The sequence below is a fragment of the Heterodontus francisci genome, chromosome 6, assembly GCF_036365525.1.
Source record: "Heterodontus francisci isolate sHetFra1 chromosome 6, sHetFra1.hap1, whole genome shotgun sequence".
In the NCBI taxonomy this organism is placed as follows: domain Eukaryota; kingdom Metazoa; phylum Chordata; class Chondrichthyes; order Heterodontiformes; family Heterodontidae; genus Heterodontus; species Heterodontus francisci.
The window spans coordinates 93,259,314-93,403,492 of record NC_090376.1 but is presented as its reverse complement, the minus strand read 5'-3'; positions in this window follow the sequence as shown (position 1 = coordinate 93,403,492).

Below are 144,179 nucleotides of genomic sequence, written 5' to 3'. Positions count from 1 at the left end.
TATTCTCAGTTCACTGCATCACAAAGTCCGGCAAGCTCAAAAAAGCTCCAAGAAATTCATCATGCTCATATGCAAGATGAGGAATGCATCCGTATCTGCCAATATTGAGCACAAGAACACAAGAAATAGGAGCAGGAGTAGACCAAATGGCCCATCAAGCCTGCTTTGCCATTCAAAACGATCACGGCTGATCTTAGGATTCAACTCCACTTTCTCGGCGGCTCGCCATATCCCTTGATTTCCTGAGAGCTCAAAAATCTGTATATTCCAGCCTTAAATGTATTCAATGATAGAGCATCCACAACCCTCTGGAGTAGATAATTCCAAAGATTCACAAACCTTTGAGTGAAGTAATTTCTCCTCATCTCAGTCCTAAATGATCAGCCCCTTATTCTGAGACTGCCTGCCCCACCCCTTCCCCCCCACCCCGTGTTTTAGGTTCCCCAACCAACGGAAATAATCTCTCAGCGTCTGCCCGATCCAGCTCCTTTAGAATCTTATATATTTCAATGAGATCACTTCTCATTCTTCTAAACTCCATAGAATACAGGCCCAATTTACTTAGCCTCTCATCATAGGACAACCCCACCATCCCAGGGAGACCAATCTAGTGAGCCTTTGCTGTACCACCTCCAATGCAAGTATATCCTTTCTTCAATCTGGAGACCAAAACTGCACACAGTACTCCAGATGTGGTCTCACCAAAACTCTGTACAATTGTAGCAATATTTTCTCATTCCTGTACTCCAATCACCTTGCAATAAAGGCCAACATACCATTTGCCTTTCTAATTGCTTGCTGTACTTGCATGTTAACGTACAGCATTCCTTGTACAAGCACACCCAAGTCTCTTTGAGCATCAACACTTACAAGTTTCACACCTTTTAAAAAATATTCTGGTTTACTATTCTTACAATCAAAGTGCATAACATCACACTTCCCTACATTATACTCCATCTGCCATCTTGTTGCCACTCACTTAACCTGCCTATATCTCTTTGCAGCCTCTCTGTGTTCTCCCCACAGCTTACCTTTCCACCCAACTTTGTAGCATCAGCAAGCATAGATACATTACTCTCTGTGTCTCCATCTAAGTCATTAATATAGATTGTAAATAGCTGAGGCCCCAGCACTGATCCTTGCGGCACCCCACTATTTACTGCCGGCCAACTTGAAAATGCCCCATTTATGCCCTCTTGTTGCCTCCTGTCTGTTAATCAATCATCTATTCAATGACCTTCCTTCAATCATAAGGTCAGAAGTGAGGATGTTCGCTGATGATTGCACAATGTTCAGCACCATTCGTGACTGCTCAGATACTGAAACAGTCCATGTAGAAATGCAGCAAGACCTGGACAGTATCCAGGCTTGGGTGGCAAGTAACATTCACGCCACACAAGTGCCAGGCAATGACCATCTCAAACAGGAGAGAATCTAACCATCTCCCCTTGACATTCAACGGCATTACGATCACTGAATCCCCCACTATCAACATCTTGGGGATTACCATTGACCAGAAACTGAATTGCAGTAGCCATATAAATACCGTGGCTTCAAGAGCAGGTCAGAGGCTAGGAATCCTGTGGCGAGTAACTCACCTCCTGACTCCCCAAAGCCTTTCCACCATCTACAAGGCACAAGTCAGGATTATGATGGAATACTCTCCACTTGCGTGGATGGGTGCAGCTCCAACAACACTCAAGAAGCACATCACCATCCAGGACAAAGCAGCCCGCTTGATTGGCACCTGGTCCACAAACATTCACTCCCTCCACCACCGACGCACAGCGGCATCAGTATGTACCATCTACAAGATGCACTGCAGCAACACACCAAGGCTACTCAGACAGCACCTTCCAAACCCGCCACCTCTACCACTTAGAAGGACAAGGACAGCAGATGTGTGGGAACACCACCACCTGCAAGTTCCCCTCCAAGCCATACACCATCCTGACTTGGAACTATATTGCCATTCCTTCACTGTCACTGGGTCAAAATCCTGGAATTCCCTTCCCAATAGCACTGTGAGTGCACCTACCCCACATGGACTGCAGCGGTTCAAGAAGGCAAGTCACCACCACCTTCTCGAGGGCAATTAGGGATGGGAAATAAATGCTGGCCTGGCTAGTGATGCCCATATCCCATGAAATGAATTTTAAAAATCTATTCATACTAATATATTACCCCCAACTCTGTGAGCCCTTATCTTGCCTATCAACTTTTGTGCGGTATCTTTGTAAATCCAGGTATACTATATCTACTGGTTCTCCTTTATCTATCCTATTAGTTACATCCTCAAAAAACTCTAATAAATTTGTCAAACAGGATTTCCCTTCAGTTAAATCATGTTGACTTGTTCTAATCATATGTTCTTTTCTACGTGCATTGTTAACACTTGCTTAATAATAGTTTCAAGCATTTTCCCAACAACTGATGTTCGGTTAACTGCATGCAAGGTTGGCCACAGCAGCATCCTAGTGGTACGGTGATGAATATCTTCTTTGAATACAGAAAGCACTTTGCTCTTGTGGATGATTTGCTGTTATATGATGAGAGGCTGGTGATTCCGGTCTCACTGCGGGCAGACATTTTGGAGTAAATATACCAGGGCTACATGGGTTTCACAAAATGCAGAGCATGGGCTCAGTAGTCCGTGTGGTGGCCGGGAATATCAAGAGATATAGAAGAACTTATTTCTAATTGTCAGGTATGCACGGTGTACAGACCAGACCAGACCAGAGGGAATCCCTTATCTCAACCCCAATTTCCGACCAGTCCATGGGAACTTCTGAGGATGGATCTACTCATGTTTAATGGGAAATCCTACCTGATAGTCATTGATTATTTTTCCAGGTGGATCGAAGTCAAACATTTGTACACAATGACTACTGAGACACTCATTCAACCTATAACAGAGATCTTCGCAACATATGGCATATCTGACCAGGTTGCTTCCAATAATGATCCACAATTTGCAAACGACTACTTCATGCATTTTGTGGAAAACGGTGGATTTGCACATCTTATAAGTTCCGCTAGATATCCTCAATCAAATGGTTGTTATGACCGAGGCGGGAGGGGTGCAGTTTTTTCTAGTCCCACTTCTCCAAGGGTCACAATATATATTTACATTTTTTCCCACTTACCGATACGGTCAATCATACACTCTATTTTATTTTATTTATTTTTATTTAGAGATACAGCACTGAAACAGGCCCTTCAGCCCACCGAGTCTGTGCCGACCATCAACCACCCATTTATACTAATCCTACACTAGTCCCATATTCCTACAACATCCCCACCTGTCCCTATATTTCCCTACCACCTACCTCTATGAGGGGCAATTTATAATGGCCAATTTACCTATCAACTGCAAGTCTTTTGGTGGTGGGAAGAAACCGGAGCACCCGGCGAAAACCCATGCAGACACAGGGAGAACTTGCAAACTCCACACAGGCAGTATCCCAGAATAAAACACACCAACCAGGTTTCTTTAATAAACAAAAAAATTATCAGTTTATTATAAAACAAGTCTTAGCCAGTAATGAAGTAAAGCATAAACACACAGATTGAAATATTAAAGTTCCCTTTTTACCTAAGGCCCCTCACACTTACACACATTTACACACACATACACTGGTTAACTGGAAAAATAAAGGGATCTTTTTTTTAGAACTCTATTACAGACAAAAAACACTTGGGCTGAATACTTTCTCATTCTTGAAGAAACAGCAGGTGAGATATGTTGTGTTCCAAAACTGGCAGACAGTCTAGCCTCCGAGTACATGTAGATGGGTCACTGGGATCTTTTAGAACAGATCTTTTCAGGCGGCATTGAGAATTAATTTAGCAGGCTTTTCTTCAAAGACAGGAGACAAGATGTGTTGACACAGTGGACTTGTCAGGGTCTTTTAGAGAGGTACTGGAAAGCTGAGCCGGGTCATGGTCTTCTCTCCTTCCTTGGGAATTCTCTTCTCTCCTTGGAAGTTCTCTCCCTTTTTATATTGTTCAACCCCAGCTCAAAACAATTCAAAAGTGAAACAGACAAAGGAGGTCAACCTTTTGACTGCCATCAATCTTGACCTGTCACTTCTTTGTAAACAACTTCTCCAGGTGTCCAAAGTTCTCAATGTTTATTGAGCTGCTAGTCAGGTGGTTTCCCAGAAAGGCGTGTTTTCCTCACAAGACCTCTCAGTGCCCCTTTTAAAAAACATTTCCAGGGACTGTTTTTCAATGTCAAGTAGCTTTCACATGACCCCCTCTGAAAACCCCAAAGTTGAACATTTCTTCAATCTTTCAAAAACGAATCCTCAAAAAATATATTTAACAAAACACAGAAGCACTTCCGTAACATGGTGAAGCTGAAAGAGGAGTCAGAAGTTTTAAAGAAGAATGAAGATTTTCAAACAGCACTCCTAAACTTCAGATTTACTCCATTGCTTTGTGGATTAGCACCATCAGAACTGTTGATAGGAAGGAAGTTCAAAAGGAAGTCCAGGATTATCAGAGAGTTCAAGACAGAGAAAAGTCTTGTCAAAAACAACAGGTTTATAACTCTAACAGGAGATATCGTACCAGGAACCTACCAAAAGTGATGGAAGGAGAAAAGGTATGGGCATGAGACCAAGGCAGAGAAGGAGTCATTGTCCAGAGAGATGAGAATCAACAGAGACCTTATTTTATATATACTTCAGAAGGTACTATGAGAAAAAACAGGAGAAATGTTATTTCTATTCATCAAAGATGCCAATCAGTCATACATCTGAATGTCTCAGATGTTGAACCTGAAATTCAGAAAGCATCGTATACTACAAACCTCAATGAAGGCCGTCCAAGAAAAGGGTTTAGAGAAAGACTATTGATCTTCTGAGTCTGACAACAACACGAGCAGAGAGAGCTGTGAAGCCTCCTGACAGATTGAATCTGTGATGCTAGAGACTTGGGGGCGGGGAGGTGGGGTGGTATGTAAAAGTAAAAATGAATGCATGAAAAATATATGGACAAAGACTTGGGGGGAGATGTAGTATAAGGGTTTGAAAGGGTTAATCTCTGGGACAGTCTGAGTAACACCTCCCATTATGATGATGTAAGAGAGCACACGAGAGAGAGAGACTTGACGGAGAAGAAGCAACATGGCATTAGAGGTGTTAGACATACAAAGGTAAAGCTGTCATATAGTTCTTTAATATGTAATAAACCAGTCATTGTTAAAACTTACCAAATACCCAGTAATCTCTCCTAGTTAGATGAACCAAACATACAACAAATTACCAGTTTACAATTGTATCACACATTGATCGAGAGATTGAGGATCTCTGCAGAATAATTATAACTTTCCAGCTTTTAAACTACTCAAACAAACACCTGCTGTGCTAACATAGTGCATCTGGTGAGATGTGAATTTTTGGTCAATGCATAAATTCAAATTAAATACAAACATAACCCTTAAACTATCCCTTCAATATAGGAATTTTTTCTTTCCTAGCTGACTGGTTTATGAAACATTTTCAGCTCATGCACTGGGATACTGACTCAAACAGTAATATAAGCTGCACAGCTATCAAAAATAATTTCCAGCACCTTCCAAATCTGTGACATCTACCACCTAGAAGGACAAGGACAGCAAATGCATGGGAACACCACCACCTGCAAGTTCCTCTCCAAGTCACACACCATCCTGACTTGGAGCCATATCGCTGTTCCTTCACTGTCACTGGGTCAAATTCCTGAACAGCACTGTGGATATACCTACACCACATGGACTGTAGGGGTTCAAGAAGGTGGTGAGCCACCACCTGCTCAAGGGCAATTAGAATGGGCAATAAATATTGGCTTTGCCCATGACACATCCAAAGAACAAATAAAAAAACTTAATTACCTTAACATTAAATAACAAAACTCACTAGAGTTTTGCTCTCTGTTCTATTCAATGCATGTTATTCTAACTATTAGTTTTTTCTTTTTTAGTTTTTTTCTGCTTTCCTGCTCCCACTGTTCAGTTTGAAAGTGGATGCAACTTTGAATAAGAAATTCAACTTGACTGGCTGAATGCCAGCTCCAAAGGCCACTTTGCAGCTGATCCAGCAGCAAGTAACTGAAAGTTAAGATAGTTTTGTGCATCTGGCAGGAAGGGGCTTCAGGCTACTGAACAAAAATGTCACTGCAATGATATCTCTGAATCACAGCTTACTCAATAGGTTCCACATTGCTCAGTGTCTCTCTGATCAATACTTCACATAATCATACAACCTAAAGTAGTGTGATTCAGAGCTGCTTCAAACCAGTTTGTGTACTTAATAATCTGCTGTGAGTTACATTAACTGAAGCAGCTTAAGCAGTATGTAATGATCCCCAGGTGCCAGGTACCTATCTGTATGCAAATAATTATACTAATATTGTTTCACTTGGGAGCCATCAGCAAAAGAGCACACAAAGGAATGTTCACTCATTCGTGATACACTAAGGCCTGAATTATCTTGGCGAAATGTTACCAATTTGAGAAGTCTTCTGCCGATTCTCTGCTCCTCCACAAATGGCTGCTTTGATTTTCCTCCACGGGCTCCACTATAACCTGAATCTGTCAACTCTGAGCCCACCTTCAGATAAAGTTGGAGGGGTGTGGCTTTGTGACCCCAGCATTTCGCTGTTTTCTTACCAAGTTTCTTCCCCCTAGAAATCATCACATGTATAAAAGATGCAGTGTTGGGCCCAATATAGTTTTCCAGAGGTATGTAAGGATCATGAAAGCTAGTGTGCAGTGAAGGTAGTATTACTGCAGAACTTTGATGACTGGAATCGACTGTGCTGAGTTATTCAGATTTCAGGTTGGTTGTTGCATTTTGCTAAGAATTTAAAATCAGAAAAAATAATACATTTCTCCCTTGGAATGCCATTGTTTCTGCATCTTGGGGAAGACGATGAGGACAACAGGGAGGGGAAAGGAGAGAAACCAGGAGAATCCAGCATGATGAAAACCAGGCAACTTCTATAATGGGCAGGCATTCCACTCTTCCCTATTAATGAACAGGTGCTGACATTGAAAATGTGAGTAAGGAAGCTGCAGTTTCCTCCAGCAGCAGTAAGTTATTCCAGCTTGTTGGCAGTAAATATGAATACTCTTTCTACCAAGGACATAGCTTTGTCAGTGGCTGTAAAGGTAACAACAGCTCCAAATGTTTATGTCACCAGATGTTTCTTGGCAACGTCAATGACATAAGTCAATCAGTAGTGCCCTACTGCATTAAATAAGTGACGAGTGTCCTTTTCAGGTAAACTACAGATTTCATATATTTCTCAATATACCCCCCAGAATAGTGACATTGAGCCTACAATTGTATTGAATGGCAGTGTTTCCCCAAGTACAAGGAGTTATTGATGGCATCCATCTGGCATTAAAGGCCTTGACTAACAGTGATTAAACTTCAACAGGAAGGATTTAAATTCTTTGAATGTGCAGTTTATGAGCAATGCCAGCCACATCATTCTGCATATGTGATTTCTTGCTAACCTGGAAACTGTCATTATTCTTTTTTTCTTTAACAATCAAAGTTACCTGCTTTGTTCAGCCAGAGCAATATGTCAGGATGGTTGTTCAGACACCAGATTTACCCACTTCAGCCATGGCTGTTATTCAAGGGCCAAGAGTAACAACAGGTTCAATGAAGCCTTGAGTGTTACATCAATATTGAACAGACCATTGGTATTCTGGACTCCTGCTCCAATGCCTGGATTGGTTGGGGGGAGCCCAACTAAGGTGACAAGAACTATAGTAACATGCTGCATGTTGCTTAATTTTGTAGAGAGAAGGGGATTTTACCTTCCATCCGCAGAAGATAAAGAGGAAGAATTTGTAGGCCACCACTTCCCCTCTTAATGATAAGAGCAGCTAGGAAAGAGAGGAAATGGCACAGGACAACCCATTGCCAACAACTTACGGCATTCCGTATGAAGTTACCAACATCTTGTATCAGTACAAACAACAGAGATAATTTTAACCCCAAAACTGAGTCCGACTGGGTCAAGTTGGAAGTTCAAATTTTAAAAATTTCAAACCCGAACCCAACCTACCCCCTTCTGGTTTTGCTGGAGGTGGGACCAGGGGACAAGGTGGCCAACCCACTCTTAAAAGGAGCATCCCTTGTTTAAATATTTTATTGAGATTGCATGCTGAAGATTTTTTTCTCTCTTCCAGCTTTAACACAAGCCAGCTGGGTTTCTCAGGCCTCGTGAATCCTGGCAGCTGAAGGAAGATGAGGACTGCTGGATGGAACAAGCAAGCGCCTGTCCAGCACTGTTTGTAGACCAGGAGGAGCAGGAGAGCTTCCCCCACGGCCCTCCAAGCTAGCCTGTTAACCTCCTGAGCAATTAAACGAAATTCTTCATCTCCAGAATCTGATGCCCTCACGCAGTCCTCCCTGACACGCAATCTCCTTTCCTCCTTCATCATGTCCTCCACAGCCTTCCGGCAATCTGTTGCACGGGCCCCGCTCAAACTCTCCAGGACCATGATTTTCTCCCCTCCTACCTTGATCTCTCCGGCTCCCCCCATCAATGTCCCCTCTGACCCCCGACCTCTCCCTCCCTCCTTTCAACTCCACTGCTGTGGCCTGGTGCTGTGGACCTACCCACTTGAGAGCCAGCCAGTCTTTCAATCTGGCTGGTTGTGGCTCAGAAATGGATTCCAAAAATGATAATCAGGATTTATTGTAAAATTCAACAAGTCCTGAGGGCAATCTGTTCTTCTGGCTTTGAAACCAATAAAATCCCTCCCCCCCTTCCTCTCCACAAATATTGGGGCCATAAACCACATTGCCAAAGCCTATAATGCTGTCAAGGAGTCTTTGCAATGCTCACAAATAATCAGAATTGAAAGCCTCTATACATTTCACATTCTTTCAGGGAAGGAACACTCACAAATCTTATAGGAGTCACTAGAAGAAAGCGAATTCTTGGTCATTGCTAGGGGCACCCTTGGCCTGGAAGGGGAATGGGAGGAGGAGATGAGAGCGGGACAGGACGGTAAGGAAGATAAGGTGGTACCCTTCCCCACTACTGCGAGTTCAGGACATCCATCCTCCTCTGGATCTCTTCCACTAGGACCTCCAGTGCTGCATTTGGGAGTGTGCACATCCTCTCCCTCAGTGCCTGAGCGATCTTGAAACCTGCCATTGTGTGTCAGCCAGAGCATTCCAAATTGTCAGTGGAAGTGGATGTGTGGAGCCCACATACACAGCTCTATGAAATTTCAGTACTCCTCATCAGTACTTGACTGCTAAACCTGGAGGTCCCTGGTTTAGCACCTCCAGGCAAATTCAAATTATGGCAACCAGCAATTAGGACCAAAATTGCACCCTAAAACCAGACCTGCAAACAGCTGTATCTTATTCGCACAGCACCCAATAAATGCCTGTTTTCATCCTTTCATCAAAGTAATCCCCATATTCTTTTAGACCAACAAAAAAGCAGGAGTGTGTATCAAAATGATGGTTCAAAAAAGCTCTTTAAAATAATCATAAAATGATAGAAATTACAGCACAGAAGGAGGCTGCAATTTGTTGATTGCAACTGTGCCAGTGCCAGCTCTCAAGATGGGGTAATCGCCAGCTATTTCCTTGCACTTTCCTCATAGCCTATTATATTCTCCCTTTTCAAATACTTATTCAATTCCCTTTTAGATTATGTTATAGTCCTCGATTCAATACCCACTTGTGCGAAAGCATTCAATTTTTTAGCAGTCCTCAGTACAAAAAAATCTTTTAACTTTCCCCTTCACTTTTCTAGTGATAATCCTTGCTGATGCTGATAGCGTTAGCCTGTTTTTTTTACTGATTTGTCAATCAGCAGCAACAGTATTTCACTTTTTATCCTCTCAAAGCCATTCATAATTTTGAAAACCTCTAATAGGTCTCACTTAACCAGCTATGTATCAATGAAAATTACCCCAATTCTTCAAACCTTTCTTCATATCAATAATCTTAGTTATGGTATAATTTAGGGAATTTTTACACTAACATTCTATGACTCAAATATGCTTCCTATAACATAATCTCCAGAACTGTACTTCATAGGTCTTCAATGGTGGTCTAACAAATGTCTTGCATAAATTCAACATCACTTCCTTATAGTCAATGCCTCTGTATAAAACACATTCAAATCAACCATTCCTTTCATTGCAATATATGTGTCCGATGTCTGTGAGATTGTGATTATGCTTGTGTGTCAGTCAGTACAGGAGCAAAATAAAACAGGGCCAGGAGTTTAGGTTGCCTCTGCCTTTGCATCCCTACTCCTTCTATGGTATCATATGCAATTATGCCCAGGGTGATCTTCTCAAAGGGTGCCAATTCCTTGCAATGCCTGAGTCGTTCTACTGTTTTGCTTTTCTGCATTTTATTATGGGCCACCTGGACAAACACTTTCCCCTCACAAATACTATGGGCTTAATATGAAAAGGCTTATTTTCACTTTTGCTGGTGGTCGAAAACCATTCCATTGACTTCCTGCTGAAAGAGACAAATATCTTCAAAAAACTCAGATGCCCACATGCTTCCATGTACACTTGTTTGCACTTAAGGGAAGTGTGCTATCTGCAGAAAGTTGTGCATCCCGTTCGGGCGAAGACCTCCTTTTCCACAATGATATGAGGAACCTATTGTCCCTTGCAAAAATTGTAGTTGTCACCTCTCTGTCACATATGCACACTGTAGGCACCTGATGAAGTAAATGTCTAATGGAGTCGGTTGGAAGCTTGTCATGGCATGAAAGCTTCATGTATTGGTTTAACCCTCACCTCTACAGGAAGAATCATCCCTGCTTTAATATTCTGTATAGATTATTGGGTAACAGATAGATAAGCTTTGCAGCAGCCTGTCTTATGTAGTGGAAGTGCCAATGACAGGACACTGCTGCATCCAGGTGCAGATCCCAGCCTGTTGGATGTGGCCAAAGTGCCTCTGGGTTTGATACATTTGCACTTGTTGTTCATTTACAAATGCTTTGCCTTCATTTCAATTAAGCAGCTCATTTGAAACACTCAGAAGAATATCCATCCTTACCACTTTGCTACATCAAAGTCAGCAGCAAATAGGATTAATGAAAAAGGTATTGGGGAGGGGAAAAAAAGCAAAAGTGTAGGCAAATCAATCAATTGATAGAGCAAAATGTAGCCAAGTACCTCAAAGGGCAAGAAAACCTCAAAATTAAAAGAAACTTAAGTTTTGATTTTAAGAAGCCACTAAGTAAGTAATTAACTTAAGTAAGACTCTGCCCAAGTAAGACTCTGCCCACAGCATAAAGCCTCTCCCAGAGTTGGAAGTTAGGGCAAAAGCTCTTCAGGGTATACTATAATTACAATTATGAAGCCTGAATGTTCCCAAAGTGCAGATCTCAAAATAAACCGCAGAAATGTCATTGGAAAACTGACCACTGAGCACATCAAGTACATTTTCTGGCTCTTGCCTAATGTTAGCAAGATTAGCACCATGCAAAGTCTCAGAAAATCATCCTTTTAATGCTTGCTTAATTATTACTGATGTGCTGCATGAGAACAATTTCATCTTAAATATTGGCTAGCCTGCTATAAGGGTGGGAGACTGCACAGTTTACACATGCAGCTATTAATAACAACACCAGGGGATTAACAAATGGATGGAGATTTGCCTGAAAACCTTTAGTAACCCAGAGCTAACCTCTGAGTAGTGCCTCAACAGAAATTCCAAGGTTGTTATGTTATATAGAGGAACCAGCAATTTGAGTGATCTGAAAATTACAAAGATCCCCTGAAACTTTGATATATCTAGACAACAGGTTGAATAAAGATAGTCAATGAATACCATATTTTAAGTCACTTTCATGTACATAACTGATGCAGATTAGTTTTCTGTGAGAAAATAGATGTTCAGCTTTAAATTGTATTTAAGTTGCTTTAAATAAATAACTTGAGTACAAAGAAGAATGAGTGTGACTCTTTCCAACGACATTAGGTACTGTTACTTCATCACATCAAGGGTTTGTGACAGTTAATCTTTGAGCTAACACTTACTGACATTTCCAGATGATCTTGCACTGGTTCAATTTTCCAAAATTTTGCAATTTATCACATTTTATGTCTTCCTTGATATAGATGACAATAGTGTGAGCAGTCATTTTAAATTCTCAAAAAGGGTGCAATCTTTTGTCATTACAAGTAGAACTAAAGACAGATCAAGCTACAATTTTGAGCGTCAAGATCACCTTGATGCATTAATTTAAAGATTTATTTTTCAAAAAGTTGATGCTCTGATTCTATGACCAGACTTCTTCAGGGATTTTGACCAAAGTCCAGCTGTGTAAAAGACTGCAATGGATTGAATTTTATTGGCACCATGTGCTTTGTAGCTAAGACTGGAAAGAAAGCACTTTTATATTTGCTGCTGAGATTTGGATCTATGAGTTGGTAAATGAATATTATATAATAAAATAGAGAACAGTAATACATGTCTCTGGTATTGTGCCTAGTTTAGGGACATCTTGAAGAAGATTCAATGAGCCACAGATAGTCGAAGTCTCCAAGAAGAATGTTTCCCTCAGAGTATATTGCCTTTGGTCAAACAACAACAAATGATGAAGCTTCTCAGTGAGAGATTGGGAAATTGGGAGGAGGCCACATTAAAGCCTGGCTCGGGTATAAAATTAAAACCCGACCCGACCACAGCCAACCCGAACCCAACCCGAGCCCGAGTCCTTCAATCTTTTTTCATGTCCGACCCGACCCGAAAATATTAAACATGTTATTCATGAAAAGAAAATTGCGTACAAACGTAGATTAAAAAGAAAACATCTGAAGTTTTTAGGCTATCCTTCCGACAACTTAGAGAGAATAACAAATCTGTCAAACAAAAATATAAAGCAGTGTTAGATATACAAAAATGTTCTTGAAAATAATATTGCTCTTCTTTAGGCAGTTTCAAAACACAAAAGCTGCCTTTTAGCATTTATTAAAGTAAGTAAAAATGTGGAAAAAATAGGTATCCTTATATGTTTTCTTTATTTGTATTGCTTTCATGTCATTTAATTAACCAGTTAAACAACAAACAGAATTAATATCTCATTCTTTTACAGTTGCCAACCAGTTAACCACCAGATACTTCAATACATAAATCCTGGAGGTCTGTCTCTCTGCTTAAGATTAGAACCATATTTAAAATTAATATTGTTGAGTAATTTCTTCTCAGGAGGAAGTTACTACAAAACTACAGTTTCTAATTCTTTTTAATATATCTTTTGAATATTTTCAGATGAGTACCTGTACACCAACTATCCTGCAATCAGTATGGCAATGTGTCATTCTACCTAATTTTAACTACAAGTAAATAACTACAATTTTTTATCAGTTGCATTTATTTGTAATTAAAGGGAGTTTCATAGCAAACTTATCTTTTTTAAATTGGTTATTCAGTCATTGTTAAACATTTTATTGATGATTTATAAATTTAAATGTCAGATACATATCACCAGTTGTTGGGTTGTAGCTTTTTAAATAGTCATAGTGAGATACAGCACTGAAACAGGCCCTTCAGCCCACTGAGTGTGTGCTAACTAATAATTTATACTAATCCTACATTAATCCCATATTCCCAACCACATCCCCACCATTCTCCTACCATTCTTACTTACACTAGGGGCAATTTACAACAGCCAATTTACCCTGTAAGGGTTTGGCTGTGGGGAGGAAACCAGAGCACCCAGCAAAAACCTATGCAGTCATAGGGAAAACTTGCAAACTCCACAGAGGCAGTACCCAGAACTGAACCCAGGTCGCTGGAGCTGTGAGGTTGCAGTGCTAACCACTGCACCACTGTACTTTCTACATTGCTTTCTACTGTAGGTGTCAATAGCCTTTCTGATGTAAAGAGCAGTGTTAGACACCACAAAAGAATTGTTTATACAAACCTTGTGCAGCCTGCTAATTTAAATGATAGTAGCGTGCAGCCCAGTGCTAATTGCTCTGTTCAATGGCTGGACACCTCAGAAGGGGGTTAAGTTCAGCACCACTTAAAGCTAGCCTGCACCTCTTAAAGGGAAGATGCCTTCTGGCTGGAGATGGTGCTTGAAGTGGCTGGAGAAGACATTCTGAGGAGGAAAAGCATTGAATAATGCTCCAAGGTTTTCAGACAGAGCACTGGAGACTGTGGTGCAGGACATGGACAGGAGGAGAGATGTTCCTCCAGACAAACTCCGAGAAGGCAGTGGAAGTGGATAACTGTCACTGTCAAAGCAAACAATGTAGTCCCGAGGAGCTGGATGCAGCGCTACAAGTTTAATGATCTCACATGAGTGATCAAGGTCGGTGAATTCATCTTTAAATGTCATATCTTTACAAATGAACCACTAACATGACACCCAACATACTGCTGCATTCACCACCCACCTTCACTCACCTACCAACAATCTCAATTAATCATGACTCATATCTCACATTCATATCTTTGCCTCACCCTCAAACACTTAGCACTGTTGCAAGTCTCACACCCACAGCTCACAGCTTACATACATTGCCACCTATTCACTGTGATAGCCACATTGTCCAAAGACATTGCACCATACGAACTGTCACACTTCCTTCTCTCTTGCAGAACACAGTGCCGCAGAACCAGAGGGAGCAGCACCTGACCGGCGGAGGACAGGCATTTTTTTTCTATTCGTTCATGGATTGTGGGCACGCAGGCTAGGCCAGCATTTTATTGCCTATCCCCAATTGCCCTTGAGGAGGTGGTGGTGAACTGCCTTCTTGAACCACTGCAGTCCTTGGGGTCTAGGTACTCCCACAGTGCTGTTTGGAAGGGAGTTCCAGGAATTTGACCCAGTGACAGTGAAGGAACAGTGATATAGTTCCAAGTCAGGATGGTGTGTGGCTTGGAGGGGAACTTGCAGGTGGTGGTGTTCCCATGCATCTGCTGCCCTTGTCCTTCCAGGTGGTAGAGGTCGCGGGTTTGGAAGATGCTGTTAAAGGGGCTTTGGTGAGTTGCTGCAGTTCATCTTGTAGATGGCACACACTGCTGCCACTGTGTATCGGTGGTGAAGGGAGTGAATGTTGAAGGTGGTAGATGGGGTGCCAATCAAGCGGGCTGCTTTGTCCTGGATGGTGTTGAGCTTCATGAGTGCTGTTGGAGCTGCACTCATCCAAGCAAGTGGATAGTATTCCATCACACTCCTGACTTGTGCCTTGTAGATGGTGGAGAGGCATTGGGAAGACAGGAGATGAGTTACTTGCTGCAGAATTCCCAACCTCTGACCTGCTCCTGTAGCCATAGCATTTAGGTGGCTCGTCCAGTTTAGTTTCTGGTCAATGGTAACCCCCAGGATGTTGATAGTGGGGGATTCAGCAATGGTAATGCCATTGAACATCAAGGGGAGATGGTTGGATTCTCTCTTGTTTGAGATGGTCATTGCCTAGCACTTGCGTGGCATGAATGTAACTTGGGGAAGGTCATTGATGAAGCAGCTGAAGATGGATGGGACACTACCCTGAGGAACTCCTGCAGTGATGTCCTGGGACTGAGATGATTGACCTCCAACAACCACAGCCATCTTCCTTTGTGCTAGGTATGACTCCAACCAGTGGAAAGTTTTCCCACTGATTCACATTGACTCCAGTTTTGCTCAAGCTCCTTGATGCCTTACTTGGTCAAATGCTGCCTTGATGTCAAAGGCAGTCACTCTCACCTCACCTCTAGAGCCTGTATGTCCTTACCCTCCCTGAAGAGACGATGCTCTCCATCATTGGAGCAGCCATGACCAGGACCGTGGCCTGTGGCAGTACTAAATCCATCAATGGTGTAAACAAGCACCCCTTGCTTCCACCTCCCCCCCCCCCCCCCTCTCCCCACACACAACCATACCCTTGTGCCTTTCTCTTTTTAGGGGGGATAGTGGTCACGTCGCTAAACTGGTAACAGAGAGGTCTCTATTCTCTAGAATTTCGAAGAATGAGAGGTGATCTCATTGAAACTTACAAGATTCTTACAGGGCATGACAGGGTAGATGTTGATAGGATGTTTCCTCTAGGGGACACAGTCTCAGAATAAGGGACAGCCCATTTAAGACTGAGATGAGGAGGAATTTCTTTACTCAGAGGGTGGTGATTCTGTGGAATTCTGTACCCCAGAGGGCTGTGGAAGCTCAACCATTGAGCATGTTCAAGACAGAAATTGCAAGATTTCTGGATTCTAATGACATCAAGGGATATGGGGATAGTGAAGAAAAATGGCGTAGAGGTAGACGATCAGCCATGATCTGCTTGTATGGCAGAGCAGACTCGATGGGCCGAATGGCCTACTCCTGCTCCTATTTCCTATCATCGTCTGATCCTACACTGTGGGGAGCCAGTCACAGAAATTAACTGGTCCCCATAAAAGGGTGAATGATGCAGAAGGGGACTTGGCCATTGATATACAGGTACCTTGGTGCAGCAAGACTGCGGGGAGAGTGGGCAGTAGGCACACGGGCCGTGCAGGGGGTCATTACCCTCCTGGCATAGCAGAGGCACAATAGCAGGGGGCAAGGCTGCCAAGGACATTTAGGTGGCCAGCTGACCACAAGGAAGACTGCAGCTGGAAATGGGGCATGACTCTCAGATTTTGGGCCCAGTGGTGATGGGAAGCAACACCCTCTGCAGGAAGGGAAGAGCCCCGGGCATCAGGGGGCCAGGGGAGAGGATGAAGGGCAGTAAGGACACACAGGCCATGTCCTCAGCATAGGATCCACCAAGAAAGATGGAGCTAGCTTAACATGATCAAGAATCAGTGCTTCAGGAGACTGCGACTCTCCAGGCAGATGGTCACAGACATCTGTGCCCTCGTCTCCAAAGACTTTTCATTGGCAGCACTAGTCACCATGCCATGCAGTAGCCAAAGTCACTGTGGCCTTGAACCTCTTCACTTCTGGCTCCTTTGAAGGATCAGCCGAGGACCTAGGTGGCATCTCGCAAATAGCAGCACACCACTACATCTCGCAGGTCACTGATGCCCTCTTTGTCAGAGCTGGACAGCGCATTCAGTTCAACAAAAGAGGCCTCGCAGGCACAGAGGATAGTGGATTTCACTGCTATCATAGATTCCCCCAGGTGCAGGGCATCATTGATTACACCCATGTGGCTATCAAGGCGCCAAGTAACCACCCAGTGAGATTCATCAACAGGAAGGGCTTCCACTCCCATTATCCAACTGGTATGTGACCACAAAAGCTTCCTCCATGTATGCTCACACTTTCCCAACAGCTGCCGTGACTCTTTTATCCTCTGGCAGTCTAGGCTGCTGCAGCTCTTCACTCCAACCCCAAAGTCCACGGATGGATCCTCGAGGACAAGGGATATCCCTGAAGAGATGGCTACTCACCTCTATGAGAGCCCCAGACAGAGGCACAGAAGCAATTCAACCAATGCCACCTGCTTATCAAGACATCCATTGAGCAGGCTATTGGGCTTCTGAAGATGTGTTTCTGGTGCTTGGAGCGGTCAGGCGGCTCCCTTCAATACACTGCTGCAAGGGCCTTCGTCATTGCACTCTCCATAACATGGCCCTCCAGAAAGGTGTGGACCTTGAGGATGGTGAGGTCCTGGAAGGAGACAGCTCATTGGAGGAAGAGGAGGGGCAAGAGGTGGGAGAGGAGGCTGAAGAGGAGGATGCAGAACACAGAGGAGGTGGCCGGGCAATGTGTAGGGTCCGAAGGTCTTGTCAGGATGCCATTTTCGTTTGCTGGTTTTGCCCCCAACCCACCCCCCCCACCGCACCCAATCCCCCAATTCCCACCTCCCGCCCCATCTCCCAATTCTTTCTTAATCCCTTTACTTTGTGTTCAGACGGCTGATATACTGCCATATGACACCTCATCAAGACACATCTTATGTTTCTTTCCTTGGCTTTGTACCATAACACCTTTTGTCCTTTAATGTCTCCTGCTATCTGTTAATGGTTAATTATGTTGTTAAGGGAATTGTTCAATTAGGGATTTGAAGTGAATATAAAGAGATCCTGCTGGACACTAGTACAGTGGGTGAACAGAAGGCAGAGATATGTAATGCTGCATTCTGTGAATAAACTATCAAGAAAAAGATATGCATCTAATTTAATTCTTCAAAGTTGGCTTGGATCCATATAACACCCTCCATCCTATCACAGAGCTTCCCCCCCTCCCCATTTCACTTGCACAAAACCTATTACATTTCTAACCTTTGCCAGTTCTGATGAAAGGATATTGACCTGAAACATTAACCCTGCTTTTCTCACCACAGATGCTGCCTGACCTACTGAGTAATTCCAGCATTTTATGTTTGTGTTCTAGATTTTCAGCATTTGCAGTATTTTGTTTTTCCATTAGCTGGAGCATACAGGTTGAAATGGGTGGCGTTGGTGCCAAATCAAAGTTACACACTGAATGATGCCACAATCTGCCTACTCTGAATATTTCCGACGCACACTCCCTGCACTTGCATTAACACCATCATCAAAATGGAACCTGCTGCAGCCAGCACCAGAAGTGTGCACACACAGCGGGCGGAATTTTACCAACCTGATGGTGTTGCAGGTGTGGCGGGGGAGCCTGGAAAACCTTTCCGGGAGAGGCTCCCCACGACCCACGATGCCAGGAAGGCTTCGCCGCATTTTACCAGCAGCAGCGAGGCCTCAGGGCGGCACCCTGCCTTAATCTCAATATGCTAATGACATTAAAATAAATGAATAATCACCTACATGGTAGAAACGGCTGTCCCACACCGATATTCCGGCCAGTTGTGGGAGGTCTCGCACCTTCGGATCTCCGATCGGAGATCTGAAGTGTAACACTGGTGGGGAGGGGGGAGGAGTGAAATTTTCAGGTCCGGAGTTGACAGAGGGGTGGGGGTTGGGTGGGCACAGGGAAAATGCTTCCGATTAGTGGGGGGGATGGTGGGAAGGGGTTGAGTGTTAAAGGTCGGAGGCGAAAGGTTGGGATGTGAATAAAAGTTATTTTGGGGGGGAATGGGCTATTAATGAATTGATTATTCCTTGGGGGTGTGGGTGAGGGAAGTAAAGATGTAATTAAATGTGTAACTTTACTTTTAAATGTTCGTTCCCTTTAAAAATTCAAATGCCAGTGAAGGGCTTGAAGCCCTTTAAAAATGGCATTGGTGCCTGCATGGTGGCACCAGACGCCATTGCCGGGGACGGAGCGACCGTTCCACCCTCTCTATTTAAATGACCCCCCCCACGCAAAATATTGTGGGGGCTCATCAGCGCACAAGTCGCACGTGCGCCGCGCCTTCTTTCAAGTTCGCCACTGAGAACTTTTTGGAACCAAATCAGACCCATAGCACCAAAAACATGAGCACAATGCACCCGAATTTTGTGACCCTATTTTAAACATAGATTTTACAACCCACACAAAGGAATTTTCGATGCTGCCAAGAAAACAATAATAGCCGATAACGAGCCATGTCAGCCAATTAAGTTGAACCAGATTACATTTCTGATTATTTAAAGTTTTACATGCAGATTGACTATACGCAAAGAACAAAGAACAAAGCAAATTACAGCACAGGAACCGGCCCTTCGGCCCTCCAAGCCTGCGCCGATCCAGATCCTCTATCTAAACCTGTCGCCTATTTTCTAAGGGTCTGTATCTCTTTGCTTCCTGCCCATTCATGTATCTGTCTAGATACACCTTAAAAGACGCTATCGTGCCCGCGTCTACCACCTCTGCTGGCAACGCATTCCAGGCACCCACCACCCTCTGCGTAAAGAACTTTCCACGCATATCCCCCCTAAACTTTTCCCCTCTCACTTTGAACTCGTGACCCCTAGTAATTGAATCCCCCACTCTGGGAAAAAGCTTCTTGCTATCCACCCTGTCTATACCTCTCATGATTTTGTACACCTCAATCAGGTTCCCCCCTCAACCTCCGTCTTTCTAATGAAAATAATCCTAATCTACTCAACCTCTCTTCATAGCTAGCGCCCTCCATACCAGGCAACATCCTGGTGAACCTCCTCTGCACCCCCTCCAAAGCATCTACATCCTTTTGGTAATGTGGCGACCAGAACTGCACGCAGTATTCCAAATGTGGCCGAACCAAAGTCTTATACAACTGTAACATGACCTGCCAACTCTTGTACTCAATACCCCGTCCGATGAAGGAAAGCATGCCATATGCCTTCTTGACCACTCTATTGACCTGCGTTGCCACCTTCAGGGAACAATGGACCTGAACACCCAAATCTCTCTGTACATCAATTTTCCCCAGGACTTTTCCATTTACTGTATAGTTCACTCTTGAATTGGATCTTCCAAAATGCATCACCTCGCATTTGCCCTTATTGAACTCCATCTGCCATTTCTCTGCCCAACTCTCCAATCTATCTATATTCTGCTGTATTCTCTGACAGTCCCCTTCACTATCTGCTACTCCACCAATCTTAGTGTTGTCTACAAACTTGCTGATCAGACCACCTATATTTTCTTCCAAATCATTTATGTATATCACAAACAACAGTGGTACCAGCACGGATCCCTGTGGAACACCACTGGTCACACGTCTCCATTTTGAGAAACTCCCTTCCACTACTACTCTCTGTCTCCTGTTGCCCAGCCAGTTCTTTATCTATCTAGCTAGTACACCCTGGACCCCATGCGACTTCACTTTCTCCACCAGCCTACCATGGGGAACCTTATCAAACGCCTTACTGAAGTCCATGTATATGACATCTACAGCCCTTCCCTCATCAATCAACTTTGTCACTTCCTCAAAGAATTCTATTAAGTTGGTAAGACATGACCTTCCCTGCACAAAACCATGTTGCCTATCACTGCTAAACCCATTTTCTTCCAAACGGGAATAGATCCTATCCCTCAGTATCTTCTCCAGCAGATTCCCTACCACTGACGTCAGGCTCACTGGTCTATAATTACCTGGATTTTCCCTGCTACCCTTCTTAAACAAGGGGACAACATTAGCAATTCTCCAGTCCTCCGGGACCTCACCCATGTTTAAGGATGCTGCAAAGATATCTGTTAAGGCCCCAGCTATTTCGTCTCTCGCTTCCCACAGTAACCTGGGATAGATCCCATCCGGACCTGGGGACTTGTCCACCTTAATGCCTTTGAGAATACCCAACACTTCCTCCCTCCTTATGCCGACTTGACCTAGAGTAATCAAACATCTGTCCCTAACCTCAACATCCGTCATGTCCCTCTCCTCGGTGAATACCGATGCAAAGTACTCGTTTAAAATCCCACCCATTTTCTCTGACTCCACGCATAACTTTCCTCCTTTGTCCTTGAGTGGGCCAATCCTTTCTCTAGTTACCCTCTTGCTCCTTATATATGAATAAAAGGCTTTGGGATTTTCCTTAACCCTGTTTGCTAAAGATATTTCATGACCCCTTTTAGCCCTCTTGATTCCTCGTTTTAGATTGGTCCTACATTCCCGATATTCTTTCAAAGCTTCGTCTTTCTTCAGCCTCCTAGACCTTATGTATGCTTCCTTTTTCCTCTTAGCTAGTCTCACAATTTCACCTGTCATCCATGGTTCCCTAATCTTGCCATTTCTATCCCTCATTTTCACAGGAACATGTCTCTCCTGCACGCTAATCAACCTCTCTTTAAAAGCTTCCCACATATCAAATGTGGATTTACCTTCAAACAGCTGCTCCCAGTCTACATTCCCCAGCTCCTGCCGAATTTTGGTATAGTTGGCCTTCCCCCAATTTAGCACTCTTCCTTTCGGACCACTCTCATCTTTGTCCATGAGTATTCTAAAACTTACGGAATTGTGATCACTATTCCCAAAGTAGTCCCCTACTGAAACTTCAACCACCTGGCTGGGCTCATTCCCCAACACCAGGTCCAGTATGGCCCCTTCCCGAGTTGGACTATTTACATACTGCTCTAGAAAACCCTCCTGGATGCTCCTTACAAATATTGCTCCATTTGGACCTCTAACACTAAGTGAATCCCAGTCAATGTTGGGAAAATTAAAATCTCCTATCACCACCACCCTGTTGCTCCTACATCTTTCCATAATCTGTTTACATATTTGTACCTCTATCTCATGCTCGCTGTTGGGAGGCCTAGTACAGCCCCAACATTGTTACCGCACCCTTCCTATTTCTGAGTTCTGCCCATATTGCCTCACTGCTCGAGTCCTCCATAGTGCCCTCCTTCAGCACAGCTGTGATATCCTCTTTGACCAGTAATGCAACTCCTCCACCCCTTTTACCTCCCTCTCTATCCCGCCTGAAGCATCGATATCCTGGGATATTTAGTTGCCAATCGTGCCCTTCCCTCAACCAAGTCTCAGTAATAGCAATAACATCATACTCCCAGGTACTAATCCAAGCCCTAAGTTCATCTGCCTTACCTACTACACTCCTTGCATTAAAACAAATGCACCTCAGACCACCAGTCCCTTTGCGTACATCATCTGCTCCCTGCCTACTCTTTCCCTTAGTCACGCAAGGTCATATACTGGCACAAATGGGATGAATGATTTGCAAACCCAGGGACAGGACAGTAAAATATCATTTGTTTTCATTGTGGTTGTTTGAGGGAAGAGCAGAATCATTTGAGAGATTAGGGAACACAGGCACAGGGGTGTCAAGAGTCAACCATGTCATACCTGAGACTGGTGCATCCACAACAGCTGTTATCACATAAAAAGTGTAACATGGAAACAAGCCTTTCAGCCCAACCAGTCCATGTTGTTTATTTCTCCATGAGCAATAATCCGAATATCATTTGCTCACTCTGTTCTTGTATCCCTTTGTTCTCCTTTCCTTCATTCAGCCACCTATCTAATTTACTCATAAATCTTGATATGTACCTGAAATGACCTCAGAGTTTCTCCGGCTCCACTCCCATAATTTTGTCAATGACATTCTGGGTCATGGTCTCTATTTCAAATCCTGTCCACCATCTACAAGGCACAAGTCAGGAATGTGATGGAATACTCTCCACTTGCCTGGATGAGTACAGCTCCAACAGCACTCAAGAAGCTCAACACCATCCAGAACAAAATGAACCGTTAGATCCTGGATCGAAACTATCTTAAACATCCATTCCCTTCACCATGAGCGCACAATGGCTGCAGTGTGTACTACCCGTAAAGGAACTGTAGCAACTCACCTGAAGTTGATACCACATACCAAACCCATGAACTCTACCTCCAGGAAGGATAAAAGCAGGAGGTGCCTAGGAACATCATTACCTACATTTTCCCTGTCAAGTCGCACACCATCTTGACTCAGAAATATATCACTGTTCCTTCATCGTCACTGGGTCAAAATCCTGGAACTCTCTACCTAACAGCACTATGGGAATATGTTCACCCAAGGACTGCAGCAATTGAATAATGCATCACTGAAAGGCGATTTAGAGATGGTCAATAAATGCTAGAATTGCTAGCAATGCTCACATCCCAAGAAAGCATTAAAAACAAACTCTTGTCATGCTCAGAAGGAGCCTTGATGAAATAAACAATAAACTGGAGGAATTATGACAATATAAAGCCAACTGTTAAACTGAACCATAAGAAAATGGACACATCTGTACCACAGACAAAATGGAGTAGAGATCAGTTTTGCTGGCAATCAATAAGCCTGTATGCAAAGGTGAAACTCATTAATTGCATCTGAATTAGCTCTGGGGAAAACCCATTGAAATTGAAAGGAGAACATTACATGTTAATGATCCCTAAGTACAGGAAAGGGATCACAAAGTTTCTGTAAGACAGACTAACTCCACAGCCCAAACTTAGATGAATGGGTATGAAGTAGCATTGTTGTAACAGAATGGTCCCCATTCAGACACCAAGATAGCAATGGTTTCCATATCCTGGACCATTGTGTGGTCACACAGGGTAGAGGGCCCTGTGTCACCTGACAGAGACTCAAAATGTGATGGATTTTTACCTTAAAAAGGTAGCCCCCTGGAGAGAGAGGGGAGATCGAGAAAAGATCACAGAAAGCCAGGTCCTGCCAAAGGCTGTGAGATCAGTTCAGCACAAGGAAGAAGCCCTGCTGCTGATACTATGGGCTGGATTTTACAGCCCTCCACCCCGACATCGGGGGTTGTAGCGGCAGCGGGGGTGGAAAATGCCTCCAGCAGAGGTCCACCATAGGCCTCGGCGCCAGTAAGGCCCGGCCCAATATTGCTGGCAGTGGCAAGGCCTAGTGGAAGCTCCTCTGCCGCTTGGCAACAGGACCAAATTTTGAATATGTTAATTTATTAAAATAAATGAATTAATTACTTACCTGCTCCCGACGTCTGTTCCAGGGCAATATTGGTGCCGGTGGCCAGCACTCCCGCACCTTCGGATACTCATCCGGGTATCCAAGGCGGAATACTGGTGGTGAGGGGGAAGCAACTATGTTTTTCAGTGCAGGGTGGGGGGCAGGGGGAGCGGGGTCAGATTAATTTCATTGGTCTCGGGGGAGATAAAGATCAAAGTTGATGAACTTTGGTGGGGACATCACAACATAAGTGTTTTGGGGGGATGTGGGGAGACGGCAGGTTATTAGTTCTATGCTTATTGGGGGTGGGGGGTTGGTGGGAGAGGGTCAGGATCACTTTATGTATTTTTTAAAAAATGAGTATATCTTTAAAAATTTAATTTGCAATATAGGGCTCGAAGCCCTTTAAAAATGGCATTGGCGCCTGCGCAGTGGTGCCTGACGCCATTGCCAGGGATGGATCGTCCGCCCCCTCCATGCGGCAGCAATGTAAAATCCAGCCCTATATTTCAATTTGCTGCAGCAGAGAACTTAAAAGGTGACCACTGTCTCCAGACTGAAGCTTTAACTACCAGAAATCTACAATACCTTAGCAAGTTCATGACTACAAACTTCCCAGACCTGCACCTTTGAAAAGATGTTCCTCCCAAGAAGAGTTTGTGAACCACAAACTCTTACATCAGCTTGGACTTGGATTGCATCTTATCCTTTTTCTCTCTATCTATTGATTCGTGTGTGTGTGTGTGTGTGTGCGTGTGTGTGTGTATTTGAATGCGTGAAGGTTGCAAATAATTTGTGTTTTGCTGTTTAAATAAAAATTTAACCTTCCTTTTTTTAAACCTATGAGGAAACTTGTCGTTTATACATTTATTTGACCCATAAAACACTCAAGGACAAACACACCATTTTTAACAAAACACTATTGCCGTCAGTTAAGAGGTGAGAAGTGGAAGTCACCCACACCACTTACCACCTGTCCGTAACACTCTGATTGTTGTTGCACCAATGTTCTCTAATCCACTGACTGGAGATCTGAATTTATATTTTTGTAAAAGACAATTATAAAAGAAAAGCTACAAGGATGACTTTGCTGGCAGCTTAGGATGGTCACCTAATTTGCAACACTGTATCCAACACTGCAATGCTTGTGAGGAGGAAGACAAAATGTCTGCTCATTCCCCATCAAGAACCTAGACCCAGGAAGTTTAAAAGAATGACCTGCTCTTTTTGTAGGAGAGATAACGCTAACTGCTATGTTTGAATGACTCAGTGACTGTCATGTGACAAGCCCCTCCTCATTTGTGGTTTTAAGTTTGTGTTTTTCTGCAGCAGAGAGAGAAGAAGCAACTGGACTCTGACATGTGCAGACCCAAGTGGGGGCCTCTCTCTCTCTCTCTCCCCATTGCAGCTTGAAAGCTTTCAAATCCTGCTTGTTGACTGGTCACCTCTGCATACTCTGGATACAATCAGAAACCTCGTTGGAGGAAATCAGCTGCATTGCTGTCTCCAAGAGACCCACTGAACCAATCATCTACCTCTTCAAACTAAAAGTCTCAGGACCACTAAATTCAGCTGGAAGCCAATGCCTCCGGGAGAGGGCTGCAACACACCTGGGCAGTGGGAGTATAAATTTCAGCCTATTTCATCTGTTTCTGTCTTCACAGATGCTGTTGACCTGCTGAGTTTTTTTCCAGCTTTTTCTGCTTTTATCCAATTTGTCATACACAGTGAAGGAAGCAAATCCAGAACCTACACAAGGCACCAATACCCATTTCCAACCTCACTGAGAAACTCCTACTCTCTTTCTAATCAGTTTTTAATCCAGTTTACTGCCCTGCTGCCAATTTATACCCCTTAATCCTTTCCAATGGTCTCCTGCGTGGTACCTTATCAAAAGATTTTCTGAAAGTCCATGTGCACCATAAGCACTGCATTTCCTCCATCCACCATATATCACCTTCTCAAAGAGTTTGTACTGTTTAATCTTCTGTTCTGAAATCCATGTTGGCTGTTTCTAATTATTTCTCATCATCTAGATGTTTAATAATCTGCAATTAAAAATGGCAACATTTCTTCCTGCCACAGATGCTAAACTCACTGGCCTGTACTTACCCAGGTGTGATTGGTATCCTTACTTGAATTTGGTTTTACATTGCTAATTTCCAGTCCTCCTTTCAATAGAAATATAGGGCTTGGGGGTTCAGTAGCACGTGGGAAATCTGAACGTCAATGCAGCGCATCTGTCAGTGCCTTTTTAATGCAACCACTGTATTATCATATAATTTGGGTTTCCACACCAATTAGAGTTAGCGGGGGTGATGCCAAATTACATGATGTAATATCATTCTTCTTTCTTTCTTTTGGGCCTCCTTATCTCGAGAGACAATGGATACGCGCCTGGAGGTGGTCAGTGGTTTGTGAAGCAGCGCCTGGAGTGGCTATAAAGGCCAATTCTGGAGTGACAGGCTCTTCCACAGGTGATGTAATATCAATTCCAGCGTTTAAAGGGACACTCCAACATACAATTTGCAGGAGTTTAGAGTTGGGGGCCAAAGAGAAGGATGTGGGACAATGGAATCCAGAAGAGTGTGTTGGCTCAGTGATGCCTCTCTGAATGTGAGGACCTAGAGGGATATAATGTTTCCTAGAAACAGGAGGAAGAATTTGAATAGGGACACCAAGAAGGCGTGATTGGAGATGGCACAATAGGTCAGTGGCAGAGTGTGGTGCCAATGTTCATGGCAGTTGCCGCAGTGTTCACACCTTGCTTTCATTGGCAAATTCCAGGAAGCCCAGAAAACCTGTGGAACCAAATTTAAGCTCCAAAATTCATGTTAACATAAGTCTAACTGAAAGATTAACATACTGAAATTAAGAACCCGTCTCACCCGAGTGGATTTCTCACACGCAGCCTAACACATTGAAGTTAAATGTAGAAATCAGCGGGTTGGAGCTAGCTTCCCAATATGTTCTCATTTTTCTGGGATTTCACGTCGCCTCCATATGCACAGGCTCACCCTCATTAAAACTCTCCCCATAGTTTCCAGCACTTCCACTATTTCTTTCCCTATTTCCTTCAGGAGCTGGTAGAGGTGAGGTCGGAAAAGAAATTGGCACACAGGAGATCAACAATGAGATTCCTTTTAAAGGAGATTGCAAAGTGGCAGAATTCTTTTGGGCCTCCTTATCTCGAGAGACAATGGATACGCGCCTGGAGGTGGTCAGTGGTTTGTGAAGCAGCGCCTGGAGTGGCTATAAAGGCCAATTCTGGAGTGACAGGCTGCACCACAGGTGCTGCAGAATAGATATGTACTATTAAAGACTATTTCAAGTTTCAGAATACTGTGGATAAATAAAGAGGTCGGAAACAAACTGAAATTGAAGAGGATGGTGTATAAGGCCTGTAGGTATGATAAAATGATTTTTGAATGAAAAAAGAGATTAAGAAAGGGATAAGGAAAGGAACGAAGAAGTATGAGGAAAGAATCAGAAAAAATTTCCCTTTTGAGAGTTGAAATGTGTCAAATGATAGCAGATGGCTCAAGATTCTCCTCCATAACTAGAACTGCTCTCACTGTAGTTCTGAAGGTCACAGTTAACCTTTTGTCATCAGCCGATGGTGATTTAATGAGTCTTATTACCCCCATATACGGTATCCATATGCACTCAAAATATTCCAGTCTTCACCTAATTGAAAATGAATGATCCTAAGTGGTAGATCATGACTTCTGTGCAACAGTGCAAGATTGTTAATAGCAAATCAGCTCAAAATTAGCAGCCTAAGAGGACATTCCAGCAACTAACATTTATGAGTTGCTGGGCAGGTTTACCATGGGGCAAATCAGGTACTGAAGCAAATCAACTTCCGAAAGGCCCCTAAAGTTGGACCCTTCTTTTATATAATGAGGCTTTTTAATACTTCAGGCATGCACTCAGGACACCCATGGAGCAGCCCAATTCAATATGGCGGGAAGTTCACTTCTAGCGTGGGGCGAGCATGCACTCCTTCCTCAGTTCACACTCCACACATGGGCTGGATTTTGTGCAGGAGGCGGAGCTCCAAGCGCCGGGCCAACTGGAGTGATCCTCCGGTCTTTTGGGGTAATTGCTTACAGAGGTGGGATCCCTGTCCCTTTAAAAACTTACAGGGCCAATCAGAGGACCAGCAGCTCAGTAGTATCGGCAGCACCACTGGGTGTGGTGTCCACTGTTGATATTGCACAGGCCTCAGACCCAGGCCCAGCAGTGGAACCCTGCAGAAGAGATAGGTGAGGCGAGGTTGCCAGGGCCAGTCCAGAAGGCCCCAGCAAGGTCGGGGTGGTGGGGGGGGGTGGTGGTGTGGGCTTTCAGTCCAGGGGCAGTGAATGTGTTCCAGGTGGGGATCCTCTGTGGGTCACAAATTGCCCACAAAGGAGGGTCCCCCCAAAGCCCACAGGGAGGGCACCGCACTTTCCAAGGCATCCTCCACGCGTGGTGGGCCCCCCGTCACTGGTATGATTCTAACAGCGGCAGGAAAAGGCCCTTAAGTGGTTGTTAATAGGCCACTTAAGGGCCTCAATTGACCTCTGGCCGGAGGCCGGTAATCCTGGCAGCAGGTTGCGTGGCGGACGTTGCTGCTCCGATTCTCTGCACCCCCCCTCCCCCATCCCCACTGCCATGAAACCTGCCTTCGGCAGGAGAAAAAGATCCAACCCATTGGCTTTACATTCTCCACCCTCCCAAGCTCATTTCATTGTGCGTTCTCTACAGCATCAGAACATACATTATATCCACCAACCTTACACATCTCCTCTTACCATTTCAACAGCCACTCACTAACTCTCCCCTCTTTTTTCTGAAAAATAAAAATGCACATAATGCCAGACCTAGACTCAAGGAGGAGAACCCAACATTGTAGCCCTTACCCAAGCATAGCACAAAGTCCAGAGATTAATGCCCTTGGTAAAGCCATGAAGATCAGGGATGGCAAGGTTTGCAGCATATCTAAGCAAGGTGTCTGCATATTACATGTAAACTTCAGTTACCTCAGAAAATATTTAGCAAGCTTCGCAATTTTGAGCTGCATTGTCGAAACTTTCACATGCCTCTTAGTGTTGTCTAACTCTTTTCCCTGTTCTCTTCCCTCTAGGTCCTTCTCAACACCTGTACTATTATAGAAAAAGGCACCTTGGATGTTACCTGAAGATGCACCATCAAGCGCTCCATCCCTCCCAAGTATCAGCACAGATACTGGCACTCTGCATGTGATAGATAGTGAAGCAAAGATGAAACACCCAGCAGCAGCAGCAGATACCGATGGCAGGGCCAGCCAGGAGAGAGCTCACCAGGGGCCAAGGTCTCAGCTCTAGAGCAAGACAGAGATAAGGACTTCTGGAGCCAAGCCAAGAAAAGAAAATGGTTTGCCTCTCACAAGTAGCTATCCCAGTTATAGGAAAGCCTGTCAAGTAGTTCCAGCACTATGTATGAAAGAATGGCATCTGGTTTTCTGTATGGAGTTTCCCAACCTCCAGGGTTGCTGCAGCCGGGCCCTCACAAAGGGAGTCAGTGTCACCAGCCTTTGCAGCTTTGGTTGAAGCTCAAACAGCCTTGATCTTAGAGTGGCAGATGTCCACCTTGGACATATCATGACTACCCAAGGAGTCAGTAAATGTCTGAGAGTTTTCTTTACTGCAGATCAGTGGAAATGATGAGCCCCAGCCCCACAGGTTGCGTGGGAGTGCTGCATGTCACTTTGTCTCATGATCTTAACATGTTTGTTAACTACTTTCTCAACCTGCACTGTCACCATCCACAATTTGTGCACATAAACCCCCAGGTCTCTTTGTTCCCATACCCCCTTTCGAATTGTCCCCTTTAGTTATAGTGACTCTCCTCGTTCTTCCTACCAAAATGTATCTCTTCACACTTTCTTCATTAAATTTTATCTGCCACGTGTCTGCCTGTTGGACCAGCCTTTCCATGTCCCCTTGAAGTCCATCATTATCCTCCTCACAGTTCACAATACTTCCAAGTTTTGTGCCATCTACAAATTTTGAAATTGTGTCATTAATGTAAATCAAGAAAAGCAGGGGTCCTAATACTGACACCTGGGGAACCCCAACCTACACCTTCCTCCTGTCTGAAAAGCAACCTTTCACCCCTACTCTCTGTTTTCTGTCACTCAGCAAACATTGCATTCATGCTGCTACTGTCCCTTTTATTCCATGGGCTTCAACTTTGCTGACAAGGCTGTTATGGGGCACTTTATCAAATGCCTTTTGGAAGTCCATGTACACTACATCAACTGTACTACCCTCATCAACACTCTCTGTTACCTCATCAAAAACTCAATCAAATTGGTTAAATATGATTTGCCTTTAACAAATCCATACTGGCTTTCCTTAATTAATCCATACTTGCCCAAGTGACTGTTAATTTTGTCCTGGATTATTGTTTCTATAAATGTTCCACCACCAAAGTTAAACTGACTGGCCTGTAACTGTTGAGTTTATCCTTACATCTTTTTGTGAACAAAAGTGTAACCATCCCTGTATTTAAGGGGGATTGGAAGATTATGGCCAGTACCTTTCCAATTTCCACCCTTACTTCCCTCAGCATCCTTGCATGAATCCTCCCTCAGCATCCTTGCATGAATCCCATCCGGTCCTGGTGACTTATCAACTTTAAGTGAAGCCAGCCTTTCTATTACCTGCACTTTTTTTCAATTTTTAGCCCATCTAGTATCTCAACCACCTCCTCTTTCTCATGACTTTGGCAACATCTTCTTCCTTGGTAAAGACAAATGCAAAGTACTCATTTAATATCTCAGCCATGCACTCTGCCGCAATGTGTGGTTCTCCTTTTTGGCCTGACTCCTCTTTTTACCACAGTTTTACTATTTATATGCCTGTGGAAGACTTTTGGATTCCCCTTTATGATAGCTGCCAGTCTCCTCTCTCTCTTTGCCTCTCTTATTTCCTTTTTCACTTCCCCTCTGAACTTTCTATATTCAGCCTGGATCTCATTTATATTATCAACCTGACATCTGTCAGATGCACCCTTTTTCCTGCTTCATCTTCCACTTTCTCTTGCGTCATCCAGGGAGTTCTGGCTTTGGTTGCCTTAACTTTCCCCATCGTGAGAATGTACCTCGACTGTACCCAAACAATCGCCTCTTTAAAAGCAACCCATTGTTTGGTTACAATTTTTCTGGCCAATCTTTGCAATCTTTGGTTCCAATTTACCTGGGGCAGCTCCATTCTCACCCCACTGAAATTAGCCTTCCTTCAATTAAATATTTTTACTCTAGGTTGCTCCTTAACCTTTTCCATAGCTAATCTAAACCATATGATACAATGATGACCATCCCCTAAATGTGCCCCAACTAACACTTGATCCACTTGACCCACTTTATTTACCAGAACCAGATCCAACAGTCACAGACCTGAAACGTTAGCTCTGCCTCTCCCTCTACAGATGCTCAAGACATGCTGAGTATTTCCAGCATTTTCTGTTTTAATTCCAGCAGTGCCTCCTTGCTCATTGGACTTGAAATGTACTGATCAAGAAAATTCTCCTGAATCCTTTCCCCTCTCTGCAATTTATACTGTTTACACTATTACATCCCCGGTCTGTCATAGAGTTAGGAAGCCTTGGCATAACATACACACCATGGGTTGACACTTGGGTGAGAAATGAAAGGATGGCAATTATTATGTTGGGAATTAAATCAATTCCCTTTATCACATTTGGCACTCTGATCTGTAGGGTGGTTTTACAGCAACATCTGAGTCTGTATCAGATAGCCCATAAAGGTTACAGGCCTGTTAGAGGTTAAGTGTTTATTTCCTGTGTGTTCAGGTGTTTATCACTGTGTTTATCATAACTAAGGTTTGATTTGTCTTAAAATCCTGAAGAGAATTTATCACATTACTGCTAACAGGGAACCAATGAGTTTCATAAGTTAAGCAGCTTGCAAGAGCAATCCCTCCACGAAGGGTCTTAGAAAGATATACAGAAAATTTACGCACAGAAGGAGGCCATTCAGCCCATCAACTCTGTGCCAGCTGAAAAAGAACTATCCAGCCTAATCCCACTTTTCTGCTCTTGGTTCATAGCCCTGTGCGTTCTGGCACTTCAAGTGCATGTCCAGGTTTTTTTAAAAATGCAATGAAGGTTTCTGTCTCTACTGCCCTTTCAGACAAAGGCTGGGATTTTATGAGTGCCATGTCATTCCCAACGGCCAGACCAGAAGTTGGCGTAATTTCCGCTTCTGCCATTTTTCCCGTTTCACATGCAAGTTATATGTAATTGAACCATGCGGCGACGGGCACTGGAGACACATGGGATCATGCGGCGGAGGGCAGTCTTTCATTGGTGGAACCCGCTGTCACTGGCCCAAGCATCATGATTGCCACAGATATAAAACATTCTGTGCTTGCAACCTCAAGGATCATCAGCCTTGCTTTCATGTAAGTATCTTCAGATTAACCTAAATTGAAACTTCTACTTAATTCAAGATGTTTTGCCTCCCTTATTTTATGAAAGTCACCATCAACTTCACATTTATTTTCACTGCAACAAAAGTGAGTCAGATGTCAGCCAGTAGGCAGAGACTAGCCCCATGGTTCAGTGATGCCTCCCTGCAGCTTCTCCTCCATGTCGTCAGGGAAAGTTGGGAGGTCTTCTTCCCTGAAGATGGAATCCAAAGACCCTCCCACCTGACCAAGGCAACCTGGATGGAGGTAGCAGAGGAGGTCTTGATCCGTGGGGTGACCCGCAGAACCTGGGTGCAGTGTCGCAAGCGCAGCAATGACTTGCTCAGATCAGCGAGGATAACTGGTCTTGGTGAAAAAGCTTCATTGCTTTCCTCCCAGGCTCTGTGTCTTTAAGACAGAGGGTAAACAAGGAACGTGTGAGCAGCCTTGGTGCCATTAACTAAATTATTGTGTGCCAGGATGAAGATTGGCATTGTTTACGTGCTTGGATGTGTCGCGCAAAAGTCACTGCAAAATGAATGATGTTGATGCATGTATGCAATGGTTGTGATGCATCATTTGCCATGTCATTAAATCTGAATTGTCTCCTGCAGGATAAACACAACCGCAACCGGCGCGAGCATGCTAAAACAGGAGGAAGGATCCCTGACATCAGGGTGCTGACCACAGCTGAGGAGGAGGTGTCAGAGATCATGAGAGAGGAGAGAGGCAGGGCGATCGGAGATGGCGAGGCAGGAGCCACAAGGCATAAGGATGAAGTGTCTTCTCCACTGTTGCAGCCATATGTGGATATTAAAGGAAACTGTGTGAACTCATGTGCACGAGATGCTTATAGTGCCTCTGTTGGTATCCCAACTTCAGGTGTCCGCACTTGAGTTGTGGAGCGCAACATTCCGAAGACTCCTCCTCTGGAAAGGAAGAAAAAGCCAATGCCCCAGAGGGTGCACCGTCACCTGCCTCTTCTTCCACCTCCGCCAGCGCAGATACATCCACACGGTCCCCAGGGTGTTTAAGATTAGAATCTGGGTCACAAGCTGGTGGGCACGACACAGATACATCCCAGCAGCTGAGGGAGCATGCACCAGCCAGATCCCCTGACAATGGGAGGACTGCTGAGGACTAGGCCTCTGCTCAGCCCCACGCTCATGATGATCTTTTGTTTGTTGCAACTAGAAGTTTGCTGGATGTGCAGCAAAGCCACGTGGAAAATATGTTGGAGATGTCTGAGGTCATGCATGGCTTTGCATGTGTTATGGAGGAGTCCATGCAAGCCATGACGTTTTCCATGTCCCAGGCACATGAACATTTAGCTTCCTCAGGCGAGAGTCTGGCAAGCTCCATGCGGATCTGGTAGACCACTCAAGCCATATGTGATCTGACCTGCACTCCACTGTTGTTGTCGTTGGCTTCATGCAGCAGAGTCTATGCGAGAGGGGGATGAGGAACCTGGACTTCCCTCCAGGTGCACCTTCCCCTCAGGGAGACAGGCAGGTTCCATTGTGCACACAGATGGAGGAGGGACATGTGCCAGCTGACCCAGGGCCTCCCTCTCAGGACACCCTCAGGGTCAGCCATGTCTTGTCCTCCCCTCAACAATGATTCCATTACAACCAGCAGGCAAGAACATGGGGGATACTCAAGCACCATGGCTGGTCATTTCAACATCAATGGTGGGTAAGGTTTTCGAAACAATAATGAAGGAAAACATTAACAGGCACTTGGAACAGTCTGAGTTAATTAAGGAGAGCCAGGCACATTGTGTTTGACTAATCTAATTGAATTTTTTGATGGAGGAAGAGAGAAGATTGATGAATGCAATGGAGGTTGTCAATATGAATTTTAAGAAAGTGTTTGACAAATTGCCACATAAAAAGCTGGTTAATAAAACTGAGGCTCACGGAATAGAAGCGTCAGTGTTGGCTTGGACAAAGAATATTGACTTAAGGACAGAAAACAGCTAGTTGTGGTGAATGGCTGTTTTTCATACAGGAGAATGGTAGACAGTGGGGTTCCCCAAGGTTTAGAGCTAGAAACACTGTTTGTTGACATAAATATATAGATATATTTATATATATAAATGATTTAGGTATTGGACTGCAGAGTAAAATTTCAAAATTCGCCAATGATTCCAAACTTGGAGGAGTGGCAATCAGTGAGGATGACATCAATCAACTGCAACAGGACATAGATTGACAAGCAGAATGGGAAGATAAGTGGCAGATTAAACTTAATACAGAAAAGTGTGATCTGATGCATTTTGGCAGAAGGAATTGGGAGAGGCAATATAGACTTAATGGCACAGTTCTGAAGAGTGTGCAGGAACAGAGGGACTTTGGGGTCCATGTGCAATGATCTCTGAAGGTGGAAGGACATCTTAAGAGAGTAGGTAGCAAAGCTTTTTATTTATTCATTCATGGGATGTAGGTGTCACTAGCTAGGCCAGCATTTATTGCCCATCCCTAATTGCCCTTGAAAAGGTGGTGGTGAGCTGTGTTCTTGAACCACTGCAGTCCATGTGAGATAGGTACACCCACAGTGCTGTTAGGAAGGGAGTTCCAGGATTTTGACCCAGCGACAGTGAAGGAACGGCGTTATAGTTCCAAGTCAGGATGGTGTGTGACTTGGAGGGGAACTTGCAGGTGGTGGTGTTCCCATGCATTTGCTGCCCTTGTCCTTCTAGTTGGGAGAGGTCGCAGGTTTGGAAGGTGCTGTCTAAGGAGCCTTGGTGCATTGCTGCAGTGTAGCTTGTAGATGGTACACATTGGGCCACTGTGCGTCAGTTGTGGAGGATGCTAATCAAGCGGGCTGCTTTGTCCTGGATGGTGTCGAGCTTCTTGAGTGTTGTTCGAGCTGCACCCATCCAGGCAAGTGGGAGTATTCCATCACACTCCTGACTTGTGCCTTGTAGATGGTGTACAGGCTTGGGGAGTCAGGAGGTGAGTTACTCGCCGCAGGATTCCTAGCCTCTGACCTGCTCTTGTAACCATTGCATTTATATGGCTAATCCAGTTCAGTTTCTGGTCAATGGTAGCCCCTAGAATGTTGATAGTGAGGGATTCAGTGATAGTAATACCATTGAATGTCAAAGGGAGATGGTTAGATTCTCTCTTGTTGGAGACGGTTAGCACCGCAGCCTGACAGCTCCAGGGACCCGGGTTCAATTCTGGGTACTGCCTGTGCGGAGTTTGCAAGTTCTCCCTGTGACTGCGTGGATTTTCGCCGGATGCTCGGGTTTCCTCCCACCGCCAAAGACTTGCAGGCGATAGGTAAATTGGCCATTGTAAATTGCCCCTAGTGTAGGGAATATGGGATTACTGTAGGGTTAATATAAATGAGTGGTTCTTGATCGGCACAGACTCGGTGGGCCGAAGGGCCTGTTTCAGTGCTGTATCTCTAAATAAAAATAAATAAATAAATAAATGGTCATTGCCTGGCACTTGTTTGGCATGAATGTTACTTGCCATTTATTGGCCCAAGCCTGGATATGTCCAGGTGTTGCTGCATATCTACACGGACGACTTCAGTATCTGAGGAGTTGTGAATGGTGCTGAACATTGTGCGATCATCAGCGAACATTCCCACTTTTGACCTTATGATTGAAGGAAGGTCATTGATGAAGCAGCTGAAGATGGTTGGGCCGAGGACACTACCCTGAGGAACTCCTGCAGTGATGTCCTGGAGCTCAGATGATTGACCTCCAACAACCACAACCATCTTCCTTTGTGCTAGGTATGACCCCAACCAGTGAAGAGTTTTCCCCCGATTCCCATTGACTTCAGTTTTGCTGGGGCTCCTTGATGCCATACTCGTTCAAATGCTGCTTTGATGTCAAGGGCAGTCGCTCTCACCCCATCTCTTGAGTGCAGCTGTTTTCTCCATGTTTGAACCAAGGCTGTAATGAGGTCAGGAGCTGAGTGGAACACAAACTGAGCATCTCTGAGCAGGTTATTGCGAAGCAAATGGCGCTTGATGGCACTGTTGATGACCCTTTCCATCACTTTACTGATGATTGAGAGTAGATTGATGGGGTGGTAATTGACCGGGTTAGACCTGTCCTGCTTTTTGTGAACAGTTCATGCCTGGGCAATTTTCCACATTGCCAGGTAGATGCCAGTGTTGTAGCTGTACTGGAACAGCTTGCTACGGGCACAGCAAGTTCTGGAGCGCAGGTCTTCAGTACTATTGCCGGAATATTGTCAGGGCCATAGCAGTATCCGGTGTCTTCAGTTGTTTCTTAATATCGCGCGGAGTGAATCCAATTGGCTGAAGTCTGGCATCTGTGACGTTAGGGACTTCAGCAGTGGGCCGAGATGGATCATCCACTTGGCACTTCTGGCTGAAGATTGTTGCAAATGCTTCAGCCTTAACTTTCGCACTGATTTGCTTGGCTCCTCCATCATTGAGGATGGGGAAATTTGTGGAGCCACCTCCTCCAGCTGGTTGTTTAATTGTCCACCACCATTCACGGGTGGATGTGGCAGGACTGCAGAGTTGAGATCTGAAACGTTCGTTATGGGATTGCCTAGCTCTGTCTATCACATGCTGCTTACGCAGTTTGGCATACAAGTAGTCCTGGGTTGCAGACTCACCAGGTTGACACCTCATTTTGAGGTATGCCTGGTGCTGCTCCTGGCATGCCCTCCTGCACTCTTCATTGAGTCAGGGTTGGTCTCCTGGCTTGATGGTAATGGTAGAGTGGGGGATATGCCGGGCCATGAGGTTACAGATTGTGGTTGAGTACAATTCTGCTGCTGCTGATGGCCCACAGTGCCTCATGGATGGCCAGTTTTGCATTGCTAGATCTGTTCGACATCTATCCCATTGAGCACGGTGGTAGTGCCACAGAACACAATGGAGGGTATCCTCAATGTGAAGGCGGGACTTCGTCTCCACCAGGACAGTGCGGTGGTCACTCCTATCAATGCTGTCATAGACAGATGCATCTGCGGCAGGCAGATTGGTGAGGATGAGGTCTAATATGTTTTTCCCTCTTGTTGGTTCCCTCACTACCTGCCGCATGCCCAGTGTAGCAGCTATGTCCTTTAGGACTCGGCCAGCTGGGTCAGTAGTGGTGCTACCGAGCCACTCTTGGTGATGGACATTGCAGTCCCCCACCCAGAGTACATTCTGCGCCTTTGCCACCCTCAGTGCTTCCTCCAAGTGGTGTTCAACATGGAGGAGTACAGATTCATCAGCTGAGGAGGGGGAGTTTCTTTGCCCATGTTTGATCTGATGCCATGAGACTTCATGGGGTCCAGAGTCGATGTTGAGGACTTCAAGGGCAACTCCCTCCCAACTGTATACCACTGTGCTGTCACCTCTGCTGGGTCTGTCCTGCTGGTGGGACAGGCTATACCTGGGGATGGTGATGGCAGTGTCTGAGACATTGTCTGTAGGTATGATTCTGTGAGTATGACGATATCAGGCTCTTGCTTGACTAGTCTGTGGGACACATTAAAATGTGGAAGCAATGCAAAGACATCAGATTTCTGGCCCAATGTCTTCCATTCTGATTTTACACCCCCATTCCCCACCCACCATCCACCCCACCTCCGAGCCCATCCCAAAAGGCCACGTAAAATTCCAGCCTATGACTCTTTGGGCATCACTACCAGCAGAAATAATAATAATGGAAAAAGAACACTGCTTTCAACGTATGTTTGTATAAGCAAGGGGGTGGAAGGTTATCGTGGGTAGTTGGAAATGGGGAGTAATCAGTTCAGCCATGAACTTATTGAATGGCGGAGCAGGCTCGAAGGGCCGAGTGGCCTACTCCTGCTCCTATTTCTTATGTTTATATGTTTGTATACTTCTTTAACTCATAATCCTATCCCCTCTCCTCTTGCTGCTTCCTCCTCCTTAACCCCCCTCTCCCCCAACCCACTCCAATGGCCACAGCAACCATGGGCTTCAGGAAGACAGCTTTCCTCAGACTCAACATTCCTGAAGGATAAATAGTGGGGAATCTATCTTATGATAATTTTAATAAAACTAATCATATTTTGTCAAGCATATTGTACAGGAAATCCTGGAAATTACATTGGCATAACTGAAAAGGATATTCATCCCAGAATGTTTCATTATATCCAACTGGTTCTCCTGCAACATCACTAGACATTTGTATATTCTTATCCTCTGTGAAAGAGAGCAGCAATTTAATGTTCCAATTTTTAAAATATTGCCCATTGAAAAAAGAATTTTGAGAATCTGCCCATCAACCAAACCTGTGGTAGTCTATTAGAAAGATGTCCATTACTATGTCAATAACAAATTAAATATTTAACTTTTATTTAATGTGAGGCTTTTTATGGATTAGTTCTATGGCATAGATTTTGTACCATGAGCTAATTTACTTTTAAATCAAAGATGTCATCTGCAGCCACTCGTTGATAACTATTTCTTAAAAAGTTGGACTCATTGCCTTTGAGTTTCATCTCAAAGAGTTTTTGGAAGTTATTCTGGCCAAAGGATGAAAAAAGGCACTAAATGGGTGCAGTGCCATTAAGACACACCTGTTTGGAAGTCCAGATTTAACACACGATTGTGGTCCTAATTACTGATTACCATCATTTGAATTTGTCTGGATTAGCTAACCAGAAACCTGCAGGTTTAGCACTCAAATGTTGATTAGACACAATTTTCGTGAAGTCGTATACGTGGGCTCCTCCCACCCACTTCCACAGCAGCATGTGGAATAGCTCAGGGACTGAAGATGAGGCTGCACAGGCTCTTCAATGTGACACTCGAGGTCCTAGTGGAGGAGCAGGGATGTCCTGTAACTGTGAGAGTGGAGAATGATGCCTCCTTACCCTCCTGTTCCTTTCTCAAGCAGCAGCTGGTGTTGGTCTGCCTGGCCTCACGGCCTCTTCCAATACCTCGTCCAGACCGAGCAAGACCCCTAACGAGCTATCAATGTCCTTTCTCCTGCTGACTCCTATAATGTGGAGTGCATTCATTTGGCAAAGTATTCAGAGAATTTCCAGAATAAATGTTGCTTGAGTGTTGATAAGTGTCCTCGAAAGTCTCTCAATGTGTTTCAGATGCCGTCTTCACAGCTCCAGCAGCTAAGGCCTTGAAATAAATAAGGGCCCTTAAAATTAACACCAATGCTATGTTTACTCCCAAATAGATGGTCACTGTTGGGAGAGGATGTTAGTTGAACTGCGAGCCACCAAATTGCCATGCAGCCTCTTTAATGAATGCAAGCTGGCATTTTAAGTGGCAATTAGTTGCTTAACAAGCTTCAAGTCCTTTACCAAGATGGTGTCTTGTGCCAAACTGGCATTTCAGCATAAGACCCCATTAAGGCCACCTCTTCCTAAAGTATTTGCTGAAAATTCTGCCCAACTTCTTTTCAGAAAATATGCATTAAAATCACAACAAACTTGTAGATGAGCTTTCATTTCATTCCTGATACTGTTTCATCTGCATATTTGCATGTGCAGTTATAATGTCTTGCTGCAGTGTGGTTACTGATTGCTTGGTATAGATCATTAGCTATCGAAGTTATAAACATAATCTTGACTGCAGATGGAAAAGGAGCTTTGTAGCTTTAAAGGACAGATTAAAAGATATGAAAAATCTGTATTAAGTAAATTAATATTTATCAAATTCATGTCTAATTTAAAAGTTAGTTTTTTAGGAAAATATTATGGAAGATAGCATTCCTTTTAAAAGGAAGAGTAATTTTTAAATGATTGCAGGTCAGTGAGTGTCCTTGATACCAACCCTGTAAAGCAAATATAAGCAAAAGGTGCATATCCAAAATATCAGAATCTGCCTTCACTCTTTCCAAATGCAGACTCATGTGATAGGAAATTTCAGCATTTTCAATATTTGCAGTTTTCCTTTTCTATTTTCCCTTTTTGTTAAATAAATAACAGGAAGGTTTAAAAAAATTGTGCCAATAAGTTGCCTTTTCACATCCTCACAAATTGATTAATTTTGAAGTGCAGTCATAGAGAGATATAGCACTGAAACAGGCCCTTCAGCCCACAATCAACCACCCATTTTATACTAATCCTACATTAATCCCATTTTCCCTCTCACATCCTCACTTTCCCTCAATTCTCCTACCTACGCTAGGGGCAATTTTTTTTTAACAATGGCCAATTTACCTATCAACGTGCAAGTCTTTGGTATGTGGGAGGAAACTAGAGCACCGAGAGAAAACCCAGTCACAAGGTGAACTTGCAAACTCCACACAAGCAGTACCCAGAACCAAACCCAGGTTGCTGGAGCTGTGAGGCTGCAGTGCTAACCACTGCGCAACATATAAATATATGTTTTGCAAGCAAATTAAGCAGACAACTTGTACACAAAAAATGAATATGAACATGAAATCATCCTTTAAGTTGACTTGGCTGTGTGAAGAGCTTTTTTTGAATCAGATCCCATTGGGCATGGAGGATCGCTTAGATGGAGTGCATAGAAGGAAACTGGGTGAGGAAGATTATCTCATAAAAGGCTCCTGCCCAATTTTCTGTCCATTTAATTTAAGGGATGGAAAGTTGGGCTGGTTCGATTAAGGGCGGAGGGGGGAGGGGGATACGTGATGTGATCCTTCTTGCCCAGTTTTCCTCCATGTCCAATGTCCGGGTGATCCTCTATGCCAAGTGCAAGAAAAGGAAAATCTAAGCCCATAACTCCTAGGATGTTGCCCGTAAGGAGCTGTTTTGATACATATGGGATGTCCATTGAAGCAATGGCCACATTTATAATGGGCTTTTTTTTTTATTCGTTCATGGGATGTGGGCATCGCTGGCGAGGACAGCATTTATTGCTCATCCCTAATTGCCCTTGAGAAGGTGGGGGTGAGCTGCCTTCTTGAACCGCTGCAGTCCATGGGGTAGGTACACCCATAGTGCTGTTAGGAAGGGAGTTTAGGATTTTAACCCAGCTACAGTGAAGGAACAGTGATATTGTTCCAAGTCGCGATAGTGCATCGCTTGGAGGGGAAATTGCAGGTGGTGCTGTTCCCATGCATCTGCTACCCTTGTCCTTCTAGGTAGTAGAGGTCACGGGTTTGGAAGGTGCATCCTGAATAGCCTTGGTGCATTGCTGCAGTGCCATCTTGTAGATGGTACACACTGCTGCCACAGTGTGTCAGTGGTGGAGGGAGTGAATGTTTGTGGACGGGGTACCAATCAAGCCGTCTGCTTTGTCCTGAATGGTGTCGAGCTTCTTGAGTATCTTTGGAGCTCCACCCATCTGGGCAAGTGGAGAGCATTCCATCACACTCCTGACTTGTGCATTGTAGATGGTGGACAGGCTTTGGGGAGTCAGGAGGTGAGTTACTCACCACAGGATTCCTAGCCTCTGACCTGCTGTTGTAGCCACGGTATTTATATGGCTACTCCAGTTCAGTTTCTGGTCAATGGTAACCTGCAGGATGTTAATAGTGGGGGTATTCAACAATCGTAATGCCATTGAATTTCAAGGGGAGATGGTTCGATTATTTATTGTTGGAGATAGTCATTGCCTGGCACATGTGTGGCACAAATGTTACTTGCCACTTATTAGCCCAAGCCTGGATATTGTCCCGGTCTTCCTGAATTTCTACACAGACTCCTTCAGTATCTGAGGAGTAGAGAATGGTGCTGAACATTGTGCAATCATCAGCGAACATCCCCACTTCTGACTTTATGGTTGAAGGAAGGTCATTGATGAAGCAGCTGAAGATGGTTGGGCCTAGGACACTGCACTGAGGAACTCCTGCAGTGATGTCCTGGAGCTCAGATGATTGACCTCCAACAACCACAACCATCTTCCTTTGCGCTAGGTATGACTCCAACCTGCTGAGAGTTTTCCCCCTGATTCCCATTGACATCGGTTTTGCTAGGGCTCCTTGATGCCATACTCAGTCAAATGCTGCCTTGATGTCAAGGGCAGTCACTCTCACCTCACCTCTTGAGTTCAGGTTATAATGAGGTCAGGAGCTCAGTGGCCCTGGCGGAACCCAAACTGAGCGTCACTGAGCAGGTTATTGCTAAGCCAGTGCCACTTGATAGCACTGTCGATGACACCTTCCATCACTTTACTGATGATCGAGAGTAGACTGATGGGATGGTAACTGGCTGGGTTGGATTTGTCCTGCTTTTTGTGTACAGGACATACCTGGGCAATTTTCAAATTGCTGGGCCGATGCCAGTGTTGTAGCTATACTGGAACAGCTTGGCTAGGGGCACGGCAGGTTTCGAAGTACACGTCTTCAGTACTAATGCCTGAATGTTGTCAGGGCCCATAGTCTTTGAAGTATCCAGTGCCTTCAGTCGTTTTTTGATATCATGCGGAGTGAATTGAATTGGCTGAAGACTGGCATCTGTGATGCTGGGGACTTCAGGAGGAAGTTAAGATGTATCATCCACTCGGCACTTCTGGCTGAAGATTGTTGCAAATGCTTCAGCTTTATCATTTGCACTGATGTGCTGGGCTCCCCCATCATTGAGTATGGAGACATTTGTGGAGCCACCTCCTCCAGTTAGTTGTTTAATTGTACACCATCATTCATGACTGGATGTGGCAGGACTGCAGAGCTTAGATCTGATCTGTTGGTTGTGGGATCACTTAGATCTGTCTATCGCATATTGCTTACGCTGCTTGGCACGCAAGTCGTCCTGTGCTGTAGCTTCATCAGGCTGACACCTCATTTGAGATATGCCCGGTGCTGCTCCTGGCATGCCCTGCTGCACTCTTCATTGAACCAAGGTTGATCCCCTGGCTTGACGGTAATGGTGGAGTGGTTGAGTACAATTCTACTGCTGCTGATGGCCCACAGTGCCTCATGGATGCCCTGTTTTGCATTGCTAGATCTGTTCGAAATCTATCCCATTTAGCACGGTGGTAATACCACACAACACGATGGAGGGTATCCTCAATGTGAAGACGCGACTTCATCTCCACAAGGACTGTGCGGTGATCGCTCCTACCAATACTGTTATGGACGGATACATCTGCGACAGGCAGATTGGTGAGGACGAGGTCAAGTACACTTTCTCTCTTGCTGGTTTCCTCACCATCTGCAGACCCAGTCTCGCAGCTATGTCCTTTAGGACTATTACAGTGCAAACAGTATGGGGCAATGTGTGCATTGTCAAATATGTTTTCTTATCCACAGACAATAATCAAAACAAATCAATATTTAAAAATCAAACTTAGCTTTCACATAGAACAAGAATGCACAAAAGACTACTGATTGAGAAACATAAGTTTAAACATCATTTTTTTTTGATGGTGAGAATTAGATACAAGAAAATATTAACAAATAAGTAGGAAGAGCAATCCCTCCAGTAATCTACTGCATTTCAGTTTAAGCTTATCTATACAGAAATTAATTGCCTAGGCTTTTCATTGTGATTCAGTCACAGTTCTTTGAGGAAATCTGTGGTAAAGCCTGGAAACAACTGTCATGCACATAAAATGGGATTTTCACAGTTAATACCCTTCCCCTTGTGTTCCCGACAAAATTAGAGTGAAAGGTCAGGAGAACTTTGCCAGAAGTTCTGTTCAAATATTTGCAAAGAATGTGAAAGGATAAAAGAAAAAATACACTCTCAAACAGTGCCAAAATTAATACAAATCCACTAAATAATTCCTACTTGTTCACAGATGATGAGTTCATTCATTGTTCAAATATAAATTCAAAACATTACTTAATGTTAAACAGCAATTTTGCCCTCTGATGTTGGGCCCATTATTTTGCTGTTGAATTTGTATACAAGCTTTAAACAGCCAAGTTAATTTTCTCCTCTCATGGAACACCATCTACATCTGCTGAATTACCTGATCTCAAATGAGAAGCAATTGACGCACTAGAATTGGCCTCAGCCACCCTTGGCCAGAGCCCTCTCTGGCAGCTCAGGCAAGTGAACATTCTCAATGTGTAGTTCATCACAGGTACATCACAGCTGAGCCAGATCTTGCCTTCACCAGATATCCACATCAATTCCATGTTTTTCATCTGTTTGGTCCTGAGGCCATTATAGTTCCCCTCTTCTGATTTATTGTTCTTCTGATATTCTGATGTTGTGAATGGATCTCTCTCTTCAGGCACTGATGCCCTCTCCTTTAAAATCTGCTGTCATCACTCTACTCTACATGTTGCCGCCTCATAAAGCAATGCCACCTTTTCCGGAACTCCATGTTTGAATCCCTCCAACCAGGTTTCCCCCACTGCCACAGTAATGAAACAGCTCTTATCAAAGTCATAAATGACATCCTATGTGATCATGACAAACAAACTATCCCTCCTTGTCTTGCTCAACCTGTCTGCACCCTTTTACACACTGCCCACATCATTCTCCTCCCACGTTTCTCCACCGTCGTCCAGCTAGGTAGATCTGTACTCACCTGGTTCCATTCTTATCTGTGTTATCATAGCTTGTGTATCACTTAAGAACATATGTAATAAGAGCAGGAGTAGACGATATGCTCTGTCGAGCCTGCTCTGCCATTCAATTTGATCATGGCTGATCTTGGGCCCCAAATCTCCATATCCCTTGATTCCCTGCCAGCTCTCCATATCCCTTGATTCCCTGAGAAATCTAAAATCTGCTTATCTCAGCCTTAAATATATTCAGTGATGGAGCATCCACAACCCTCTGGGATAGAAAATTCTAAAGATTCACAATCCTTTGAGTGAAGAAATTTCTCCTCATCTAAGTCCTAAATAATCGGCCCCTTATCCTGAGACTATGTCCCCCATGTTCTAGATTCCCCAGCCAGGGGAAACAACCTCTCAGTGTCTACCCGGTGAAGCCCTTTCAGAATCTTGAATGTTTCAATGAGATCACCTCTTATTCTTCTAAACTCCAGACAATATAGACCCAATTTACTCAACCTCTCATCATAGGACAACCCTCTCATTCCAGGGACCAATCTAGTGAACCTTTACAGTACTGTCTCCAATGCAAGTATATCCTTCCATAAATATGGAGACCAAAATTGCACACAGGTGTGGTCTCACCAAAGCCCTGTACAATTGTAGCAAGACTTCTTTATTGTTGTTCTCCAATCCCCTTGCAATAAAGGCCAAAATGCAATTTGCCTTCCTAATTACTTGTTGTACCTGCATGCTAACTTTCTGTGTTCCTTGTTCAAGCACACCCAAGTCTCTGTAAACATCAACATTTACAAGTTTCACGCCTGATAAAAAATATTCTGCTTTTCTTTTCTTATGAACAAAGTGAATTAACTCACACCTCTCCACTTCATACTTCTCCACTTCTTATACTTCATCTGCCATCTTATGGCCCACTCTCTTAACCTGTCTATATCTCTTTGCAGCCTCTTTATGTCCTCTTCACAGCTTGCATTCCCACCTAGCTTTGTATCTCACCAAAGCTCCTTAGACAGCACCTTCCAAACCCATGACCTCTACCACCTAGAAGGACAAGGGCAGCAGATGCATGGGAACACCATCACCTGAAAGTTCTTCTCCAAGCCACACGCGATCCTGACTTGGAACTATATCACCATTCCTTTGCTGTCGATGGGCAATAATCCTGAAACTCCCTTCCTAACAGCACTGTTGGTGTATCTACACCCTGAGGACTGCAGCAGTTCAAGAAGACAGCTCACCACCACCTTCTCAAGGACAATTAGGGATGAGGGATGGGCAATAAATGCCGGCCTAGCCAGCGAAGCCCACATCCTCCGAACAAATAAAATAACTTAGATACATTATTCTCTGTCTCTTTGTCTAAATCATTAATATAGATGGTAAATAGCTGAGGCCCCATCACTGATCCTTGCAGCCTGCCAACTTGAAAATGCCCATTTATCCCTATTCTCTCTTTCCTGACTGGTAACCAATCCTCTATCCATGCTAATGTATCACCCCCAATTCCATAAGCCATTATCTTGTGTATTAATCTTTGTGTGGCACTTTACAAATGCCTTTTGGAAATCCAGGTATATTACATCTACTGCTTCACCTTTATCTATCCTACTAGTTACATCCTCAAAAAACTCTAATAAATTTGACACACAAAATTTCCATATTGTAAAACCATGCTGACTTGTTCTAATCATATTCTGCTTTTCTATGTGTATTGTTAAGACTTCTTTAACAATAGATTCCAGCACTTTCCTGACAACTGATATCAGGTTAACTGGCCTATAGTTCCCTTTTTTCCTTTTTCCCCCTTTCTTGAACAACAGTTTTACAGTTGCTAACTTCCAATCTGCTGCAACCATTCCAGAAACTAAGGAATTTTGGAAAATCATAGCCAGTGCATCCATTATCTCTGCAGCTATCTCTTTTAGAACCCTAGGCTGCAGGTCCTGGGCATGTTGAATTTTAGTCCCTTGAGTTTCTCCAGTTCTTTTTCTCGGCTATTATTTACCTTAATTTCCTCACCCTAGGATACCCTCTATTTCTGATTTGTAACTTGTGTTTTCTATTTCAAAGACAGACACAAAATATTTGTTTAATGTCTCTGCCATTTCCTCATTCCCCATAATAATTTCTCCTGTCTCTGTTTCCAATGGACCAACATTTACTTTAGCTACCCTTTTCCTTTTTATATACTTGTAAAAGCTCTCACTATCTGTTTTTATATTCCTGGCTAATCCTATTTTTTCCCTTTTTATCAACTTTTTGAAGGCCCTTTGCTGGTTTCTAAAACAGTCCCAATCCTCAGACTTACTACTATTCTTTGCAACATTATAAGTCTCTTCTTTTAATTTAATACTATCTTTAACCTCCTTATAAGCCACGGATGGATCGTTCTCGCTGAGTTTTTGTTTTTCAATGGAATGTATTTTTGTTGAACATTTTGAATTGTTCCTTTAAATGTTTCCCACTGTTCAGTTACTGCCATACCTTTTAGTCTAGTTGCCCAATCAACCTTAGCCAGCTCTCCCTGCATACCTATATAATTGGCTTTTTTAAGCTTAAGATTCTTGTTTGTCATTGGAGTATATCGTTTCCAAACTTAATGTGGAATTCAATTGTATTATGATCACTATTGGCCAGTGAATCATTTACAATGATATTACTAATTAACCCTCATTACACAATACTAGATCAAAAATAGTTTTATCTCTCGTTGGTTCCACAATGTATTGCTCCAGGGAACTGTCACAAAAGCATTCTACAAACTCATCTTCCAGACCACTTTTGCCAATTTGATAGGTCCAGTCTATATGAAGATAAAGTCCCCCATAATTATTACTTTGCCTTTGTTACAAGCTCCAATAATTTCTTGTTTAATGCTCTGTCTAATGGTATAACTACAATTACAAGGCCTATAAACTGCTCCCACCAGCGTTTTCTGACTCTTTCTATTCCTAATCTCCATCCATATTGATTCTACTTCCTGATTTTCTGAACCAAGATCCTTTCTTGCTAATGCCCTTATGTCATCCATTATCATCAGGGCTACCTCTCCTCCTTTTCCATTCTGCCTCTCTGTTCGAAATATTGTGTACCCTGGAATATTTATTTCCCAACCTTGGTCACTTTGTAACTATGTCTCTGTAATGGCAATTAGATCTAAACCATTTATCTCTATTTTGTGCCATTAGTTCATCCATCTTAATGCGGATGCTCCACACATTCAGATAAAGTGACATCAATTTTATTTTTTTACTACTATTCCCTGCATGGACCTTACTCTCTAATGATGCACCAGTACTGTTAAACTCTCTGTCCATTCCTGTCCCACTCAGCTTGTCTTTATCCACATTGATATACTTTTCTGTTGCCTCAACTTTTATCCTTGGATTTCTAAATCTCCCTTTAGCCGAACTTTCTTCCCCCTCTGTTAGTTTAAAGCCATTTTTCCCTACTCTGACCATATTTGCTGGTGCACTCTTATGTTTGTATGCTCTGTCCCTTCCTGTCACACTGTTACCATTACCTATATTGCTGCCCTGCAGTATTGCCTTGTCCTTTCTCTTTAACTTTCCAAATCTCCGCTCACATGAACCCACCCTCCCCACTATATAGTTTAAGGCCCTCTCGACAGAGGGAAATGGCTTCTCTTCCCATTCCCGTACCATTGCCTCTGGTGTTCCACCCCCCCAAGGATCTAGTCGTGGCCCCTTCCTATTTCTGATCTACATGCTGCCCTTTGGCGACATCATTTGAAAGCACAGCTTTAGTTTTCACATGTATGCCGATGACACCCAGCTCTACCTCACCACCACCTCTCTTAAATCCTCCATGATTTCTAAATTATCAGACAAATAATTCAACATCCAGTACTGGATGAGCAGAAATTTTCCCCAATTAAATATTGGGAAGATTGAAGCCATTGTCGTCTGTCCCTGCTCCAAACTCTGTTTCCTAGCTAATGACTCTATCCTTTTCCCTGGCAACAGTTTGACACTAAACCAGACCACTCACAATCTTGGCGTCAGATTTGAACCCGAGACGAGCTTTGGACCACATATCCTTACCATCACTAAGACCACCTATTTCCACCTCTGTAACATCACCCGACTTCGCCCCTGCCTCAGCTCATCTGTTGCTAAAAACCTCATTCATGCCTTTGTTACCTCTAGCCTTGACTATTCCGACACACTCGTACCTCGTCTCCCACATTCTATCCTCCATAAACTTGAGGTCAAGCAAACATCTGTTGCCCATGTCCTTACTCGCACCATGTCCCCTTTACCTATCACCCATATGCTCGCTAACTACATTAGTTCCCGGTCAAGCAATGCTTTGATTTTAAAATTCTCATCCTCATTTTCAAATCCCTCCATGGCCTTGCCCTTTCCTCTCTCTCTAATCTCCTCCAGCCCCAAAACCCTCCGAGATATCTGTGCTCATCTAATTTTGTCTCTTGAGCATTCCCGATTTTTATTGCTCCACCATTGGTGGCCATGCCTTCAACTGCCTAAGCCCTAAGCTCTGGAATTCCGCGCCCCCGCTCCCCCCCCCCCCCCCCCCCCCCCCGCTTAAACCTCTCTGACTGTCTGCCTTTGTTTCTTCCTTTAAGATGCTTGTTAAAATCTATGTCTATGGCCAAGCTTTTGGCCATCTTCCCTGATAACAACTTATGTGGATTGTTGTCTAATTTTGCTTTATAATGTTCCTGTGAAGCGCCTTGTGACATTTTATTGCGTTAAAGGTACTATATAAATATAAGTTATTGGAAGAGGTGCAGACTTAAGCATAATGAGCTCACAATTAATGTAGCCACCCATGAACAGATCTGGCTGCCATATCAATCGTCATCAGACTTCCGTCTCCTCTACCAAAACCAACCACTACTCCAGAATCAATCTGGAAAGCAAAGATAACACTAGCCTTTTTTCTCCACTGTCAAACATTCTTTTAAATGCAGCTCTTCTGCCCCTTCTATACTGACCTCCAACAACAAGTGCGAGGAACTCATGGACTTTGTCACCAAGATTGCGAACATCTGTTCAGCTGCTTTTCCCCCTTTCCCTTAACCTGCCAAACCAAGCCATTCCCTCAGGTTCCCCCTTTCTAGCACTAAATCAACATCACTCTCTATTTTCTGTCCCATTTCCCTTTATGCCATCCTTGAATTCATCTTGTCCATTAAATCCATCTCCTATTCCCATTGAATTGCTACCTACCCAACCTCGCATCCTGATGTCCATATTAACTGGCATTCCAAATGATTCCCTCTCTTCAGCTGCTGTTCTCCCCCCTTTCAAATTCAGCATCATCATCCCCTTCTTAAAAATCCATTCTCAACCCTTCAACATTGCAAATTACCACCTCTTCCAAGTTCTTGATATGCTTGTCGCATTCCATTCCATTCTCATCTTTCCTGCAACTTCATATTTGAATCTCTCCAATCATGTTTCAGTACCTTGGCTGTATCATCTCAAGCATAACAACAGCTTCCACATGCTCAGCTCTAACTCTCCATTACCTGTCTCAATCCCTCCTACATTGCCAAGTTGTCAGGTTGCTTGTCTAACAGCCAGGATTAGATAACCTATAATTTTCTCCAATTAAATATTAAGAAGACTGAAGCTATTCCCTTTGACCAGGCCACAAATCCTATAATAATAAAAGCAAAAATACTGTGGATGCTGGAAATCTGAAATAAAAACTGAAGAAGAGTCATATCTGACTTGAAACATCAACTCACTTTGTTTCTCTGTCCACAGATGTTGCCAGACCTGCTGAGTATTTCCGGTACTTTCTGTTTATATTACCACAATTTGCATACCTTTGCAATCAATTCCATCCCATTCTAAAGCTAGAGCTCTCTGGAAGACTACAGATATAGAGATTAAAATGAAACAGAAATAGGAGGCTCATGATAATTCAGTTGAGAGTCAAGCAGAAAACAGTGCAGGGAACTGAATATAGAAATAAGAAGGGAAAAGAGTGTATGAGAAAAGATTTGTGGGAAACATAAAAGGGAACCCCACAGAGTTTTATAAACATATAAATAGCAAAGAGGTAGTCAAAGGAAGGGTGAAGTCAATTCAGAACCAAAAAGGAGATTTTCTTGTTGAGGCAGAGGATGGGACTAAGCTACGAACTGAGTACTTTCCATCTGTCTTCAAAGAAATAGGAGGATATTGCCAATATAGCAGTAAAAGAGTTGATAATAGAGAAATAGGAAAGGACAAAAATAGATTAAGAGAAGATACTTAAGCTTGGCAGCACTCAAAGTAGCAAAGTTTCCCGATGCATTGTAAGTTATTGAGGGATGTAAGGATGGAGATGGTAGAGGCTTTAGCCACAATTTTTCAATTTATCTTGGATAAGAGAGTGGTGCCAGAGGACTGAAGGGCTGTAAATGTTACACCACTGTTCAAAAGGGAAGAGGAATAAACACAGTAACTACAGGCCAGTCTGCCTAAAGTTGGTGGAGGGGAAACATTTCAAGACAATAATCTGGGACAAAATTAGCTATTTCAGGCTGAACCAGACTGTTCATAAACTCGGCATCCTATTCAAATTCTAAACTTCTGATCACATATCCTTTCCATCATGACGACCGCCTACTTTCACCTTTGTCGCTTTGCCCATCTCTGCCCCTACCTCAGCCATCTTGCTGCTGTGATCCAGCTGACTGATTATTTCAATGCTTTCTAGGTTGGACTTCCAACCTCCACCCTTTATACATTTCAGCTCGTCCAAAAATATCAATATGGTATCCAATCTTGTACAAAGTCCTGTTCATTCATCATCCATATGCTCCCTAATTTACATTGACTCTTGGTCCCCAAACCCTCAGACTTAAAATTCTCATCTTTAAATCCCTACACTTCTCACCCTCCCAATCTCTAACTTTTTCCATCTCCAAAATCTCCTGAACTGTTGATTCCTCTGTCCAACCTTCACCCTATCATTGGTAACCATGCTTACAGCCACCTAGAGCCCATCCCCAACCCTGAACCTCTCCATCTCCCTCTTCTATTTTAAAACTCCTTAAAACCCACTTCACAAACTAATATTTTGGTCACCTAATAGCGTCTTCTATAGCTTGCCAATTGTTTTCTGATTATGTTTTTGTCTCTTTAGGATGTTGTTCTACTTTAGAGACGCTACATAATTACAAGTTGTTGTTAAAGTTGAAGTCAATTTAATCCATCATAGGGATCAAATAAGGGTTCTACCTGATCTCTGTGCCTTTGTTTCCGCGAAAGCCCTTCATGAATGAAATTAAAAGCATCTATGTAGTGACAGCATGGTGTAGTCCACATTGAGCACATAGCATTACAGAATGCAAGGACACACGCTGGAGCCTCACAATGCACAGTTCCCACTCTCAGATTGCACGTACCACGTATCTTCCAGGATCTACCAGGTATCTTCTTGCTTAGTGGGATGGGGGACAAAAATCAGAAGGGGTGTCTCCATTAGAGTTTGTAACATGCCTTCCAGCAGCCAGCAAAGAGTTACAATTGGAATAGCTTAGAAGCGGGTTAGTTACAACATTCAGAGATGCAGATTAATAAAATATCAAACTGCTAAACTATTAAATACTAACTACAGCATTATAATACAGTAAAAATGCTAATCTCAAAAATAAAGTTTAATGAATTGCTAAGATACATGCTAATGCAGAATTTCCACTAACTAAGCATTTTAAGAAAATTATACTTATATTGTACTATTCAGTTAGAGATAAGTGAGTCCATGTAAGCCACAACCAGACTTCAGACAATTCTTTTGGTCTGACCCAGACAACGATGAATCAATGACAAGCCCATAGTCACGAAACTGGCTCCAAACATAATCAAGCAAAATGGGGTAATAATGAAACAAAAAATGAAGCATTATGCAGCTGGACTCATTCTGTACAACTGTGCCCACAGAACATTGAGTGATGTCTTATAATGATACTTTAATAAAAAAAATTAATGTTCCTAGTGTCAGAGAAACCCAAAATTCAATGCTAGATTCATCTTTGTGATGGTGTAACATTTCATCTAATTTCACTCATGAAGGTGAGCTTTTAAAGACATCAGCCTTCAGTTATATGTACAGATAGACAAGGCATTGTAGCAGTGAATCCTTTCAAGTTTCACTCTAATTGGATACTCCAGTGTGAGACTGAATTACTTTGAACTTTACCACTTAGCTCAGATAAGTGGAAAGACTATTGTGTAGTTTGATTTTTTTAAATCCTTTGAGAACTGAAGGAGGATTTTAACAAAATAAATCGAGCATCCACATTATAATTTGTCCTACATCTAATGAAAAATGTGAAATATTTGATTCTACATATTCTTGAAATCAATATCATATTTTGACATGAAAATACAAGAACTCAACCTGAAAAGTTATAAAGATGGACTTCTCTTTTTTTTTAAAAGTGGACAATGTGCTTCAAAAAATGGTCATAAGACCTATCCTTTGTATATTCAAATTGCCTACTGCCTGGTAGAAACAAAAGAATACATTCTAAGCTAAGAGGTATCAATTGCACCCATCTTGAACCCATCAAGAGACATTTTTTAAATTGAATGGGTTCTTCTGAGACAAAGAAGGTGTGAAGTAGCCACAACCCGGGCCATTGTTGGTAACCACAGGGAAGATCTATGTCTCCCAACAGAGGAAAAGCTGCGAAAACATTTTTGACCTTAAAAGTATCTCTCTGGGGAGAGAGAGAGAGACAGGAAAAAGCATCACCAAAGCTTGTCCAGCTGAGAGCTGGGAGAAAATCCAACAAGCCAAAAGGAAGGCACCCAGGTGTGAATACAACATTTCAACTTGTGCAGCAGTGATCTGGAAGTGATCCCCTGTCTTCAAATTGAACTTTCAATCAACAGAGGAATCTACAAAAACCCCAGGCCGGCAACTAAAGAGAAATTGACTTCTGAGAAAATTCAACAGGTTTACTGTGAACCCCGAAATCTGACATCACTTCAAACCACTTACCCCTTTTCCTCTCTATCTATCTCTTCTTGTGTATGTGTGTGTGTGTGTGTGTACAAGTGAATGCATGAGTGGGTGCATTTACGACAATTTCAGGATAAGGCATATTGCTCAATAAATAATTAATCTTCTGTTTTTAAACCTACAAGAAAACTTGTTGCTGTCTGTTTATTTGACAAATAACACACAAAGGGATTAAAACCCTAATAACAAAAACCTTTTCTGCAGTCAGGTGGGAGTTGAACAGTGGGAACCACCCACAGCCCTCACCACGTGGCCGTAACGATATTCTATGCCCTTTTTGTGATTAAGGAGAAGGAGGTCCATGAAGGAGCTTGGAACATCTTTTTACATTTGGCATCTATTGTCAGTATCAAACACTCCAAAGGTAAATCACAGCCTTAGGCAAAAAAATGTAGCCCCCCGACCTTGCCCTAACAGCATATCTTTAGCCCAATCCTGAAACAGCACTTTCCACAGCACCTGTGAATTTCCATACACAAGACATTCTATTGTCCTTTGAGTGGCAAATTACTGCTAATTAGTTCCAAATTAGGAAAGTGAGATGTTGATTGTGCTGTTGATTCATGATCAATAGGAACTGAATTGGGAGTTTTCCAAGCCATTTCAATTAGGATCCATATAATCAGAAGACAGGGAAAATTGTCATTTTAATAGTCTAGTCTGAATTAAAATCTAAGTCCCAAAAATGTACAGATTTGCAGAAAGTTGCCATCAAGTTTCCTATTTCTTGCCTGAGCCCTGAGCTCACATCTTTCTCTAGTTTTTCTCCTACCCACTACCCATGCCCTTTCTGAGCTCATTTTGTCCATGAGACCCACCTCCTGTTGCCTCAATTCCCACTAAACTGCTGACTACCTAATTTCTCCTCCCAGTGCCCATGTTAGCCAATATTGTCAAGGGATCTCTCACTTCAGGTGTTGAACTTCTTTCCTTTAAATCTGCCATCATCACCCTCTCCTCAAAAAAAAACCTTGACCCCACCGTTCTTGCAAACTACCATCCAATCTCCAATCTCCCTTTCGTCTCCAAAGTCCTTCAACGTGTTGTTGCCTCCCAAATCCTTGCCCATCTTTCCTGGAACTCCATGTTTGAATCCCTCCAATCAGGTTTCTGTCACTGCCACAATACTGAAACAACTTTGACAAAAAATCACAAATTACATCCTATGTGACTGTGACACAGTAAATTTTTCCTTTTCATCCTTCTCGACCTGTCTGCAGCCTTTGACACAGTTGACCACACCATCTTCCTCCAATGCCTCTCCAATGTGTTCAGCTGGGTGGGACTACTCTCACCTGGTTACATTTTCTGCTATCTAATCCTAGGTAGAGAATCACTTGCAAAAGCTTCTTTTTCCACTCTTGCACTGTTACCTCCGGTGTCCCCCAAGGATCTATCCATGGTCCCCTCCTATTTCTCATCTACATGCTGCCCCTCAGTGACATCATCTGAAAGCACAGCATTAGTTTTCATATCAAAGCTGATGACACACAGCTGTAACTCACCACCACCTCTCTCGATTCCTCCACTATTGCTAAACTTTCAGAGTGCTTATCCAACATCCAGTACTGGATGAACAGAAATTTCTTCCAATTAAATATTGGGAAGGCTGAATCCATCATTTTCAGTCCACACTCCAAACTCCATTCCGTCACTACTGACTCCATCCCTCTCCCTGGCAATAGTCTGAGATTAAGCCAGTCTGTTTGCAACCTTGTTGTCATTTTTGACCCCGAGATGAGCTTCTGACCTCATATTTGCGACATCACTAAGACCACTTATTTCCACCTCCATAACATCACCAAACTTCCTCCCTGTCTCAGCTTACCTGTTGCCGAAACCCTCATTTATGCCGTTGTTACCGTTAGACTTGACTATTCCAATGCACTCCTGGCTTTCTACTATCCGTAAACTTGAGGTCATTCAAAACTCTGCTGCCCATGTCTTGACTCGCACCAAGTCCCGCTCATCTATCATCCTTGTGCTCGCTGACCTACATTGGGTTCCAGTCAAGCAAAACCTTAATTTTAAAATCCTCATCCTTGTTTTCAAATGCCACCATGGCCTGACCCCTCTCCATCTCTGTAATCTCCTCCAGCCCCACAACCCTCCGAGATATTTGCGTTTCTCTAATTCTGGCCTCTTGTACATCCATGATTTTAAGTGCTCCATCATTGATGCCCATACCTTCAGTTGCCTAGGCCCTGAGCTCTAGAATACGCTCCCAACAGCTCTCCATCTCTCTACCTCCCTTTCCTCCTTTAAGACACTCCTTAAAAATAACTTCTTTGGTCAAGCTTTTGGTCATCTGACCTAATACCTCAGTATGTGGCTCATTTTTATAATGCTGCTGTGGAGTGCCTTGTTTACCTGTGTCACAGTCACATAGGATGTTTAATTATGGTAAAGGCACTATATACACATAATTTGTTGTATCTTGTTTTGTAATATTTACTTAAATCGCCTAAGTCTTGAACCCGCTGAGATTTATTTTGCATTGATGTCGTTTGTTAAAGTTTTTCTTTACTATATCTACTAATTTGTTGCAAATTAAATTCAGTGTTTACAACAGTTTTGAACATGTTCACGAGGTAAACAAATGCTACATTAGGGTATGTGTTACAATGTGTGATTTTTTTCCAGAAAACTGAGATGAATATTTCTTGCTAGAGACATTCAATGGGTTTATTTATTGGGAATTTATAATACGCAATACGTGTAGAAATCACAACAAAATACGTGACTAGATTTTTGAAAGCCAAAAGAAACATTTGGCACTCAGAAATTTAAGCCTAACCTGGGTTAACCAATGCAAAGGACCATTAAATCATTTGGTCAGTATTAAGACCACGGCTCTTTTTGATATATTCTAATGACCTAGGTATACAGGACAGAATTACAACATTTGCAGATAACACAAAACTCACATTAAACAATGTTGAGGATAGTAACAGATTTCAGGAGATAATAGACAGACTGGTGAAATGGCAGACATATGGCAGATGAAATTTAACACAGAAAAGTGTAGAGTGATGCATTTTGGTCTGAAGAATGAAGTGAAGCAATATAAAGTAAAATCGTGAAATGTTAAAGGGGGCACAGGAATAGAGAGACCTGGGGTTTATGTACACAAATCCTTGAAGGTGGAAGGATAATTTGAGTAGGCTGTTTAAAAAACACATGGGATCCTTGGCTTTTTAATAGAGGAATAGAGTACAAAAACAAGGAAGCTATGCTGAACCTTATAAAAGTTTGGTTTGGCCTCAGCTGGAGTACTGTGTTCAATTCTGAGCACCACACTTTGGGAAGGATGTCAAGGCTGTGGAGAGAGTGCAAAAGAAATTTACTGAAATGGTACCAGGCACAAGGGATTTCAGTTATGTGGACAGACCGTAGAAAGTGCAATTGTTCTCCTTTGAGTGGAGAAGGTTAAGGTGACATTTGATATCAATGTTCAAAATCATGAATGGATTAGATAGAGTAGTAAGAGAAACTGTTTCTAAATTATTTACAGATACAGCACTGAAATAGGCCCTTTGGCCCACCAAGTCTGTGCTGACCAACAGCCACCCATTTATACTAATCCTGCATTAATCCCATATTCCCTACCATCTACCTACACGAGGGGCAATTTACAATGGCCAATTTACCTATCAACGTGCAAGTCTTTGGTTGTGGGAGGAAACCGGAACACCCTACAGAAACCCACACAGTCACAGGGAGAACTTGCAAACTCTGCACCGGCAGTACCCAGAACTGAACCCAGGTCACTGGAGCTGTGAGGCTGCAGTGCTAACCACTGTGCCACCCTAAGTGCCAGAATTAACAAATTTAAGGTGATTGGCAAAAAAACTGAGGTGACATGAGGAACAATTTCTTTTTAAAGAGAGTTGTTGTGATCTGGAATGCACTGCCTGATCGGGTGGTGGAAGTAGATTCAATAGTAACTTTGAAATGGGAATTGAATAAATACTTGAAGGATTTTTTTCCTTTTGCAGGGCTATGGGGAAAGAGCAGAGGAGTGGGACAAACTGGATACTCCTACCACAGGCATGATAGCTGATGGGCCTCTTTCTGTGCTGCATCATACTATGATATATTGGGTGAAATTTGTGACTGCCGCAACATTCCCGAAGGCGGGACTGGAAGCTGTCGTAACTTCCACTCCCACCTTAAATCCTGTTTCCCATGCAATTTTGTATTTAAATTAGCCATGCAGCGACAGGCATGGAGAGCATGTGGTACCATGTGGCGGAGGCAGCCTTTCATTGGTAAAACCCGCCGTCACTGCCCCAAGTGCCATGATCGCCACAGATACAAAACATTCTGTGCTTACAGCCTCAAGGATCAGCAGCCTTCCTTTCTGTAAGCATCTTCAGAATAATTTAAATTGAAGCTTTTACTTATATCAAAATGTTTTACCTCCCTTATTTTGTAAAACTCACCACCAAATTAATGTCATTTATTTTCCTTACAGCCAGCAGGCAGCGTCCTGCCCCACGGTTCAGTGATACCTTCCTGCAGGTTCTCCTCCAGGCCACCAGGGAAAGGCGGGAGGTCCTCTTCCCTGCAGATGGAGTCTGAAGACCCTCCTGCCTCATCAACTTGGCCTGGATGGAGGGAGCAGAGGAGGTCTCGAATCGTGTCTGCACTGTCTGTTTGAGCGCAAGCAAGCTAAGACAGGGGCATCAGGTTTCTGACCATGGCTGAGGAGGAGGCATTTGAGATCGTGAGAAAGGAGAGGGGCAGGGTGAGTGAAGATGGTCAGGCAGGAGCCACAAGGCACAAGGATGAAATGCCATCTCTGCTCTTGCAGCCATATGTGGAAACTGAAGGAAATTGTTCAAACTCATGTGAAGCACATGCTTAAAGTGTCTCTGTTTGTGTCTCCACTACAGGTGCCCGCACTCAAGTAGGTCCAAAATCCTCCTCTAGGGATGCAGAAGAAGCCAGTGCCCCAGAGGATGCACTGTCTCTTTTCCACCTCCGCCAGCACCGATACATCCACACGGTCTGTAGGAAGGGGATGCCCACCATGGTCATCCACAACTATGGGGCTGTGCACTGAGCAAACAGCCTCTACCTCAACTGCTAATGTTGTTTAGCAGCTAGACATAGTGGCAGGAAAGGAAAATTGAAACAGTTTTGAGCACAAAGGTGGCACATTTTTATTTCTTGCAAGGTTTGATCCACTCTCAGTAATGTTTTGCTTGGTTACAGATGGATACAAAAAAGTCTTTGGAGGCCTATGGCAGGAACGCAATGATGCTTGCAAAGCATCTCAGGAAATGTCCAGTGTCCATATCTCATTGGAATTTAGCCTTCAATCTTCAATGATGGCTGTTTTCCTATTGATGATTAATAAACGTTTTCAATACTGTCATGCCTTACTTTTGTTTTCTACAGTCATAACTTAACACTGCTTACAGTGATGTTTAGTCGCATTCATTGTAGCCTATAGATGATTTTAAATGCCAATCACATGAAAGTGCAGTAACGCTTCATTAAAATTGCAGAGATGAATAAGACCTCATGAAACAGGGAATTTCTGTGGGGAATTGTTATGTTTCTCCTCCCAACAATCCTTGATGATGTGGCTTATTGTTGGCTGAAACATGCATAAATGAGGTTCTCCCTGATGTCCCTTGCATGTCCCTTCATGGCCCTTATATCAATGATGGGATCATTGGCATTGTTGTCCTCTTCCTCCTCACCCTCTTCATAGTCATCCTGATCTGAGGAGGACCGATATTCTTCCACCTGCAGGATGTTGCCATGTCTAATTGCAAGGTTGTGAAAGGCACAGCAGACAACGATTATTCATGACACCCTCTGCGGCATGTACTGAAGAGCCCCTCCAGACTGGTGAAGACAACAGAAATGCATTTTCAGCATGGCAATGGTGTGCTCAATGATGGCTCTGTTGATGAATGAGCAACATTGTACCTCTCTTCAGCAGCACTTTGGAGATGACGTACTGGTGTCATCAACCAAGTACGAAGTGGGTAACCCTTGTCACCCAGGATCCAGCCATCCACTTCAGCTGGTGCGCCAAAAACAGCTGGCAGCTGGAAGTTCCTCAAAATGTATGAGTCATGATAGCTCCCTGGGAAACGTGTGTAAACATGCATGATTCTTCTCCTGTGGTCACAAAACAGTTGTATGTTTTAAGAGTGGAAGCCTTTGCGATTAACCAAGACAGCAGGCTGAGTGACCACATGGTTCCTATTATCGTTGGTGAAGATGGTTCACGTGGAATTCAGGGCACATCTCCCCACCTTCCAACCTCCTCCTGCAACCTTCCAGCTTGAACCCATCACCCTTAACCCATCCAATGTTACCGTTATCCTTCCCTCTGTTACCATTGAGCCTCTGCACATAACCATGCACAGTGTAATCATCAATGCATTCATACCATTCCTCATCCAGTTCCTACTCCCGTTACTATTGACATGCCGACTCTTATCCTTGAACCTCCTCTCATCGAACTGACAATTGTTGCCGAGTTCCATTCCCCTCCACATGAAGCTGTCGAATACCCACCCATTAGTCTTGACCTGCCCCCCACTACAGAATCTATTTTCTCCCATTGATTGTGACCATTCCCTCTGCTAGCCAGTACCCTCAATTTGCCGCACAACTCCCCCGACATTGACAGCACTCATCCCTCTCTTTAGACCCTTGCCAAATATCTTCACACAGTACTGATCTAATCTACCCATCACTCCTGCAGCTGACAAAATACATCTTTACAATCAACATCAACCATTCAACAACCTGTGCACTCCACTCCACCCTGTCCTACTTCTTGACGCACCCGATCAGCCCCACCTTTCCATCCCCAACTACTCTTCCCTGCTCCTCCATGTAGCCCCCACTGTGCCGTCGCCTCCATTCTCTGAGATGATTCACCCTTGCTGGTGCCGAGCCTGGAGGAAACCATCCATTCCAATGCTGGCATTAGTTTAGCAGCTCAGTGAAAGAGAGAAGAGCACAGTCTTGAGACTCAACTGCATAAATGCGACTGCTGCATATCACATTGAAATATTCATGAACCAGGTGACACGGAGTAGTGCTCACCATTCACTTATACTGGCACGTAGGATTCAATTGTAACTATGCCTAAGGTAATAAGTATTCATGTTATTTAAATGAGTGCAAAGCTGAAATCCACCACCACACTGGGGAACCCTGGAACGCTGCAAACCAGCCAACGACTTAATTCCTCTTAATATCCCACCATCAGGAATCCAAAAAAGCACCTTCTGCCTAATTATATCACCCCACGTGCCACCAAATCCATTGCAGTGGACTGCATAAAATTCCCCCCATTGTGGATGTAGATTTACTGCTATATCACATTCCTGACATTTATGTAAATTTTAGGTTAAATGCGTGCATCAATAATTCTGTTAAATAAACAGTGGTGACATACATGTTCATGCCCAAGATTGTACTCCAGTACCCTCTCTTTGTTATCTATGCAATAGACAAGCAGATTCATTACCCTGATTCAAATTCTATATATCCTCTATTTTGACTGGACTACTGGGAAAAGCTCTGAGCTGTGGCCAGCTGTTTCTCTACAGACTGCTTTCATGCATTTCCTACCTGCTGGCTCAGGAGCAATATTTTCCTGGGTCAATAAGGGTTGGGAGTTTGTCACCTCTGTGTCATCAGGCTGGGAAATAGTGGAGAAGTATTGAATTATTTAATATGCAGGAAGGGGGAATTAACACTCTTTATGGTTTAATTTTTCCTACTGTTTTTGTGAAAGAATAATGACTGAGTGAACAAAATACATAAGAAACTATGTAAGATACATTTAAAACTGAGAATCAAATTAGCATTGGTTTCCTCGACCTATAATCAGGAATGGCAAAGACATAAAGGAAATGAAAATTCTGATAATTCTGGTCATAGTCTTGTCGAAACTAACATACATTTTACTAAAGGAGTGAACTGAAGTGCGTCCACAGAGAACAAATAGGATATTTTACTAAGGACATTAACAAAAATATTGATAGGTTATTTAAGAATTAAAATTCTCGTCTTAAACCCACAGAGAATCACTTTTTCAATTTTTTCTCTTTCCTTTCCAAGGTATTGCCTCATGCTGTGGTGTAGCTCCATGGGTGCTTGAGGTCATCATGTATCTCACTCAAGGAGCTACTTTCCATGTGAATTTTAGATTTAGATTTAGATTTAGAGATACAGCACTGAAACAGGCCCTTCGGCCCACCGAGTCTGTACCATTAACCACCCATTTATACTAATCCTACACTAATCCCATATTCCTACCACATCCTCACCTGTCCCTACATTCCCCTACCACCTACCTATATTAGGGGCAATTTATAATGGCCAATTTACCTATCAACCTGCAAGTCTTTTGGCTGTGGGAGGAAACCGGAGCACCCGGAGGAAACCCACGCTGTGTTGGCTGTGTTGTCTGTGTTGGCTAGCTGATTTTTCTTCTTCTATCCCAAGAGCACCAAGGCCAATTAGAGTGCTCCAACTACAGCCCAGCTAACTCAGCACATTTAGCCATTTATCCATTAGTGGAACTCCAACTGCTGTATTTTTAATTTGTTGAATCTGCACTCTATCAGTCCAATCTATGTTAAATACCCCTATCAGGAGGAAGATTGGTAGAAAGCACATCTACTGCTTCCTGGAATTTCCACCAATACACAGCTAAAGTTATGACAGCCAATCAGAAGAATCCCCGGGGAAACTCTTGGCACCCATTCTTTGGTTATGTACCACTTTGAAACCTTAAATCCTCTCATAATTAAATTCTACCATGGTGGAGAAGTATAAATTACATTCATTTAGCTGTCGCAATGGGAGAACTTATACAGGCGATGGGAGGTGGATTTGGGTGCATGCAGAAGTTAAATCTCATAACAGTGACATCGGGCCGGGATCCCAACATCATCCCATCCACTTGCCAGTTTCACCTAGATGGCTTTGAAAGTGAGCAGGGAACCCCAGTGCACCAGTTGGGTAAGGCATTGAAATATTTTAATAAGCAATTAAACACTGTTTTAACCAAGGATTCTGGCTTTAACAGCCTGCAGACCTATTTTCAAGTTGTCAGCAATTCGCCAGGATCACCAAGGCGAGTGCAGAGCGGGAAGTGCTTCTTCAGTGAAACTGACAGGCTGGGAAGCCTTTGATCAGTGAAACTGAAGAGCTCCAGCCATGGTCGGGTGAGAGGCTGCTGCTCACAGCATTCCTTCTCAGAGTGTTTTCACTGCTTGATAGGTGATTGACAACTTCTTGGAAGTCACTTCACTTGTCTTGCACTTCACTAATCTTCAGCTGCACTTCCATGCTACCAGCCTTCACCATTTCTTCTGATTGGCTTATATAATTTTAACTGTATATTGGTGGAAATTCCAGGAAGCTGTGTAAATGTGCATTCTACCAATTTTCCTCCTGGTAGGGGCATTTAACATAAATTGGACTGATTGAGTGCAGATTTAACAAATTAAAAATACAGCAGTTGGAGTTCCACTAATGGATAAATGCCTAAATGTGCTAAGTTAGCTGGGCTGTAGTTAAAGCACTCTAATTGGCCTTGGTGTTCTTGGGATAAAAGAGGAAAAATCAGCTAGCCAACACAGAGTGTCAAAACTCACATGGAAAGGCAGCTGATGCAGCTCGACCTTTAACCTCTGATGAAGAGCAAGAAGAGCAGCAACATCAGCGGCAGCGGCACCAAATGTCTTCTCCTCAGCCATATGCCACTCCAAAGGGCAGAGGGGATGGACGGACAAAGAGATCCAGCTCCAAGGAGGCAAGACCCCCAACATAGGGTCTACAGGCAGAGGATCAGCTTCTTCAACATGTGTGAGCACTAGCGTCAGGTCATTGCTGACATCTGAAGCTTCCTGGAGCAAGGCCTCTTTCCCATGGGCCAGGTGGTTATATATTGCCAATGACTGACAAGGTGCCTCTCACTGGAGGGCTACCACCCATGTCTCTGCCTCTTCCTGAGTTTGTGTGGTTTCCTCTCCTGCAAGAAGAGAAAGCAGAGAGTTATGAGTGTTAGTAATGGCTTGTCTGGATAGGAGGGAAGGACAATATTTGTGGGGCATAACAGTAAGGCAGGGGCGCAAGAGGGCATAGGATGAGGGTGAATGGGAGTGTTGGCTGTTCAGATGGGGATGTGAGGAGGTTCCTGGAGAAAGAGAAATGAGTGGAGAATGCTGGATAAGTCAGAATGTGGGGCTTGGCAACTGCAAGTGTTATGCTACTCAACTTTCCCACCCTCCTGAGGTCCCGGATCCTCGGTGCACTGCCTCCAGGTTCAGGGGACCACACTCTTTCTGCTGGCTTCCTCGCTTACTTCCGTTCACACCTGCTTGGTTGGAGAGGATGTCCTCTTCTTCCCGTCCTTGGGAAAGATCCCCTCACTGCAGCCCCTCGGATCCCACAGCAGAACCTCCAGATAAGAGTGAGAGACCCGGGGAGAAGCATTCCATGGTCTCCTCTCCATTCCTCATTGCTGCAGCCTCAGATAAGCATGTGCAGGTCAGCCAATCTAAACCATGCCAGGGTCCCTTTAATTGGAAATCCTTCCTTTGGCAGATTTGGTAGTCATCCCACCTGACTGGTCGGGGAACCCGGAAGCGTGATTCCACCATCATGACTGAGGTACAGATCCACAGCAAAGGCCGCTGAAGCTATCAACGAGTTCTGGACCCGCTACAGGTCCCATCGTTTCGGCATGGCCTAAGTTTTCAAAATTCTGCCCATTGAGTCAGTGTCAAAGTAGAATTTTCACAAGAAACCACAGACCATCCACACTTTAAAATTCAAGGCTGTCACATGCATGTACAGTCAATTTTATTTCCAATTTGAGACATAGAAAAAAGTACTTTGAAAGTTAAAAGCAAACATAAAATAGGTTTATGTGAATAAAATGTATTGTACTGTGAGATAGGAAAAATATTGCACCTTACAAAAAGGCTAACATATTCAAAAGCACAAAACTAAGTCAGTGTGAATTTGAATGTTTCAGGCACAATAAACTAAAACTAAACTTATGTCCTTAATAATAGAAAAAGGGAACAATGAGTTCCTACTAACAAGTGGATTGCAAGCGATGTTGCAAACCTTTCTAACCTTAACTTGTATCCAATATGTTCTTTGTAAATTGTGAGAGACATTGCACAGGGGGGTAGTGTAATGAATTTTGTATATTGTCTGATCCAACATAAATGAGATGCGTGGAGTCCAGTTATGTTGAAGATCTTAAACAGGTTTATTACAACTAAATTATTATATATGGTACAGAGAAAACTATTTACAGAACCTTCCTCTAGGTATTACAGTTGCAGAGTGACTTTGGTTTTGAGTCACATGACCGATATTGTTGGCTGCACCCAGTGCTTGCAGGTGCTGTTGTCCAGCTCCAATGGCTTCATACTTCCTGCCATCTTCTAGCAGTGCACAAATGCTGTGGCCTTTCTTTTTCTGCAAGAGATCTTTCTGAAATGCTTCAATGAGTGTTGAGTCAATCACCAACTCCATTATTCAGTCTGACAGCTCAATTTCTGAAAAGTTGGATTCATTGCCCTTACTACAACACCTACTGATGAACTAATCTATTGATTCCTGTGGCTTTTGTCTGTAGGACATCAATTCCAGGTGGTGAACTCTAAAATTTACTCTTAATCGGAGTTGATCTTCTCGCACTTTCCATATCTTTGTGGGATCTTTCTGGTCCTCTTCAGATAAGCCAGAGTTATTGATTCTATGTATTTCCTCATTTCCAATTGCCGTTAGTATTTTCACAGCCTGCTTTTCTGGTTCTACAATTACTTAGTCTCTGAAGTATAACTGCATTCTTTGTTTGAAAAGTTAGAACTTGGATAGGACATCCACAGCCTTCCAGTTCATGCTGGGAAATTTGGTATCCACCTTCGTGCTATTCTGTTGCTTAAAACTTGCTTTAAGACTTGTTCTATGACTCTGCACTGTTTCCCCTTTAAGAAACTCTCTGTTATTCAGACAAGCTGTTTGGATTGAGAGGAGCAGGTGTTTGACAGTGGTCTGTGTTTATCTTGCTTGCAGCACTTAAGCTGGTTTATTTACACAGTTGTGCAAAAGGTAGTTCAATTGCTTTTTTTGCTAGAGTTTTGTTTTTGCAGCACTTAAGCTTGTCTGTTCACACAGCTGTCCCCTAGGCAGTTCAATTACATTTTTTAGAGTTTGGCTGTGTGAGTGGAAGCTCTTCTTCATGCTCAAGTGATTTAATTCATTTTTTATAAACTTTGGCTGCGTGGATGAGGCTTTGCAGTGATCAGCTCCTGTAATGGCATTGACCTCAGTCAGCCTGGGAGAGGAGTTGCATCATCCCCATTTTCTTCTTTTGTGGAGCCTTTGAAAAAATTACTTTTTAAGAATTTCAGAGGTGTTGTTTTAAACCAGTATCCATCAACTGTCGGCATAATTCACCCAATTTACTTGAAGCCTGTCTTTCTGTGCTCTGTCTTCTACAGCTTGAGGTAAGTTCTTTTTTTACCATTTGAGCCAGTATTTTTTTAACTTTACCTCTCGTGGCTGTAGAAAGGGTCATTTTCAAAGCTGTTTTACCTGTGGTCTTCAACTTTAGACTTTGTCTTCCACAGCTGCCAGCATATAATGAGTTCTTTTGTTGTCTGACGCAATATAAATGAGATGCTTGGAGTCCATTTATGTTGAAGATCTCAAACAGGTTTATTACAGCTAAATTATTATATATGGTACAAAGAAAACTATTTACAGAACCTTCCTCTAGGTGTTACAATTGCAGAGTGACTATGGCTTCAAGTTACATGACTACATCCTGGTACTTAGCTCATTAGCATACTAAAATCTTACAGGGGCATCATTCTTAAAGACGATCATACAACAGGTAGTAGTAAGGTGCGGGAGGAAAACAGCATTTGCGTAATGAAATAAGGAAAGGGACCATTCTAAAGTTACAGGAATTTTCAGTGGACTTTGGTTTGAATTTTGTGCAGCTGTTTAAGTCGGGTGTGGTGGCATGGGGGAGATGGAGGATTGCAGTGGAGCCGTTTGCCCTGAAATTGGGTATCGTTACGTAGATTCACAATTTTGTCAGAGGTGGGGAAGTACCATGGTGGAATTGTTGCCCCGATGTGATGGCAACCCATCTTAAATGCTTTTAACATGAATTTAATTATAATTATCTCTGATTCAATGACTAGACTGTGACTTTGTGAATGGTGGGCGGCACTCACATGCTTTCAGCTTTGTGACCATTAAAAGCTGACGGTACCGAGGCAAGAGGCCTCAGTGCTGCCGTGATGGGAAGGTATCCTGATCATTGCAGCATAGGGGAAGTGAGGGTTTCTGAGGCCATTGTCGCTCTGTTGACGTGGGCTGTACATGACAGTTGGGTGTATCGGGTTCTCCACAAAGGGGTCAGGTTAATCGGGGGCTCACCAGGGGGTTTGGGTTTATTGGGGGCTTTGCGAGGGATTAGGTTGGGTGTGGGGGGGCATTGGAGGGTCTCATAACTGCTGTGTTATTATGTGTGGTGGCTCACACTGCTGGAAAAGATGGTGGCCTGAGGTATATCAGGCATTCTACTGAGCAAATATTAATAAGCATAGTTACCAAGGCAGGGTCGTCTCTGCATCTGAAGCAATCGCAGGCCCCTGGCGATACCGGCTTAGGTCTCATACAGCCTTTGTGTTTGGGTCCCCTTAGCATGTTGAGGCAGCTCCAATGGAGGCAGGCCCAAGAGGCAGCTGCGCCTGACCCTGAAGCTCCATGATGCAAAGAGCAGCGGCCGGCCAGGTCAAGAAGAGCCCACGTACGCCAGAAATTCTACAGGACTCGCATCAGCTACCTCCAAATGTCCGAGCGACACTGTCAGTAAAGACTACAGCTCTCCAGGGAGGCCATCACTGACTCATGCGGCCTTCTGCAGGATAATTTGATGCATCAAGCAAGTGACAATACCCTGTTCAAGAGGTCCAGTGACACTCTGCATTACCGAACCGACCCTAACAGTCAGACCGACAGGGCCATCAGATTCGGGGCCATAGCTGACTCCCACAGATGCAAGGTGTGATCGATTGCACACATGTGACCATCAAGGCTCCCAAGGACCAGCCAGCTGCCTTCATCAACAGGAAGGGCTTCCATTCCATCAACGTTCAACTCATCTGCAACCACCAAAAGCAGGTGTGTGCTCGCTTCCCGGGAAGTTGCCACAACACCTAACTACTTTGACAGTCCCAGGTGCCATAGCTTGCCCTGCTTGCCTTCAGGGGTGGATTCTCAGGGACAAGGGCTACCCATTGAAGACATGGCTTCTGATGTCTGTGAGGAACCCATTTACTGCAGCAAAGCAGAGATACAACACTTGCCATGGCTCTACCCGAGCATCCATCAAGCAGGCCATTGGGCAACTGGAGAGGAGGTTCCGCTGCCTTAACCAATCTGGTGGAGCCCTGCAGTATGCCCCAGCAAGGGTCTCATTAACTGTGGTGGTCTGCTGTGCTCTGCATAATCTAGCACTACAGAAGGGGGAGGACTTTCATGAGGAAGATGTGCAGGTGCGACACTCGTCCTCTGATGAGGAGGACGCAGAGGAAAGACAGGTGCAAGCATGATGAGAACACGGCGATGGAAGCCGGACATGTCGAGTGACATGCAAAGGAGGCAAAGGACAACCTTATAATGACTCTCTTTCAGCCACCTTGATGTCCACTCACTGAGAATCCAATAAAGACTCACCTTCATGCATGTAGCCTATGGACTCCTTTACATCTTTGTTGCCTGAATGCCGACCAGCTCGAATGTGCGCTAATGCCCATGGGAGAACATATGTTCATGAGATCTGCAATCCCATTGCCATGATAGTGAGGGCTGTGGTTTCAACTGTTGACTTTCTTTTTATTAAAATAAAACCACCCAGTTTGTATATTGCACTATATACTGCACTAACGGATAGGGTGGAAGTCAGAAGCTCACAATTAAGGCATGTTGGAACATGGGTTTCATACCATGATGGCTAATGACTGGAACAAAAGAACATTTGAAATTTAATTAAAGAACATATTTGCAACACCCGTGAATACCCAAGTATGGCTAGGAGCTTTCCTTAAAATGTTTGTGGGTGCTCCTACACGGTATGACCCCTGCGCGAGCAGCTGGGCTGGAGGCAAGCTGTTGGTCAGACTGTCTCATGGCCTGAGATGACTTCGGCAGCTGTCCTCTGAGAGCCTGAGGTCTGAAGGGCCCTGGCTGCCTGAGGGTTTCCTGCACTGGTGACAGACTCCTCAGGTGTCACAGCTGCTGCCGCTGTGCTCACTGGCAGAGGGGCTGAGGAGCTGGTGTTCACAATCACAGTACCCTGAGGTGAGCCCCCAGATGTAGAGGGCAGCCTCTCCTCCTCTCTTTCAAGGCTTACTGGAACCTCCCTGCTCACCAGAGAAAGATGATGAATGGGAGAAGTTTCCAAGCTTCCTGGTTCATCTCTCAGCTTGACACTGCTGAGTTGAGCTCATGGCCAAGGTGAAGGTGTGCAAGTCCTCATGCATCTGTAGAATCTGGCTATCCATGAGGCTTGGCAACCACTCAATGGAGGAAGCCATGCACTTGTATGCCTCGGACATGGCAGCTCTCATGGCATGGATGGACTCTTCCATTATCCACTCATGGCTGAGCATGGCCACTGGCAGATGTTGCCTTAACTCTCTCTGCAACTCCAGCATGCCCTGTGCTGCCAACACCAAAGGCTCATCATCAGCCTGGGGCTCAGCATCGGCCTGGCCACCCACATTCCTTTGGCTGTAAGTAGCCTCAGCTGTCTCAGCTTCAGCACGCCGCTCTGGTGTGTGTGCTGTGCTCTCACCACATTGTGACCCTGATTCTAATGCTGTCTGATTACCCATTGAGGTGAAAGTATCTGCACTGTGGTTGGTACAGGAGAGTCATGGGACGGTGCATTCTCTGAGTGCTCCTCCTCAGACATTGAAGGATGTCACTCTGTGGCTGCGGTCACCTGAAAATGCTGACCTGCATGAGGTAACACAAACATGTGTGGGTAAGGCTGCACATCTCCTGTTATGGCAAACATGCTTGATGTGGTTCTCCATCATTCATGAATATTTACATGAACGACAATAAACACTCTCTTGTGTAGTGACTCTAATCTCCCCTGTCAGATATAGCGAGACTGTCCAGGTTCCCAACCAGTTCTAAAGCCTCTTCCTGGGCATGGCTTAGTGGATGAATTTCAGGGACCTTCACCAGTCCTGGCTCCTTCCCTCCTGCTCTAGGCCCTCTTCTCCTGCAAGAGGAAGGATGGTGAAATTATAAATTGGCATAAGTATCACCGTGACTGTTCTGCTACTATGGGCCCCTCGTCCCCAAATATACCTGATATACATGCTGATGACACATGCTGTCATGGGATTTATTGGGGGTGAGCTATGAACGAGGAATTCAGCAACAGTGTGCCCCTCCAGTGAGCTTTAAGAAACACGAGGTAGGAAGGCTGGAAATATCCCTCCCCCTCACTTACTTGACCATGCTTTGCCTCTTTTCACTAAAATTGTAGGTTCCCACAACAATACCTTTATCTGGAGGAACTGAGTGAAATTAAAAGAAAAAGGAGCCAATTTTGCTGTGCTTCATACTCTGGGAATGTTTATTCCTTGGGCAGTAAGTACAGCAATTGGGGTAGATAGCTATGATGCTGGGTCTCTGACCCTATTATGTTGCTTTGGAAATTCTGGGTCTTCTCCCATACCGGAGGAGAAGGAGGCTGTTTAAAGGTTTCTACAGGTACGTAAAAAGGAAACGTTTGGCTAAGACAAATGTGGGTCCATTACAGGCAGAGTCAGGAGAATATATAATGGGGAATAGAGAAATGGCAGAGAAGTTAAATGATTACTTTGTGTCTGTCTTCACTGAGGAAGATACAAGAAACCCCCCAGTATTAGAGATCCAAGACATTGGGGGAATGAGGAATTGAAGAAAACTAGTATTAGTAAGAAGGTTGTATTGGAGGAATTAATGGGGCTGAAGGTTTATAAGTCCCCAGGACCTGATATTCTACATCCCAGAGTGTTGAAAGAGGTAGCTATGGAGATAGTATTGGTGATCATCTTCCAAAAATTCGATAGATTCTGGAGCAGTTCCTGCAGATTGGAAGGTCACAAATGTCACCCCACTATTTAAGAAGAGAGGGAGAGAGAAAACAGGGAATTACAGACCTGTTAGCCTTACATCAGTCATTGGGAAAATGCTAGAATCTATTCTAAAGAATATGATAAATGGACACTTGGATAATAATGATCTGATTGGGCATAGTCAACATGGATTTATGAATGGGAAACCATGTTTGACGAACCTGTTGGAGTTTTTTGAGGATGCTAACAGAATTGATAAAGGGGAGTTGGTGGAAGTTGTGTACTTGGATTTTCAGAAGGCTTTTGATAAAGTCCCCCACAGGAGATCGGTTAGCAAAATTAAAGCAAGTGGGATTGGAGGTAATATACTGGCATGGATTAAGTATTGGTTAACAGGCAGAAAGCAGAGAGTAGGACTAAATAGGTCATTCTTGCTTTGGCAGGCTATGACTAATGGTGTACCACAGGGATCAGTGCTTGGGCCCCTGCTGTTCACAATATATATCAATGGTTTGGATGTGTGGACCAAATGTAGTATTTCCAAGTTCGCGGATGACACAAATCTATGTGGGAATGTGTGTTGTGAGGAAGATGCAAAGCGGCTTCAAGGGGATTTGCACAGACTTAGTGAGTGGGCAAGAACGTGGTAGATGGAATCTAATGTGGAAAAATATGAGTTTATCCACTTTGGTAGGAGGAATAGATGTGCAGGGTATTTCTTAAATGGTAAGAGATTAGAAAGTGTAGATGTACAAAGGGACCTGGGTGGTCTTTTCAATAAGTCACTGAAAGCTAACATGCAGGTGCAGCAAGCAATTAGGAAGGCTAATGGTATGTTAGCCTTTATCGCAAGAGGATTTGAGTACAGGAGTAGTGAAGTCTTGCTTCAATTGTATGGAGCCTTGGTTAGACCGCACTTGGAGTACTGTGTGCAGTTTTGGTCCCCTTACCTTAGGAAGGATATTATTGCCATAGAGGGAGTGTAACAAAGATTCACCAGACTTTTTCCCTGGATGGCGGGACTGTCCTATGAAGAGAGATTGGGGAAACTGGGCCTGTATTCTCCCGAGTTTCAAAGAAGGAGAGGTGATCTCATTGAAACCTACAAAATACTTAAAGGGATAGACAGGGTAGAAGCAGGTACAAATGTTTTCCCTGGTTGGGGAGTCGAGAACCAGGGGACACAATTTCAAAATAATGGGGAAGTCACTTTGGACAGAGATGAGGAGAAATTTCTTTACTCAGAGGGTTGTGAATCTTTGGAATTCTCTACCCCAGAGGGCTGTGGAAGCTCAGTCATTGAGTATGTTTAAAGCAGAGATTGACAGATTTCTAAATACAAATGACATAAGGGGATATGGGGATCGTGTGGGAAAAAGGCATAGAAGTGGATGATCAGCTATGATCATATTGAATGGCAGGGCAGGCTCGATGGGCTGAATGGCCTACTCCTGTTCCTACGTTCCCAGCCATGCCTTTTATTTTGAGAGGTATATTGAACAGTCCTTGCTCCATCCCATTTATTCCCTTCCCTGATATCTTTTGTTATGTTAATAACTGCTGCTGTTGCTTCCTCCTCTTGCTCTGATCTTAAAATTAACAAAATTCTCACTTTCATCCATGCCTCATCTTTATATGGCTCATCTCTGACACTTCTCTTCTTACTGGACTTACCATCCCCTGCAATGAAGGATAAGGGCTACCTTTGCTCCCTGGATGTTCTCATAGCCAATGATGCAGAACGCAACGTCCTCAAAGGGAAAGAAGGTCTTGTCACTACTAGGCCCTTCTGCAGGGCCTATTCATTTCTATCATGTTTTACATTCTCCGATAAGCAAAGGAGTATTTTGAGATGTTAAAACAATGATATATGTCCAAACTGTAGCCCATATTGTATATTAGTAAACTATATTGTTACGACCAGGTGAGGAAGGGGTCTCAGGCTCCCCTCTCACCCCTTTCCTGGTTTGACCGTAGCAGGGTTTAACTTTTAAAACACAGTGTCTTTAGCTACCCCTCTGTGAGTCCTTGCTCACTGCTCTCTTATTGTAATTGTAAAGGAACCAATCAGACAGGGTTTCTCAGGTTTGTAAGTTTATTAACCTTAACACTCTAACTCAGTTAAAACTATTAAAAATACATGACACAACCACACTAGCATGCATACGCAATAAACACACACACAAATAGATACGGAGTAGGAGAAAAAACTAAAGGGGGAAGGTTTGAAGTAGTACATGGAATTCAGTTACTGTTATTTAGTTATGCTATGAAGTCTTTGAAGTTTAGTCTTGCATTTCTCATTGCGGCCCATTGCACGGTTTCAAACTCGTCTCGCTGGTACCAGAAGGCTACAGGAGTCTTCTGTCTTGAGGCTTAAGTTACTTCCATGGGTCCCTGGAACTTTGTATGAGAGAGAGAGACAGAGAGAAAGAGAGAGAGACCTTCCTTCTCTTTGGTCTTCAAAATTGCAGTCTGTCTCAAAACCTTACTGTGATGCACAATTCAATAAATTCCCTGGTTGGCCAATAGGTTAATCATGTGACTAGCTCTGTGTTTGACACAGCATCGCCTGCGATGTGGGGTAGGGTGGAGTGCTGGCTCTTTCACAGACAATGACTCTCAATCTCTTTTAATCATCACTATTGACAAAACCCATCTGGCTAATTGAATCAGGTAGCACTTCTATTGTCTCTCTATGCAACTGTCTCTCAGAATGCAAATGTGCAGCCATGTTTTCAGCCATTAAATTCTGTGGTCTTTTTAAACAAGTTATGTTCAATGTCCAGTAAATGTTCAAATAGTGTTCCATATGACAAAATTAATATGTTTCCATTTAGCAAGTGTGGTTTTCCTCACAATATATACTAGGCAATTAAGCTGTATTAAAAGGGTTTGCTGTGAATCACCTTTTAGATTTCAGTGCAACAACAGCTTCAGAGGTAGGTGGCAACCCATATGTGTGTGATGCCGATGTATGGCTAATACACGCTACGTGTTTAATGAGCTATAAGGTTGTAGTAAAAAAACATACGTTTTGGCATGCATAGTTGGGGAAACTACCTGCTGTAGGAAACTTCTGAGTTGATACCTTTCCTTGAATATTGCATTTTTTTTCTAAATTGCTATCAAGTCCTCTAGATTTCGCAAATAGCATTCAACCTGTCATATATTCTGCAAAGCACCTTAAACTGGAGAGGGTTTTCTTCAGTGCCATCTTTCCTTTGTCTCAATAGTATGCTTCAATACTCTTCACTGTCTCTTTAGTTCAGATGACAGCATTATAAATTGCTGCTGTAGCCCTTACTGTAGCATTGGCAGCGCTTTAAAGTTTGGTGCTAATTGTGCACAATTTCCTAAATGTAGCTCATTGCTTACCATGAATAAGAATTTGTCATTGGCATCTCCCCACAGTGCATCATTCCTGTCACAATAACGCACAAGCAGAAATTTCTACACTTATCTTACACACAGAAACACTTCTTCGACTCTGGATTCATTTTTCTCCTTCTCCTATGTGCTTGTTTAACATGGCTTTCCATTTCCTACTAGTAGGCATGGAGAGACACAACATTTCTTTGCACATATTGCATTAGTATTCAGACAATTGTTCACCTATCACACCATCAAGGTAGATTTTGTTATTTTTTAAATTATTTAATTTTTAATATTGATATTTGCTTTAAAGTTTAATCCAGTGGAATTTCCCCACGTATTCTAGTAGTGGTATACTCTCTCATGTTGATGATCCTGATAGTCCACTGTTATCCACCAGTTGGTCATTTAGTGGGGAGTATTGATAGTTCTGCTCAGTAGCCTACTGGGGGATCAGTAGTCTTGCATATACTGGTAAGACCATAAGAACATAAGAAAAAGGAGCAGGAGTAGACCATACAGCTCCTCGATCCTGCTCTGCCATTCAATACGATCACAGCTGATCTTCGGCTTCAACTCTACTTTACTACACATTCCCTATATCCCTTGATTCCCTGAAGTCCAAAAATCTGTCATTCTCAGCCTTCAATATATTCAATGATGGAGCATCTAAAACCCTCTGGGGTAGAGGATTCCAAAGATACACAACCCTTTGAGTGAAGAAATGTCTTTTCATCTAAGTCCTAAATGATCAGCCCCTTATTCTGAGACTGAGATTCTAAATTCCAGCAAGTAGAGGCCCAATACAGCAAGTAGAGGCCCAATATACTCAGCCGTTCTTCATCCCTGGAATCAATCTCGTGAACTTTCAGTGTACCATCTCCAATGCAAGTATATTCTTCCTTTAAATATGGAGACCAAAACTGTGCATTGTATTCCAGATGTGATCTCACCAAAGCCCTGCAGAATTCTAACAACACTTCTTTATTCTTGTACTCCAATCCCCTTGCAATAAAAGTCAATATGTCATTTGCCTTCTGAATTACTTGCTGCATTGGCATGCTACCTTTCTGTGTTCCTTGTCCCTCTGAACATCAACATTTACAAGTTTTATGCCTTTTAAAAAGTATTCTGCTTTTCTATTCTTACGACCAAAGTGAATAACCTCACACATCCCCACATTATATTCCATGGCCAGAATTTTAGGTCGAGCGGGAGGCCCCACCCACTGGCCAAAATGATGGGGGAGAGCCTGCCTCTGCCAGGCCTGGGGAACCATGCCAACATTTTATGCTCCTCAGGCCCTTAATTGGACTTGGGTGGGACTTCCACCTCTCTGAGACAGGATGTCCTGCCTCCAAGAGCTGCCGGCCAATCAGTGGGAGCGGTGGCCATTGCTGGGACTGCACCCAGCCAACAGCAGGATCGTGTACGTTAGCCCAAGAAGTGAGGTAAGTTTTGGATTTTATTCTGAAACAAAAATAGAATATAGAATTGACCATATCGGTAACTGGGTAAACATTTAAATATATGTTGTGACCTATGGAGAAGTGGAACTAGAGAAACTCCTGCCTCAGTCATAACAATCCAAAAAAAATGGCCTTCAGGTATCAAGTTGTGTCCTGGAAGGTGTAGGACATGGCGTCTGAATTTAAACTGTTTCGACAGTGGATGGAACTATGTTTCCTGGATCAAGAAGTGAGCAAACCAATGAAACAAGCTGTGGAAATTAAGATCGTACTGGGTAACGAGGGCCTGCAATGGATCAATATGTCAGTATGAGAAGGACTCTAGCAAGCTATGGACATTCCTGGAGGAGCAACTCAAGATAAAGGTAAATTTCCAAGTATATAGGCTTGAGCTTATAACCTACCATCAAAGGCAAAATGAGTCCATGAGTTTATTGACCAGTTTGTTCCACAGTGCTGAGACAAAGCTCAATATTATGAATTTGCAGAAATCGAATTGTCGGAATGGGTTATAGAGCTAGTGATCGCATCTACACCACTATAGGCCTTTTAAAAAGACCTGCTAGTAAAGAAGAAAGGGCACCCCATAGATACTCAATGATGGAAGGAAATTTGAAGCCATCATGGCTAGGTACCAGCAGTTACAAGCACTGGGGGCAGCTACAAAAATTGGTTTGGTAACCAAGGCTCAGAAGTCTGCTAAGCCTTGTGGCAAATGTGGCCTGACTGACCCAATTTGCAGTTATCCGGTGTACCAGGACTAGTGCAAAGCTTGTGGCATGCGAGGACATTAGGCAAGGCAGTGCAGAATGCCGAGCTCAGGGACTGTACACAGGAATGGTAGCAGATCACATGCAGAGAGAACATCTGCAACACAGGATGGAAAACGCAACAAAAGATATGCCAAAACACAACCAAAGCCTAAGCAGGTGTAACAGGACAGCAGCAAGACAGATTTTCAAAAAATGAAACGGACAAAAAATGCACTCGTGCACACAGCAAACAAGCATTTCACATAGTCAATGTGGATCAGCATACCAATGCTATCATGCAATCTGAGACATTTCCCATGATTGGGATTATATGTTCACAGAACAGTGGCAAATATAAGCTCAGACTAAAAATCAACACCAGAGCAAGTGCAAATAGTCTGCCCATCCGTATATTGAAGGACATGTACTTAAAGAAATAGGAATCTATTGTACAACCCACCATGGCATGGTTCTCCAATCAAGTGCAGCTATGGGAGCTTTGCTGCCACAAATGTTTTATATTGTAAACACAATGGGACCAGCTGTTGTGGGACTTCCAGTGTGCCGAGATTTACAACTCGTCACAATACAATATGAGCTCATTAAAGACCTATGTACACATATTGAAATCGTGTAGTGTGATGTCTTCATTCTGTGGTTGTTACAACTGATGCATGTATACTCCTGTGTTTAAAGTAAGAAAATGAATTGGAAGAAGGCAATCCCAACAGAGATGAAATCCTGTAATCATTTTTGGAACAATTGGATATCACAATTAACAGGCTGTTGGTCCTTTCTGGATGGATCTGCTAAGAAGGGCCCATTGGCTTTCCTCATATGCATCCACTTTATGATTTTAAGTTTATGCTCACAAGAAAAGCAGCAAATCCTACCAGGCTGTACAAATTTCCCAGTTTTTTTTTATTTTAAAGATTTCACTTCCTAGTACTGTCCAACCACCAAATGTTTCAGTCTCCGGTATCACTGCTTTAATCTCCATACTGCCACCATGACTTTCCTCTAAACCACCGACATCTGTGTTAAGTTGCTGCCATTTCCCATCCAAAATAATTGCATTTTTATTTTGCAGTTCCGCTGTTGTACTTAACAAGAAAATACGCAGATAGGAATGAGAACTCATTGTCTGGCTTCCTTTTCACCTTCCACTTACTTTTGCATCAAGCATGCTTCCCTTGTATTTAGCCTTCCCAAGAATATCATAAGAACCAACCTCTTCCAATTTCAGAAATCAACCATTAAGCAGCTCTTGCTGATTTTTGTTCATAAGGCCGTATGTTTTGCACTCTTACTGAAATGCTTTGAAGCTGAAATCTGTCATTAAAACTTTACTCCTGAGTCTAAAATCGAATCTTTTTCACTTGTGCATGCTCCAGATGGCTCTGCCCTGTATATTCCAAGTGGTAAATTTAAAATCAAACTGATGTTTTCTGCTTAATGAGCTACAAAGATAGCTGAAAGTTAAGAATTGTTGCAGTAATTAGATTCCATGGACTACCTAGTCTATTTTTAAAGTTAAAAATGCAGATTTTGCCTTGCCTTTAATCTAAAGCTTTGAAAGGAATTTGCTTCCTTTCATTTTCTCCCCAGCAGGTAGTTAAAATTGACCCCAAAATATGTAGAGATGTTTCTTTAATAAATCTGATGTTTAAGTTTAATTCTATGCCAGCTAATCATTTTTACTAATAAAATTAGATTATCACAGTTGAACATTATGCAGCTGTACCACCACAGGAAAGAAAGATCTTTCTGAGGCCAGCGGGGGTACCTTCACTGCCAGAACAGGCAGTCGGGCAGCAGGCTCCACGAAAAGACCACTGAAAAGACAAAATCTTCCCCACATTTTCACAGAGTATGAGAATAAGATTTTATTAAAGGAATAGTGAAAGAGTAGTCCTGGTCTAGAAAAACCCTAGTTGCTCATGCCAAAAGCATAATTTCCAATCAACAGATCTTCGGCCTTTCAAAGCACAACGGAGAACTGGTTTGGCATCCATGACTTGGCAGTTAAATTAAAAGCGGGCACAAACCTGAAAATAGTTTGGACCTCTTGGTTTTTTGCAGGCACTGCAGACACACTGCCAACTTCGTACCCATTCTCGTCCAGACTTAAAAATTACCCCCCTACAACACGCCAATCACTGGTTTAATCTTTGGATGCTCTTGAGGTAATTTGGTTCATTACTATCTATTCACTTGGACCATCAATGTCAGATTTTCTGGATGCCTTGTGCCACAAAGAGCAACCTGAAAAAGTGCCAATGCTTGACCTCTTTGCTCCAGTCAGCTCAAATATTAAAGTTCAGTGTCCTGACTGGCCAGAACGCTTCTGTTGGGATCAGTTTTGTACCAACCAAGGATCAAATTTTGAGCGGTGGTTCCAATTTCACATTGACGAGCTGGTTGTTAAAGCACATAAACTTAGGTGTTAAATATAAAATCAAGTAAAATGGACAAGATAGGATAAATTTTGAGAAACCTATAAAAATTGGGCTGTGAATCCGGAGCCTGATTCATCAAGCTGGATTTTCTTCCCATCGATTTAACTGTGCTACTGGCATGGGTGGCCACATTAAAATATTGAAGTCGTACAGTAAATTATGCGGTAGAGTTTTATGAGTTTGAGTGAGGCTCTGCTCAAAGCATGAGATTTATTCATAAAAAACACAATGTACTTGAGTCTTTGGGAGCTTCACCACTGGAACCTCTTAAAGCAAAGAAATACGTTTTCAAATACATTTTTTAGTACATTTTCCTGCATCATTGACAACAGTTTGGTCCAAGCATTGGTTAGTTTTGATGGCAAGTCCACCATCTTTGCCTTTTTTTGTTTTTTTCTTGCCGACAAATATTTTTCTTCATTATTCTTGCATACTGTTGGTTTTCACATCTCACTTTACAAAGAGAAGGAAATGGTTATTCCCTTGGGGCATTGAAAAGAAAAAGGATAGTGTTATGACCAGGTGAGAAAGGGGTTTAGGGTTCCCTCTCAGCCTTCACCTGGTCTTACTGTAACAGGGTTTAATTTTAAACACACCATTTTTTAGCTCCCACTTAGTGAATCCTTGTTCACTAACTTCCAATTATAAGACAAAGAAACTAGCCAAACAGGTTTTCTTAGGTTTAAAGAAAAAAGATTGATCTTTATTAAATTTAAACTCTAATTCAGTTAACGCCTACGGATACGCAACGCGCCCATGCTAGCATACATACGCGATACACACATGCAGATAGACAGAAACGAGGAGAAGAAAAACAGTGGAAAAGTTTTCAGCTGTATTTGAAGATGATTCTGGTTACTGTTCAAGCTCACTGTAGAGTCCTTGATTGTAGGTAGGTCTTGCTTTCGTTGGGGCCCAGTATTCTTCTTAAACCTTGTTCGATGTAGGAGACTTTTCTCTCTTCGAGGTTCACATCTCTTCAGTGGGTCCAGAGGCTGTTGAGAAAAAGATGGGAGCAGACAGGAGAGGTTTTCTCACTCCAAGGAGCAAACTGACACTCTCTCTTCAAACTGTTTGTACAATTCAAAAAAACCAGGTTGCCAAGCAGGCTAGTCACGTGACCAGGTGGTCTGACCACATCTATTTGTGGATTCGGCTATACCAACAGTCATCCTGAAATTTGAGCTCCCTCACCTTCAATGTCTGGTGCTCAAAGTCCATTGTGGGTTAAATTGGATAAGGGAAGTAACCCCTTTGTCTCCATAAGCACTGTCTCTTAATATGCAAATGTTTTTCCAGCCAAGGGCCTGGTGATTTTTTTTAAGCATGTCCTTTCTTCACTTCAGCAGCAGTTTTCAAATCAATCTTCATATGACAAAATTAATATGCCTCATTCATGGCAGGTGGGGGTCTAGCATGACAACAGCATAATTGAGAAGAGGAACTGGATTTCATTAGGGGCTGAAAAACGTATGTACAACAACTCATGAGAGGTTTTGACCAACTTGCAACTACCCTGAACCTATACCTAAACCAGTCATAAGACTCAAATCTTCACAAGACAGGTTGGTAAAGAATCATGCCATCTGCGACACTTAGATTTGTCATCAACATCTAAATCAGGGACTGCTGTTCCATAGAATGAAAGGTTACCAGAGCACAAAGCTTTCATGCAGATTAATCCTTCCAAGCTATCATTAGGTAGTCTGCTATGTGCATGTCGATCAGGGAAGTGACAACTACATACTTGCAAGGGGCAACTCCTTCATCATTTTCTCTGTGGAATGCAGCCATCAGGGCTGGGAGTGGGGGTGGGAATTTCCTAATTCAGATGTTCCCACACTCCTGGCCTTCAGGGAGGCACCACATGTAGTTGGCACAGGTCAGACTAAATGTATTTCTCCACTACCAGCAACTGTAGGATCTACCTGGGTGTCCAAGCTGGGATTGTAGCCTGGACTGCTGAAGATTTGAGAGGCCAAAGATTTTTTTAATTTTTAAAGCAGCCCCATGAATCTGAGGAGGCCATGCCAGCCCCAGGCCAGGCACCTCCACCAGACGTTCCAGGTTTCACACTTTGAGATTTCTGATTTTTTTGGTCTTCACTGGAAAGGATTATGTAATGAGTTATGTTTAAATGCCACATCTTGAAATAAAATGATTTTGCACAGTTTTAAACAAGTCATAGGCAGAAACCACTTAAACAAAGAATTTATTTGTTAATGGATCAGTATCAAAGATGTGTATTGAAGTCAGATGAGCCAGTTTGTGGAATGCCAAGGCTTCTGGTCTGTTTCAATCTGAGACAATGAGGATCAATTGTCTAAGCAGGGCCATTAATGCAGGATACCCTCTATTCAGTCGATCAGCCAGATAGATCTCAGGAGGAATCCCTGAATAGCAAGGGAAAACATGCATATCTTAAGCCCGAGGCTGGTTAGGATCAGAAAGATGTCCAGGTAAAGTTAAGTACATTAATAGGAGTAGTGTGCTGTATTTTATTGTTTTATTTTTGAGCAGATAATTTGTTGATTAGAGGTGAGCTTTCATTACAATTATAACTTTATATTTACTGTCTGTAAAATAAAATAACTTAACAATTCATATCTATTAAATTGTCCTATTAGCGTTTCAGGCTGCCTTCAGAAAGATTGGAGAAGTGCATGTGAGGGCATGTGTGAAAGATATGGGGACGTGGGGCAGGTTTTTTTAGATAGGAAACTCATTTCTACCCATTTGCACTATTAAAATGCTACCCATTCCCTGTTGCTGCTTGTACTCTTGCAATCTAGCTGCCGAGTCTTCACTGACCACTTTGCGTAAGCCAGTGTGAAGTCCAATGATATCGCAGCTGGAAGATTCCTGGTTTTCTTGCACTCCAGGTAAATTAGACTGAAGTATAAGAATAGCAACTGAAACCACCTGATTCAAGGTGAAAGTTCTGAGTTTTTGACTCTGAAGAGTCTCTACAGCTAGGGAATATTTCAAAAAGCATAGCTTTTGTACTTTTGATGACAAACATGTGCACTTGCCTCTGCCTTCTTCTGCCAGGGATAGCACACCAGCATAATTTCAGACCCCTCAATCAAGAGCTGATATGGCATTCCCAATGTGCAAAGCGTGTATGACATTATTATGTAGGAGGTTCAACACATGATGGAGCTGAGGAGAATCAGGAATCTTTTCAGGAGGATACAGTCCATCAAGTATTACACCTCCATCAGAATACAGGCAGAACAAGTCATTTAAGGACCATTCTGAATGAACAGAGTGAGCTTCAGCAAAGATGCAATAGAGCAGCTTCGTAAGTTGTTGCAGGAAAACCTCAGGCTGGACTCAGATGCTCACACATCTCCTTGACTGGTCATGGGTTTGGCACTGTCCTCAACTTCGAGGAGCCATGGGAGATCTATGTAACTTCAGATAGGGTGTAGTATAGACGTGCATTCATTAGGTCACTGGTGTCCTTTACAGGACAGTGAGCCAGTTCATCACATTTGGCATTACAAGAAATCAGCAGCAAGATAGAGCCCTCCAGTTTTACAGGGTTGCTGCCTTCCCCAAATGTCCAGGGCACCTTACAAGTCATTTCTGTATACCATGGAGGAGAACTGTTTGGACACATATCTTATACACAACAACCGTAACCTGCATTGAGAATTTGCCTCTGTTTTAAGAAAGGCAGGAAAGACTAAGACAATAAATCCCTCTCAGCACAGTCCCCAAGGAGTATGTCAATTGCTAATTTTGGCACCCTCCAGGATTCTTAGGTACTGGTATGCATCAAAAATTGGGACAAATAGCCCTTATATTTTCTTCTCAAGACAGTTGCGATCTCCTGTTAACTCTTACAAAGCCATAATACCATTCAGGGGAGGGGAAGGAGGTAACCACCATATCCCACTGGTTAGCTCACTGTTAGAAGTAGTGAATAAAGCACATTTAGGAGCAGATTTTACAAATTAGCACTCCCAACACCTATGTTCATGCAATATTACTGCATCTCCGGAATTCTGCTGAAGAGCCAGCATGCTTTGCAAAATTTCCAGCTCATTATCAACACTTAAAGGTTGCCATCCCAAAATATACCCCTGTCCTTTTAGGAAATTTACAGTGGTGAGAAATCACTTCCCTTCAGCTCATATGAACTGAGAGTAATTCATGGGATTTACCATCTTGAGTTTCAAAATACTGCAGTTCTTTCATTTTTAAATCAATGGATTACTTTTGCAGGTTTTGCAGGCAAAGCTTAAAAGTTTTTTGCTGCAGTTTACTCCCACTATCTTTTAACTGAGCTTGCATTGAAATATCATTTCACATCTTACATATTTTAGACTTAAATGGATACTCCTTTCAAAGCAAAGTGCAAATGAGTGTGTTAAAATAATTCAAAGATGCTGAATGCTCAGCAGCATTACAATGCAGAATTCCTTTGTTCACTGCATTCCTAACCTTGTAATTTGTCACACTTTAATGTAGGTAAAACTGAGAATCAATTTCTTTGCCTATCCACTCTTCATTAAATGGTATGATCTTCCACCTGCAATTGCCTTTTTATGTCAAAATCCATAGTTTTATAATGTAATGCAGCATAGATGGAAGAATAAGATGACAATGGCCTAGAAATCTGAAGGTGCAGTGCCAGTTTTTCAGGCATTAAGTGGGTGCCTAAGCCTCCAATATGACTGCCAGGAAGTGCAAGCTTACCATGAGCTTGAAGTGTGCTACTGGCCGATTCGTAAAGGGAGAAATATAGACATCCGGGGCCTGCACTGAAAAAGGTGACTGTTCCTTTGCATATTGTAATGACCAGGTGAAGAAGGGGTCTCAGGCTCCCCTTTCGCCCCTTCCCTGGTTTAACCACAACAGGGTTTATCTTTTTTAAACACCATGATTTAATTTACCACCTCAGTGAGCATTCACTCCTGTCCCTCTAATATAATTGCAAATGAAACAATTAGACAGGTTTTCTTGAGTTTAAACAAGAAAGATCTAAGTTTATTAACCTTATCACTTTAAAACGGCTAAAAATTACTAAAACACGCTATGCATCCATGCCCCACATTCACACAAAAGTCACGTATACACACACAAATAGATTTCGGAGGGAAAACCCGAGTTGGGAGGTTGGAGTAGAGTCTATAATAAATGGAATTGAGATACAGTTCAGTCGTCTCAGAGTCTTCAGTTGAAATTGTAATCCTGAAGTCCTCGCTGGGCCACATGCACAGTTGCAGACTTGCTTGTATCCCCATTGTTGGTTATAGAAGTCTGTAGATTTGAGGCTTTACCAGCTGTAGCTTGAGGCTTCTCTGGATATCTACTGGAGAGAGGGAGAGAGAGAGCTGTCCCCTTGCTCGACTTCAGTTACAATCTGCCTTCTGAGTCACAATTCACAATCTCCCAGAGTTGCACAAGCGGTCACATGACATGACCACCTCTTTGTGTTTTATTGTGGTTCGTCTGGAATTTCCTCTGAAATTCAAGGTTCTCCCCTCAGGCTGCCCAGCCATACTTGTTGGGTGGTGGGGAGGTGGCTTTTTCAAAGTCAATGGGTGTCAATGGCTTTTGACGACCATATATTGTCAAGGCTATCTCAGATAACTGTATCAGAAAGCAACCCATTGTTCTAGCTAGACTGAGTCAATCAGGTTTGTCTCCAGGCTGCTCTGTTGCTGATTTTTTTGAAAATTTCTGTGGCCATCTTGGCTGCATACTTTTCTGTTTAAAGAGATATTTGTAACAATTTCCAGTAAAAGTCTCAGGCAAAGTTCTACTCGATTAAATTAATATTTTCCATTTGGCATGTGGGGTTTTCATCACATCTTCATACCATACAGAATGAAATGTGACAATCGGAGCATTTCATTATAGGAGTTCAAAAGAAAACACTGGAAAACACACATGCATTTTTCATTCATCCTCATCCACTCAGAAATCTTAAAATTGTTGCAGCTTGTCCTTTTTTCTCTGCAGCAGCAGTGCTGATTTTAACTGCCCTTTTCCCTTGAGGTTGGTCTGGGATGGTTAGGTTTTGTCCAATGGGTTTAAAGCTTCTTTAGTACCAGCTTGTAATAAGCTGGGGATGGGCATCTTAATACACCTGTAGTCGTTGGGGGAGCTTGGTGTCTGCAAATTTCCATAATTGTCTAGGGAAAGTTTTCCTTTATGCATAAGCTTTAACCCCTTAACTGCTGTTTCTGCAACATGAGGTTCTAACCGTTCAGGTTTCAGTACCTTGCTAATTTCTCTCCTACTGGTGGTATTGGATAATAAGTTGGTTTTAAGCCCCTGTGAGATATCTGAGATTTTCTCTGGGCCTTTGTTCTTGCTGGAGTCTGAAGTAATATTGTGGGATTTGATTATCTCTGGGCTTGAGCCCTGACCATGGGAGTCTGCAGTGGGTAGATCCACTCTGATCTCACTTTCAGTGTTCTGGTGAGTCACATAAGTGCTGCTCACTTCAGGGCATTTTTGTTTCCCTTTTCTCTTGATTGTGGGGAGGGTCTCTTTGCTAATCTCCCCCATGTCCTCTGGGACATTCCTGCTAATAGGCATCTGTCTAGCTTCGACTGCACTCCCCTGTGGCACTTTGACTAGGTGAGGCATCACCCCCACTACTAGTTTGCCTTTTGGGGACTTTCTTTGTCCCTACAAGTGTCTGTAAATGCTGCTGGCAGCCCTGGGAGGGTGCTTCCTTGGCCTAAATTTACATAGGAGGGTGTGGGGTCTAATTTTCGCAACATTTCAGTATTGGCTGGCCAGACAGTAGGGGGATTCACATTTGGGAATCCACCTGGACCTAATTTAACCTGTCCCCTTTGTCCTTTTGTTCCCTTTCTCCCTAACTGTCTGCCAGACTTGTGCTTGTCTGCGCACTTTTGTTCTCAGCAGGGGTCCCTCACAATTCACCAGCCCTCTGCTGGAGGATTCCCCAAAACACTGGTACAGGAATTAGGGGTGCAGATTTTACTGCAGGTTGGGGCTTCCCTCAACTAGGCACATGTGACAAGTTTTACAGTACTTCACTACATCTTTGTGGAGTTTTGGCCAGTCAAACTGCTATTTTATGCGGGCTTTGGTTTTTCGTACATCAACATGTACAGCCATTGTAAACTTGTGGGCCATTCTCAAAATTTCTTTACGGTATCTCAGCGCCACCACTAACTGGTGAACCACTTCCACTCTGTCTTCAGGTCCGTGAGGAGAGCTCCACATCCTCATCTAGCATTTTCCCCACTACTGATGTCAGGCTAACCTGTCTATAATTCCCTGTTTTCTCTCTACCTCCTTTTTTAAATAGTGGGGTTACATTAGCTACCCTCCAATCCGTTGGAACTGTTCCAGAGTTTATAGAATTTTGAAAAATGACCAGCAATACATCTACTATTTATAGGGCCACTTCCTTAAGTACTCTGGGATGTAGGTTATCAGGCGCTGGGGATTTATCGGCCTTCAATCCCATCAATTTCCCTAATACCATTTCCCTACTAATACTAATTTCATATAGTTCCTCCTTCTCACTAGACCCTATGTTCCCCAACATTTCTGGGAGGTAATTTGTATCCTCCTTTGTGAAGACAGAACCAAAGTATGTATTTAATTGGTCTGCCATTTCTTTGTTCCCCATTATAAATTCCCCCATTTCTGACTGTAAGGGACCTACACTTGTCTTCACTAATCTTTCTCTCTTCACATATCTATAGAGGTTTTTACAGTCAGTTTTTACGTCCTCTGCAAGCTTACTCTCATACTCTATTTTCCCCTTCTTAATCAATCCCTTTGTCCTCCTTTGCTGAATTCTAAACTGCTCCCAATCGTCAGGTTGACTGCTTGTTCTGGCCATTTTATATTTCTCCTCCTTGGATCACTAATTTCTTTTGTAAGCCATGGTTGAGCCAACCTTCCTGTTTTATTTTTGCGCCAGGCAGGAATGAACAATTGTTGTAATTCATCCACGCGCTCTTTAAATGCTCGCCATTGCCTATCCACTGTCAACCCTTTAAGTATTGTTCCCCAATCTATCATAGCCAACTCGCGCTTCATACCTCTAAGTTTCCTTTATTTAGAATCAGGACCCTAGTCTTGGAATCAACTCTCTCACTCTCCATCTTAATGAAGAATTCTATCATGTTATGGTCACTCTTCCCCAAGAGACCCGGCACAACAAGATTGTTAACTAATCCTTTGTCATTACACAATACTCATTCTAGGATGGCCTGTTCTCTAGTTGGTTCCTCAATGTATTGGTCCAAAAAACCATCACGTACGCACTCCAGGAATTCCTCCTCTACACTATTATTGCTAATTTGGCTTGCCCAATCTATAAGTAGATTAAACTCACCCATAATTACAGTTGCACCCTTAATGCATGCATTTCTAATTTCCTGTTTAACGCCATCCTCTACATCACCACTGCTGTTTGGGGCTCTATATACAACCCCCACCAACATTTTCTGCCCCTTGATGTTTCTTAGCTCCACCCATATGGATTCCACATCAGGATTCTCTGAGCTAATATCCTTCTTCACTATTGTATTGATTTCCTCTTTTACTAACAACGCCATTCCACCACCTTTCCCTTCTTGCCTGTCCTTCCTGCTGTTGCAGTTAAAGGCACAGCCTGCTCTGCTGTGCTTTCCATCAGGGTCCCTTCTCCTGCACTGGGCATGTTTGCCCTGATTAATTCTATAGGCTTTCCCTGTAGTTTCCAGCAGTCAGCTCTGAGGTGACCTGCCTTGTTTCAGTGGAAACACACAGGTCTCCGGGTCTCACTCCTGCTCTCAGGACTATCTTTTTTGGCTTGAGGAGGGCCCCCTGTATGTCCCACTTTCCTTTCTCTCCCAGAACTGTTTGGGCTCCTATCACCCTACCACCTTTTCTGTTTTTCGGGATTGTGGGGGTGACTAATGATGGGTTTTCCTTTGGGTACGGACTTATAAATGACAGCGAGCTCATCAGCCAGAACTGTGGCTTGCCTCGCCCTTTGAACTTTCTGTTCCTCCACATGGGTTTTTATAGAAAGGGGGAGAGAGTTTTTAAATTCCGAGAGAAGAATCACCTCTCTAAGGTTTTCATACATGGGCTGTACTTTAAGGGGTATTAACAACTGATCAAAAGTCAGCTGTTTATTTCTTTCAAACTCGAGGTATGCTTGATCAGCCTGTTTCCAGATGGTTAGGAATTTCTTGTGATACGCTTCCAGTACTAGCCCATATGCCCCAAGGATAGCATTTTTAGTCAATTCATGATTTAATGAAATTTAATCTGGCAACAGTGAAGAAACCTCATGGGCTTTTCCTGTTAGCTTGCTTTGTAGCAATAGTGTCCAGCTCTCGACCGGCCATTTTAACTATCTCACAAACTTTTCAAACGTGACAAAAAATGCTTCCACATCGCCCTCATTGAACTTTGGGATCAATTAGAAGAACTTCAAGAGCTCAGCACATGGTCCTGAGTTAAGTGTAGCTTCCATACTGGCCATGCTTTCACTCGGTTTACCATGCCACCCCCTAGCTAATTCAAGCTGTCTTAACTCCCTTTCCTCCTGCTCCTCTGGAAAAGTCTCTCTCTCTCTCTTCTATCTCTTTTTCCCTGTCTTCCAATTCAAGTTTCCCTTGTTCTAATTGTATTTTTGCTGACATTACCCTGTCTGAGTCTGACTCCAACCCTGTTTCTGACTCTTCAGGTTCAAGTGAAAAATGGTTGGCCACAAGTCTTAGGAATTCGGATTTCTTAGCTTTTGCACGGAAAGTGATCCCACACTTCCCAGCTACATTTTTCTACTCTTCCATAGATTGTGCCTTTAACTTATTCCAAGTTACTTCATCCTGGCTTGGGAAGGTACTGGCCTTGGATGCAGACATGTCAGTATTCTAGCAACACAAACCTCAAGAAAACCTCTATTGAAGCTTTTTTTCGATTGGGATCAATTTGGTTTCCCACTTCCAATTTTTCGTTTGCCTGTGGGTACAATGCCGAACTAGAGCCCCCAGATTTCTGTTATAGATTAGATTTTAGATTAGAGATACAGCACTGAAACAGGCCCTTCGGCCCACCGAGTCTGTGCCGAACATCAACCACCCATTTATACTAATCCTACACTAATCCCATATTCCTACCAAACATCCCCACCTGTCCCTATATTTCCCTACCACCTACCTACCTACACTAGTGACAATTTATAATGGCCAATTTACCTATCAACCTGCAAGTCTTTGGGCTTGTGGGAGGAAACCGGAGCACCCGGAGAAAACCCACGCAGACACAGGGAGAACTTGCAAACTCCACACAGGCAGTACCTGGAATCGAACCCGGGTCCCTGGAGCTGTGAGGCTGCGGTGCTAACCACTGCGCCACTGTGCCGCCCTCGCTGGGCCACATGCACAGTTGCAGACTTGTTTGTATCCCAGTTATGACCAGGTGAAGAAGGGGTCTCAGGCTCCCCTTTCGCTCCCTCTCTGGTTTGACCGCAATAGGATTTATCTTTTTTAAACATCGTGATTTAACGTACCACCTTAGTGAGCACTTGCTCCTGTTCCTCTAATATAATTACAAATGAACAAATTTGACAGGTTTTCTTGAGTTTAAACAAGAAAGATGCAAGTTTATTAACCTTATCACTCTAAACCGGTTACAAATTACTAAAATATGCCAAGCATCCATGCCCCACATTCACACAAGAGCCACACACACACAAATAGATTACAGAGGGAAAACCTGAATTGGGAGGTTGGGGGAGAGTCTAAAATAAATGGAATTGAAATATAGTTCAGTAGTCTCAGAGTCTTTAGCTGAAATTGTAATCCCGAAGTCCTCGCTGGGCCACATGCACAGTTGCAGACTTGTTTGTATCCCAGTTGTTGGTTATAGGAGTCTGTTGATTTGAGGCTTTACCAGCTGTAGCTTGAGGCTTGTCTGGATCTCTACTGGAGAGAGGGAGGGAGAGAGCTGTTCCCTTGATCGATTTCAGTTACAGTCTGCCTTCTGAGTCACAATTCACAATCTCCCAGAGTTGCACTAGCAGTCACATGGCATGACTACCTCTTTGTGTTTTAATGTGGTTCGTCTGGAATTTCCTCTGAAATTCAAGGTTCTCCCCTCAGGCTGCCCAGACATACTTGGTTGGGGGGATGGTGAGGGGGGAGGGCGGGGTTTATCTCTTTCAAACTCAGTGGGTGTTGATGGCTTTTGATGACCATATATTGACAAGGCTATCTCAGATAATTGAATCAGAGAGCACCCCATTGTTCTGGCTAGGCTGAGTCAATCAGGTTTGTCTCCAGTCTGCTCTGCTGCTGATTCATGTGCAAATTGCTGCGGCCATCTTGGCTGCATACTTTTCTGTTTAAAAAAGTTATTTGTAACAATTTCCAATAAAAGGGCGAGATTTTACCAGCCTCTCGGCGTTGTGGATCATGGCAGGGAGGACTGTAAGATGCTTGCGGGAGCAGCCCGCCATGACCCACAATGCCGTGAAGGCCCCATCAGGTAGTAGTGCCTGCGGCGAGGTCTCAGTGCGGCCCCCCCCCAAACCACCGCTGTTTGGCGCCAAGGCCATCATTTAAATGAGTTTAATTACTCTCCTGCTCCTGGTGGCCTCCGTACGGAGTTCCAAGGCGAGACACTGGTGGGGATGGGGGAGGAGTCAAATTATCAATGCGGGGGGTGCGGGTGGAGTGGGAAAAACCTTTTTCATTGGCTGTAGGGATGGTGGGAAGGAGTTTAGGGTCAAAGGGGATAAAGTTTGAGGGGGAAGGTCGTTACTGAGAACTAAATTTTTGGGGGGAGATAGGCCAAAACACTAACTGTTAATGCATTGGTGGGGCGGGGGTGGGGTGATGGTATTGCAGGTGTGGATAAATCTTTATTTAAATTTTTAAAGAACTGGTCCCTTTAAGAATTTAAATTTCCGCTAAGAGCTTGAAGCTCTTTAAATATGGCACTATCGCCTACACGGTGGCACTGGACACTGTTGTCGGGGACGCAGCAGCTGCCCCCGCTACATCATCAGGGGCAACCGTTCTGCCCCCTCCATTTAAACGAGGCCCTACACGTACTATCATGGGGGTTCTGCGTCCGCGTTTCCCGGTCAGAAGGCTGACGACTTCACAGCCCAAAGTCTCAGGCAAAGTTCTACTTGATGAAATTAACATTTTCCATTTGGTATGTGGGGTTTTCATCACAATATGCAAATAAGGAGCCTTGCACCTCTGTGCAAAATTGGACTGTCTTAAACATGGCTAAGGCCAGTGCAGATCCATTCAGGAAAAACAGGTCTAAATGTGGCCTAGCCAGTGGTCCTGAGAGGAACTGCTGCAAACCACCACCTAAAAGACAGTTTAAAAAAAATACATACCTGAATGTGGAGCAAGGTAGTGCAACAGTGCTTTTCGCAGCTCTACTGCAATGCTGCAGACCACCGCCTGCCCACAGTCGGCACCCCTACCCATCTGGGTCACCTTTCCTCTGGCTGCTGCCTGCCCCACACACCCCTCCCCTCCCCTCCCCCACCCCACCCAGCAATCACCTTCTCTTGCCCTTTAAGCTCTTACCTGAAACCTGTCAGCAATGCAGATGCTCGAAATTCCAAACTTCTTTGCTGGCGACCTGCCTGGGGATGTCTAGAAAGTGACAGCAGCTCGCCGGCCTCATTTAAGTGAGACTCGAGGCCTGATATTGTGTCGGCCTTGGGCCTACCCAATCAGGCACTGGGATCATTCCTTGCAGCCAGTTTGTGGCAATCTGCAAAATTTCCAGCACTAGCTGTACTTTGAAACTCCACCTATTTGCATGTGAGTTCTCAGGTAATAGCTGTGTGGGCAAGACATCACTCTGTATAATTAGTTTAAGGGCCAATTGGAAGATCTGGTAGAAGCAATCGTGTGTAATACATTGGCTAAATCGCTCACCACCCTCCTTTTCTGCCCCAGGACTACATGTTACAGAATTTCTACTCCTTTACACCAGTGTGCAAGTCCACACAAAAAATCTAAATGACTTCAGTATCTTGAACCAAGGAGGAAGATTTCCTCTATGCACTTTGTGTAATGAAATCACAAGCCCGTTTATGAAGAACAGGCTTATGATTCTGTTAAAAGTAGCATACAGAAGAAATGTTCCCTATTAAATGCCAGGCATGCAGTTTGAATTTAAAATGCCAAATCCAGTAACTTAACATTCTGAATGGAACTCAGTGAACCTTTTTCATGCACAATTTGAAAACAGTGAATCAACACAAGCTGTTTAAATTTGATAAAAAAAACCTGCTAAAAGAAAAAGATGGAAAGTTTAATGGGCGGCACAGTGGCGCAGTGGTTAGCACCGCAGCCTCACAGCTCCAGGGACCCGGGTTCAATTCTGGGTACTGCCTGTGTGGAGTTTGCAAGTTCTCCTTGTGTCTGCGTGGGTTTCCTCCGGGTGCTCCGGTTTCTTCCCACAAGCCAAAAGACTTGCAGGTTGGTAGGTAAATTGGCCATTATAAATTGCCCCTAGTATAGGTAGGTGGTAGGGAAATATAGGGACAGATGGGGATGTGGTAGGAATATGGGATTAGTGTAGGATTAGTATAAATGGGGGTTGATGGTCGGCACAGACTCGGTGGGCCGAAGGGCCTGTTTCAGTGCTGTATCTCTAAACTAAACTAAATTGAGTAGCTTGTTTCCAAATTCTGTTTGGGTAGCATTTGCATGTGACACACAGCAACCAATTCAAGAACAGGTTTAAGATTCTGGAATAAAAGTATGTCAGTTCCAGAATATAGAAAATACAACAATTAGGGAAAGTTATAGGCTTGTTGCATATCTGACAACTAACAGTTACACAGCCTGACAATACAGTGATGTAACTTAATTGAAACAGTATAATTTTTAAGAGAATGATAGCAGAAAGAATAGAAAAGCATTCCGTCAAGTTTATCAAATTTAACATTTCAGTTTGATGTTGCAATGGATTTCGCATAAAATGTATTGTTATGAATGCTCGACTTTGTAGTATGGTTATGTTTTAAAATCTGGGATCTTTAATGCAGTGTAAAATGGACATTCACAGGAGACTTGTGACCTCATACAAATCCTACCCAAAGACAAGCCAGGGGTCTTGGTTGCCATGAGAACAAGGAACCCAAATGCAAGACACTTTTGAAAGCAGGGGGTGCAAGGTCGTAACACCGAAGGGACAATGGGTTTCGCTCTCCCAGACTCACAGATTGTAAACAGGCCCAGCGCTGGAACCTCGAACCTCAGGTAAGTGAGGCAGTATCGCCGGGGCCAGTCAGAAGGCCCTGGCAAGGGGGAATGGGGGTGTAGTCCATGGGGAGGGAGTTCTCGTGGGGTAAAGTGGTTCCTGCCGGGTTTCTCCATGCATCACAGCTTGCCCAAGGAGGAGGGATCCCCCACAAGCCCACAGGGAGGGCGCCTCGTGTTACAAGGTGCCCTCCCCGCCCTGGTAAGATCCCAGCAGTAGCGGGAAGAAGCCCTTAATTAGCTATTAATAGACCACTTAAGGGCCTCAATTGCCTTCTGGGCAGGATGATCCCACCCCCGGGAAGATTGCTTGGTGACAGAGAGATGACGGACCCTCCAGCCCCCGGCACTCGTCGCGATACTCGGTGCCTCTCCAACCCCACCTCAGGGGGCGACATAAAATCCTGGCCACGGTCTCTGAGAATTGTGAAAAGCAAATGACTATTGACTATTGATCTGGATAGATTCTAGAGGCTTTCCTCTAGAGGCTGATAGGAAGAAACAAAGACCAGAAGAGTTCTGCAGGCTATAGAGAGAGAGCGAGAGAGGCCAGTGGTCTGTTTCTGGGGAGACAGCTGCTCTCAGATCACCAATACAGCTAAAGGCTGCTAAGTTTTGAACCCAGTTCGAAGATTCAAGGTTTGCGGAAAAGACCAACGGGGTCACCAGAAATTGGCTTATTGATGGAAGCCCAATGGATTGTGCTTGGAAGAAGTAAGCGAACAGGACGTTGGCTTTGAGAAGGACACTGGGAGATCCAACCCATTGCAGCTGGGAGGAGTTTGGGATTTTAAGGATACCTTTTCGATGAGAGTGCTGTGTAACATATAAATATGGTATGGCAAGGGTGTTGTCGAGGGTGTTACTAAGTTAATGGGAAATACCTTTCACTGTAATTTAGTGTATTAGCTACCGACTAAGTACTCAGTTAATGTTGATTTTTTTTTAGTTTAGTTGTTATAGTAAAAGTCTTAAAACATTAAATCTTTTTGTGTAATTCTTTAATTGGTCTGGGAAGTTCATATCTCTTGTTTTAAAGTTAGCATTCTCTACTGAGGTTGTAACGGTATTGACATACTTCAAAGTTTTCCCATGTTCAAATAAGATTGTTAAAATTTCAGGTCAATGACCTTTTATCAGAACTGGGAAACGTTAGAAACATAATAGATTTTAAGCAACTCAAAGGGGAGGGTGGAAAAAGAACAAAAGCGAAGGTCTGTGGTCGGGTGGAAAATAGGAGAGATTAAATGACAGAAGGGTTTTTTTTGTACAGGGCCAAAAGGTGTGGTAATGGGACAAGTAAAGAAAGAAAAGATGTGTCTAGAGGAAGTGTGAATGGCAGAATGATGGACAACTGCCGTCCGAATGCAAAAACAGGAGAAAAATGAGAGTAAAACTCAAACCTGCAAAGAAACCGGAAACAAAATGGGGACAGAGATTACAGTCTGAAATTGATGAACTCAATGTCTAGTCCAGAAGACTGTAAAGTATCTAATGGAAAGATGTGGTGCTGTCCCTTCAGTTTATTTGATCTTCATCGGAACGCTCAGTAGGTTGAGGACAGAGAGTTCAGAGCGAGAACAAGGTGGAGAATTAAAATGACAGGTGACCCGAAACTCAGGGTCATGTTTGCTTAGTGAACAGAGATATTCCACAAAGTGGTCACCCAATCCAGTGTGGAGCAGACCGCATTATGAACAGGGAATACAGTATATTAAGTTGAAAGAAGTACACATAAATAGCTGTTTCACCATGAAGGACTGTTTGGGGCCTTGGATGGTGGGGACAGAAGAGATAAAAGGGCAGGTGTCTCTTGCACTTGCATGGAGATATGCCATAGGAAGGGGAGTGTGTGTTGGGGGTGATTGTTGAATAAACCAGGGTGTCACAGAGGGAATGGTCCCTTTGGAATGCTGAAGGGGGAGAGGAGGGAAGGTGTGTTTGGTGGTGGCATCTTGCTGGAGGTGGCAGAAATGGCAGAGTCTGAAGGTGAGGACAACGGAAACCCTATCATGGTTCTGGAAGGGAGGAAATGGGTGAGAGCAGAAGTATTTTCCAACAGGATAGAGGTGCACTGGAGGGAGGTGCACAGGTTAGAGGTGCAGAGCAGGGAGATGCATCGGTGAGATGCGCACAGGGGAGAGACACGCAGGCGAGAGTGCACAAAAAGGAAGTGCACAGGACGAGGTGCACAGGAGAGATGTGCAAAGAAGAGAGGGGCACAGGAGGGAGGGGCACAGGAGGGAGGTGCACAGGTGAGAGGTGCGCAGGTGAGAGGTGCACAGGAGGAGGAGCACAGGCAAGAGGTGCACCAGAGAGAGGTGCACAGGAGGAGGTGCACATCGAGAGGTGCACAGGAGAGAGGTGCACAGGAGGAGATGCACATAGTGAGGTGCACAGGAGAGAGGCGCACAGGAGGAGGTGCACATCGAGAGGTGCACAGGAGAGAGGTGCACAGGAGGAGATGCACATAGTGAGGTGCACAGGAGAGAGGCGCACAGGAGGAGGTGCACATAGAGAGGTGCACAGGAGGAGGTGCACAAGAGAAGGTGCACAGGAGAGAGGTGCACAGGAGACAGGTGCACAGGAGGAGGTGCACAGGCGAGGGGTGCACAAGAGGAGGTGCACAGGAGGAGGTTCACAGGAGACAGGTGCACAGGAGAGAGGTGCACAGGAGGTGCACAGGTGTGAGGTGCACAGGAGGAGGTGCACAGGAGGAGGTGCACAGGAGAGAGGTGCACAGGAGGTGCACAGGTGAGAGATGCACAGGAGGAGGTTCACAGGAGAGAGGTGCACAGGAGGAGGTGCACAGGAGAGAGGTGCACAGGAGGTGCACAGGTGTGAGGTGCACAGGAGGAGGTGCACAGGAGAGAGGTGCACAGGAGGAGGTTCACAGGAGAGAGGTGCACAGGTGGAGGTGCACAGGAGAGAGGTGCACAGGAGGTTCACAGGTGTGAGGTGCACAGGAGGAGGTGCACAGGTGAGAGGTGCACAGGAGGAGGTTCACAGGAGAGAGGTGCACAGGAGGAGGTGCACAGGAGAGAGGTGCACAGGAGGTGCACAGGTGTGAGGTGCACAGGAGGAGATGCACAGGAGAGAGGTGCACAGGAGGTGCACAGGTGTGAGGTGCACAGGAGGAGATGCACAGGAGAGAGGTGCACAGGAGGTGCACAGGTGAGAGGTGCACAGGAGAGATGTGCACAGGCGAGAGGTGCACAGGCGAGAGGTGCACAGGCGAAAGGTGCACAGGAGAAAGTACACAGGAGGAGGTGCACATAGAGAGGTGCACAAGAGGAGGTGCACAGGAGAGAGGTGCACAGGAGAGAGGTGCACAGGCGAGAGGTGCACAGGAGAGAGGTGCACAGGTGGGAGGTGCACAGGTGAGAGGTGCACAAGCGGAGGTGCACAGGAGGAGGTTCACAGGAGACAGGTGCACAGGAGAGAGGTGCACAGGAGAGAGGTGCACAGGAGGAGGTGCACAGGAGAGAGGAGCACAGGAGAGAGGTGCACAGGAGGAGGCGCACAAGAGAGAGGTGCACAGGTGGCAATGCATAGGCGAGAGGTGCACAGGAGAGAGGTGCACAGGAGAGAGGTGCACAGGAGGAGGTGCACAGGAGAGAGGTGCACAGGAGAGAGTTGCACAAAAGGAGGTGCACAGGAGAGAGGTGCACAGGAGAGAGCTGCACAGGAGAGAGGTGCACAGGAGGAGGTGCACAGGAGGAGGTGCATAGGCGAGAGATGCACAGGAGAGAGTTGCACAGGAGGAGGCGCACAAGAGAGAGGTGCGCAGGTGGCAGTGCTTAGGCGAGAGGTGCAGAGGAGAGAGGTGCACAGGAGGAGGTGCACAGGAGAGAGGTGCACAGGAGGAGGTGCACAGGAGAGAGGTGCACAGGAGGAGATGCACAGGAGAGAGGTGCAGAGGAGGAGGTGCACAGGAGAGAGGTGCACAGGTGAGAGGTGCACAGGTGAGAGGTGCACATGCGAGAGGTGCACAGGAGGAGGTGCATAGGAGAGAGGTGCACAGGAGGAGGTGCACAGGAGACAGATGCACAGGAGGAGGTGCACAGGAGGAGGTGCACAGGAGAGACGTGCACAGGAGGAGGTGCACAGGAGGAGGTGCCAGATGATGAGCCAGTCCACAGTAATGTGGGGAGGTTCTTTGGTAACAGGGGGAAGGATGAATGTTAAGTTGGGTGGGTCAAGGGTGATGGGTGTAGGTTGGAAGGTGGCAGGAGGAGGTTGGAAGATGGGAAAACCTGCCTGGCATCACAGACACAACATTTTCTGGAAGAAGAATGCAAATCATTTGGGAGGAGACAAACGATGGTTGGTGGGATCTCCTGCTGCATGCAAATATTAGGCTCATAACAGTGATCTGCTCATGACTTTCATGGTTTTTCTGAATGGCAGAAGGATTGTTTTACAACACTCTTTTCATCTCAACAATTGAAAGCTGCAAAGACATGAGTCACATACATGCAATTTTTCCTCTTAACATGTGAACAATTGCAGAGAGAGGGACTGAAGTGAGATCTTAGTGATCAACGATGATGCCTCAACAGGAGCAGCAGGCAGCACAAGAGGGTGAGGCTGTTCAGCGTGAAGCCACCCAAGAAAGGCATTTTCAAAGACAATCACTGACGTGTCATTGCATCCTCAGGACGAGGACATTACCTTCAGATGTCAGAGAGGCAAAGCCAGAGAAGCATGACGATGTGACTTGCAGTGGTGACAGGAATGTGTACGACCTTTCAGCATTGCCTGTAGCTGCTTGTTTTCGTTGGGAACCTCATGCCACTTACCCGCAAAGTTACTATTGTATTCAATTTTGTGGCTTCCAAGGATCAACGGGCGACATATCTGGTATCTCGCAGTCTGCGACCCAGTAGTGCATCAAAGAGGTAACCAATGCCCTTTCTAAACATGCCAATATTTAACCTACTTACCTGTAGTGACTTAACTGGTCTGGAGGGGCTCTTCAGTACACGCCACACAGGGGGTCACAAATAATCATTTCTGCTGTGTCTTGCACAACCTTGCAATTAGATGCAGCAGCATTCTGCAGGTGGAGGGATAGGAGGAACAGCAGTCCTCCTCAGATGAGGATGACTATGAAGAGGGTGAGGAGGAGAACAACGATATGCTCATCAATATGAAGACTATGGAGAGATGTGTTACAACCAAGGTGGGAGTAATGCACTGCTAATTCAGTCCCACTACTCCACAGGTCATAGCATATTCGTAAAGTTTCCCACCTACTGGAAAATAGCCAAATTAAATACTCTATTTTTCCCCCAGAATAAAGTAAACCAAACCAGGTTTCTTTAAACAACAAAATTAACTATTTATTAATAAACTAAGTCCTAAACAATAATGAGATAACTCTATATGTGAAAGCATTCTTTTTAAACTTCTTATTCTTCCTAACCCTCATACACACACACACATACATTTTAAAAAATGGCTAGCCGGGAGAAATGGATGTTTTAGTTTACAACTGTTTCTTAGGAATAATAGAATAATTAGGTTGTCCCATTCTGGTAGAATCTTTCCGGGTCAGTGAGGTGTACCAGAGTCAAATATTCAGATGCCACTCAAAGTCTCTTCAGGTGAGGTTGATGAACAGTCTGTGATAGGTAGGTGCTCAAGGCACTTCGTCTGCAGCAGGCATCACACAGATCTTTCAGCAAAAGGTGTAGCAAAAGATCTGTTTGGGTTTTGAAATAGCAGTCTAGCCATAAAAGCTTTCTTGAGCTTTCAGAATCTCCCAAAACATAAGAGGCAGCAGGATTCTGCTACCTTTTAAAATGCAGGGCTTCCTCTCAGAAAAGGAATCTTTCTCCACAGAGAGCAGCAACTCCTTTTTTCCTGAGTCTTTTCCACTCCAGGCGTCTTTTTCTCTCTCCAGGCAAACCACAGCTACAACCTCAAATGTAGAATTTCTTTTCTTTTTACAAGAGAGGCAAGCCTTCTTTTTCAGGGAAGGGTCTTCTTCTCTGATCTGCAAAAAACAGGTCCCAGCCAGTTTGTTCTGCCTCCTGCCCATCCAGCATTGGTCTTTTACAAAGAAAAAATGAAACTGAACTCTAACAATAAGTCATGTGAACTGTCATTTCCCTTGCTGTTGTTTGGAACAGGTGTCTTGCAGTCTGTCCCACTCAGATCAAACACCAAGTTTCAGCATTCAATGTTCACAGAAAATTATTTTTCTCAGTCTTTTTAAAAACACACAGAATTCTAAGCTTTCAAATAAAAACAAAACTCTTACGATACGTGCAAGGGACATCAGGGAGAAACTCATTTATGCACATTTCAGCCAACAATAAGCCACATCATCAAGGAACGTTGGGAGGAGAAACATAACAATTCATCACAGAAATTCCCTTTTGCATGAGGTTTTATTCATCTCTGCAATCTTAATGAAGCATGGCTGAACTTTCATGTGATTGGCATTTAAAATCATCCATGGGCTACGATGAATGTGACTAAACACTACTGCAAACAGCGTTAAGTTATGACCATAGAAAACAAAAGTAAGACATGACAGTATTGGAAAAAGTTATTAATCATCAATAGGAAAACAGCCATCATTGAAGATTGAAGGCTAAAATTCCAATGAGATACGGACACTGGACATTTCCTGAGATGCTTTGCAAGTATCTTTGTGTTCCTGCCATAGTCCTCCAAAAAACTTCTTTGTATCCATCTGTAACCAAGCAAAATATTACTGAGAGTGGATCAAACCTTGCAAGAAATAAAAATGTTTTAATACACCTTTGCATTCGTCAACATTTCTACATCACCCATGCCACCTTCGTGCTCAAAACTGTTTCAATTTTCTTTTCTTGCCACTATGTCTAGGTGCTCCCCTAACATTAGCAGATGAGGTGGAGGTAGTCTGCTTAGTATGCTGCCCCATTGCTGTGGATGATCGTGCTGGGCGTCCTCTGGAGAAATGGGGCCTTGATGGATTCATCCTACTGGAGGTGTGCAGCAATGGTGCTTGAGTATCCCCTGTGTGCCTGCTGGAGGTTAGGGGGGGGGGCGGTCAATGTCGGGGGGGAGGAGAAGATGCTGCTTACCCTGGGGATGTCCTGAGTGGAAGGCCCTGGGAAGCTGGCACGTGCTCTCCCACCATCTGTTTGCACAATGGCACCTGACAGTCTCCCTGAAGGGAACGAGCACCTGGAGGGAAGTCCAGATTCATCATCTCCCTCTTGCTTAGACTCTGCTGCATGGAGCGCACAGCAACAGCGATGGAGTACAAGTCAGATCATATATGGTGAGTGGTCAACCAGACTTACCATGGAGCTAGCCAGCCTCTTGACTGAGGAAGCCATACACTCAAATGCTTGGGACATGTCAGACGTCATGGCTTGCAGGGACTCCTCCATGGCATGCGCAAAGCCACATATGACCTCAGGCATCTCTGACATATTTCCCACGTGGCTTTGCTGCACATCCAGCAGACGTCTTGTAGCAACAAACAGAGGATCATCATGAGTGTGCGGCTGGCCTGGCCCTCAAAGGTCCTCCGATTGTCGGGGGACCCAGCTGGCACATGCTCCCTCAGCTGCTGGGACATGTCTGTATCGTGCATACCAGCTTGTGATCCAGATTCTAATCTTAAACTCCCTGCGGGCTGTATGGATGTAACTGCGCTGGCGGAGGTGGAAGAAGATACAGGTGATGGTGTATCCTCTGGGGCACTGTCTTCTTCTTCCTCCCTAGAGGAAGAAGTTTGGGCACCTACAGTGGAGACACAAACAGAGGCACTTTAAGCACGTGCTTCACATGAGTTCACACAACTTCCTTCACTATCCACATATGGCTGCAAGAGCAGAGATGACACTTCATTCCTCCGCCTTGTGTCTCCTGCCTCGCCACCTCCACTCCTCCTGCCTCCCTCCTCTGTTGCGATCTCCAAAGCCACCTCCGAAGCCTGATGTCAGGGACCCCTCCTCCCATCTTACCACGCTCGTGCTGGTTGTGGTTTTGTTACTCCTGCAATAGAAAGTGCAGATTTAATGACATGGGAAATGATGCATCACAACCATTGTGTACATGCATCAACATCACTCATTCTGCATTGGCTTTCGCATGACACATCCAGTCACATAAACAATGCCAATCTTCATCATTTAGTAGATGGCGCCCAGGCTGCTCACACCTTCGACTGTGTTCCTTGCGTACCCTCTGCCTTAAAAACACCAAGCCATGGAAGAAATCAATGGAGCAGCCTCGTCAGGACCACTTACACTTGCTGATCTGATCAAGTCATTGATGCGCTTGTGATACTGTACCCATGTTCTAAGAGTTACCCCATGGTTCGAGACCTCCTCTGCTACCTCCATTCAGGCTGCTTTGGTGAGGCAGGAGGGTCTTCAGAGGACCTCTCACCTTTCCCTGACAGCCTGGAGGAGAACCTGCAGGGAGGTATCACTGAACCCTGAGGCAGGACGCTGCCTGCTAGCTACCATGTCATTCGCATTGGATGAAGGGAAAATAAATATGAAGGAAGTTATCGAAGCTAAATCAGAGCATACAAAGGAAGCAACATTTCCATGAAGGAAGGTGGCCAGTGGGCTAACATTGAGATTATTGTTGTTTTGATATCTATTTAATGATTTGGAGGAAAGGACAGTGACAAGCTCGCAAAGTTTGCCATTGATACCAAATAAAATCAGGTCATAAATAGTGGTAAAGAGATCTAGTAGTTATAGTTATTCAGGATGGAGGATTGAGCCAAAAAAGTTGCAATGATGTAAAGAAATGCAAAGTCATGAAGTTAGGAAAGGAAAAGTAAAGTAGGAATGCAAAACAAATAAAATTTACTGGAAATGCCACAGCAGAGGAATCCGTCAGTTTTAGAGAAAACACAATAAACCCATCAGTGTAATAAAAAAGCAAAATATGATTTCAGGATATATAGCTGAAGTGCCACCATTAAACAGAAACTGAACCTTGGACCTTGTGCTCTATATGATTCAGAATCACATTGTATGAGCATGCAATACAGATAAAGCTAGCTAGTGAACCATAGGGGACAGGATCCATACTCAAGACACTGTTAAATTGATAACAGAGAAATTACACTTTTAAAATCCTAACTTTTGTGTGTATCTTATTGCCTTACTTACAGTAATTTCAGTAAAATTGGAGATAAAATTGTACCTTAACAGCAGTGCCATATCCACAGGAGTGGATTGGCCGCCTGTTTTCTTTCCATGGTGGATAATGAGCGTGCAATCCACCCCCGCACATTTTAAACCTCTACAAAAGTCAAATTTTATCTCCCTGGGGTTTCTATTTGTAGTAAATATACGTAAGTTATCTTAAAGGAAACATGGATGCTCTTGACATCTTGCCTGATTCTCTGCTGGATTTGTTATTAAGGTCAAGAGAAAAGACTTTGGAGTTTAACTACAAATATGCATTATATTTTTAACTAGCTACATGCAACTGCACATCATATAAACCCCTCCAGGTCAAAGGAAACAGTCAGAGAACCTTCTGTACTTGACTATGGATACAAAGTTACACCAATTTCATACAACCCAGATCCCATTTTACTTTTACATTTGAAGTGAATGTTGGACACAACAAAATAAAATAATAACAACAATCTGCACTTATTTAGCACCTTTAATTTCAATTGGAATATATGCTTTATGCAACATGATACACTTATTCTTACAACTCATTCAGATCATACTTTAAGTGATTACCAAGCACTTCAAATATCAGACTCATTGGGCTTGAAACGAATTATGGCCTAATCTCAGGGCAAATAACCAAAGGCATGGCCAACAATCTAATTGACATTATTTGCATAAGTTTCTGGCACCTGTTGTGCCTCAGCAGGCCTAGTTGAAGACAATGAATGCTCTGCCATTTGGTGAGGTGACATCAAGGCAGCATTTAACAGAGTATGGCATCAAGGAGCCCTAGCAAAATTGGAATCAATGGGAATCAGGGGAAAAACTCTCTGCTGGTTGGAGTCACACCGAGCGCAAAGGAAGATGGTTGTGGTTGATGGAAGTCAATCATCTCAGTCCCAGAACATCACTGCAGGAGTTCCTCAGGGTAGTGTCCTAGGCCCAACCATCTTCAGCTGCTTCATCAATGATCTTCCTTCAATCAGAAGGTCAGAAGTGGGGATGTTCGCTGATCATTGCACAATGTTCAGCACCATTCGTGACTCCTCAGATACTGAAGCAGTCCATGTAGAAATGCATCAAGGCCTGGTCAACATCCAGGCTTGGGTTGATAAATGTCAAGTAACATTCGCCCCACACAAGTGCCAGGCAATGACCATCTCCAACAACAGAGAATCTAACCATCTCCGCTTGACATTCAATGGCATTACGCTCACTGAATCCCCCACTATCAACATCTTGGGGGTTACCATTGACCAGAGACTGAACTGGAGTAGCCATATAAATACCGTGGCTACAACAGCATGTCAGAGACTAGGAATCCTGTGGTGAGTAACTCACCTCCTGACTCCCCAAAGCCTGTCCACCACCTACAAGGCACAAGTCAGGAGTGTGATGGAATACTCTCCACTTGCCTGGATGGGTGCAGCTCCAACAACACTCAAGAAGCTCGACACCACCCAGGACAAAGCAGCCACCTTGATTGGCACCCCATCTACAAACATTCACTCCCTCCACCACCAATGCACAGTGGCAGCAGTGTGTACCATCTACAAGATGCACTGCTGCAATGCACCAAGGCTCCTTAGACAGCACCTTCCAAACCCACGACCTCTACCACCTAGAAGGACAAGGGCAGCAGTTGCATGGGAACACCACCACCTGCAAGTTACACTTCAAACCACACACCAACTAGACTTAGAATTATATCGCTGTTCCTTCACTGTTGCTGGGCCAAAATCCTGGAACTCCCTTCCTAACAGCACTGTGGGTGTACTAACCCCACATGGACTGCAGCGGTTCAAGGCAGCGGCTCACCACCACCTTCTCGAGGGCAATTAATGCTGGCCTGGCCAGCGATGCCCACATCCTATGAACGAATAAAAAAAAAATGTACCTCACAAGCAACGACACATATGTCCCTGGGAGATGGAGGTGCTACGGAGATTGGGTGCAGGTGGGAATGATTGCAACAACTGTGGAGTTGGGTGAACACTCCTGTTCCTCCTGGCACCATGGCAGTACTTTTTAAAAGTTTTTTTATTAAAACTACCTTTTGATGGTGGAAGCTACATTGGCTTCAGCGTCCATTGAAGTATGCTGAGTATAACAGGCCCACCACCTGGTCTGCTCATTGCCAATGGATTTCCCAGACAGGTCCTTAAACAGTTGTGAGGCCCGTATTAACATCTGCTGTGGTTGGGGGAAGGTGTCTCGTGTAGGGTCAGAAAAGCTCACTGGTGAAAGCGATGCCTACTAGGGGGCTCCAGACTGAGATTAAAGCCAGAACTGTTAATCATGATTTTTTAACAGATTCATGGCAGCACCCTTACGAAGGGGACAAAGGGGGCACACAATATTTCCAGCGAAATCCTGTAAAATGCCTCCTGCTCCCATAACCTTAAACTTCCCCTTTCCACCACATAGACTGCCTACTTTCACCTCTACAACACTGTGCATCACTGACCACCCCTTCTACCCCACCTCACTGGGGTCTTCCAGACTGGCTCCAGCGACCTCGCCTCACCTACCTCTTCTCCAGGGTTCTACTGTTGGGTCTGGGTCCAAGGCCTCTGCAGTACCCGCAGTGGCCACCACTCCCAGTGGCGATGCCAATACTGCTGAACTGCTGGCCCTGTGATTGGCCAGCAGCTCTTTGAGGTAGAAGGACGGGGCTCGCAGCTCCTAAAACTTTGACAAAAAAAGACAGATGATCGCTCTGGGGGTGGGTGGAGGAATGCAGAGGCAGGGTTTCCCCTGCCTTTTCAGCCTGGCACCAGGAGACCCGCCTCCAGCACAAAATCCAACCCAAAGTATGTTAACCACTCATTTAGAGCTATATTAACGTGGGGGTTCTACTTTAACTTTGTGTCCACTGGTTTCCAGGCTTCCTGGAACTTGCCAGTGAAAGGAATTTGAGAACACAGCGACAGTTGAAGGGGCTGAATCTATGACAAGGAATTATGTCAATAAATACTGAGGATGCACAGCTGCTTTCTTACCTGTTTGGGTGAAAGGATTTGTTCACAGTACTTGTGCTGAGAGGTTACTTTACACACTTTAGAGATCCCTTCAACACCTTGGAGGTGTCAACTGTTGTTACAGTCAAGTGAGGAGGGGACAAAAGGCTTCTCTCTTTTCCCTCTCCTTGTTAGACCACAATAGGTTTAATTCTTTCTTAAAGTGGATGTACTGGCCCATTCAGTAGGTGTTTAATTACTTACTTGCTATGATCATAACAAGAACCAATCAGACAAGTTATCTGGAACTAACAAAGAAAGAGGTTAACTTTATTGGACCTAAACTATAATAATAAAAATAATTTTTAGAAATGCCAACTTTCACTCACACACACACTCTGGAAGTTTACACATACACAATTAGGTTACAGAGTGGGGAAAGGTAGATTGGTTGAGATAGAGTTCATTAGAAAGGGTATACAACCTGTGGAGTTTGGTGATTTGGCTGGCTTCTAGATGAATTTGGTGGACCTAAGGTTTTTAGTTGGAAGAGGTAGATGACTGGTTCAGTGGGTCTCTTGGAGACAGCAATGCAGATGATTTCCTGCAACGGAGTTTTTGATTGTAGCCAGAGAATGCAGAGGTGGTCAGTCAACAAGCTGGATTTGAAAGATTTCAAGCTGGAATGGAAAGAGAGAGAGAGACCCCCACTTGGATCTGCACATGTCAGAGTCCAATTGCTTCTCTTCTTTCTATTGTAGAAAGATACAAGCTTAAAACCACAGATGGGGAGGGGCTTGTCACATTACATTCAAGCATAGCAGTTCACAATATTTCTCTCTTGCTAAAAATAACAGGTTGTTCTTTAAACTTCTTGGGCCTGGGTTCTTGCTGGGCCATGAGCAGACATTTCATCTCCCTCCTCACAAGCATTGCAGTGTAGGATACAGTGTTGCAAATTAGGTAACCATCTTAAGCTGCCAGCAAAGTCATCCTTTCAGCTGGTCTTTTTAAAATGTCTTTAAATAAAAATAAATTCATATCTGCAGTCAGTGGATTGTAGAAAATTATCATTCAACAAAGCATATTGGCGTAACACCTGTGATTTGGATGTTTGAAAGTCTGATCTTAACTTTGGATCTCTGATCTATCAGATCAGTATGGATGCCACATAAGCTGCATTAAATTGTACCTTAGATGAGGACGAAGATGATCAGCAAAAGCACCAGCAGCAACACCCGCAACAGGAGCAGCAGCAGCGGAAGCAACACCAGTAGCAGCAGCGACAGCAGCAGCAGCAACAGCAGCAGCAGCAGCAGCAGCAGCAGCAGCAACAAGCTTCTGCTCACAGACCTGCGGTTCTGAGGAAAAGCAGAGTGGTGCAGTTCACAGTGTCTGTAAGCAGAGGTTAAGCTTCCTCGGCATGTCTGAACACAGGCATGTCAGGAGACTCAGGGCATCACATCAGGTTTTGCGAGATCTTTTCTGCCTGTTGGAACAAGACCTGTTGCTAACTGGACCTTGTCAAAGCCACCACCACCCTCAACTTTCTTGCCTCTGGATCCTTTCAGGGCTCTTTCTGAGACATTTGCAGGGTCTCACAGTCAGCGGCAAACAAATGCACAAAACAGGTGACTGATGGCTTGTTTGTCAAATCTGCTGATTAACTATACCTGCAATAACGCTAGTCAGAGTGTGCAGGCGCTCAAGTCTGTGATTCTAACTGACTTTCCACAAGTGCAAGGCATAATCGACGATATAAATGTCACAATTAAGGCATCCCAGATCACCCAGGAATCTTCAACAATCACAAGGACTTTCACTTCATCAACGTGCGGCCGATGTGCAATTATAAGAAGATCTTTATGCAGATGTGAGCACGATTTCCAGGCTGCTGCCATGATGCTTTTGTCCTGTGGCAGTACATCCTCCCAGACGTTACTGGCTGGCTCCTAGGAGACAAGGGACACCCACTTAAAATGTGGCTGATGATACCTCTCAGAAACTTGAACACTGAAGCTCAAGAGTGGTACAGCGAATTCTAGAGGACCACCAGATCTATGAACAAACAGGCCATTAGCATGCTGATGATATGCTTCAGTCCAGGTGCCTGGACTGATCTAGAGATGCCCTTCAGTACACACCAGCCAGGGTCTCCAGAGTGGTCGTGGTTTGCTGTGCTCTGTACAACATTGCACTGCAGTGAGGTTTGGACCTGCAGGAGGAACAAGGAGCAGAGCACAGAGCTTCTTCAGGCCACTTGCATGTCGGCAACCAAGATGGGAAAGTGGTGCAAAAGAGTAATATTTATGTGCTCCAAATACACAACTGAAACTTACCATCTAACATTAGATAAAACACACATGCACATACCCTTGTGCAACTTCAAATCATTAATCTTCCTCTTCCTAGCATTTTTGCATGGCTTCAGCAGGGTTAGAGACAGGCTTCTCAGATCCCTACTCTGATGCTGAGCTCCCTTGGCTGATGTTCTCTGGGTTTTGCAGTAGATGAGGGCCCCACAAAAGACTGCTCCGCTTGCATCTGTGCAGAGGCAGACACAGCCATTGGAATACATTGGTTATTCACTGAGGTGAACACAATGGGTAAGAAGTGAAGCATTTTCACCACTAACCCTGTCATGGTCCAGCCATACTTCCCTGTTCACAAGGTGTTGGAGACGAGTTTGTTGCAAATCTGTAGGGCGATGAACAGCAAAAGCTAGGGGGTCATTTATCTGATATAAGGGGTTATTCAGAGTATGCAAGGCATTGTTGAAGGTCTACATGCACTCGTGCAATTATTGCATTTGATGCTGCATGCAGTTTACCACTCTATCTATGGGAGAATAGATTATCATAATGGCCTGCAACAACCTGCCCGTCATGCTTGAGACAAATTCCTCCAAACTCTCTGCAATTGTACAAGTGCACTTGAAACACTTGCCAGTACATCACACATGATGTGGTGTTGCTCAAGAAGTATCTTGTTCCTGGGGTACAGCATTTATGTCCAGCTGAGCAGAGCTTGGAGAATCTTCCACCCTCCAATGCAGTTTCACCCCTGCTGTCCCTGATTCCACCATCTGCTCTTGCTTACTTGTGAAAACATGTGAGAATGTGAGAACCCAACTATCTCTCTAACTACTGCTGCCAAAGAGCGAGAGTCTGAGCTGTTGCAGGGTCTTCATGAGTCCTATGATGGTGAGCCACACGAGTGCCAGGCAATGACCATCTCCAACAAGAGAGAATCAAACCATCTCCCCTTGACATTCAATGGCAGTACGATCACTGAATCCCCCATTATCAACATCCTGGGGGTTACCATTGACCAGAAATTGAATTGAAGTAGCCATATAAATACCGTGGCTACAAGAGCAGGTCAGAGGCTAGGAATCCTGTGGCGAGTTACTCACCTCCTGACTCCCCAAAGCCTGTCCACCATCGACAAGGCACAAATCAGGAGTGTGATGGAATACTCTCCACTTGCCTGGATGGGTGCAGCTCCAACAACAGTCAAGAAACTCAACACCATCCAGAACAAAGCAGCCCATTTGATTGGCACCCCATCCACAAACATTCATTCCCTCCACCACTGACACAATGGCAGCAGTGTGTACTATCTATAAGTTGCACTACAGCAACTCACAATGGCTCCTTAGACATCACCTTCCAAACCCGCGACCTCTACCACCTAGAAGAACAAGGGCAGCAGATGCATGGGAACACCACCACCTGCAAGTTCCCCTCCAAACCACACACCATCCTGACTTGGAACTATATTGCTGTTCTTTCACTGTCACTGGGTCAAAATCCTGGAACTCCCTTCCTAACAGCACTGTAGGTGTACCTATCCTATATGGACTGCAGCGGTTCAAAAAGGTCGCTCACCATCACCTTCTCAAAGGAAATTAGGGATGGGCAATAAATGCTGTCCTGGCCAGCGATGCCCACATCCCAGGAACAAATTAAAAAAAAGAATCACCTTCTTTGAGGAGTTTCATCATCGTTGTCGGATCCCTCAACCACTTCCTGATGGAAATGTGAAGGCCCTGTGGAAGATATAAGGCATGAATGAGTATTGTCAAGGCAAGAATACTTTAAGTTATTCTTATGTGCATGGTCATATTTCAGCAGCTGTTAACATCAAATCAACATGATGGTTGTGTGCCATGTGGTTGCCTGATTTTTATTCTGTGACCAGGTCGCTGGGAGGCTCCATCGCCCCATCTCTGATGGCCAGGTATGTCAAGACTCTGCTATCTCCAGTGTTTCATCCTCTGTAACTGTTAATTGAGAGATCTGTGGAGGGTCATGTCGGATTCTCTACCTCTCCCTCCTGTTCTGTGCTCTCTTCTGCAAAGAGGGAAAGAAAAGACCAATGATTGAAAGTAATAGCAGGTGTTCACCCAATGGATGGAGAGTATTTGTTGAGGGTGACTATGAAGGATAGACATGACATTGCATGAGGATTAGGATGAGTATCAGTGATGGATGAATAGATGGGAATGTGATTAAGTGCATAGACAGAGAGGGATGTGTGCAGCTGAAAGGTGAGTTATTGTGAGGAGTGATGTACTGGAGTAGGCCTGCAAAGGCAGAGTGAGGGGGTTAGCATGATACATGCATCAGGATGCATGACAATGTGCCATTGCTCTCGCCTTTCCTGTCCTGCTAAGGTCATTGAAGTGGATCCTGCATTCCCTCCTGCTGACCACCTGGGCACCTTCTTTGTGTAAGCAGCAGGCCTTTTCCTCCCATTAATAGAAAAATGTATGTAGGAAACAGTTCCCTTCTGGTCCTTCTAGCCCCCAGCAGCACATCCAGGGAGGAATCAGCAAACCTGGGCATAGCCTTTGCGCATCTCGTTTCCATTCCAAGACATGCTTGTTTCTCAAAGCCAACTACAACTGCTTCAATTTGCATGTTTGGAGTGTCCCTTTACATGCTTGAGTTGAGACTGCATCTTGCTGGTCCACATCATACCCACTGCCGCTACTTTCACTGGAAGCCCAGATATACAATGATAATAAGGTGACTGAGTTAAAAATCCATTGACAGACACACTGCACTTATTTCCAGGTTATTCACAAGATATTGGACAAATCAAATTGACATGGGTAGACTGGAGGATGAGTTATGGAATGCATTTAGGGGTTTCCTGGAACAGTATGTCATGCAACCAACCAAACTATTTTAGATCTTGTATTATGTAATGAGATAGTGTTAATTATTAATTTCATAGTAAAGGATCCTATGAGGCAGAGTCATTGTAATATGATAGAATTTCACATTAAATTTGAGAGTGTCCTACTTAAGTCAGAAACAAGAGTCTTAAACTTAAATAAAGCCAACTGCTTCGCTATGAGGGGAAATATGGTCAAGGTAGATTTGGAATATCGATGAAAGGGTATGACAGTAGATGAGCAATGGAAATATTCAATAATTCTCAATGAAAATACATTCTATGGAGCAACAAAAACCCCACAGGAAAAGTGATCCATCTGTGGCTGACTAAAGAGGCTAAGGATAGTATTAGATGAAAAAAGACTTAAACTGTTGAGAAGAATAGTAATAAGCCTGAGGATTGGAAGAGTTTTAGAAAGCAGCAAAGGATGAGCAAAAATATTGATAAAAAGGGAAAAAGCAGAATATGAGAGTAAACTAGCCAGGAATATAAAAAGAGACTAAGAGCTTCTACAGGTATGTAAAAAGGAAGGCAGTAGCAAAAGTAAATGTTGGTCCCTTAGAGGCTGAGACGGGAGAAATTATAATGGGAAATAAAGAAATGGCAGAGACGCTAAACAAATATTTAATATCTGTCATCACAGTAGAAGGCACAAGAAGCATACCAAAAGTCGTGGAGAACCAAGGGGCTATTGAGAGTGACGGCACCTTGAAAGAGTGCAGTCCAGACCATGGGACCAATGGGCAAGGGATTACACAGGAGGGAACAGTAAAACATAGAAACGCAGTCAGACAGGCATTTCTGTAATCATTCTGTCCCGCATGCTATGTTGCCTCCCTGGTGCCAGAGCAAAGGACATCATGGAGGGGGTGCAGAATATCTGCAGGGAGAAGGCAGTGAGCCAGACGTTGTGGTACACGTTGGTACCAAAGACATAGAGGGTGCAAATATTGAGGACCTACAGTCAGATTTTCAGGAGCTAGGGAGGAAGTTAAAAAGTAGGACCTCAAAGGTAGTAATCTCTGGATTACTCACAGTGCCGCACACTGGTGAGAGTAGAAATAAGAAGATTGGGAGGATCAATGCGTGACAATGGTGCAGGAGGAAGCGCTTCAGATTTTAGGACATTGGGATCAGTTGTGGACCATGAGGCACCTATTCAAAAGGGTTTGGGACCAATGTCCACGCGGGGACGTTCAGAAGTGTGGTTAGGGAGGGTTTAAACTAAATTAGCAGTAGCATGGGCACCAACATGGGCGGCACAGTGGCGCAGTGGTTAGCACCGCAGCCTCACAGCTCCAGCGACCCGGGTTCAATTCTGGGTACTGCCTGTGTGGAGTTTGCAAGTTCTCCCTGTGTCTGCGTGGGTTTCCTCCGGGTGCTCCGGTTTCCTCCCACATGCCAAAGACTTGCAGGTTGATAGGTAAATTGGCCATTAGCAATTGCCCCTAGTATAGGTAGGTGGTAGGGAAATATAGGGACAGGTGGGGATGTGGTAGGAAGATGGAATTAGTGTAGGATTAGTATAAATGGGTGGTTAATGGTCGGCACAGACTCGGTGGGCCGAAGGGCCTGTTTCAGTGCTGTATCTCTAAAAACTCAAAAAAAACTATTGGTACCCCCACCAATGCACCCCCCGCCCGAACTCCCAGTGCATCTGTGCTTTAAAATCCAGCCCAATAAGGCTAGAGTATGCTTATTTTGTTCTGCGAACATCTGCTAAAAAGATCTGTAGTTTTGTACATCATCGTAATTGTGCTTTATAGTGCTATTTAACATTGGCACACAAAATTATAATTACTGTCTTAAGAAAGAGTACATTATAAATTAAATGGACATCACAGTTGTTTCAGAGTCAATGCACTCGGATAAGATTTATTTCTAATTTTTTTCCCAAGACGACTTAATTTTTGTTCACATTTCTTCAGTAAATTACAGTGTATTTGCGTTAAACATATTGCACTATACTAGTTTTAATTGAATCAGAGGTAAAATCTTCTGCACTTCGGTGTTTCTTTTTAAATGAGCATCTAATCAGAAAAACTCCAAACAATGGTGCTGACTCACCTTTAACTCCTTTAATAAGCACATCAGAGCTATAACTAAATGTTCAGTGTATTGATTCAAGTGTGAAAGGCAGATTTTGGATCATTAATGGAGCGATTTAGGCCCATAAAGTGATGCTTTAGTGAGCACAGCAGGAAGCAATACAGAAATGTCCTCAAAGGCATGTGCGTCTGTTTGGGGAATGGGAAATTGGGGATCTCTGATGCCATTTAAAGGCGGTCTACGCCTCTTAAAGGGGAGGTGCACTCTTGCGACAGAAGGAAAGAATGTTTCTGAAGTGAAAATGACTGCAAGAGCTGTTGATCGGACCCCTGAGTTCTTTGATGCCGTTTTGGAGACCCTAGTCCAGGTGGTACACAGATGGAGGAGGCAAATGTTGAAACATGGTGAAAACTGCAATGAAGAGTTCTTCCTGAATGGTCCAGGCAACAAAAGTGTTGCTTGGTATGCTCAGTCACATTTCAGGTGGAGACATGGCTCTCATTGTGGCTTGTGCACAGTAGCACCCGAGATCCTGACAGGAATCGTGAGCAGGAAGAAATATCTCCTGTTGCCTGTGACCTCACAGCCTGGTTGGAATAAAGGCAGCACAGAGGACTGGTGCAAGATGGATGAATCATAACTGCTGCCAAAAAATTAGGCACAGCCTGTGCTCGCAAGCAAGGTGAATATTCAGACAGTGGTACCTTTTTGATAGAAAAAGATCTTTGGCTGGTGATGGGGTGAATGGAAGACAATATGGGTGCTGATTATGGTACCTTGGACTCTTAGGAAGTCTGCAATACAAGCAAAGCTGAGTGCTCTATCATCCAGCTTTGCTCTATTCATGCGAATGTGATGTATGTGTTTCTCCTGCTGTAGGCAGCCTCAGTCACCTTCCTGCTACAACGGTGAACAGCAAACTGGGCGATGTGGCTGATGTCACCTGCTACAGCCTGGAATGACTCAGTGTTGTAACCATGACAATCATGAGCAGTGCTGTTCATGCCCTAATTTGAAGCTCCAGATGTAGCTGCAGCAGGTGACATAGATCAGTGACATCCTCCTCAGTGAAGTGAAGGTGTCTCACACATCACTGCTCAGTGAAGTTGAGATATGAGAAGTGCCTCCTAAAGACGTGCTGTGGGTATGGGCAGTGCCCTCCTCCTCCTCCTCTCTCTTCTCCCAGCTGCTCCTGCTCTCTCTGCTGTCTTCTCACTGCTCCCCCTTGTCCTCCAGCCCCAAAGGTAGATCACCATGACTAGAAAAAAAACTCCTTTCAAAGCAGACAAAAGCACCAGTACAAAATTGTTCCCAGAAGTCAGAATTCAGAAGTCAGAAAACAGAAAATATCCCCCAATAAGGCCCTGAAGTTGACCAGCAACCTAAAATGACAAACCAACAGATAACCAGAATGGGGAGGATCTGCCCTCTAAAGTGTGTAGCTGTAGGGCTCTTGGTGATTGTTAGCACCATGAATTGCTGAGCACGTTTATCATGTAGTGATTCAGGTGCTGGGGCAGTTAATTTCATAAAAGGGTCCTGCAGCAAGCGCAGAATCTTCTTTAAATATATGAATATGCTTCCTGAATAGTTCCGGCACGAAACCTGGACGCCGACGGAGGAGTTCCATCCAATATGGTGGATAGTGCATTTTGGGTGTGGATCGGGGACATGTCCCCTGCCTCATACAGACAATTTGTTTCCTTAAATTAATTGATGGAGAGTGGCATAATTGTATTTCTAGTGTTTAAATTAAATTGTATTAACGTAAGTTTAAAAACACTCCTAAACTAAAGATGATTAAAGTGCTAATGAGTTTGGCATTGAAGTTGTTCTCCAAAGGCCAAAACCAATAAGCACTTCATGAACCCATCTAAGTAATCAGTAAGCATCTTATATTAGCCCAGTGTACAATCCAGGGCAAGCCCAAATCCAATGCACAGGCTCTGACCTGGTTTTCCACATACCTTCCACCAGCAGCACACACACAGCAAAATTTCAGCACTTGATTTGGAAATCTCCCTGAGAGAAGCCACAAGGGTGTGTTGTGAGAAAAATGCTAATATAGTGCAAAGCACTCCTCTATGATTGAAGTACACTATTGTACTAATGCAAAGGGAGCTTTTCTCTTATCTAGTTCATTCCGTACCTTACTTGGGAGTGTTTCCAAACAATAGGTGATTAAAAAATGCAGAAATATTCCATTTCCCAACACTGCCATGATAAAATGAAGTATGATTGTAGTGAGAGCTCTAACAATGATGTCAAAAAGGGTTAGGATGACATTTTATCAAAACAGAAAACAAATTGACTTCATCTGATCTGAACACTGTGCAATCATTAACAAACATCCCCACTTCTGACCTTATGTTGGAGGAAAGGTTATTTATGAAGCAACTGAAAATGTTTTGGGGCTCGGAGGAACTCCTGCAGCAACATCCTGGGTTGAGATGATTCGCCTTCAACCACCACAGCCATCTTCCTTTGTGTTAGGTATGACTGCAATCAGCAGAGAGTTTTCCCCCGATTCCCATTGACTCCAGTTTTGCTAGGTCTCCTTGGTGCCACACTTGGTCAAATGCTGCCTTGCTGTCAAGGGCAGTCACTCTCACCTCACCTCTGGAGTTCAGCTCCTTTGTCCATGTTTGGGGTCCCAGCAGAATCCAAAGTGAACATCGATGAGCAGGCTACTGGTGAGTCAGTGTCACTTGATAACACTGGGCTGAATTTTTCCATTAGGGAAGAAGTACTGCCGCCGAGACCAAAAGCGGGAGCCGACACCCTGGCAGTGAGTAACGAGACCCTGCGGCAGCATTTTGCCGGTGGTAGTCAATTAAGGCTGGTAACCTGCCTCCCAGAGCTGCCGGCCTAATCAGAGGGCCTGCAGCATTGCAACCTTGGCAGCGCCACCATTAGAGATAGCACTGCTGAGGTTGCAAGAAGGAGAAGGCGCTTCCATGGCGAGGTTTCCTCGAAGTTAAGGTAAGTTTATATTAAGGAACTTGGGCCAGGTAGGCAGGGCCCGGCGACTGGGGGTGTCACCTTCAAGTGGTGGCCCTGTAGCTGCGGAGGTGGCCATTGCTGTCGTTGGGGGTGAGGGGTGCTCCATGGGTCACAGTGCAGCCATAAAGGAGGGCACCCCTCCGGGAACCTGCTGGGAGGCTGCCAGGGTTTACCTGGTGGTCTGCCCATGTGGTGACAGCCCTATCGATGCTGGTAAAATGCCGGCAGGGGCGGAGGTGAGCGCTTAATTGCCACAATGGGCTGGTACACTGAGGTTACCGCCGCTGGTGAAATGCCATGGCAGTGTGAAGATGTTGGGCTCCCCATCTGATGCCTTCCATCACCATCTTACCAGACTTCCCATCTCCCAGCCCATCCCCAAAGGGCTGGTAATATCTAGTCCACTGTCAACAACATGTTTATCACTTTGCTGGTGATTGAGTGTAGACTGATGGGGTGATAATTGGCTGGATTGCATTTGTCCTACTTCTTGTGGATATAATACAGCAATTTTCCACTTTGTTGGGTAAATGCCAGTGTTGTAGATATTTTGGAACAGCTTGGCTAGAGGCAAGGCTAGCTCTGAAGCAAAAGTCTTCAGCACTACAGCTGGGATGATTTTATGGCCTTTGCCATATGCTGTGTGCTCAGCCATTTCTTGATATCAAAGAACAAAGAACAAAGAAAATTACAGCACAGGAACAGGCCCTTCGGCCCTCCAAGCCTGCGCCGATCCAGATCCTCTATCTAAACCTGTCGCTTATTTTCTAAGGGTCTGTATCTCTTTGCTTCCTGCCCATTCATGTATCTGTCTAGATACATCTTAAAAGACGCTATCGTGCCCACGTCTACCACCTCCGCTGGCAACGCGTTCCAGCCACCCACCACCCTCTGCGTAAAGAACTTTCCACGCATATCCCCCCTAAACTTTTCCCCTCTCACTTTGAACTCGTGACCCCTTGTAATTGAATCCCCCACTCTGGGAAAAAGCTTCTTGCTATCCACCCTGTCTATACCTCTCATGATTTTGTACACCTCAATCAGGTCCCCCCTCAACCTCCCTCTTTCTAATGAAAATAATCCTAATCTGCTCAACCTCTTTTCATAGCTAGCGCCCTCCATACCAGGCAACATCCTGGTGAACCTCCTCTGCACCCTCTCCAAAGCATCTACATCCTTTTGGTAATGTGGCGACCAGAACTGCACGCAGTATTCCAAATGTGGCCGAACCAAAGTCTTATACAACTGTAACATGACCTGCCAACCCTTGTACTCAATACCCCATCCGATGAAGGAAAGCATGCCGTATGCCTTCTTGACCACTCTATTGACCTGTGTTGCCACCTTCAGGGAACAATGGACCTGAACACCCAAATCTCTCTGTACATCAATTTTCCCCAGGACTTTTCCATTTACTGGAAAGTTCACTCTTGAATTGGATCTTCCAAAATGCATCACCTCGCATTTGCCCTGATTGAACTTCATCTGCCATTTCTCTGCCCAACTCTCCAATCTATTTATATTCTGCTGTATTCTCTGACAGTCCCCTTCACTATCTGCTACTCCACCAATCTTAGTGTCGTCTACAAACTTGCTAATCAGACCACCTATACTTGTCTCCAAATCATTTATGTATATTACAAACAACAGTGGTCCCAGCACGGATCCCTGTGGAACACCACTGGTCACACGTCTCCATTTTGAGAAACTCCCTTCCACTGCTACTCTCTGTCTCCTGTTGCCCAGCCAGTTCTTTATCCATCTAGCTAGTACACCCTGGATCCCATGCGACTTCACTTTCTCCATCAGCCTACCATGGGGAACCTTATCAAACGCCTTACTGAAGTCCATGTATATGACATCTACAGCCCTTCCCTCATCAATCAACTTTGTCACTTCCTCAAAGAATTCTATTAAGTTGGTAAGACATGACCTTCCCTGCACAAAACCATGTTGCCTATCACTGATAAGCCCATTTTCTTCCAAATGGGAATAGATCCTATCCCTCAGTATCTTCTCCAGCAGCTTCCCTACCACTGATGTCAGGCTCACCGGTCTATAATTACCTGGATTTTCCCTGCTACCCTTCTTAAACAAGGGGACAACATTAGCAATTCTCCAGTCCTCCGGGACCTCACCCGTGTTTAAGGATGCTGCAAAGATATCTGTTAAGGCCCCAGCTATTTCCTCTCTCGCTTCCCACAGTAACCTGGGATAGATCCCATCCGGACCTGGGGACTTGTCCACCTTAATGCCTTTTAGAATACCCAACACTTCCTCCCTCCTTATGCCGACTTGACCTGGAGTAATCAAACATCTGTCCCTAACCTCAACATCCGTCATGTCCCTCTGCTCGGTGAATACCGATGCAAAGTACTCGTTTAGAATCTCACCCATTTTCTCTGACTCCACGCATAACTTTCCTCCTTTGTCCTTGAGTGGGCCAATCCTTCCTCTAGTTACCCTCTTACTCCTTATATATGAATAAAAGGCTTTGGGATTTTCCTTAACCCTGTTTGCTAAAGATATTTCATGACCCCTTTTAGCCCTCTTAATTCCTCGTTTCAGATTGGTCCTACATTCCCGATATTCTTTCAAAGCTTCTTCTTTCTTCAGCCTCCTAGACCTTATGTATGCTTCCTTTTTCCTCTTAGCTAGTCTCACAATTTCACCTGTCATCCATGGTTCCCTAATCTTGCCATTTCTATCCCTCATTTTCACAGGAACATGTCTCTCCTGCACGCCAATCAACCTCTCTTGAAAAGCCTCCCACATATCATGTGTCATGAAACAAATTGGCCAAAGATTGTCTTCTGTGATGGTTGGGTCCTCAAGAGAAAGTTGAGATGTATCATCCACTCTGCACTTCTGCCTGAAGATGTTTGCAAACACTTCAGCCTTGTCTTTTGCACTCACATGTGAGCTCTGCCACCATTGAAGATAGCAATGTTCATGGAACCTACTCCTACTCTTAGTTATTTAATTGTCCACCACCCATTCATGACTGGATGTGGCAGGACTGCAGAGCTTTGACCGGATCTGTTTGTTTCGGGGTCACTTAAGTCTGACTATATCATATTGTCCTGCATTGTAGATTCATCAGGTTGTTACCTCATTTTTAGATATGCCTGATGGTGCTCCTGGCCTGCTCTTCTACACTCCCCATTGAACCAGGGTTGGCCCCCGGCTTGATGGTAGTGATAGAGTGAGGGATATGCCAGGCCATGACGTTACAGATTGTGGTTGAATACAATTCTGCTGCTGCTGATGGAACACAGCACCTCATGGATGCCCAGTTTTGAGTTGCTAGAGCGGTTCTGAATCTATCCTATTTACCATTTTGTCTTCAAAAGGACTGTGTGGTGGTAAGTCCGACAAATACAGTCATGGGCAGATGCATCTGTGGAATGTAGATAGGTGAGGACATGATCAGGTAGGTTCTTCACTTATGTTGGTTCTCTCGCTACCTGCTGCAGGCCCAGTCTGGCAGCTATGTACTGCAGGGCCTGGCCAGTAGTGATACTACTGAGAAACTCTTGATGAAGGACATTGAACTCCCAACTCAGAGTACATTCCTGTGCCCTTGCTACCCTTAGTGCTTCTTCCAAGTGGTGTTCAATATGGAGGAGCACTGATTCATCAGTTGAGGGAGAACAGTAGGTGCTAATCAGCAGGAGGTTTTCTTGCCCATATTTGACCTGATGCCATGAGACTTCGTGGGTCTAGAGTAATGTTCCCTCTAATTTTTCTTTGTTGTGTACAGCCTGTGCACTGCGCAGTACATTCCAGATTTCTGTACCGCTGTGCACCCCCTCAGCCGAAAGGGAACATTGGTCTGGAGTCACAGTGGCGTAGTGGTTAGCACTGCAGCCTCACAGCTCCAGGGACCCGGGTTCGTTTCTGGGTACTGCGTGTGCGGAGTTTGCAAGTTCTCCCTGTGACCGCGTGGGTTTTCTCCGGGTGCTCCGGTTTCCTCCCACAGCCAAAGACTTGCAGGTGATAGGTAAATTGGCCGTTGTAAATTGCCCCTAGTGTAGGTAGGTCGTAGGGGATATGGGATTACTGTAGGGTTAGTATAAATGGGTGGTTCTTGGTCAGCACAGACTCGGTGGGCCGAAGGGCCTGTTTCAGTGCTGTATCTCTAAATAAATAAATAAATAAATGTTGAGAACTGCCAAGGACAGTCCCTCCTGACTGCATACCTGAATGCTGCTACCTCTCCAGACCCATAACAATGTGGCTGACTCTGAACTGACTTCTGAAATGGCCTAGCAAGCCACTCAGTTGTCAAGAGCAATTAGGAATGGACAACAAATGCTGGCCTTGCCAGCGACACCCACGTGCCAGGAAAGAATTTTAAAAATATATATATAGCACCTTTCATGACCACTGGACATCTCAAAGCCTGTGGAATCCGGGACAAAGGTATGATTCTGTGAGTATGAATATGTTGGGCTGTGGCTTGACTCCTCTGTGGGGCAGGTCTCCCAATTTTGGTATAAGTTTGCAGATGTTAGTCAGGAGGGCTTTGCAGGGTGAAATGGCTATATCTGCCTTTGTCATGTCCGAATCTGGTGCCAAGGCCGATGCCGGGTGCTCCGTCCGGTTTTATTCTTACTGTAGTTTGGCATAGTGTTTTTTTGATACAACTGTGTGGCTTACTGGGCCCTTTCAGAGTAAACCACATTGCCATGAGTCTTGAGTCACATATAAGCCAGGCTGGGTAAGGACTTCTTTCACTAAAGGGCATCAGTGAACCAGATGGGTTTTTTTTTTAAATCCAGTAGTTTCATGGCTACAATTACTGATATTAACATTATATTCCACATTCCATCTATGAAATGAATTTAAATTTCCCAACTGTTGTGGCGGGATTTGAACTCATGGTCGGGTTTTTCAAGCACCCATGGGGAGGAGAACGAGAGTAGGTGTATTTTTAAAATAGCGCTGCTGGAAGGCATGTCAGTGTCCTGACGCCTCCGGGACGTGCTGCTATTTTCAAAGCATAGGCTGAGTGGGGGGAAGTGGGAACCCGATCATCTCCAATCAACTGCCCGTTTAGCTCCCTGAGGAGCTTGTTAACGATCTGGGGAGGGCAAGAAGGAGATTTTCAAATTGCAGATTGCTAAACCCAAACAGTCTGGTGCATGTTAACGCTGGCCCTCTGAAGTTCTGCCTCCTCTGTTCTGCAAGGCAGCGCCAGGCCCAATCATGGCTGCTGTCTGCCTTTGAGGATCATGTTCAGCAGGCAGTTTCCACCTCCTGGTAGAGCTCGGCGCCACTAATTGGGTGCCAAGCACACCTTTGGCCCAATTAGGGCGTCTGCAAATGAAGACAGCATCACGTGGGTGGCGCAGACAGATGTGGGATCAGGACCTAGAAATTATCCAGATGTCGGGTTCTTGATCACGGATTGAAAATCAAACCCCATATCTCTGAATCAGTAGTCTAGTCCTCTGAATTAACCAGACCAGTAACATAACCATTATACTACTGTATACTCTAAATTATTATTTGACTGCTTGATTGTGACCTGTGAATTCTATGTGAAGTAGCTCTTATCTAATTTTCTAATCAAGGTCATCTTGGGGTTTACATTCTTACTTTCTTAAAAAATGCCCAAAATACCTACTTTTTGTTGAAGTTAACATGCCGTCAACAAAATTGAAACATACAGACCAGAAATTCAATGGCATTGTACCCATTTCCAGGCATAAAATGGCTCGCGCATTGGCACCCAAGGCCTGTGCCTGAAACAGGCATTTAGTCCTTTGCATATGCAAATAGGGGGCCCCCTTTGCAAAGTTTCTTTGTGGCTGATAAAAGCACGCGCCATGCATGATGTGTTTAGTATTCTCCAATGCTTGGCAACTAAACCAATGTTCCTTGATGGAGCCATTGGAGGCTGCCTCCAGAAAGGTAAATTTACATTTTTTTACTTACCTTATTGTGGAGCCAGCTTCACATTCACCCACCTCCTGATTGCCTCCCCTCCCCTACTCACGGGCTCTATTTTCAACCACTTGGTGCATCCCAGCATCAGTGAGCTGCATCTAAGTGTCACTACGTGCTGAGGTTCTATCTGTCCCCGGTGTTGCGAAGGATGGGCCTGGGCACATTGCCACGGAACGCTCCATGCAGTTGGGCCGTGCTGTACCATCTATCCTTCGTGGAGCAGTTTCTGCGGGAAAACACCTTTGACCACCGGTCCATCAGGCAGTGGTCTGCACGGAATGTCCTCAAGGCCCTACGGGAAAAGGAGACGGTGGATCCTGTCGGATGGTTCCCCGAGCAGACTGTCAAAGTCATTTGGCGGAATGCCTCATCACCAGAACTTTCAAACAAGCACCAAGACGTAGCTTGGCTGGTGGTGAGAAGGGCCCTCCCCGTCAGATCCTTCATGCACACCCGAAGTCTCGCCCCCTCCGCACAATGCCCCCGCGGTGGCTGTGGTGGGGAAGAGACGGTCGCCCACCTCCTCCTGGAATGTGTCTTTGCAAAGCAGGTGTGGAAAGAGATGCAGTGGTTTTTGTCGAGGTTCATCCCAAGCAGCTCTGTAACACAGGAGTCTGTGCTCTACGGGCTGTTCCCAGGGACGCACACCGAGACAAACATCAACTGCTGCTGGAGGACTATCAATTCGGTGAAAGACGCCCTTTGGTCTGCCTGAAACTTGCTGGTCTTCCAGTGCAAAGAGTTGTCCACCACCGAATGTTGCAGACTGGCACATTCCAAGGTCCAGGACTACGTGCTGAGGGACGCACTAAAGCTTGGGGCAGCCGCAGCAAAGGCTCAATGGGGAAAGACCACAGTGTAAGGTCCCCCCATCAAGCTGAACTGAGGGGCTGGATCCATGGGAAACCCCTCGAACTGTATCGTTAATATTTTCAATTGCTGTAAATGTAAAACTGTAATTGGCATGACAATTGTGCAACGGAAGGGTTGTGAAGAAACTCATGATAGTATTGAAGGAAACTGATCCCCCTTGCAATGTTTGTATTTTTTGGTGCTGTTTTGAAACTGTTTGGCAATGTAATTTTTGCAGATTTTTATGAATAAAGTATATTTTGGAAAAAAAAAATCAGTGAGCTGCATCTGGGTCCATGACTGGCACATGCAGCTTGCTGGTAATAAATAAATAATGCCAGAGGACCAATTTCCCATGGTCTTGCCACCGACCTCATGAGGGGTGCGCAATGTGCACAGCATCAGGATCGTACCCAAATTAGATGCCTTCTAATTTCTAGGCCATAATTTTTGAGGTGACAAAAATAAAACCGGCCACTGATGACATGCCTCTCAGCACTTCAACCAATGACTCCGATAACCAATATAGATGCCAGACAGTTATTAGTCAAGCTGAGAAGTGCACAATAGTATTAAGAAATAGCTGTGGGCCAGCACAGGAAATAATAGCCCACAATTTGGTGGAGTGGGGACCTCGCAGCATCCCCGTGAGTTGGATGATTTTCTCCACCCTTCAGCTTGAAAATGTTTTTGAGTTGCAAATTGCTGTAAGTGCAAGGAAGTAACAGTGCGACAAGGTCAATAGGGCATCTGGGACCTTGATGAAAGACAGAACTAATAGACTATCTCCTAAACCAATGAAATTTAAGGAATGAGAAAGAACAGAAGAATCACAGAGAAGGAAATAGGGTGAATTCAAGTCAAATTAGATCCAGAAAGAGAAATAAAAAGAGGGTCGGAAAGATTGGATTAATAGAGAAAAAGACACATAAAAGGAAAAGTAAGAAAAAAATTAGGAACTTGAAGGTTTAAAGCCTTTTAGGAATAATTTACTACCTGTAGGAGTGAAACTTTACAGTTTCAATTCTTCCTTTTCTAGTCTTCTGAGGTTGAATGGCATTGCAGGAACATAAATCTCAGCATTGAAAGAATACAAGCCCGAACATTCTGCGATGAGTTTAATTCAGATTTACAGTGCATTTTCAGCAATTTCTTGAAACTCATGGGGAGATTGACGGCGAGATCTCATTTTTGCAACACTAACAGAGAAGCGACACAAATCATCCAGCAATTTGTGGCAATTCACAGCCCACTGGGTATCTCTTCCTCATCACAAATTGTTAGATTTTTTTATGCTCTGAGCTCGCCATTATTTTTCCAGCAAATTCTGGGTCCATGTTTTAACAACCAGGCTAGTGAATTCTTTTATGGAGCATTACAAGTACATTTTTGATGGGAAGGATGATATGCAAAGGAGTAGGCCTGTGTGGGAGTAAAAGGAGAATGGTGAACTCTGTGCCAACCATGAGAGAACTGGGAATGATTAGGAAGAACTTGCACAGTTTATAAAGTAGCTGAACAGGAGTTAGATGCACATGAAAGGTTGCAGTTGTAAAAGATATATGCAAAATTAGCTGTGCTAACAAAAAGATATGTTATCAAGAATATAACTAGTAAAGCATCCAACAAACGAAAGTAGCAGGATTGCGCAAGTTACAGTATATTTGCAATAATGCAGGAGATTGCACTGCAGGAAGAAATTTCCATAGCCTAAATTCTTCTGTCTGAATCTCTACTGCTCTTTTGTTTCGAGGCAAATTTTACACAAAATAAGAAAGCACAAGTTGAAACAGGTGATAACTCCCGAGATTATATGCTAATGACACCACTTGGAGAACAGCACAGAACTGGTGGTATATACTATGTTGTTCTGTTATTCCATGACTTGTACAATATGTACATGAATGTGTCTATGTGCACTGATAGTGCCCAAGCACATAATACAGCATATAACAGCAATGCAGTATCCATATAGTTGTTTTTAATTAACTCATAATGTACCATCCGTTAACAGAGAAAGTCACTCTGCCGTCAAACCTGAAGAACAGCACTCAGTTGAACACCAACTGGCATCACCTCAACTTGACGCAGGGACTTGTAAAAATTCAGAGACTTCAGTAGAAGAAAGTAATACTGTTCAAGAAGAACCACGAGATGAAGTCCTTAGCACTCTTGAGAAAGGCTGCTGGTTTATGTGGGACCAATTGGAAGAGGGCTCAATTTCTGCATCCATATTTATATTTTTTTATTGCATCGGATATGAGCATCACTGGCTAGGCCAGCATTTGTTGCCTATCCCTATTTGCCTTGAGAAGGTGGTAGTGAGCCACCTTCTTGAACTGCTGCAGTCCATGTGGTGTCCATGTGCTGTTCGGGAAGGAGTTCCAAGATTTTGACCCAGCCACAGTGAAGGAACAGTGATATAGTTCCAAGTCAGGATGGTGTGTGGCTTGGAGGGGAACTTGCAGGTGGTGGTGCTCCCATGAGTCTGCTACCCTTGTCTATCTAGGTGGTAATGGTCACAGGTTTGGAAGGTGCTGTCCGAGGAGGCTTAGCAAGTTGCTGCAGTGCATATTGTATATAGTACACACTGCTGCCACTGTGCGGCAGTCATCGAGCGAGTAAATGTTTAAGATGGGGTGCTGATCTGTCCTAGATGATGTCGAGCTTCCTGAGTATTGTTGGAGCCACACTAATCCAGGCAAGTGGAGAGTATTCCATCACACTCCTAACTTGCACTTTGTAGATGGTGGACAGGCTTTGGGTAGTCAGGAGGTGAGTTATTTGCTGCAGAATTTCCAGCCCCTGACCTGCTCTTGTAGCCACAGTGTTTATATGGCTGGTCCAGTTAAGTTTCTGGTCAAGGGTAAACCCCCAGGATGTTGATGGTGGAGAATTCAGCTATGGTAATGCTGTTGATCGTCAAGGGTTGATGATTTGATTCTCTCTTGTTGGAGATGATCATTGCCTGGAATTTGTGTGGCATGAATGTTACTTGCCACTTAGCAGCCCAAGCCTGAATGTTGTCCAGGTCTTGCTGCATGCAGGCACAGACTGCTTTATTGCCTGAGGGGTAACGAATAGTGCTGAACACTGCAGTCATCAGCAAACATCCCCACTTTTGACTTTCTGATGGAGGGAAGGTAATTGATGAAGCAGCTGAAGATGTCTGGGCCTAGGACACAGTCCAGAGGAACTCCTGCCGTGATGTACTGGGGCTGAGATGATTGGCCTCCAAGAACCACAACCATCTTCCTTTGTGCTAGCTATGACTCCAACCAGTGGAGAGTTTTCCCCCTGATTCCCATTGACTTCAATTTTGCTAGGCTACTTGATGCCAAGGACTGTAATTTTCACCTCACTTCTGGAATTCAGCTCTTTTGTCAGTGCTTGGATGAAGGCCAAACTGAGGTCTGGAGGCAAATGCACCTAGTGGAACCCAAACTGAGCATTGGTAAGCAGGTTATTGCTGAGTAAGTGCCGTTTGATAGCACTGCCAATGACACCTTCCATCACTTGTTCATGATTGAGAATAGACTGATGGGACAGCAATTGGCAAGATTGGATTTGCCTGCATTTTGTGGATAGAACATACCTGGGCAATTTTACACATTGTGTAGTAGATGCCAGTGTTGTAGTTGCATTGGAACAGCTTGGCTCGTGGCGCGGCTAGTTCTGGAGCAGAAGTCTTCAATGCTACCGCGGAATTGTTGTCAGGGCCCATAGCATTTGCAGTAGCCAGTGTCATCAGCTGTTTCTTGATATCATGTGGAGTGAATCAAATTGTTTGAATACTGACAGCTATGATAGTTGGGACCTCAGGAGGAGGCTGAGATGGATCATCCACTGGACACTTTTGGCTGAAGATGGTTGCAAATTTTTCAGCCTTGTCTTTTGTGCTGATGTGCTGAGTTTCCCCATCATTTAGGATAGGGATGGTTGTGGAGCCTCCTCCTCCAGATCATTTCATTGTCCACCAACATTCATGACCGGATGTAGCAGGACTGTAGATCTTTAATCTGATCTGTTGGTTGTGTAATCACTTAGCTCTGTCTATCACATGTAGCTTCAGCTGTTTAGCATGCTCTCCTGCACTCCTCATTTGAACCAGGATTGATCCCCCGGCTTAGATAAAAGCAAAATACTGCAGATGCTGGAAATCTGAAATAAAAACAAAAAGTGCTGGAAATACTCAGCAGGTCTGGCAGTATCCATGGAGAGAGAAGCAGAGTTAACGTTTCAGGTCAGTGACCTTTCATTAGAAAGTTCTGATGAAAGGTCACTGACCTGAAATGTTAACTCTGCTTCTCTCATCACAGATGCTGCCAGACCTGCTGAGTATTTCCAGCACTTTTTGTTTTGATCCCCTGGCTTGATAGAGTGAGGGGTAAGCTGGGCCATGAGGTTACAGATTGTGGCCAAATACAATTCTGCTGCTGCTGATGGCCCACAGTGCCTCATGGATGCCCAGTTTTGAGCTGCTAGATCTGTTTTTAATCTATTCTATCTGGCACAGAGGTAGTGCCACATAACACGATGGACAGTATCCTCAGTGTGAAGACAGGGCATCATGCCCACAAGGACTGTGCAATGGTCACTCCTCCCAATACTCTCATGGACAAACGCATCTGCAACGGGTAGATTAGTGAGGACAAGGTCAAGTAGGTTCTCCCACCACTTGCATCAGGCCCAGTCTGGCAGATATGTCTTTCAGGACTCAGCTAGCTCGGTCAGTAGTGGTGCTACCAAACCACTCTTGGTGATGGACATTGAAGTCCCCCACCCAGAGTACATTCAGTGCCTTTGCAACATTCAGTGCTTCTTTCAAGTGGTGTTTAACCTGGAGAAGCACTGATTCATCAGCTGGGGGAGGGGGTTAGGTGGTAATCAGCAGGAGGTTTCCTTGCCCATGTTTGATCTGATGCCATAAGACTTCATGGGGTCTGGAATCAATGTTGTGAATTCCTAGGGCCACTCCTCCTGTCTGGACACCATTGTGCCACCACCTCTGGTGGATCTGTCCTGACAGTGGGATGGAGAATTCTGGGACATTGGCTGTAAGGTATGATTCAGTGAGTCGGACTATGTTAGGCTTTGTTTGACTAGTCTGTGGTGCAACTCTCTCAATTTTGGCACAAGTCCCCAGATGATAGTGCAGGGTCTACTGGGCAGGGTGTGCCTTTATCATTTCAAGTGCCCATGACAATGCCAGATGGTCTGTCTGGTTTTAACCACATATAAACCACAAAGACTTTGATTCACTAAATGCCCAGGTCATTTTGATGACAAGAACATGTTGTTGCATGTAAATTCACAATAAACTAGGAGTTGTCATGATACTTTTATAGTTTGCCAGTCCAGTTTATATCTGTATTTCAACAGCTGGAACAAAAGGTGGAATGACTGCTGAGTGACAAGGGATACTTTCTACTCCCATGGATCATGATTCCATTTCATACGACCACCACTGCTACAGAGAAATGTTACAATGAAGCACATGTGAATTCAGAAATAAGAACTGAGTAAGCTAATGAGATGCTCAGAGGAAGGTTCTGGTGCCTTGATAGATCTGGGGTACCTTGCAACATGCACCTAGCAATATCTTAGGAATTATGATAGTACATTGTTTGCTTCACAACGTTGCAATCAAGAAAGGAAGATGCCACAGCGTCTGATGAAAACACTGCAGATGCTGAAGACCAGGCCCGTGAAGAACCAAAAGCAGGTGCAGTGCCAAGTGCTGCAAGATGGCTGACAATCTGCCTCATTTGGCACCCCTTCACAGGTGCCTCAAGCGATATATTTTCAGAAGTCATAGTCATTCAAAGATCTGCTGTCTCTCACCACACTATGGTCTAAGTAAAATTCTTTCTCCTCACTGCTATCCTTCACATCCTAAACTTGAGTTTAAACATCAGGACATTACCTGCTCCCACTGTCCTCCAAGAGACCTAAGTCCCTTACATCAAGTATTCTACTGTTTACTCCAATCATTTACAAAATCATTGGTCCGGAGTTTGTGGGATTTTTGATGTCAGGTGAACTGCCAGCATTCACCATCATTACCCCTCTGAAACTCAGCGCAACTTCAGGCTTTAGTGCAAGTGCAGATTAATGCAGAAATCCTGAAGTTGTGGTCTGCAATTCACTGCTCAACCACAGGCTGCTCTGTGAATTCTCACCCTGCACCCTACCAGAGGCAACAAAACAGCGAAATCTATTTATCTGTCAAGAACTTCCCCTTCGCTATTAGAAATCCCTTAAAGAGTTAATGTATGTGAAGAGAAAAAGATTGGTGATGACAAATGTAGGTCCCTTACAGTCAGAAACAGGGGAATTTATTATGGTGCACAAAGAAATGGCTGACCAACTAAATGCATACTTTGGTTCTATCTTCACAAAGGAGGACACAAATATCATACCAGAAATGTTGGGGAACACAGGGTTTAGTGAGAGGGAGGAACTGAAGGAAATCAGTATTAGTAGAGAAATGGTGTTGGGGAAATTAATGGGATTGAAGGCCGATAAATCCCCAGGGCCTGATGGTCTGCATCCCAGAGTACTTAAGGAAGTGGCCCTAGAAATAGTGGATGCATTGGTGGTCATCTTCCAAGATTCTATAAACTCTGGAACAGTTCCTACAGATTGGAGGGTAGCTAATGTAACCCCACTATTTAAAAAGGGAGATAGAGAGAAAGCAGGGAATTATAGTCCAGTCAGCCTGACATCGGTAGTGGGGAAAATTCTAGAGTCCATTATCAAAGATTTTATAGCACAGCACTTGGAGAACAGTGGTAGACAGAGTCAGCATGGATTTACAAGAGGGAAATCATGCTTGACAAATCTACTAGAATTCTTCAAGGATGTAACTAGTAGAGTTGATGAGGGACAGCCAGTGGATGTGGTTTATTTGGACCTTCAGAAGGCTTTCGACAAAGTCCCACATAAGAGATTAGCATGTAAAATTAAAATGCATGAGAGTGGGGTTAGTGTATTGTGATGGACAGAAAATTGGTTGGCAGACAAGAAACAAAGAGTAGGAATAAACGGGTCTTTTTCTGAATGGCAGGCAGTGACTAGTGGGGTACCGCAGGGATCGGTGCTAGGACCCCAGCTATTCACAATATATATTAATGATTTAGATGAGGGAACTAAATGTAATATCTCCATATTTGCAGATGACACAAAACTGGGTGGGAGGTGAGTTGTGAGGAGGATGCAAAGTGGCTTCAGGGTGATTTGGACAAGTTGAGTGAATGGGCAAATGCATGGCAGATGCAGTATAATGTGGATAAACGTGAGGTTATCCACTTTGGTAGCAAAGACAGGAAGGCAGATTATTATCAGAATGGCTTTAAACTGAGAGAGGGGAGTATGCGACGAGACCTGGGTGTTCTCTTACACAAGTCGCTGAAGGTAAGCATGCAGGTGCAATCGGCCATAAAAAAGGCAAATGGTATGTTGGCCTTCATAGCAAGAGGATTCGAGTACAGGAGCGGGAAGTCTTGCTGCAATTATACAGGGCCTTGGTGAGGCCACACCTGGAATATTGTGTGCAGTTTTGGTCTCCTTATCTGAGGAAGGAAGTTCTTGCTATAGAGGGATTGTAGCGAAGGTTTACCAGACTGATTCCTGGGATGGCGGGACTGACGTGAGAGGAGAGATTGAGTCGGTTAGGATTATATTCGCTGGAGTTCAGAAGAGTGAGGGGGGAATCTCATAGATACCTATAAAATTCTAACAGCCCTTTGACAGGGTAGATGCAGGAAGGATGTTCCCAATGGTGGGGGAGTCCAGAACCAGGGGTCATAGTCTAAGGATACGGGGTAAACCTTTCAGGACTGAGGTGAGGAGAAATTACTTCATCCAGGTAGTGGTGAGCCTGTGGAATTTGCTACCACAGAAAGCAGTTGAGGCCAAAACATTGTATGTTTTCAAGAAGGAGTTAGATATAGCTCTTGGGTTTAAAGGGATCAAAGGATATGGGGGAAAGCAGGAACAGGTTACTGAGTTGGATGATCAGCCATGGTCATAACGAATGGCGGAGCAGGCTCAAAGGGCCGAATGGCCTACTCCTGCTCCTATTTTCTATGTTTCTATGTTTTTTAAGCCTTGTTTAATGAGGTGTAACTGGGCAATCTGAGTAATAACTACTGCTGAATAACAGATCTGACCCTGAAAACAGACTTAGAATGTTGTTAAATGTCTCCTTTATGAATAACTAAACTAGATCTTCTAAACTAGATTCTTTTAATATGTTTAAAAAATTATTTTTTTCATGATATTTCTGCTTCTATCTTCATCCAATCTTTATTCTGCTCCCTGTAAAAAAAAATGTAAAGTAATTTGATTATTAATGTTTTTCATTTCCTGCTTGGCTGTCTGAAAATTCTTTAATGCAATTAGCTGCTTGGCCAGCTTGATGACATCACTGCAGCTCAATTACACTGCGCTACAATCAATTGCACGTTGAGAGAGTTAAAGTTCTCGCCACAGAGATCGTGAGAACTCTCAGTGCAGCTTTCGTCACAGTCAGCTGTGAGTGCCCTTGCTTCACCGCTGAATGCAAAATCAGGCCATTCTCTTTTTTTCACATTGCACATTCCTTGTCATTTCAGTCTTTTTCTGCTCTATTCTAACACTTCTAGTTGCTGCCTGAGGGATTGGGGGTAGCCTGGTCCTGGTAAGATTAAGGCTTCTCTGGGAATCTGATGGAAGGCTTCTCTGTGCTGTTGCTGTGAGGGAAAGCAGCTTCTGCAGTATGCAAACACTGTAGTGGGAGCAGGATTCTGGTTACCAGTGATGTGTGGGAGAAGAGACCTCACAGAATCAGAAAGATCCTTAAATCCTTGAAAAGCTGAATATCCTCTAATTCCTACAAAATGTTGTCCTGTATACTTCACAAATCAAAAAGATAGACTTCTACAAATGGTCCCCCAAGATCTGCTGTCCTTCATTCCTGTCTCTGCATTAAATTACTTGATTGCTTGGATCTTTTCTGAAGCGGGAAAGGGTTTACAGATATTCCTGCAGCCACCACTTTCCCCAGAATACACTGCATTGAGGAAAATCCCTCTTAGATATTGATACACAGAAGGCAATGGATTCCACAGATATCCCAGCCATTAGCCACAAATCTGATATAAGGACAGGCTGTACATAACTTCCATGTTCTTTCTCCTAGAATCTTTCATGTCATGGTAGGACCTCTGAGATCATCATCTGCAAGCACTGTAGCCAAGGGTTGTGATAATTTAAGTCTTCACTCAGCTACATCAGGCTCCACATCCATATCTGCATTATCCAGATGCCTTGTGTGTTTCACCATTTGTCAATTCCTCATCAATGCTATCTATACCCCCTCAAGTGGGTATTTCAGGACTGTTGAGAGAAAGGGAGAAAGTGAATGAGAGTATCTGAGTTGGTGCCAGTGTGCCAGAGGAATAGGGGACTGCAAAGTTTTGCTGATCACCATCCTTCCTATCTATTTACTGAGCTGCAGCCTCCAGAGAAAATTTGGGTTTTCATGAGTACCAGTCTATCTTAATCAGCTACTTCGTGGATCTTTTATGAAAAAGCTAGTAATTGGTATGGAGACTGAAGCATACATAGGGACATTATATAAGAAAATGTTTATATGCTCATGAACCATCTGAAAGCATAATAACTCCCACATCTCCATCCCCAACTACCAGGCCAGAGTTGAATCTTATGATTACCAGTGCTGCCTTTTGCATGGTGAGTTAAACTGTACATATCCTCCCTCAGTGGTGCCCCATTTCCTGGCATTACATGCTGTCTTCTTCTATAGGAGGAATGCATTGTGTTCTCCAGATCTGCAGCAGAAATCTGTCAGAATTCACGGATTCGATGGTATTAACAGTAGATTGGAAGAAGCAAGGACCTAGGATGTGAGACTTCAAGGTGGTAGCATGCATTACAGAATGTGAGGCAATTGACACAAATGCTGCCAAGTTATATTGCTCATTGCTTTTTATGCAAAGAATAAGTTGTCCTGTAATGCCCCAAAAGGACTTGCTTGAATATTGAGAAAGAGAACACTCACTTGCCTTTCTGTGTTTTAGTAATCTGTACTATTATTCAGGTGACATTGTATTTGCTTTTGAGATCATTAAACATCCTTTGATACTGCAAGGAAGTTCTTGGGGTTCTGGAGGCAACACTCATAACATCCTCTTCCCACTTGAGCTGTCCTATTGCATCTGATGGCTTCTTCTCAGCTGTTTCACCAATTTAGTCCCTCCTTTTTCTGATTTCCAATAGCAACGCATTAAATAGATATAGCCCTTCATGTGAAGAATTGCGCCTGCGTTCTGCCACCTTCCCAAATTTTCCCACCCCTATTCCAGTAAATTTGACCGACTGTTGGCACGTTCTGCCAGAATTATGGAAATCAGTTGACCCAAAGAATCAGGGTCAGCCTGATAGGGATTCAATGTGTTGACATTCTGCCCTGCCAAACTTTATGTTGTAGCATAAAGAACACATGAATTGTGGGACCAGGAGGTTTACTTGAAATGAATCGGGATATTATTACAAAATATGCTGTGGCTTTTGTCCCTAAACAAATTTGTTGCAAGGCTAGTCAAATGGGGTTCTTTAGGGAAGGTATCACATAAATTAAATTCAAATCTGTCTTGGTAATTTGTGTTTTGTGACATATTTCCAGGCATTTTGCATTGCTCACTTTTCTGAAAGGTATGTTACATGATCTTTTGTGCCTTGACAAGGGTACATCTATATAAAAAGCAGAAATTCAGTTCTGTTCACAAAAGCAATAGCTTGAAAATAAATGCACTTAACTTGATGAGGCAGAGTATTAAATAACTTCAATATGGATTATGTTGCTGACATAAACGACTCGATATCGGTGGTATCAATAGCTAATATTTCAGAAAGAAATGGACCATTTAGAGTTGATGGATAATACATTGGTTTTATCAAAGTAATAAAATCAATGTTTATGAAGATATACTGATGGTGAAATTCAACTTCAGCCAAAGCATGAAACAGGTGCTAATTGATCATCCACCTGTCTTTGCCACTGGCACCAGGCAGGCAGTTCCCACCTCTTGGTGTTGCTTGGCGCCACGAATTGGGCCAAGAGCTCACTTACTGCCCAATTAGGGCATTACTTACTCAATGAAAAGATCTCGAGAAGGTATGAGGCCAGAGGGAGGGATCCAGCTGGAATGAGAATTCTAAAGATGAGAGGATCCGCTGTGGGTTGTGGAGACCCCTGATGAAAGAAGTGAGTATGAAGGCTAAGATGAAGGAAGAAGAGCTTAGTGTCATGCCGAGCTCAAAATTCATTGAGGTGCTGGCATAAGGAGATAAAGCTGAGGCCTTTGCTGAGGACAGATAGTTCAGGATTATAGACATGAAGTTAAAACGCAGCAAAGGGTGAGAAAGACCAAGTGATAGGGTCAGACAAAAGTGAAGGGGAGGAGCGATGTCAGTATCTAAGAGTTGTTGAAGCTTGCAATCCTTGAAAGGAAGAGAAAAAGATTTTTGTTAAAGCCCTGGAGAAGGAAAAGGATAAAATTGAACACCGGGCTGGGACAGCTTTGAGATTGAGTGAGTCGATGCTGCTGAATAGAGAGATTGAGTCTATGCACATGGTGGCGCATAGCATTGAGCATGGCTCTCACGATGTGGTTCAAGGAATGCTGAATATCTTGGAATATATGAACATAAGAACAGAAGAAATAGGAGCAGAAGTAGGCCATATTGCCCCTCGACCCTACTTTGTCATTCAATATAATCATGGCTGATCTGATCTTGGCTTCAAATATCTGTAATCATGGGTGGATCAGAAACATGAAGGGTAGAGATTGAATTGGAATCTGAATGGAATAAGTCAGAGCTGGAGACTGTTGTTGAGGAAGTTCTCTGTCATTTTCTTGTGGGCATTGTGTTGATATGGCTGGTTCAATTAAGTTGATGTTGGGGGACTCAGTGATGGCGGTGCTGTTGATAGTTAGCAGGAGGTGATTGGGTCTTTGAATGTTGGATTGTGGTCATTTCCTGGAATTTAAGGGGTATGAATTTTACCTGCCATTTCACAGTCCAAACCTAGATGTTGTCCAGGTTATACTTCATTATTGGAGGAATTGTGAATAAAGCAGAATACTGTAGAATTGTCAGCGTATAGATCCACTTCTGAGCCTATAATAAAGAGAAAGTCATTGATAAGGCAGGTGAAGATATGTGGGCTGAGTTAAGATGCTGGCCTATGAACTCCAGCAGTGATATCTTAGGATGAAATGATTGGCCTATGATAACCACAACCATATACTTTGCAGAATTTTCTGATTATCCTCAGTTTTGATAAGCTCCTTCGTGCCACAAACCTAGTTCCCTCAGCCCGAATTCCCACTGCCTAGCTACTGTCTCCACCTGAACTGGACAGTTCACAACTGTGGTGTCCTATGTAACACTAAAGGGCATTTTCTAACCTACATCTTCTCAATATCCACCTACCTCCAGCTACATAATATTACATATCTCTGCCCCTGCCTCAGTAACTCTGCTGCTGAAACCCTCAATCGTGTTTTTGTTATCTCCAGACCTGAGTATCCCAATGTTCTGCAGGGTGGACTTTCATCTTGCCCCCTCCATATACTTGAGATCATCCAAAACTCTTCCGCCCCTATCCTAACCTGCACTAAATCATGTTCACCCATTACTCCAGTGCTCGCTGACCTACATTTCCTCCTGGTCCACCAAAGCATCGATTTTAAAATTCACATCCTCGTGTTCAAATCCCTCTTTGGCCTTGCTTCTCTGTAACCTTCTTCAGACCGACAACCCTTCAAAAACTCTGTGTTCCTCCAACTTTGGCCACTTGTACATCCCCCACACTTTCTATTCCAGCTGTGTGACCATGCCTTCAGCTGTTTAGGCACTAAGCTCTGGAATTCCCTCTTCACCTTTCCACTACTTTCTCCTCCTTTTAAGATGCTCCTGAAAACCTATCTCGTTGACAAGTTTTAGCCATCTGCCCTCATATCTCCTTTGGCTTGGTGTCACGTTTTGGCTGATTATGCTCTTGTGAAGCATCTTGGACATTTTACTACATTAATGGTGATATATGAATGTAAGTTGCTGTTCCTATACTCAATCAAATGATATCAAAGGCAACTACTCCCACCTCTCTAGCATTCAGCTCTTGCACCCATGTCAGAAAGAAGGCTTTGATGAGGAGCTCAATAGTTCTGGCAGAACCCAAACTGAGGGCCAGCAAGTTGGTTGTTGGTGAGTAGATGCCATCTAATGGGAGTAATGATAACTCCTTCCATCGCTTTGCTAATGATTGAGAGGAGACTGATACGGTGGTAATTGGCTGGATTAGAATTTGTTGGGCTGAATTTTATTGGCCCCTCAACGCCGTGGGTCGCAGCACGGGGACTGGTAAAATATGGCGGGGAGAGGCCCGCCTCGACCCATGACGTCTATAACGGCCCGCCGCATATTACTAGTGGCGGGAGGACTTTGGTGTAGCCTCCCCACTACCTGGCAGCGGGCCCTTCATCTAAATATTCAAATGAACCTAAATTAGATGCTAATAAACTTACCTGCAGGCGGAGGACGTCCCACACCGATTTTACTGACTCCAAATGCAGCTCGTGCGCCTTCGGAACTCCGTATGGAGTTCCAAGGCAAGAAGCTGTTGGGGAGGAGGGAGGAATAAAATTTTCAGGGAGGGAGGGGTGGAGAAGTGGGGAAAACATTTTTCATTGGCTGTGGGGATGGGGGACGGGTTGAAGGGCAAAGAGTGCTAAATTTGGGGTTTAAAGTGGGGGACTGTCAATAATGGTTTTTTTGGGGGGGAGAGGGAAATAAATCTATTGCGTGATCATTGGGGGGCGTTGGAAGTGGCGCTTTTATGTGTAATTTACTGTTTTTATTAAAAATGTAATCTCTGGTCCCTTTAAAAATTGTAATTGCTGCTCAGGGCTTAAAGCCCTTTAAAAATGGCAGCAGCGTTTGCGCAGTGGCGCCGGATGCCATTGCCGGAGACGCGGCAGCAGCCCCCTCTACAACATCAGGGGCGGCCGCTCTGCCCACATTATTTAAATGAGCCCCCACGCGAAATATTGCGGGGGCTCCTCGGCGGACCTTCCGTGTTGGAAGGGCCGCCGAGTTGAAAGCGCATCGCCGAGGAACGATGCACGCGATTAAAATTCAGCCCATTGTGTTTTTTGTGGATGGAACATACGTGGACAATTATTCACATTATTGGATAGATATCAAAGTCATAGCTGCAGTAGAACAGCTTGGCTAGTGGATAAGCTAGTTCTGGTGCACAGGTGGTCAGCACTGCAGCTGGGACGTTGTCCAAACATATGATCTTTGCTGTACCCAGTGCAGTCAGGCACTTCATAGCATCATGTAAAGCAAACAAAATTGTCTGGATGTTGGCATTTATAATTTGAGGTGTCATGCTAGGCCCCCACCTGCCAAGAATGAGGCACATTAATTTTGTCATGAACATTGATTTTAGATAATGCCTCAAACTTTTTCACCTTATTTCTTCTGTTCCTTTCTGTCTCTATCTGCATGTGTGTATTGCGTGTGCATGCTAGCGTGGGCGAGTTATGTATCCATCGGCGTTAACCGAATTAGAGTTTAAGTTTCAGTTTAATAAAATTTCACTCAATCCTGAGAAAACCTGTTGTGCTGGTTTCTTTGCCTTATAATTGGAAAGTGAGGAAAATGGATTCACCAAGGGAGAAAAACACGGTGTGTTTAAAATTAAACCCTGTTACAGTAAGACCAGGTGAAGGCTGAAAGGGAACCCTAGACCTCTTTCTCACCTGGTCATAACAGAAATTTGGGTGCAAGTATCTGGAATTGACCTACAGACAAAGAGAAATTGGAAGTGGGAAGCCAAATTGTTCCCAAGCAAAAAAGAGCAAGATTTGAATGCAGATTTTTTTTTTATGATTGTGTGTGATTGAATACTAACATATCTGTAACTGAAGCTAGTAGCTCTCCAAGCCAGGGTGAAGTAACTTGGGATAAGTTAAAAGCACAGTCTATGGAGGAGTTGAGAAGAGTGGCTGAGCAGTATGGGATCACTATGTGGCAAGGCTAGGAAGTCTGAACTCCTAAGGCTAGTGGCCAACCATTTTTCCCTTGAATCTGAAGAAGCAGAAACAGGGTTAGAAGCAGACCCAGACAGGGTACTGCTAGCAAAGATATACAATTGGTACAGAGGGTTCGTGAATTTGAGGAGAGGGAGAGAGAAAGAATATTCTGGAAGGAATGTGAAGAGAGAGAGTTGAAGCAGCTTGAGTTAACTAGGGGGCGACAGAGTAACCCCAGTGAAAGCATGGCCAATATGGAGGTGCATTATTCAGGGCTGGGTACAGAATTGTTAAAACTAGCACAATTAATTCCAAAATTCAATGAGGAAGATGTAGAAGGATTTTTTGTGTCCTTTGAGAAACTGGCAAGGCAGCTAAATGGCCAGCTGACACCTGGCCTCTTTTACTGCAAAGAAAGCTAACGAGAAAAGCCCATGAGGTTTATTCCCTGTTGCCAGATGAGAGTTCATCAAATTATGAACTGACCAAAAATGCTATCCTCGGGGCATATGAATTAGTACCCAAAGCCTTTCGCTAAAAGTTTAGAACCCTCAAGAAGCAAGCTAATCAAACTTATCTGGAGTTTGAAAGAAGTAAGGAGCTGGCTTTTGACCAGTGGCTGAGGGCTCTTAAAGTACAGCTCAGTTATGAAAATCTCAGAGAAGTAATTCTGTTAGAGGAATTTAAAAACTCTCTCCCACTCTCCATAAAGACCCATGTGGAGGAGCAGTGGGTCCAGAGAGCCAGGCAGGTGGCCATCCTGGCCGGTGAATTTGCTTTAATTTATAAGTCGCTTTCCCAGGGGAGAACCTTTCCTAGTCACCCCCACAAATCCGAAAGGGACAAAGGACGGGAATGTGACAGGAGCCCAAGCAGTCCTGGGAGAGACAGAAAAGCAGGAGACACAGGGGCCCTCCTCTAGCCGAAAAGGAAGGTGCTGTGAGCAAGAGTAAGACGCAGAGACCTTCCATTGTAATAAAGTAGGGCATTTAAGATCAGACTGCTGGAAACTAAAGGGAAAACTGGTAGGGTTAATCAGGGCACACCCGCTCAGTGAAGACAGAACCCTGATGGAAAGCACAGCAGAACAAGCTGTGGCTTTAACTGCAGTAAGAGTGAGACCCAGGAAGTCTACCGCTACAAGTGCAGGAACATTTAATAGGGTTCCTCAGGGTTTTGTGTCTGAAGGAAGATTAACCCATACACCTCGAGTGGGGTAAACAAGCCCATAGTAATTCTCAGGGACACAGGGGCTACTTTTACTGAGAAAAGGCCTGACCTTTCCCCCAGAGAGTGCAGTGAACACCAAAATGGTGGTGAATGGTATTGGAGGGCAGTGTATGCCTGTACTGTACACCAGGTGCACCTGGATTGCATCCTAGTTTCGGGACCTATAACTGTACGGATTGTCCCTAGTTTGCCTGTGGACGGGGTTGATCTGCACCTAGGTAATGATCTGGTGGGGGTGAAGCTGGTAGCCCCCCCAGTACTGAGTGAAAGACCGAAGGAGGTCAGAGAGACAGAGCAGTGGCAGGAGACGGACCCCTGCATTTTCCTGAATGTGTAATGGATCAGGCCATGATCAAACCAGCTCCCCCAGAGGAGACTGCATTGGCACTGACCATGAGGACTGCCTGTCCGAGACATTCTTTGGAAAGTTAGGAGACCCAGGGAATGAATTACATGGATCTTCCCTAGCTGAGGCTCAGCGAGTATTGCAAGAGTTAGCACAGACTGCCCAGTCTGAAAATGAAGTAGAGGGAGTCCCTGATTGCTACTATTTAAAGAATGAGGTACTGATGAGGAAAGGAAGTTCTCCTCACACACCTGAGAGCAAGTAGTGGGCAGCAGTACATTAGTTAGTGGTGCCACAGAGGCACCAGAGAGAAATATTAAGAAGGGCCCACGAGACTACAGTGTCTGTACATGCTGGTATACAAAAGACCAAAGCCCGCATAAGACAACAGTTTGAATGGCCAAAACTCCACAAAGATATGGTGGAGTACTGCAGGAGTTGCCACATGTGCCAGGTTGAGGGGAAACCCCAACCTACAGAGAAACCTGCACCCCTAAGTCCTGTACTGGTGTTAGGAGGATCTTCCAGCAGAGGGCTGGTGAACTGTAAGGCATCCCAGCCGAGAACAAAAAGGGACAGGCAGGCACAAGGCTGGCAAAAGGTTAGATAGAGAGGGGAAAAAGTGACCAAGCGGGCAGGTTAAAGGAAGTACGGGAGGAATCCCGGATGAAAACCCCTACTATCCAGTCAGCCAACCCCGAAAAATGTGAAAAGTTAGACCCCACATTCTCCTACGTAAATGCAGAAACTTGAAGCATCCCACCAGAGTTGCTTACATCATTTACAGGAACCTGCAGAGACAAAGAAAGACCTCTAGGGGGCAGGGAAACCATGAGGGTGATGCCTCACCTAGTCGAAGTGCCACAGGAGAGCACCATTGAGTCTGCACAAATACCTGCAGGCAGGAGTGTCTTCTGGGACAAAGGGGAGATTAGCAAAGAATCCTCCCCTACAGTCAGAAAAAAAGCAAACCACACATCCCCTGAAGTCAAAAGCCTTTGCCTGACTCAGCAAGCACTGAAAGAGCGTTCAGAATAGACCCACCCACTACTGACTTTTTTTTTTAAATGTTACCTCAGCAGGAACAACGACCCTAGGCAGCTGTGGAAATGGGCAAATGGAAGAGAAACTTCCCCCCCCAAAAAACCACATGTTTATTGGGATGCCAAAAAGGGGGCAATTAAAGCAGCACCAGCACCAAGAGAAGACTGGCTGTAATAAGTTTTAGGATTTATGAATGAATGAATGAATGAGAGAAATGCATGTTTTTTTCTGTATCTTACATTTTTCTCTCGACCCTTTCAATGAAATGCACTTTTCTCAAATCGCATTTCATTCCGCTGGGTGTGGAGATGTCATACAGGCCCCCAACTTCCAAGAATGAGGCACATTAATTTTGTCGTGAACATTGATTTTAAACTACTGGAGTTAAGAAAGGACTTGTTAAACAGATCAGCCGTGGCTGGAAAATATATTTGCATATTAACAGACTGTGTTTGGAAGGACAAAGCAGCCATTCCCTGACATATTCAACCCATAATGGACTTTTGATCAGATGTTGAAGAGCTCGCATTCCAGGTTGACTGCTAAGATGGCTGAATACACAACAGACATGGTCAAACCAGCTAGTCACATGACTAACCTGCTGGGGAACCTGAGTTTTTAAAAATAAAAATGAGAAATGCTGGAAATACTCAGCAGGTCTGGCAGCATCTGTGGAGACAGAAGCACAGTTAATATTTCAGGTCAGTGACCTATCATCAGAAATGGCAAAGGCTAGAAATGTAATCGGTTTAAAGCAAATAAAGTGGGGTCAAGAGATAACCAAAGAGAAGGTATTGATAGGACATGGTCACAGAGAATAACCTCCATCGTGTTGTGTGGTACTACCACAGTGCTAAATGGGATAGATTTCGAACAAATCTAGCAATGCAAAACTGGGCATCCATGAGGTGCTGTGAGCCATGAACAGCAGCAGAATTGTACTCATCCACAATCTGGAACCTCATGGCCCGGCATATCCCCCACTCTACCATTATCATCAAGCCAGGGGACCAACCCTGGTTCAATGAAGAGTGCGGGAGGGCATGCCAGGAGCAGCACCAGGCATACCTCAAAATGAGGTGCAAACCTGGTGAAGCTACAACCCAGGACTACTTGCATGCCCTCAGCATAAGTAGCATGCAATAGAGCTAAGTGGTCCCATAGCCAACGCATCAGATCTAAGCTCTGCAGTCCTGCCACATGCAGTCATGAATGGTGGTGGACAATTAAACAACTAATTGGGAAGGTGGCTCCACAAATATCCCCATCCTCAATGATGGGGGAGCCCAAAACATCAGTGCAAAAGATAAGGCTGAAACATTTGCAACAATCTTCAGCCAGAAGTGGCGAGTGGATGATCCATCTCAGCCTCCTCCTGAAGTCCTCAGCATCATAGATGCCAGTCTTCAGCCAGTTCGATTCACTCCGCCTGATATCAAGAAATAGGAACATAAGAACATAGTAGCAGGAGTAGGCCATTCAGCCCATTGAGCCTGCCCTGCCATTCAATATGATCATGGCTGATCATCCACTTCAATGCCTTTTCCCCACACTACCCCCATATCCCCTTATGTCACTTGTATTTAGAAATCTGTCAATCTCTGCTTTAAACATACTCAATGACTGAGCATCCATAGCCCTCTGGGGTCGAGAATTCCAAAGATTCACAAACCTCTGAGTAAAGAAATTTCTCCTCACCTCTGTCCTAAGTGACTTCCTCCTTATTTTGAAATTGTGTCCTCTGGTTCGAGACTCCCCAACTAGGGGAAACATCTTAGCTGCATCTACCCTGTCTATCCCTTTAAGTGTTTTGTAGGTTTCAATGAGATCACCTCTCATTCTTTGAAACACTAGAGAATACAGGCCCAGTTTCCCCAATCTCTCTTCATTGGATAGTCCCGCCATTCCAGGAACAAGTCTGGTGAATCTTCATTGCACTTCTTCTATGGCAATAATATCCTTCCTAAGGTAAAGGGTGCACACAGTACTCCAAGTGCGATCTAACCAAGGTTCTATACAATTGAAGCACGACTTTTCTACTCCTGTACTCAAATCCTCTTGTGATACCATTAGTCTTCCTAATTGCTTGCTGCACCTGCATGTTAGCTTTCAGTGACTTATTGAAAAGACCACCCAGGTCCCTTTGTACATCTACACTTTCTAATCTCTTACCATTTAAGAAATACTCTGCACATCTGTTCCTCCTGCCAAAGTGGATAATCTCACATTTTTCCATATAATATTCCATCTGCCACATTCTTGCCCACTCACTAAGTCTATCCAAATCCCCTTGAAGCTACTTTGCATCTTCCTCACAACACACATTCCCACCTAGTTTTGTGTCATCCGCGAACTTGGAAATACTACATTTGGGTCTTGCATCCAAATCATTGATATATATTGTGAACAGCTGGGGCCCAAGCACTGATGCCTGTGGTACCCCACTAGACACAGCCTGCCAACGCGAGAATGACCCATTTATTTCTACTCTCTGCTTTCTGCCTGTTAACCAATCCTTAATCCATGCCAGTATATTACCTTCTTTCCCATGTGCTTTAATTTTCTAATCAATCTCCTGTGGGGGACTTTATCAAAAGCCTTCTGAAAATCCAAGTATACTATGTCCACTGACTCCCCTTTATCAATTCTATTCATAACATCCTCAAAAAACTCCAACAGGTTCGTCAAATATGATTTCCCATTTATAAATCCATGTTGACTATGCCTAATCAGATCTTTATTATCCAAGTGTCTATTTATCACATCCTTTAGAATAGATCTAGCATTTTCCCAATGACTGATATAAGGCTAACAGGTCAGTAATTCCCTGTTTCCTCTCTCCCTCCCTTCTTAAATAGTGGGGTGACATTTGCAAGCTTCCAATCTGCAGGAACTGCTCCAGAATCTATCGAATTTTGGAAGATGATCACCAATGCATCCATTATCTCCATAGCTACCTCTTTCAACACTCTGGGATGTAGAATATCAAGTCCTGGGGACTTATCAACCTTCAGCCCCATTAATTTCTCCAATACAACCTGATTACTAATACGAATTTCCTTCAATTCCTCATTCCCCCTAATGCCTTGGATCTCTAATTCTGGGAGATTTCTTGTAGCTTCCTCTGTGAAGACAGACACAAAGTCATCATTTAGCTTCTTTGCCATTTCTCCATTCCTCATCATAAATTCGCCTGACTCTGCCTGTATTGTCTTAGCCAAACATTTCCTTAGAAGCTTTTACAGCCCATTTTTATGCTTTTTGCTAGCTTACATTCATATTCTATTCTCCCTTTCTTTATCAGTTTCTTGGCCCTCCTTTTCTGTATTCTAAAATCCTCCCAATCCTCAGGTTTACTACTATTTCTGGCAACTTTATAGGCCTTTTCTTTTAATCTTATACTTCCTTGTTAACCAAGGTTGACTGCCATTACTTTTGGGGTTTTTGTGCTTTGAAGGAATGTATAGTTGCTGTAAAGTATGTAATATTTCTTTAAAGACTATCCATTGCCTATGTACTGTCAGACCTTTTAATGTATTTTCCCAATCCAACTCAGCCAATTCCCCTCATACCTTCATAATTTCCTTCATTCAAATTTAAAACCCTGGCTTCAGATTGAACTACCTCACTTTCAAACATAATGTAAAATTCTATCATATTATGGTCACTCATCCCTAAAGGTTCTTTTACAACAAGATTATTAATTAGCCGTTTCTAATTACATAATACTAGATCTAAAATGGCCAAA